This window comes from Ursus americanus, chromosome 14 (assembly GCF_024610735.1).
Source record: "Ursus americanus isolate L20-20 chromosome 14, mUrsAme1.1.p, whole genome shotgun sequence".
Lineage (NCBI taxonomy): Eukaryota > Metazoa > Chordata > Mammalia > Carnivora > Ursidae > Ursus > Ursus americanus.
The window spans coordinates 2,897,887-2,999,401 of NC_142140.1; the positions used below are offsets into that span (position 1 = coordinate 2,897,887).

At 48.2% G+C, this 101,515-nt stretch overlaps 4 protein-coding genes across 12 annotated transcripts in view; 3 read left to right on the forward strand and 1 right to left on the reverse strand.

Annotated features, from left to right (window-relative positions):
- The window catches only part of CNBP (CCHC-type zinc finger nucleic acid binding protein), a 24,776-nt gene extending 19,925 nt beyond the window's left edge, over nucleotides 1–4,851 (forward strand). For 2 of the 6 annotated variants that reach the window (XM_087866736.1, XM_087866735.1), the window contains exons 2-5: nucleotides 2,041–2,178; nucleotides 2,277–2,367; nucleotides 2,551–2,754; nucleotides 3,760–4,851. In XM_087866736.1, the coding sequence (XP_087722862.1) occupies nucleotides 2,055–2,178; nucleotides 2,277–2,367; nucleotides 2,551–2,754; nucleotides 3,760–3,877 (537 nt within the window). In that variant the 5' untranslated portion in view covers nucleotides 2,041–2,054 and the 3' untranslated portion in view covers nucleotides 3,878–4,851. Of the gene's footprint in view, nucleotides 1–2,040; nucleotides 2,179–2,276; nucleotides 2,370–2,550; nucleotides 2,755–3,759 lie in introns of all 6 variants that reach the window. The other 4 variants (XM_087866738.1, XM_087866737.1, XM_045812369.2 and 1 more) reach the window with 3 other exon arrangements.
- Nucleotides 4,852–17,835: 12,984 nt separating this feature from the next.
- Nucleotides 17,836–42,155, forward strand: ISY1 (ISY1 spliceosome associated protein). 3 transcript variants are annotated; one of them, XM_045812279.2, is made up of 11 exons: nucleotides 17,865–18,047; nucleotides 20,127–20,149; nucleotides 20,761–20,812; nucleotides 21,589–21,654; nucleotides 22,661–22,703; nucleotides 26,027–26,139; nucleotides 31,721–31,838; nucleotides 36,093–36,215; nucleotides 37,229–37,350; nucleotides 40,927–41,013; nucleotides 41,400–41,646. In XM_045812279.2, exons 1-11 carry the CDS (start codon nucleotides 18,045–18,047, stop codon nucleotides 41,505–41,507), a joined length of 858 nt encoding a protein of 285 aa, XP_045668235.1. In that variant the 5' UTR covers nucleotides 17,865–18,044; the 3' UTR covers nucleotides 41,508–41,646. The 3 variants fall into 3 exon arrangements, with proteins under 3 accessions (XP_045668236.1, XP_087722860.1, XP_045668235.1); XM_087866734.1 differs by lacking the exon at nucleotides 36,093–36,215 and having other exon boundaries at nucleotides 17,845–18,047; XM_045812280.2 differs by lacking the exons at nucleotides 31,721–31,838; nucleotides 36,093–36,215 and having other exon boundaries at nucleotides 17,836–18,047; nucleotides 41,400–42,155.
- Nucleotides 42,156–48,771: 6,616 nt separating this feature from the next.
- Nucleotides 48,772–83,780, forward strand: RAB43 (RAB43, member RAS oncogene family). Its single transcript, XM_045812281.2, has 3 exons — nucleotides 48,772–49,101; nucleotides 77,220–77,403; nucleotides 79,615–83,780. The coding sequence occupies exons 1-3, from the start codon at nucleotides 48,898–48,900 to the stop codon at nucleotides 79,863–79,865; spliced, it is 639 nt and encodes a 212-aa protein (XP_045668237.1). The 5' UTR covers nucleotides 48,772–48,897; the 3' UTR covers nucleotides 79,866–83,780.
- An 11,518-nt stretch (nucleotides 83,781–95,298) lies between these two features.
- On the reverse strand, nucleotides 95,299–97,040 carry GP9 (glycoprotein IX platelet). 2 transcript variants are annotated; one of them, XM_045812393.2, is made up of 3 exons: nucleotides 96,957–97,040; nucleotides 96,068–96,194; nucleotides 95,299–95,967 (listed from the first exon to the last, which is right to left on the reverse strand). In XM_045812393.2, exon 3 carries the CDS (start codon nucleotides 95,958–95,960, stop codon nucleotides 95,427–95,429), a length of 534 nt encoding a protein of 177 aa, XP_045668349.2. In that variant the 5' UTR covers nucleotides 95,961–95,967; nucleotides 96,068–96,194; nucleotides 96,957–97,040; the 3' UTR covers nucleotides 95,299–95,426. The 2 variants fall into 2 exon arrangements, with proteins under 2 accessions (XP_045668349.2, XP_045668348.2); XM_045812392.2 differs by having other exon boundaries at nucleotides 95,299–95,971; nucleotides 96,957–97,034.
- Nucleotides 97,041–101,515: the final 4,475 nt, after the last annotated feature.

Consider the following 101,515-nt stretch of genomic DNA (forward strand, 5'->3'; position numbering starts at 1 on the left):
GCCCCTCTTGTTTAAATATTAAATGATAAACTACTCAGGACTTGTCAAGTTGCCTGTATTACCTTGTAAAAGGAAGTGGTCATTTTTGTGCAAAGAACTCATTGACAGCAATAGTTAAATGTGCTTAAATTGGTCTGGCTATAAACTGGAGAAGATGCAGAATGAAAATGAGTTTGAAGCGGAGGACAGGTACCATAAGCAGCTCTTTTCTGTGATTTTTATTTTTTTTATTATTTTATCCTAACTCCTCTCTGGTGGAAACCAGTACTTCACATGACTTAAAAGGCTAATACCAGTAAAAGGAAGCAAATGTAATCTCATATTTTGCAAAAATACATTTTTAGTTTTTACTGGCTGTTTTCTTTTGACTAGAAATGTGCATTATGCATCTGAAACCAGTAACTTTTTTTTTTTTTTATTTTAAGATTTATTTATTTGAGGGGGGTGAGGGGGAAGAGAATCTTAAGGACGTTCTCTGCTGAGCGTGGGGCCGGATGCAGGGCTCAATCCCAGGGCCATGAGATCATGACCTGAGCCAAAATCACGGGTTGGACGCTTAACCAACTGAGCCACTCAGAAACCCCTGAAACTACTAACTCTTAAGTATCCCATGCAGGTCCCCACCTGTCCTTCCCCCGCCCCCTTTTTTTGGTAACGTGTTTATATGGTGAGTGGCAAGAATTGATAGATCTCTTTGAAAACTTACCCTGAATCTGATTGCAGAGGCTTGGGATAAGCATTGAGTTCTTTTGAATATTTGACAATGGAAACTTTTGAAACTGAACTTTAGCTTAATTTTTAGTTACTGGATTCTCTATAACTTAGCAATGAACCAGTTACTGAAAGGGTGGTGGGGAGGGGGGGACTTTGCCATTTCGCTGCCATTTCAGCACAGTTTCGGTGCTGTGGTTGGTTTGGATAATTCCACCATTTAGTCAGTCTTAGTTGAAACAGTTTGTTTTGCTAGATCACGGTGCTTATGGCTTTGAGAGGGTAGTTAAAAAACTTAGTGTACCGTGGCTTGACACTGGAAATAAGAGTAAAAATAATCCCATGTGGAAGTATGGAAATGTAAAAGTTACTACATTATTCCGAGCTAGTTTTTTAAAAACCACTTTCCTAGGAGTTTTTCCTGCAACATTCCATTCTATTCCATTCTATTCCAGGAATAGTCCCTGTTTATTTTTAGATTGTTACATAAGAAGTATAAAATTCATTTGCTTTAGTGGGAGTTTTGCCCCCCCCCTTGTAAATAATACCCAATAAAGGAATCTTTATTCCAAGTAGCCTTGTTTTAAATGTGAAACTACAGAAAAATTTAGAAAGAAGAGAATAAAAGAGAGAGAGAAAAATGGTCCCGGTGCTTTAGATGGTTTTAGCACTTTGGTGTACCCTTTTATTGTTTTTCTGATATTTTTAACATACTGTGTCCTCTAGAGAAAATTTATATCCTGCATTTTGTCTAACATGTCTGCTCTAAAGAGTCTGCAGACAAGTGCTGCAGTGTAGCTAGGCACTGTTAAATGCTAACGTTAGAGAAGTAGTTGCTCTCTACCTGCCCCTCACTCTCGAAGTACGTACTACAGCTCTGTTATTTTGAGCTATTCCAATTTTATGACCATTAAATAACTTCCAGTTGCCCAAAATAAAGTTTACTGGCTTGTAACCATGAAAATGTGTCCATTAAATTAGACCTTGAATGAGGTATTATTTCTAATAATGGATGTGCATTGATACCCTATAAATTCCATCACCCCATTAATAACTGAATTAACATTTGTATTAATCGTATATTCAGTCTTGATGGTTTTAAAAATCAGAAATTATATCAGAATACATGCTTTACATTTTTTCACTTCTCATGTATTTCTTAATAGGCATATAATGCCCAAGTACATTGTTGGTGGCTCTTTTTCTAACCAACATAATATGCTGGCTTCTTCCCCCAGAATAATTATCCAAAAATACACTATAAAAGGGCAATAAAAGTATAAAAGTAATTTCAAGTAGTTTAACAATGTCATTTTTAATATTTCGAAGATCTAACTGCAGCCATGAGCAGCAATGAGTGTTTCAAGTGTGGACGATCTGGCCATTGGGCCCGGGAATGCCCTACTGGCGGAGGCCGTGGTCGTGGAATGAGAAGCCGTGGCAGAGGTGGTTTTACCTCGGATAGAGGTATTTTTGTCGAATAAAAAATTTTGAAGCACTTCAGTATTTATTAGTATCATGACTGGTCTAATTAGCCGAATTCTTTTTGTTTTTGCCCAAAATAGGTTTCCAGTTTGTTTCCTCATCTCTTCCAGACATCTGTTATCGCTGTGGTGAGTCTGGTCATCTTGCCAAGGATTGTGATCTTCAAGAGGATGGTAAGTATTTAACACTTCCTTTTCATACCCTTCTAGAATTTGGAGAGGTGAGCATGTGCTACTGCTACACGTAGCATTGGGAAAGACTTTTTATCTTTGAGGTTTTTGTGTTGTATGGCTTAAAACAGAGCAATGTTTTGTAAAGGTTTTATAGTCTTGGTCTGCTTCTTTTCCTTATTGTTGAAGCCTGCTATAACTGCGGTAGAGGTGGCCACATTGCCAAGGACTGCAAGGAGCCCAAGAGAGAGCGAGAGCAGTGCTGCTACAACTGTGGCAAACCAGGCCACCTGGCTCGTGACTGTGACCATGCGGATGAGCAGAAGTGCTATTCTTGTGGAGAATTTGGACACATTCAAAAAGACTGCACCAAAGTGAAGTGCTATAGGTAAGTTAGGGTGTTGCTGGAGGAAGGCTCATGGCAGAGATGATTTTAGAGGTGAGTTAGGTATGAATGGGACGGCATTGTGGACCAGTACTTTCAGTGAAAGTTGGCTGTGACCAGATGATACTGATTTTCAGCATATATAACCAGCAGCCTGTCTGTACATTAGGCACTGTTCTGCCATTATGGCTTGTTGCCTATGGCATCTGGACAACTTACACAACTCTGGGATTTTTAATGTTTAAATTTAAAAATAAGAATGTTGTGCTGTAATTTGGAGTTTTCAGAGGCATCGTAGAAAACTATAATTTCTCATACACAAATCTTTTGTCCTGCAACCAGAAATCTTTGTGGATGAGACATAAAATGTACATATTTAAGGCATAAAATTTGATAAATTTTGATAAGTACCTACCAGTGAAATCTTAGGGATTAATTTGTATAAAGGTACATATTGGGGCACCTGGCTGGCTCAGTCACAGGACAGTGTGACTCTTGATCCTGGGGACATGATTTTGAGTCCCATGCTGGGTGTAGAGATTACTTAAATAAAACTTAAGAAAAAGGTACATCTTGGCCAGTGTCATGGTTTTTCACATTTGGGCGGGGGTGGGGAGGGGGAGAGAGAGAATCCCAAGCAGGCTCTTCGCCCAGCACAGAGTGGACCATGGGGCTCAATCTCCTGACCGTGAGATCATGACCTGGGCCGAAATTAAGAGTCAGTATTAACCAGCTGAGCCACCCAGGTGCCCCTGTTTTTGCTGTTTTGGTGTTTTTGGTGGCTCTCTTATGGTGAAAATTTTAATTTTATGGCTTAGGCTGCATAATTGAGTACTTTGTTATCTAATTCTTCCTTCCTGCTTTTAGTTTAGGGGTTAATGAGACTCTTGAGGGAAGAAATGCATTGCTTCATTTTCCATTGCTTTTTGTTCCGTAGTTACTGTTGCTTCAGTACGGTTTTGCATTTTCTGGGCATGTTGTGAAAACTCTCTCTCTCTCTTTTTTAAGGTGTGGTGAAACTGGTCACGTAGCCATCAACTGCAGCAAGACAAGTGAAGTCAACTGTTACCGCTGTGGCGAGTCAGGGCACCTTGCACGGGAATGCACGATTGAAGCCACAGCCTAATTATTTTCCTTTGTCGCCCCTCCTTTTTCTGATTGATGGTTGTATTATTTTCTCTGAATCCTCTTCACTGGCCAAAGGTTGGCAGATAGAGGCTACTCCCAGGCCAGTGAGCTTTACTTGCCGTGTAAAAGGAGGAAAGGGGTGGAAAAAAATCGACTTTCTGCATTTAACTACAAAAAAAAAAAGTTTATGTTTAGTTTGGTAGAGGTGTTATGTATAATGCTTTGTTAAAGAACCCCCTTTCCGCGCCACTGGTGAATAGGGATGGAGGAATGGGAAGAGTTGAGTCAGACCAGTAAGCCCGTTCTGGGTTTCTTGGATATGTTCCCGTGTAGGAGGTAAAACCAATTCTGGAAGTATTTATGAGCTTCCATAAATAACTTTAATTTTAGCATAATGATGGCCTTGGATTGTCTGACCTCAGTAGCTGTTAAATAACACCAAGTAACATCTGTATCAGGCCCTACATAGAACATACCGTTGAGTGGGAGTAAACAAAACAAAAAGACAAATGTGTGTTAATGGCTGTGCGAGAAAAATCAGGATAAAGGCCTAAACAGGAACAACTTCATCACAGCGTTGATGGCTGGATATACATAAGGTGATGGCAAAGGTGTAGAACACATTTTTTCAAAGACTAAATCTAAAACCCAGAGTAAACATCTATGCTCAGAGTTAGCATAATTTGGAGTTATTCAGGAATTGCAGAGAAATGCATTTTCACAGAAATCAAGATGTTATTTTTGTATACTATATCACTTAGACAACTGTGTTTCATTTGCTGTAATCAGTTTTTAAAAGTCAGATGGAGAGAGCACCTGAAGTCCTAGAAAATAGAAATGTAATTTTAAACTATCCAATAAAGCTGGAGGAGGAAGGGGAGTTTGACTAAGTTCTTTTTGTTTGTTTCAAATTTTCATTAATGTATATAGTGCAAAATGCCATATTAAAGAGGGGAATGTGGAGGACTAAAAGCTGACAGTTTGGACTTTTCTTTGTGTACTAACTCAGTCATATCTTTAGTAATGAAAAACAGCTATTACAAGGAAGCATAGGTTTTAGATCCTTCGGTGTCCTGTTCTGCAGGGATATAAGAAATTCTCTTTGTAACCCATTATAATGCTGTGCTTTAGCTCGTGTTCATTCTCAATAGTTTTAATGCCATTATGTTTTAGCATTTAATATTTTTCTTGGCCTCACAAAGATCTGAAATGTTAAATTCCTTGTTTTTCTAGGATTTGTTCTAGAGGTGAGGTGGACCTTAGAAATCACTTGGTTTAACGAATGAACTCACTTTATACCTGAGTTTTTGGAAGCTTAACTTGCTTGAAAAATGTACAGCTCTCTGGAGTCTAGAACCTACTCAAGTATCCCTCCCACCCAATGTCCTCTTTTTTTTGCCCCCCCCCCCCCCCACTAAACTATAGTTAGTGGCTTATGCTTTCCCGACTTAATTTATTTTTTTCCCTTCACACTGCCATGTGATTCTTCACATTGGTTATAGTGAGTTTTTCATCCTCAGGTCTGGTCAATTTGTGACCCATTGCAGGTTAGTTAAGATATTCGTGTCTGTGCTGTGCCAATTCCTACTTTGTCTAATAGTCAAAAGCAGGCAAAAAAAGTGTGAACCCCTGACATGTAGGTCCTTTAACTCATGAATACAAGCTAACAAGTGTCTTTCTCCTTTGATATTTGTATTGAGCAAATGATACATATCAGATGTTAACTAAGCATGTTAAATGTCTTGATAATTTTTGTTTCTATTGCAAGTAAAAGACAACATAAAGGAAGAGCTATTTTCAAAGGCATCACTGTTAAATGTAGTTTCAGGTTTGGGGGTGATACACATGGGGTTATTTTCCCCCAAGTTTTTCAGCCTCAAGTTGGAAAACGAGATATTTAGACCTGCTTTACTTCACACAACTGTTCTTTGTGCTGCATTTGTAGTACCTAGCAGCCTTTTGTTTCAAGCCCTCTGATACACATAACTGAGGGCCTATTCACAGGCCACATAAGTATTCTTTCATAAGGTTGTGTTTAGTTGCATTGACCTTGATGACTGAGCAAGTACAACGTGAAAATATGTGTATTCTGGGGAATTCAAGCTAATTGCTGAGAGCCAATGAGCAATTCCTGTAGCAATTCAGGATGTGTCATAAGACTTTTTTTTTTTTAAGATTATTTTATTTATTGGGGGGGCAGAGCGAGAGAATCCTCAAGCGGACTCCCCACTGAGTGTGGAGCCTGACATTGGGCTCAGTCCCAGGACCTTGAGATCATGGCCTGAGCTGAAACCAAGAGTTGGACACACAACCAACTGAGCCACTCAGGAGCCCTGTAAGACTTGGTTTTAAGCAACTTTTTTTTTTTTTTTTAAGATTTTATTTATTTATTCGACAGAGATAGAGACAGCCAGCGAGAGAGAGAACACAAGCAGGGGGAGTGGGAGAGGAAGAAGCAGGCTCATAGCAGAGGAGCCTGATGTGGGGCTCGATCCCATAACGCCGGGATCACGCCCTGAGCCAAAGGCAGGCGCTTAACCGCTGTGCCACCCAGGCGCCCCTAAGCAACTTTTTAAAAATCGTTTTCGGATAGTAAGTAGCATTGCCTTAATAGATAAGTGGTTCTGTCAAAAGTGAAGTTTGTTTGGGGTTTAGCAGCTTTCATTATGGGTAAGAAACCAGTCCCCCCTTTATGTAAGGTCTTCTGAGATTCCTATCCCTGCAAGGTAGATAAAAGAGCAAGGATGTCTCTTGTAACAAGGATTGAGGGGATGATGGAAAGATAAGTGGAGGTGCTACAATGAATTTTGCATTGTCTGACATTTTCACCTTTGCATCCCTGTTAAGTTTTGCTGCTTTTTGCATACTTCCAGAATAGCTGTTTCTCCTCAGCCTTTTGAAGCTGCTTCAACATGACTTAAATGGAGTGGATCAGAGGGAGTTCTTGCCTACAAACTTACTTTGAAGAATTTAATAAAGAATAGTTAAAAGAATAATCCATAACTTGAGGGGCACCTGGCTGGCTCAGCATGCGACTGTTGATCTTGTCCTGAGTTCAGGCCCCACACTGGGCTTTGGAGCTTACATTTAAAAAAAAAATAGGTCATGCTCTTGGGGTTGTGAGATCAAGCCCTGCGTCCTGCTGTACACTGGGCATGGAACCTGCTTAAGATTCTCCCCTTCTACCTCTGTTCCCGCCCCCCTGCTCGTACATGCGCTCTCAAAAAAAAAACCATTCAAACTGAACATTCATCTAACTTAGGTATTCATAGCAAAGCTACATGTTATTAAGTAGGGTTTTTTTTAAAGATTTTATTTGAGAGAGCATGTGAGAGAGAACATGAGGTAGGGAAAAGGCAGACTCCCTGCTGAGCAGGGAACCCAATGCGGGGCTCAATCCCAGAACCCTGGGATCAAGACCTGAGCTGATGGCAGACACTTAACCAACTGAGCCACCCAGTCACCCCTATTAAGTAGTATTTTAAAATGTTAACTTCAGTGATCTTTGAAACTTTATTGAAGATTTGAGAGAGAATGAGCCTGGGAGAGGGGGGTAGAGAGAGAATCTCAAGCAGACTCTCCGCTGAGCACAAAGCCCGAGATCATGACCTGAGCTGAAATCAAGAGTCGGATGCCTAACTGAGCCACCCACGTGCCCCTGCTTGGACACTTCAAAGACAATTGAAAAGATTCCTTTCCCTATAGCAGATAAGAATTCTATTCCCTACACGACCACTGTGCTGTATCGCAATGAAAAGTTAAAGTGATGGTGTTACGGTAGTGACACTGGTTATACTTTTAGGAGTCCACCGCTGCACTGCAGTATAGTGAAAAATTGCACGTGGCTTTTGATGAGTAGCGCAGGACTTTGGGGTAGTTGGTTTCTAGAAAACATTTAGATTATGCTGTGGTCAGGTTCACTTGTAACTTTGTCTACTTAAAAGTGCCAGAATTAAAACCTTGAGAGTAGGGGGGAGTTAAGTTTTCAGTGCATATTTGTCTTTTACCATCGGTCTCTTACTATTTTGGATGTGTTTGCCTTAGTATGTAGTATTCGTCGTGATAGTCTAAAACTTCCGTGATAGTGAAAATTCTTTAAAAGATTGGGACATGTTTTTGTGGTAGACTCTGGTATGTTACAGTAAGCATTAAACATTGCATTTTCTGTGTGTAACCTCAAGTATTGGGCTACTGTTGTAAGTCTGTGTGCTTGATGTGAAGAGCAAGTAACTGCTGAACCAGTGGAGAGGTGTGAATCTTAGCAACAGCCTCATGGCTGGGAGATAGTAACCTCCAGACTTAGACATGCAGGCATTTGGCTCTAATTTGTCTAGATGGGTCCTGAGCTATGAGTATTTTATAAGCTTCCAGATGTTTCTCAGGTACCACTGGATTGAAAACCATTGGTGTAAGTAACCAAGGTCATAGTCCCGGTGGTGTAGTTGGAATTTGAGAACATAGTCCTGTACTTATGCTCTTAATTATAGTGGTTTGTGTGTAATTATGCTTTCTTGCTTTAGAATGGAAAGAACATTCATTACACATAACTGCTTCACAGCTGTCCGTTTTCAACCCCACAACAAACCTTTACAAGGAACTTAGCTGCAAATGTTTTGATAGCAAGCTGTGGTGTTTACCTCCTAAGGTGGCTGGTACGTGTCTGAATGCAAGGTTGATGGTAGTGGTTTCTTAAAAGTCACAAGCCTGTCTTTTGTGACTGACTTCTTAGCTTTCACTTGTAAGAATATCCTTTCCTAAACGGGCCCGAGGAGATTTCTGTTGAGTAGTGTGGGTGCATTTTTGTCTTGATCCTTCTGGTCTTTTTTTCTCCCAGCTATTGTGGTTCTTGGTTTTCAGCATTGACGTTTTCATTTAGGTTACTTTGCAGTGACCTGACTACTCTTGTCTTCTGAGAGAACATTGCTAAGTGACCAGACTTATGCAAAAATAATTTGGTGGCAGACAGGTCATTAGTGAATTTTTCCACTTGACTGAGGTGGACTTCTTTCCTAAGTGTGGCTACTTCATTGCTTTGCCTTCACAGAGTAACCATCCTTTGCCTTTATGTTCATTTCAAATATTCTTAGTTGCAGTTAGCATGCCCTCTTGTGCCCCCAATAACGAAAGTCATTGGAGAGGAATTACCACAGTGGGACCTCAATTTAAAGTGGATGCTAGTGGGATGGAACACGGGAACAGTTCCCCTGGAAGGAGAGTAGGGAACTCCAGTCCTGCCTACTACATTTATACTTCCTGGATCAGGCCGCAGAGATGCATACAGTAGGCACATGTACTTGGTGTCTCATGCTTAGTCGACACACCTGCCATTTATGAGGCAATCAGGTATTGGAGTTCTGAGGAGCCTCCTGATCAAGAATTGATTTTACCTGGTGGAATGGTTCAAAGTCAGAAGATTTTTGGCTGATTTAGGTATAAAGCGCCTTAGAGGAATGGGCATTCGTTCAGTGCTTCCAGGTGGTATTTTTAATTTGGAAAAGTCAGAAACTATATTTGTGCAGACTATATGGTGTAACACAGATGAGGTGACAGTCTTTAAGCTCTGGCCATTTGCTTGTCTGCTAACATTTTTGGGTGATAGTTTGCACACAGCGAACCTGAACTGATAGGGCAAGAGGTCAGAGCTTATAGTCAGATTTTTTTTTTTTTTCTGAGTAGGACAAAAATTTAGAGGCAAGATTTTTGCTTTTTACATTTTTAAACCGTACAGCTGAGGGCTTAAGCAGAAGCAAAAACTTACTTGTCACTGACTTTCAAACCTTTGCTGATTCTCTATTGTGAATGGAAGAGAAAGTCAATTCACTCTAGTGGTTTTTGTGCCAAATTTCAGAATTAGATCACAGTTTTCCTAGCTGCCAAGTTTATAATGACTTTTTTAAAAAATTGCTTCATTAACGGGTTTCTGAATCAGATCAACCAAAAATGCCTTGGAATTGGAATACTGCAAAATGATAAGTGGTAGTGTATGGAGGAAACACAAATTTCCATTTGATTTCACTTTAATTTTTTCTTGCCGGGTCAGGATCCAAATGCTCTGTTTACACTGCATTTGGTGATGTCAAATCTGTTAGTTGCCTGTCCTTTTTGGAAAAAACAAATTGAAGAATTCTAATGATGTGCGTTTGGTTGATTGTATCCTTGTAGTATTGTCTCACATGGTTTTTACCTCCCAGAGTTTAGTGGTAGTCAGGTCTGGAAGCGTGATTATATTTTGATTATTTTTTTAAGGCTAGGTACATCAGAGAGGGTGCTGTGTACTTCCTGTTGCATCACAGCAGGAGGTGCGTAATGTCAGATTGCCTTACTTCTGGTGATAATAGGCTTGATGGGTAGGTTCAGGAGATTTCAGTGTTTTCTGTTATAAAGTCTTCCATCGCCTTGCACTACATGGTTTTAGCAGCCATGGATGACAAACAGATTTCTACCGATACTTCAGTCATAAAGAACAATTAGTGGAAGGACCTTAAATCCTTAAAAATGCAAGCCCAGATGGAAGACCCCAGGAGTTAATGTGTCTGACTTCTAAATGCTGGCCAAGTTATCTTGTACTTTCTCCCCCAAGGTCTATTGGTACTACGGTACCTGGGCCTCCAAAACCCTTATTTTAGCTGCAGGGCCTTGCACATTTTGGGGACCGTAGCATTATGCAACCAGTATAGGCTGTGGTGTCAGACTTCACTGGAATCTCTGCTCCAAGTAAGTTTTAGCTTGTATTTGAAACAGCAGGTAGCTCTAAGCTCCAATTTCCTCAGCTATAAAGTGAAAACAAAAACAAAACCCTTGTATTTTGCAGGATCACTGTGATGGATCACATGAAACATTTTTCGTAAAGGGCCTACCACTACTGAAATAATAAGTGGTACTTAACTGTTGTTATGCAAACTTCCTACAGTCCCACCAGATTGTTTGTATGCCACCTGAGAGGAATACCTCTCAGTGTGTTGTGCAAGTCTGAAATAAGGCTTGGTCGAACCAGTTCAGGGCACCTGTAATGCATGCCACTAACTCCAGTCTTTGGAAGTCAGCAGATGGTGATGTGAGTGAAGGTGGTCAGCTGGGATATGGAGGAGGTGGAGAGAACTGGGGAAGAGCCCATGTCCCTCTGGGGACAATAGCTACTTGGCTCCTCTTAATTGAGAGATTGTCTAATGCTTTAGTGCGTGGAGGAGCAGTCCACTATTTTCAACATTGAGTAATGCGTACCCCATTAAACCTGAGGAACATTTTGAAAATCAGTTTTTCTTAGGCATTTTGATCTTGATTCTAAATTTGTTCTAAATTTAACTTTGGAAATTTAATCTGGCTTTGAAAATGTGAAACAAACACTACAAATATAATGGTTTAAAGTTTTATTAATAACTTTAAATTTTTCTGCCTTTGTGATGTTCCAATCATACACCTTCCTAATGATTTTAATTTTTTTAAAGTTTAACCTCTACACCCAACATGGGGCGCAAACTCATGACCCTGAGATCAAGAGTCACACACTCCTTTGAGCCGGCCAGATGCCTCAGGATTTTATAATTCTACCATATTCCATTTTTATACTTGTTCTTGAGTATACAACACTCTCAGACCCAAGAGAAAAAGGATGCCATCTCCTTTCCGGTTATCAGCATGGGAGTTTCTGGTATTTTGGGCTGGTTAACCCTAGATTAGGACATAGAAGCCCAAGGGTGATTAAAATCTGAGATGCTGCAAGTGAGGTTGAATCCTCTTTTGTAACGGTTTCTCCTAGTATGATTGTTCGGCAACAGGTCTCCCAGTCCATATCTTTCAAGCACGTTTAAAAATATTTGGACTCTTTCCCAAAAACGAAGTGTTCTTGCAATATTTTTTTATTAGGCCACAGTTACTGATCAGACATTTTTGTTCTTTGTATAGTTTATAAATTTTCTGGATTGTTTAGCTGATATTGGACATTTTTATTCAGTTCTTCACAGGTGAAAAGTACACTTAAAAGAGTACATCTATGTAATAAGTACTTTCTGTGTAACGAGTTCCCTTAGCAGAACTTCATATTCCTATCTTTGCAACTAGTTCTTGTACACTTTAAATTTTTCTTAGCAAAATTATGAACATGGGCTTTTACAAATTCCATTATTTTTTAAAAGATTTTACTTATTTATTAGAGGATGGAGGGGAGGGCCAGAGGGAGAGGGAGCAAGAATCTCAAGCAGACACTGTGCTGAGCAGGGAGCCCGAAGTGGGGCTTGATTTTATGACCCTGAGATCATGGCCTGAGGTGAAACCCGGAGTCCAGTGCTCACCCGACCGTGTGACCAAAGCACCCCTCATTTTTATTATCACTGTTATTTCCCTGTTGATGTCATAACTTTATCACATCCCAAAAGTCCTTTGGCCAGTAACATTCACAGGTGTTGGGGATTAGGACACGTACATCTTCGGCAGGTTGTTATTCTTCCTACCTTAGTCTGGTCTCTGGCCCCTAAAGATTGCACAGGCATCTCACGTGCAGAATGCATTCATTTCATCCCAGCGTCACCTGAGGTGTCAGCCATTGCCCACCATCAAAGCAACAGCTCTTAAGTCTCGGATCCGAAGTCCCAAGTCTCACTGTCTAAATCAGGTATAGGTGAGAGCTCGGTATGACCTATCCTGGGGTGAAATTCCTCCCCATCTGTGGTTTTATAACCTGTTTTTAAGTTACCTGCTCCCAAAAGTCAATGGTAAGCTAGGTAGAGGACGTAAGTAATAGACATGGCCCTTCAAAATGGGAGGAAATGGGAAAAAGGAGTCACTGGTCTCAATTTAAAGACCTAGCTGGGCAAATTACCAGGTTTTAATGCCTGAGGGTATTCTCTGGGCTCAAGCTGACTTCCCAGGAGTCCTCCCTTTTTTCTTTTCTTTTTTTTCTTTTAAATAATTTTTATTTTGTTATATTAGTCACCATACAGTACATCCCCAGTTTTTTCTCTTTTCTCTCTCTTTTTTAAGATTTTTATTTATTTGATGCAAGAATGAGCACAAGTAGGGGGAGAGGCAGGGAGAGGGAGAAGCAGACTCCCCGCTGAGCAGAGGGCCCAATAGGGGGCTCGATCCCAGGACCATGGGATCAGGACCCAAGCCAAAGGCAGATGCTTCACCGACTGAGCCACCCAGGCACCACTAGCTCTCCCTTTTTCGTGAAAGGTAGCTCTTGTTTATAACTGAGTAGTTTTTCCTTTTTTTTCAAAGATTTTATTTAAGGGCACCTGGGTCATGATCCCAGGGTCCTGGCATCGAGTCCTACATCCGGCTCTCTGCTCAGCGGGGAGCCTGCTTCTCCCTCTCCCTCTCCCTCTGCCTGCCTCTCTCTCTCTCTCTCTCTCTCTCTCTCTGTCAAATAAAATCTTTAAAAAAAAACAGACTATTTATTTGTCAGAGAGCATGAGCACAAGCAGCGGGAGTGGCAGGCAGAGAAGCAGGCTTCCCGCTGAGCAAGGAGCGGGATGCAGGACTCGATCCAAGGACCTACCTGAGCCAAAGGCAGATGACTGACTGAGCCACCCAGGTGTCCCAAAGTAGCTGAACAGTTTTATCAACTTGTTTCTCACTTAAAAAATTTTGGGAATTCAGGGGCACCTGGGTGGCACAGCGGTTAAGCGTCTGCCTTTGGCTCAGGACGTGATCCCGGCGTTCTGGGATCGAGCCCCACATCAGGCTCCTCTGCTATGAGCCTGCTTCTTCCTCTCCCACTCCCCCTGCTTGTGTTCCCTCTCTCGCTGGCTGTCTCTCTCTGTCAAATAAAATCTTTAAAAAAAATTTTTTTGGGAATTCAACAGCCTTCTTTTTTGGTTTTGTTCTTTTTCTGTCCCTCAGAGTCCAAGCTGGCAGTGTTCCTGCTGGTGTCAAATTCTCAATCTTGTGGGTCTTCTGTGTTTGTCATGGGAATTCACTTGATTAGACAAGAGGCTCCTCCACAGAACTTTCCTGGATAATTTCATCTCTGTCCTGGGTTCTGCTGCAATGGTTGAAAGGATTCATAAGTCACACACCTAATCTCTTACCCAGTCTCTGTGGATGAATAGTCTGACTTTGATCATTCTGAGGCACTAGAAAAAGGTGGTTCAACCACACCCTTAGCTTTTTTTTTTTTTAGAGCACACTTCCCAGTGAGTCTCCTAATTTTAGCATCTTTTTGCAATCTGGATAGGCTAAGATTTTCTCAAATCATCAAATTCAGGTTTTGTTTTAACAGAACTTCCCTAAGTTACCTCATTGCTCTTGCATTTTCTATAAGCATCAAAAAGAAACCAAAAAAACCCCTCAGCTAAATATCCTAGTTTGTCATATACAAATTCTGCCTTCCACATAACTGTAGGATACAACTCAGAGATGTTTCTACCATGTAAGGATTCCCCTTTCTTCCAGTTTCTGATAGCATTCCCTAATTCCTTTTGAGGCCTCACCAGCAGTGCTTTAGTGTCCATATTCCTATTTATGTATTCTCTACAAAACAGATTTTCTCTGTGAGCTCTTCACTTCCTTCTGAGTCCTCACTAGCAGAGCTGTAAACCTCCACCTTTGTACTAACAATCCGTAGAAAGCATTCTAGGTTTTTTCTGTTATCCCCATAATTCTTCCAGCCTTTGTCCATTGCCCAGTTCCAAAACCACTTCTACATTTTTTTTTAAAGATTTTATTTATTTATTTGACAGACAGCCAGCGAGAGAGGGAACACAAGCAGGGGGAGTGGGAGAGGAAGAAGCAGGCTCCCAGCGGAGGAGCCCGATGTGGGACTGGATCCCGGAACGCCGGGATCACGCCCTGAGCCGAAGGCAGACGCTTAACGACTGCGCCACCCAGGCGCCCCAAAACCACTTCTACATTTTAATATGCACTATTCTAACATTAGGATATTTCACTTGCATTTTTTTTTAAGTAGGCTCCACACCTAGCATGGAGCCCAATGCAGGGCTTGAACTCACGAGATCCTGAGATCAAGAGGTGGATGCTTAACCAACTCAGCCACCCGGGCGCCCCAGGATTTTACACCTGTATTAACAGTTACTGTGCAGAAATGTGGGTTCAATGTTGCCTCGTATCAGGATTTCTGTGTGAGATTTTCCAGTTCTTATAACACGACAGAAGTCAAAGCAACCCTGTAGGCCAAATTCAGCCTGCTGGTCAGTTCTAATGATAGGTCACAACTGTGGGTGCATAGATAAATAAGATATATATGATTGATAATGGGATTAAGTACAGAAAATCTTAGCACTACAAAAGGCTGTTCAAATTTACAGGGTGGCTAAGAAACACAGCATAAATTGGGGCTATTGGCACACAAAAAAAGGGCAGTGCAGTGCTATTGTCTCTTGCTTTACTCATTTGGCTATCGTATCTCACGAGCCAGACCTATGGGGTAGAGATAAAAAAACAAGATAGAATTCCAGTAGGGCAAGGCCTGTAAATCTTAAATTTGGTGATTTAAAGGCCAACAGAGGGACACTTGGGTGGCTCAGTTGGTTAAGCGTCTGCCTTTGGCTCAGGTCAGGATCCTGGGGTCCTGGGATTGAGTCCTGCATCGGGCTCCCTGCTCAGCAGGGACTTTGCTTCTCCCTCTCCCTGCTGCTCCCCATGCTTGTGCTCTTTCTCCCTCCCTCTCTATCTCTGACAAATACATAAATAAAATCTTAAAAAAAAAAAAAAGTCAACAGAGCTTTTACAAAGTCCCTGAGCCTGGCCCAGCTGACTACATGGACTTGGGTAAGGCCACATTAATAGATGTGACTGCAGATCACGGTTTTTTTTGATTTTGAAATAATTGAGAACTTTACAGAGATCTGTTCTGAGCACCTTATATATAGTTGCCTCTTAACAACAGCTCTGTAAAGCAAATATCCCAATTTCATGAATGAGGAAAAATGAAAATAGAAAGGTAAATACTATTATATTTCACAGACTAGAAAACAGGTTAAGTCATCTAAGGCTGTCTAAATTGTCTCAAATGAGGCATAAAAAGAGGGATTAGTCGGGTAGCAGAAGGGAGGAATGGTGCTGCAGGAAGAAGGAACAGTGGGCAAAGACAGAATCAGTGTGCACAGAGAAAGGGACATTAGCAGACTGGCCGGATGAATGGTATAAACAGGATGCTCTTAGTTTTAAGTACTGGTAACTCTGACTCTTACTGCTTTCAACACTATAGAGAGTTTATCGGTCTATATAACAGGACAGCAGTGGGCCAAATGGAATTCAGGTAAGTGGGCAGGGAGAACGAATGCTGGAAGGACAATGAATATAGGTAATGCCTTGTGAATCCTGTTTTATATGACCTCTGCATCCTACAGTCAGGAATTTAATGGATAAAGATACAGAAGTTTGAGAAACTTCTGTCTCAGAAAAACTCCTTTGAGTGAGGAATGACCTTGCTTGTTTGGGACCAACAAGTTTGGTCATGTGTTATTTATGGTAAAGGTTAATAAAGGTAATAAAAGACCCCCAACTGCAGCAGCTTAAACAAGACTATGTTTATTTCTCTCTCATTTTACAGAACTAGATGTTCCAGAGCTGGGAGGTGACTCTGGCATCCTCACAATTCTTCCATTTCTGAGTTCAAGGTGGCTGTTGCCATAGTCACCTCTCAGCGGGCAAGGGGAAAGGCATGCCCATACTTTTCATTGCACTGCCTAAGTGGCACACATTCCTTCCATTCAATCCCCACTGGCTACCATATAATCACAAACCCACAACTAGCTTCCAGAAACGTGGGAAGATGGAGTCTAGCTGGGTGGCCATATGCCCACCTAAAACTTTTAAGGAGACAACTTGTCTTTATCATGGTTCAGGCATGAGATCCTGGTGTTTATTCTTCTAAGTACTTGTCTGTCCTGTCTGATCCTGAACCACGTCAGCTGCGTTCCCCCATTGGCTTGTGCCTCCGGGCTGGGGCTGAAGTACCCACCACTGGTTAGGTCTTCTGGTAGAGGAAGACACCACGGCTCAAGCACCATGCTTGAAAAGGGAGAGCTGCTGTTACTGGCTTAATTTGCTACAGTCCTTCATCTGAATTCCACACCACAGCTCTGGACGCCGTAAGGGAGTAGCCACCAGAACTATACCCACGTATCAAGTGGCCTCTCCCATGTTCCTGGGTCCTTGTCTAAGGACGTTATGATCCCAGCAGTATGCTCATCACACAGATTGACCACATCTCTCTGGGTAGTGATACACATACCACCTCTCTGACCAACCTCCTCTTCCTCCGAGTAAGTAGCTTTTTCTTCCCTGGGCTTTACATTTCTTGTTTTATTTTTTATTTTTTTTGTTTTTTGTTTTGTTTTGTTTTTTTTTTAATGATTTTTTATTATATTATGTTAGTCACCATACAGTACATCCCCGGTTTCCGATGTAACATTTCTTGTTTTAAAAGAGGGTGACTTCCAGCACTGGTCCAGCTCTAATGAGCCCCGCGATTCCAGAAGAGCTCGGAAAAAGTAAGGCCCCACGTAGATGACAAGGAAACGCGAAGGAATTTGCGAAGCCCGGCCAGCTGAAACTCCTGGAGAGCGCTCGCTCTGATCTGCCCAAGGGGGCGTTTCAGCGCCCGCGAGCTGGAGTCTGCGCCTTCCACTTCCGGAGCTGCCTAGCCTATTTTACGCGAGCTGGGTTCAGCTGCCCCAGTCCGCTGGGAGGACTTCGTTCGTTCAGAGGCATGAGGACGAGCGACTTCCAAAAGGGGGACTGAGGGATGCGACCGACAGGATCAACCATGACCCCCAAATAGTTAACACTTAACTGCAGCCGACGTCACCCACTTCCGCAGTACCAATAGCTAACACGAGAAAATTCGCACTTGTTATCGCGAGAGCAAAACCAGGGGCTGAGGCCAAACATGTCAGTCTCACTACGCAAGCGCAAGTTTGCCAACGCCCCCATTCTTCGTACGCGCGTATTGGTGCAACGTCCATCCGCCTTGGGAAGGCTAGCCTTACTGGAGCACGCTTGCGTTTCCTCCTCCCCTTTTTCAAGTCTCATTTTTACTTCCGGCCCCCACTTCCGGTCCTTTCCATTTGTCCTTCCGGCAGAAAAATCGGTGGTGCGGTCAGGTGGAGTGTTTTAGTTCCCGCCAGGGTCGGCCTCGTCTGAGGCAGTGAAGCTCCAGGGGCTGGGGCCGCGCGCCCCCAGGGCGGCGCCCTCACTCAGCCATGGTGAGTTGGATGGGTGCGTGTTGGAGGGGGCGAGCGGGAGGGCTGTGAAGGCTCCCGGCCGCATTCGGGGCGCTCGTGGTGGAGGAGCGCAGCCGGCATCACTGCAGGCTTCAGGCGCCTGGGCTACCTGTAACTCGGGTTCTCTTCCTCCTTGCTTCAGCTGTCAGAAGTTGGGGGAGGAAACGGGAACCTCGGGAGCGGAGTTACCTTCTCCGGCAGTGTTTTCATGCCGACCAAGCGCTTTAAGTTATCTCTGGGGAACAGGAAGGCACGGAGAGGCGCAAGGACCCGCTCCAAGTCGCGGTGCCTGGCGTGGGCCCACTTGTATGTTCCCAAGACCCATACGGGAGATGAACAGCGGTTGTGACAATATGTTTCTGGGTTTTTTGATTTATGTGTTCTCGGTCTCCCCCACGAGATACAAACTTCACGAGGGCAGGGTCTTGTCACCATTGCTTTAATGGCTAATACGGTGTCTGGCACGTTGTAGGTGTTCAGTAACGATTGAGTGGATGGCATAATGTTATTGCATGAGGGTGTGATCTCCGTGGTCTGGAGTGGTTTGTTGGCTTCTCCATTCGTTCAAGTAGCGCTCACGACATGGAAATATGAGAATGCACATAGCGCTGGTACAGAGAAGTTGCTCATATATTTTGGTAACCATAATATTTTCATTAAGTTAAGGCCCCATAAGGAGCACACGACGCAGGAATAAGGTCGTAGATGTATTGCAAGCTCTTGTAGATTACCGAGCCCAAGATCCAAAGAAGGAGAGAAACCAGTGGGCTAGAAGCAGCCCTTTCTGTGGGAGAATATGCCCCAAATTACTGCTTTATACTGCCCTGCTCAGCCTCGAAGCTCTTCGTTTCTGAACTCTGACAAGCATAGGGAATCCGTCTTTCCATTCCCTAGCAGGAGAGAGGATCCTTGGGCCTGGATATTTCTGGGTACGGGAGTTTTTTGTTATTTTATAACACTTTCACCATCACGCATTCCTATTTGTGGGCTTACATTACCCAGGGTGCATTCCCTTATCACACTGATTCATTGTTTGGGGGGGAGTTCCAAAAAGTCCCCTCAAAAAGAAGACCCATGGCTAAATTGCTACCACCTACCATGGTGTTTTAAGCATGGAGTAAGCACTGAGAAACATTAAATGAAATATTCAGAATCCGTAGGATTTAATGAAATAGGTAGGACAGTGCCACAGCCTTCAAGATGATGGCCTCCCCTGGGAAAGCTGCTCTCTTTTATTCCTTAGTAGTTAATGTGTTCATGTATCCACCAAACTTTCGCCAAGTTTTTTCTGTGTTCATTGAAAGGGAGGGCCAGAAAGGAGACTTAAATTGAGCTCACTTTTGCCGAGTATCTGTAAACTGCATACCTAATGTTTTCATGTCGTTTTCTTGTTAAGTCATCATGACATCTCTATGAGATAAGAGGTATTATCCCTATTGTAAAGACAGGGAAACTGAGAGACTACTTCTCAGGGATGGTAAGTGGAAGAGCTGAGAGTAAAATAAGTAAGTCCCTGACTTAGCAAGTACTTTTTCTATTTATACTACAACCCAAAAAACATGTTCTGTGCTTGACACCGTGTTTCAGGGACAATTGTCTTGACACTAGTGTGACAACACTTACATAAAATTCAGTTTGGAAAAACCTGTCTTTTCTTCCCGAAATTCTGTTGGCAGTAAACAGACAATTGGGATGCTGGGTGGAGAGGACCACGGTCGTTACAAATCTAGACAAAATGTAGCAGCCCAGTTGGGAGGAGGGGGCCAGAGAAGAACTTTCTAGGATGGCGATGACACAGGTGATACATTTTGAAGGTTGGATAGGAGTTAGCCAGATCCAAGGGTGTGGGGACAGTGGAGAAGTAAAGAGTTTAGGTGGAGGGAGCAGCGTAAGTAAAGTCACAGGATTTGGACATCTTTTTTTTTTTTTTTTTTTTTTTTACAGTGTGCATGTTCTAGGTCAAACGTTATGCTTGTGACTGTCCTTGTGATACTTTTCTCTAACAACTACATGGAAAAAAGGGTATTTTAAACATGGCATTTTTCTTCCCTTCTGTCTTAGGCCCGGAATGCAGAAAAGGCCATGTAAGTATCAATTTTGTCTGTAAATTTTATGTGATTTAATTATTCCCACTGACCTCTTTTTGTGTTTGGTCTTTTTGGTATGTTTCTTTCTCTACATGTATTAAAATAGTATTCACATATTTGCTGTTTGTTATCCCCATTAGTGTTTTCTGACAGATCCCAGAACTTATACTGGATAAACATTAGTTCACTTGGAGATGGTGCAGGGGCTGTGAGAGTGACAACTGGGCACTCCATGGTTTTAGTCGGTTAACATCTGGATGTGTTGCTCACCACAGTGGTCTGATGAGTAGGGTTTCCCACAGTCTTTACGTGCAGCGTAAGTAAAATAGATACTTGGATGTTCAGGAACACCAATGGCTTTTTTAAGTCCCACTGTTGGAACATGGAAACCCATAACTTCTCTGTGGTGTCTTAATCTCTCACACATGCTTGTGTGTGCTCTCTTTTTTTAAATGAATAATAATTATGAAAAAATATATAAAAATATATATATATGAGTCATGTTAATGACCACCTTACATGATGGTCATGAATAGATCTACCCATCTAGGAACCTGGGTGACAAATCTGTGAGCAGTATCTAACGGAGTCTTCTCTCTTCCTGGTAGGACGGCCTTAGCAAGATTTCGCCAAGCTCAACTGGAAGAGGGAAAAGTGAAGGTTGGTTTTGGTGTAAATCTTCCTCGTGAATTGTGAAGTATCAAGAACAAATGTGGTGAAACTCACTCCTAAGCAGACTAGACTTCCTGTTTCTTGTTTGTACTTCCTGACATTCTTATGAATCTGTCCACTTGAATTCTAGGTGTACCTCTCTGTAGCTGGGGCAGTGTGACCATCTAGCTGCTTGTCCTTCCGCCGCCGGTTATGATAATTGGCTCCCCATATTATCCCAGCTCTAATGTTGAATAATAGGAAGTGCTGTGGAGAGCAGCTCTAAGCTGCAACCAGCAAATGATCTCAATTCATGGAGGCTCAGCCAGGCCAGGGATAACATGTACCATTCTTCCAATATTTTTGTTTTGTTTTTTAAAAAAATTATACACATACGTGCTCACACACACATACATGTGTATACACATGCATGTATGTTTGTTTTAAACACGGGTAGCCATTGTTTCTTAAGGTGATAATGGATATGCCATGAAATGGATATAACCTAGCTTATTAGCCAGCTCTCTGTTACTGGAATTTTAAGTTGTTTCCAGTGGTTCACTGTACTAGATACAGTGCAGCCTACGTATGTTTTTGCATGTATGCTTGTTTCCTAAGTAGAGACTGCAGAGTGAAGTGTAAGGCTTGGTGAAGATCATCTGGAACTGAAGCTTCAAATCTGTTTAGACCATTAGACAGTTAGTCTTCAGGGCTGAACCAGTTGCGGATGCTCGTAAAGCTTGGAACTAGGACAGTGGCAACATGTGTATTTTGCTTCTTCTTAGGAACGGAGACCCTTTCTTGCCTCAGAATGTACTGAGCTGCCCAAAGCTGAGAAGTGGAGACGACAAGTATGTTCTGGGTGAATCTGGTCGTATAGTAGAAGTAACAAGTCTCTGATTTTTTCTTTTTGAATTGACGTCTAGTTGACACAGAATGTTACATTAGTTCAAGTGTACAGCGTGGGGACACCACAAGCACAGCTCCTATCTGTTACCATAAACCCTATTACAATACCATTGACTATATTCCTTATGCCCTACCTTTTTCCCCCGTGACTTTTCATTCTGTTACTGGAAGCCTGTACCTCCCACTCCCCGTCACCCATTTTGCTCATCTCCCACCCTCTGCCCTCTGGCAGTCATGAATTGGTTCTCTGTATTTATGGGTCTGTTTCTACGTTTTTGTTTGTTTATTCATTTGTTTTGTTTTTTAGATTCTACGTATACGTGAAATCATGTGGTATTTGTCTTTCTCTGTCTGACTTATTTCACTTAGCATAGCACGCTCTGTGTCCATCCATGTTGTTGCAAATGGCAAGATCTCATTCTTTTTATGCCACGTAATATTCCATTGTATATGTACACCACATCTTCGTTATCCGTTCATCTGTCCCCGGACAGTTGGGCTGCTTCCTTAGGTATTAGGGATCGTACATAATACTGCAGTTAACGTATATTTTTTCAAATTAGTGTTTTCATTTTCTTTGGGTAGCTACTCAGTAGTGGAAATATTGGATCATGTAGTAGTTCTATTTTTAATTTTTTTAGGAACCTCTATACTGTTTTCCATGGTGGCCACACCAGTCTGTGTTCCCATAACAGTGCGTGAGGGTTCTCTTTTCTCCACATCCTCGCCACCACTTGTTGTTTCTTGTCTTTTTGATTCTAGCCATTCTGACAGGTGTAAGGTGATATTTCATTGTGGTTTTGATTTGCGTTCTGATTGTTTATTATCTAAATGATTCATTACCAGAATTCTAAGTATTTTTAATTACTAATTTTGAGTTATATTTTTTCTGTGCTTTCAGACATACTCAAGTCATGAGAATTGATTACCTTTTATTTTTTTTCACAGATCATTGGAGAGATCTCTAAAAAAGTGGCTCAAATTCAGAATGGTAAGCTAACCTATCTTTTAAAATGTTGATTCTCAAATCCACAATTAGACTTGGGGATTTCAACACTTGTCTCTCAGTAATCAGTAGAACGAGCAGATAGAAAATCAGTAAGGACATAGAAGAACTGAACAATAGTATTAATTTGACATTTATAAAACACTCCAGGGGACATTTGTCAGTCTCTGGAGACATTTTGATTTTTACAGCTTGGGGTGCTACTGGCATCTAGTGGATAAAGCCAGGGGTGCTGCTAAGCATCCTCCATTGCTTCCTATGAAGAATTTTTGACCCAAAATGTTAGTGCCACTGTTTAGAAACACAGCTCAAAGGGAAATTGAAACCTGAGTAGCAGCTCTCTATCTATTAAAAAATAAAAAAAAATTTTTTTCTTTTTAAGTAAACTCTGTGCCCAGTGTGAGGCTTGAGCTCATGACCCCAAGATGAAGAGTTGCGTGCTGTACCGACTGAGTCACCCAGGCACCCCTATACCTATTAAAGAAATTGAATTCATCGTTAAAGCCTTTCAGCAAAGAAAATTCCAGGCCCAGATGGCTTCCGTGGTCAGTTCTACCAAACATTTAAGGAAGTAATAATACCAGTTCAACATAGTTTCTTCCAGAAAATTGAAGGGGAAGGAACACTTCCCTCATTCATTTTACAGATTTTAGTATTACCATTACCATGATACTAAAGGCAAAAAAAGAATTACATGGATAGAAGAAAACTGCCAACCGATATTCCTCATGCATATAGACATAAAAATCTTCAGCAGAATATTAGCAAACCAAATCCAGCAATTTATAAAAAGGATAATAAATCACAACCAAGTGGGAGTTATCCTGGGAATGTGTGGCTGAATCAGCATTCAAAAATTAATACAATTCACTTATCCCCATTCTAAAGTAGAGAAGCCACATGATCATCTCAGTAGGTACAGAAAAAGTATTTGGCAAAATTTAACACTCACTCATGCTAAAAACTCCACTAACTGGGAATAAGAGGGAATTTTTTTTTTTTTACCCTGATACACTTCTACCAAAAAACCTAGCCAGCATCATAATTAATGGTGAAAGACTGCATGCTTTCCTCCTGGGGGCAGGAACAAGGCAGATATCTATTATCACCACTTCTATTCAAGGTCATACTGGAATTCCTCGTTACAGTGCAGTAAAGCAAGAAAAGGAAATAAAAGGCACACAGATTGGAAGGGAAGAACTATAATTCTGTGTTCTCAGATCACGTAATTTTCCATGTAGAAGATCCCAAGAAATCTATAGAATGATTTCTTTTCTTTCTTTCTTTTTTTTTTTTTTTTAAAGATTTTATTTATTTATTTAACAGAGATAGAGGCAGCCAGCGAGAGGGGGAACACAAGCAGGGGGAGTGGGAGAAGAAGAAGCAGGCTCATAGCGGAGGAGCCTGATGTGGGGCCCGATCCCACAACGCCGGGATCACGCCCTGAGCCGAAGGCAGACGCTTAACCGCTGTGCCACCCAGGCGCCCCTTTCTTTCTTTTTTTTAAAGATTTTATTTATTTATTTGACAGAGACAGCCAGCGAGAGAGGGAACACAAACAGGGGGAATGGGAGAGGAAGAAGCAGGCTCCCAGCGGAGAAGCCTGATGTGGGGCTCGATCCCAGAATGCTGGAATCACGCCCTGAGCCGAAGGCAGACACTTAACGGCTACGCCACCCAGGCGCCCCTATAGAACGATTTCTAAAATGAATAAGTGAGTCTAGCAAGGTCACAGAATAGAAGGTCAATACACAAAAATCAATTCTATTTTTATAAAGTAGCACTGAAAAATTGGTATTAGAACATTTTTAAAAGTGCTATTTACAAAAGCACCAAAACACAAGAGATACTTAGGTATAGATCTAACCAAACATATGTGCAATCTGTGTGCTTTTTCTTTTAAAGATTTTATTTTTTTGAGAGAGGGAGACAGAGATGGCGAGAGAGAGCACAAGTTGGAAGGAGAGGGAGAAGCAGGCTCCCCACTGACGAGGGAGCCCAATTTGGGGCTCAGTCCCAGGACCCCAGGATCATGACCTGAGCCTTAGGCAGAAGCTAAACCAACTGAGCCACCCAGGGGCCCTTTTTTTTTCTTTTTTTTAAAGATTTTATTAATGAGAGTGAGCGAGAGAGAACACTCGAGCTGGGGGAATGGGAGAGGGAGAAACAGGCTCCCATGCTGAGCAGGGAGCCCGATGTGAGGCTCAGTCCCCTGAGATCAGGACCTAACTGAAGGCAGAGGCTAAAACCAACTGAGCCACCCAGGTGGCCCTGCAACCTGTGTGCTTAAAACTACAAAACACTGATAAAGGACATCAGAGATGACCCCAGTACATGGAGAGATACACAGCATTCATGGATGGGGAGACTCAGCATAGTAATGATGTCTGTTCTGTCTCTTCAAATACTCAAAATCCCAACAGGATTTTTTTTTTTTTTTTGTATAGGTTACCAGATTTTTTTCTACATTTTAAATAGAAAGGCAAAGGAACTAGAATAGCCAAAACAGTTTTGAAAAAGAACAAGATTGGAGTATTCATACCTGATTTGAAGATTTAATATAAAGCTGCTGTATTCCAGATAATGTGGTATTGGTGAAAGACAGACGATTGGAACAGAGTAAGAAGGGCAGAAATAGGGCCGCACATGTGGCCAATTGACTTTTGACAATGGTACAAAAGCCATTCAGTGGAGAAGGGGAGGGATACTCCCTTGCAATAGCCGTATGATATTTCATTTCAACATATCGGGGTTCATTAGCTATTTCCTTCCTCTGGTGGGCTGCCCCAGCTGCTCCCAGCTCTTGGCCGCCATGGACAACACCTTAGCAAAGTCCCTTGTGCATATTCCTTCAAATAAGTCCCTTAGGCTTAATTCTCAGGGTATAGTCTTTGCCAAAAGATGTCCCCATATGACAACACATTGCTTTCCTGGAAGGGTGAAACCAATGCTCCCAGGCCCTGGTGCTTATGGCAGCCTCACTGCACATTGTTGGCATTGGATGCTACGTGCCCCCACCACTAAGATATTTTAATAGTTGGCTAAGTGGAACTGCAGGATTGCTTCAGTTTATATTTCTTCAGTTGCTAATGAGGAGGAAGTTGTTTTTCCAAGGACACCCCCCCCCCCCCGTGCTGGTGGGAACCCTAATCCTTGCTTTTCCTTTATTTGGGTGTTGATGGTTTTTTTTATATATTTAAATGAGTATTTTTGTGCTGGGTACCTTTGTAAGTGTTGACATTCATTTTTGAGGGTATAACATTGAGTGTTATTTTGAAGAAACGATATTAATGTGTTTGTTTTTTTAGCTGGTTTAGGTGAATTCCGAATTCGTGACCTGAATGATGAAATTAACAAACTGCTAAGAGAGAAAGGACACTGGGAAGTCCGGATAAAGGAGCTGGGCGGTCCTGATTATGGAGTAAGTAAGCAGCGGTCTCAGAGGATCTTGGGGGTAAGCTAGTGAGCTTTTCTGGCAGCAGGGTAGCTCCGCATCCCTTGCTGCTCCCAGCCCAGGCCTGCCACAGAGTAGGCACTTGAGGAATAAAGGTTTGGAAAGTGCCCGTTGCATGCGGACAGGAAACATGGGTAGGATAATTCTGAAAGACCCCGCAGCACAGCCCTCAGAGCAGACAGGGCACCTGAGTTTACTGCTCAGATGGTCTTGAGTAAGCCGCTTAATCTGTCTGGGCCTCTTGTTTAAAATGACCATGGTCTTGGGGTGCCTGGCTGGCTCAGTCAGTGGTGCATGCGACTCTTGCTCTTGGGGTTGTGAGTTTGAGCCCCATGTTGGGTGTAGAGATTAGTTAAAAGAATAAAAATCTTTAAAAAAAAAACAAAAGAAAAACGACCATCGTCCTTTTGCATCATCCCTGAGCTCCTTGGGGGTCAGGGCAGCCATTGTTGGGTTCTTTACCTGAGGGGGCCTCATTGTAAAACACACGCATGCAAACTGTCTATCACAACCCAGTACACACAGAAATGTACTGAAAAAATACATGGTGATGCATGTTGATATTTTCTGTTGTTACATTTTGATTTTAAAAAATTGATGATTGTGACCCACACTTAATTGATTTCATGACTCACTCATGAGTCTCGACTTTAAAAAATATTACCCCAGAGCCCACCCCGTTTATTTGTGAAGAGATCTACCTCAGGTCATTTGACCTCATCAGTGAGCTGTAATATGTTATGTAGGAAGTGTGTGAAGTTTTTCTAACCTGCTGGTATTTTCACTTTTATGAAAGTTTGACACATAATTATCACTTTAGTACCTGGTGTAAAACGAAGGAGAGGCATTCATGTTTCTTGAGCCCTGTTTTTTTCTCTGTACTGCGTGAGGACCTTTCTCTCTCACTCTCTTGAGCAGTTGGGTGATGGGGATTTTATGTCCTATCAGACCGCTTTAAAGTAATGCACAAGTTTCTTAACCCTCCTGGAAAAGTGACCTCAGAAGCAGAAAAAAAATTAACATGTAAGATAGTCTTAACTGCCACCACCCAAAGTCAGCATTCATTTTCTTAAAATTTTCAGTGAAATATATTGAACTATATTGAAATATATTTGACCCACAATATTACATTTTACATATTACATATTACATTTATTTCAGCTGTACTACATAGTGACTCAACAGTTGTGTACATTACGCAGTGAGCATTGTTAACCGTCTGTCACAGTTATTACACAGTTATTACAACATTATTGACTATATTTCTTTAAAAAAATTCCAGTATAATTAGTTTCAGGTGTATAATACAGTGACTCCACAATTCTGTACATGACTCAGTGCTCATCATGGTAAGTGTGCTCTTAATCCCCATCACCTGTTTCACCCATTCTCCCTCCCACCTCCTCTCTGGTAACCATCAGTGAGTGTGTTCTCTGTATTTAAGAGTCTGGTTTTTTGTTTGTCTTTTTTTTTCTTTGTTCATTTGTTTCTTAAATTCCACATTTGGGGAAGGTCATGTGGTATTTTTTTTTCCCCCTCTGGCTGACTTATTTTACTTAGCATGATACCGTAAAGATCCATCTATGTTGTTACAAATGGCGACATTTCATTCATTTTTATGGCTGAGTAATATTCCATTGTGTGTGTGTGTGTGTGTGTGTGTGTGTGTGTGTGGCATGTCTCCTCTATCAGTTCATCAGTCAGTGGACACTGGGTTGCTTCCATATCTTAGCTACTATGAATAATGCTATAATAAACATAGAAGTGCATATATCTTTTCAAATCAGTGTTTTCGTTTTCTTTGAGTAAATACCCAGTAGTGCGATAACTGGATCATAGGGTAGTTCTATTTTTAATTTTTTAAGGAACCTCCATACTGTTTTCCACAGTGGCTGTACCAGTTTGCATTCCCACCAGCAGTGCAAGCGGCTTCCTTTTTCTCCACATCTTTGCCAATACTTGTTGTTTCTTGTGTTTTTGATATTAGCCATTCTGACAGGTGTGAGGTGAGACCACACATTGTGGTTTTGATTTACATTTCCCTGATGATGAGTGATGTTGAGTATCTTTTCAGTGTGTCTGTTGGCCATCTTCGTGTCTTCTTTGGAAAAATGTTCATGTCTTTTGCCTTTTTTTTTTTTTAATTTGACAGAGACACACAGTGAGAGAAGGAACACAACAGGGGGAGTGGGAGAGGGAGAAGGAGGCTTCCCACTGAGCAGGGAGCCCGATGTGGGGCTCGATCCCAGGACCCTGGGATCATGACCTGAGCCAAAGGTAGACGCTTAACGACTGAGCCACCCAGGCGCCCCTTTTGCTCATTTTTTTTTTTTAAAGATTTTATTTACTTATTTGACAGAGAGGGAGACAGCCAGCTTGAGAAGGAACACAAGCAAGGGGAGTAGGAGAGGAAGAAGCAGGCTCATAGCGGAGGAGCCTGATGTGGGGCTCGATCCCATAACACTGGGATCACGCCCTGAGCCAAAGGCAGACGCTTAACCGCTGTGCCACCCAGGCGCCCCTTTTGCTCATTTTTTAATTGGATTATTTGTTTTTGGGTGTTGAGTTGTGTAAGTTCATATATATATATATATATATATATATATTTTTTTTTTTTTTTTTTAAGATTTTATTTATTTATTTGACAGAGAAAGCAAGCACAAGCAGGGGGAACAGCAGAGGGAGAGGGAGAAGCAGGCTCCCCTCCAAGCAGGGAGCCCAACATGGGGCTCGATCCCAGGACCCTGGGATCATGACCTGAGCCGAAGGCAGATGCTTAACCATCTGAGTCACCTAGGCGCCCCAATTCCTATATATTGTGGATATTAACCTCTTATTGGATATATCGTTGACAAATAATCTCCCATTCAGTAGGTTGTCTTTTAGTTTTGTTCACTGTTTCCTTTGCTGTGCACAAGCTTTCTATTTTGATGTAGGCCCAATAGTTTATTTTTGCTTTTATTTCCCTTGCTTCAGGAGACATATCAAGAAAAATGTTGGTATGGCTGATGTCAGAGACATTACTGCCTGTGCTCTCTTCTAGGACTTTTATGGTTTCAGGTCTCACACTTAAGTCCTTCACCCGTTTTGAGTTTATTCTTGTGTATGGTGTAAGAAAGTGGTCCAGTTTCATTCTTCTGCATGTGACTGTCCAGTTTTCCCAACACCATTTCTTGAAGAGACTGTCTTTTTTCCATTGGATGTTCTTGCTTCCTTTGTCGTTCAGCAATTGCCCATATAATCCTGGGTTTATTTCTGGGCTCTCTGTTGTGTTCCATTGGTCTATGTATCGGTTTTTGTGCCACTGCCATACTGTTTTGATTATTATAGTTTTGTAGTATATCTTGAAACCTGGAGTTGAGCTTCATTTTTCTTTCTCAGGATTCCTTTGACTCTTCAGGGTTTTTGTGGTTCTGTACAGGTGTTGGTATTATTTGTGCTGGTGTTTTGAAAAATGCTGCTGGTATTTTGATAGGGATTGCATTAAATCTGTATATTGTGTTGGGTAATATGGACATTTTAACAATATTAATTTTTCTCATACATGAGTGTGGAATGTCTTCTCATTTGTCATCTGCACTTCCTTTTATCAGTATTTTATAGTTTCAGAGTATAGGTCTTTCACCTCCTTGATTAAATTGATTCCTAGGTATTTTATAGTTTTTGGTGCAATTCAACATTAATGTTTTAGTGTATTTCTTTCTACAGTTTTTTAAGATTTTATTTTTGAGTAATCTCTATACCCAACGTGGGGCTTGAACTTACAACCTGAGGTCAAGAGTTGCCTGCTGTACCAACTGAGCCAGCCAGGTGCCCCTCTTTCTAGAGTCTGTTAATGCTTAACAATTTTATTCCCATTTTCTATGTGTAAAAGTAATACATTTAGAGTCTTCGTTTCACAAGATGAGAAGAGTTCTGGAGATGAATGGTGGTGAGGTTACATGATAATTATGAATATATTTAATGTCACTGAACTGTCCACTAAAAATGGTGAAGACGGTAAATTTTGTTACGTATATTTTACAATAGAAAAGAGAAAGTAGTACATTATCACTAAGGTCAGAAAAGTATAAAGAAGCAGAAGAACATTTAGTCAGAATGCCATTTCCTGGATGCAGCTGCTTGAATAATTCCTTCCATTGTTTTTCTGTGAATGCCATGATTGAGATCACACTTACTGTCTGTACAACTTTGGTCGTAGCATTTGTGCTTCTTTCCAAAATGGTAACATTGGTTATGTAGATACTACATATGTCTGTGCAAAAAAAAAAAAAAAGAGAGAGGGGCACCTGGGTGGCACAGCGGTTAAGCATCTGCCTTTGGCTCAGGGCGTGATCCCGGCGTTATGGGATCGAGCCCCACATCGGGCTCCTCCACTATGAGCCTGCTTCTCCCTCTCCCACTCCCCCTGCTTGTGTTCCCCCTCTCGCTGGCTGTCTCTCTCTCTGTCAAATAAATAAATAAAATCTTAAAAAAAAAAAAGAGAGAGAAATATAAAATAAAAAATATAAAAATTATAAAATATTCAAAACCTGTGTTCTATGCATGATATAGAATATGTTATATATTTTTCTAGCCCACAGAAATAACTGCTATTGACATTTTCTATTTCTCTTTCTAGCTTTTTTCTCTATCCATATATGTGTTCATTTTTACAGAGACTGTTTTTTATTCTATGTGCTTCGTTCACTTAGTGTATCAAGAGCATATTTTCATGTCAATAATCACTATTTTAAATAGCATTCTTGAGAAAATTGGAAAATTAGTACAGAGAATTCTTATATACCGTTCATACAGATTTACCAGTTTTTGATACTTTGCTGTATTTACTTTGTCGTTTTCTGTGTGTACCTTGAGATTTATTTTTTCTGAACCATTTGAAGCTTAAGTACATCATGCTCCCTTACCCTTTAATACTTAATATCTCTGTGTGTATTTTCATTTTTCCTCTCTCTCTATTTTCTAAGAGTAAGAATGTTACATAACCGTGGTAGAATTATCGAGTGTAGGACATTTAACTTTGATACAGTCATTTTATCCATCCTACTCAGCTGTTTCACTGATTTTCCCAATAATCTCCTTTTTAGCGTTCCCCCTTCTAGGACAGGACCTAGTCCGGGGTCACCTACTACACGTGGTTGTTGACATCATCATTTTTGTTGGATAGAATTCCATCTTCGAGATGTATTTAATTTGTCTTTTACTGCTTGTCGTTGAAGTTGTTTGCAGTTGTTTCTTTAAGCTTTTGTCACTTAGGTCGTATCATACGTGTCTTCCTAAGGCAATCCAAAAGTTTCATAAGAATCATCATTTTTAAGGTATACAATATATTCCATCTTTGATTATGCTATAATTTACTTAAATCATCCTCATACTGTTCGGTATTTAGCCTAACTAATTTAGGCTGAAAAAAACGTACCTAAGTATTTTTCTCTGTATATCAATATTTTCCCACATTCAGTGTTATTATCTTAAAGTGTATTTGCAAACATGGAAATAGTGGGTTAAAGGATCAGATCCATTTTCTGTTTTTTTCCTTCCCAATAAGAAAGTTGGCCCTAAAATGCTGGATCATGAAGGGAAAGAAGTCCCAGGAAATCGAGGTTACAAATACTTTGGAGCTGCTAAAGATTTGCCTGGTGTCAGAGAGCTTTTTGAAAAAGAACGTAAGTACCTGCTAATGTTTGTGCAGGTTTTAGCCTCTCATTGCTGGTGATTATCACAACGTGTCTGTAGGCTAGGTGCTCTTCCAGCTACATGGCAGTCGTGTCAGAATTACTGTTCCCAGATTTGAAATGAGAAACTGTAAGTACTAGGAGCTGAAGTCATAGGCCCAGGGCACACAGTTGTGTGTGCCACGGCTGGGAGAGGGATCCAGAAGTGACTGGTACCAAATTCTCACCCTTTGCACGTGCCAGTTTCTCAGCCCAGATGTCTCCCTGTTTGAAGTTTCCTCAGATTACCAGGGCATGCTCTGATGTTCATTGAAATGGGGTCGTGTTTCAGTTACTTACTAGTTGAACAAATCTACCTGAAGAACAAGTACAATCTTGTACTCGAACAAGTACCGAACCCCAGTAGGTATAAATGGAGAAAAGTGGAATGGCTGTGTGTGGATTCACACTGCTGGTCCCCTCACCTGGCCTGCCTTCTCCTTCCGTGGCCCTGGGGAGCTTCAGCCAAACCTCGGCCTTCCAAATGCACTTGGAAACCACTGGCCTGGAGTGTTTGTGCATTTTAATTTTGCCCTTTAGGAAAGTAGTCTAAGCACTTTATAGAAAAAAGTATGAGTAGTAGAGAAGAATAACCAGTATTCTCACTGCTGTTGACATTCTGCTCTGTTTCCTTCCAGGCAGTTTTTCTGTTTGTTTAAAAGTATGATTCTACCTATATATATATTTTTAAAGATTTTATTTATTATTTATTCTACAGAGATAGAGACAGCCAGCGAGAGAGGGAACACAAGCAGGGGGAGTGGGAGAGGAAGAAGCAGGCTCATAGCGGAGGAGCCTGATGTGGGGCTCGATCCCATAATGCCAGGATCACACCCTGAGCCGAAGGCAGACGCTTAACCGCTGTGCCACCCAGGCGCCCCTGATTCTACCTATATTAAGCTCTGCTTATTTTTAAATTAATTATGCCCAAATGTTTTGCATGTGTTATTAACGACACTTAAAAATAATTCAGGGGGAGGTGCACCTGGGTGGTTCAGTTGGTTAAGCATCCGACTCTTGATTTCGGCTCAGGCTCTGCGCTTAGTGGAGAGTCTGCTTGGGATTCTCTCTCCCTCTTTTCCTCTGCCCCTCCCCCTCTAAAAAAAATCTTTAAAAATAATAACTATAACAATAATTCAGGGGGTGCTTGGCTGGCTCTGTTGGTGGAGTGTGCGACTCTTGATCTCAGGGTTGTGAGTTTGAGCCCCATGTTGGGTGTAGAGATCACTTAAAAATAAAATCTTAAGGAAAAAATCTTTAAAAAAATAAATAATTCAAAGTTTAAATATCATGCTGTTCATTATGAAAGTAATATAATTTTTTTACAGAGAAGTTATAAAATACAGAAAATCAGAAAAAAAAACTGTCCATATTTTCACATCTTGTAGATGACAATTGTTGACATGTTGGGGCATATTTCCTTCCAGTTTTTTTTTTTTTTTAAAGATTTTATTTATTTATTTAACAGAGATAGAGACAGCCAGCGAGAGAGGGAACACAGCAGGGAGAGTGGGAGAGGAAGAAGCAGGCTCACAGCGGAGGAGCCTGATGTGGGGCTCGATCCCATAACGTCGGGATCACGCCCTGAGCCGAAGGCAGACGCTTAACCACTGTGCCACCCAGGCGCCCCTCCTTCCAGTTTTTAAAGGTAGATGACAACCCAACAGATTGGTCCCCTCACCTGGCCTGGCTTCACCCTCCATGGCCCTGGGGAGCTTCAGCCAAACCTTGGCCTTCCAAAATGCCAAAAATCAAAGCTGATAACATAAGAAGAAAAAATACATATGTATAAAAATACATATGCGGAGGGGGGCCCCTATATTGAGGTTAAGCTGTACATATTACTTTTTTAAATTTGCATTTTTCTAAAAAATCAGTTGTAGATTTTTTTTAATAAGAAAGTGCTTAGGTCTTTTTTTTTTCTCTAAAGATTGTTCATTTATTTATTTGAGAGAGAGAACGCACAAGTAAGAGGAGCGGCAGGCAGAGGGAGAAGCAGGCTCCCCAGTGAGCAGGGAGCCCAATGGGGGACTCCATCCCAGGACCCCGAAGGCAGACGGTTAACTGACTGAGCCACCCAGGCGCCCTGAACGTGCTTAAGTCAGTCTTAATGAGTATAATTCAAGTAGCGCTGTCCCCTGGGTCTCCCCAGCCCTGTGCCCCTGGATAACTGGTAATCATCATAATTTGTTTGGTACGTTCCCTTCCAGGCCTTTTTTATGCACTTACATGCTCATTTCATCAGCTAAATTTCATCAGGATAAGTGACAGATGACTCAGCCCCGGTTCTGTTTAGGCAGAAAAGTGAATTTACTGTCTCACATAACTGAAAAGCCCACGGGTAGTTTGTCTTCAGGAATGGCTGATTGCCCATCACATTTCCTCCATGTTGTAGTTTTGACTTCCGGCCTGTGAGCTTGTTCTCTATCTAGCTCTCTGCTTGTGGTGGCAAGTGGTCCATCATCAGTTTACATTTTGTCCTCTCTCAGAAGAGATTTTTCCCCCCTAAGCAGTTCAAGCAAAACTCCTAGAATTGAATCAGGTTGGCTTTGACTGGTTCATTGTCCCATCCGTAAACCAGTCCCTGGGATGGGGAGGGATGCAGTGTTCTGGCAGGTTTTAGCCCTGTATCTGGTCCTGGGTGCAGCTGGCATTGTCACAGGACAGGGACCAAAAGTGGTGCCGGGGCAAACAGATTTGCTGTCAGCCGCGTGAGGGTGATGGGTGGAGGCCTGTGAAGACCCAGTGGCTCGCCCATACCTGTTGTGTTGTGCTCTGCGTTGATATCTGCCCAGCGTTCTGCTTAGAACTCTGTAAGTGGATGTGAAGGATTAAAGCGTATGATATTAGTGGCGCCTGGGTGGCTCAGTCTTTAAGTGTCTGCCTTCGGCTCAGGGCGTGATCCCGGCGTTCCAGGATCGAGCCCCACATCAGGCTCCTCCGCTGGGAGCCTGCTTCTTCCTCTCCCATTCCCTCTGCTTGTGTTCCCTCTCTCGCTGGTTGTCTCTATCTCTGTCAAATAAATAAATAAAATCTTAAAAAAAAAAAAAATAAAGCGTATGATATGAATTAGCCCTACTTTATGTAACCATTCATCCATTGGTAGACCTTTAGCTATTTCTAGTTTTCCATAAATATAAAATTTTTGTGGATCTGATGGTTGAAAATATATTATTTTTACTTTTTATTTTCCTGATTACTAATGAAATTGATAACTGAATTCAGTTACTAATTGAAATTTTTTACATATGAATTTTTTCTTCGTATGTTTTTTCCTCTGCATATGCTTTCACTCTTTCACTGTATCTGTTGGGTTGTCATTTCCCTTTTGATTTTTTTTTAAGATTTTTTATTTTTTAATTAAAAAAAGTTTTTTTTTAAAGATTTTATTTATTAGAGAGAGAGAGAGTGAGCACAAGTAGGGGGAGTGGCAAAGGGAGAGGGAGAAGCCCTGTAGAGCAGGGAGCCCAATGTGGGTCTCGATCCCAGGACCCTGAGATCATGACCTGAGCCAAAGGCAGACACTTCAGCGACTGAGCCACTCAGGTGCCTCTAAGATTTTTTATTTTTAAGTAATCTCTACACCCAACATGGGGCTCGAACTCATGACCCTGAGATCAAGAGTTGAACGCTCCACCGACTGAGCCAGGCAGGCTCCCCTCCCTTTTGATTTTCAAGAATTACTTAAATATTCTGAGTAGTAACCCTTAGTCTGAAAATATTTTCTTTAAGACTTTCTCATTTATCTTTTCGGTTTGTTTATAGTTTGTTTTGTCTTATCTATATACTTAACGTTTTTCCATTTTTTTTTTTAATTAAATCTCATGACATTTCCTGCGTTACCGAAACACCTTGTGAAATAGCTATAGAGGGGTCGTAGGGTACACCCTGTAGTTTACAGCCCGAGTTATTCCGAGTTTTCACGACTCTGTAAACAATGCACATCTCTGTCCATACAGCTTTGCCTGCTTTTGTTATGGTTTTTTAAATTAGGATACATTCCTTCTAAATAGACTAATTGGGTTAAAGGGTTCAAAACTGATTGAAGAAAGGGTTGTACCACTTCTCTAATTCTGTGGCTAGAATAGGAAGTGCCTATGTAATGATGTTTTCTCGAGCGTGCTCCCTGGCTGCATAACACCGTACAGGATGCAGGCTGGGGTGTGACTGGTGGGACATGTAGCTAAGTCGGTGCTGTTTCTTTAGCTCTTCCTCCTCCAAGAAAGACACGCGCCGAGCTCATGAAAGCGATTGATTTTGAATACTACGGTTACCTCGATGAAGATGATGGTGTCATCGTGCCTTTGGAACAGGACTATGAAAAGAAATGTAGGTCTATGAGCAATTCATTTCATTATAGATGGCGTCTGGTTTCTGTTCTGTCCTTTGAAAATGGGTTTTTAAATAGTGCTTGATGCCAGAAGCGAGTTTATTTTATTGCGGATGCTCTTGAGAAGACATGGGCTGCTGATGACCTAACCGTCCGTAACTATGATGTAGTCCGGGGCTGTGTTGGGCCTGAAGCAGCAGATTGGGGAAGCCCACGAGCACATTGGACCTGTTCCCCGTCAGCTGGAATTCATCTGGATTCCTTCCCACACTGGCCTTTCTTGAAATCAGGAAATGGTGCCCATTTAAGTGGCTTTTCGATCTGCTTTAAACACAGCTAATACATTATGAGCGTAGAGCAAGATGGGTGGTTCTTTCTGAGTGCTTCCTCCATGCCAAGCACCGTGCTAAGCATTTTTTGGACCCTGTTCTTTTTTTTTTTTTTTTAATATTTTATTTATTTATATGACAGAGAGAGACAGCGAGAGAGGGAACATAGCAGGGGGAGTGGGAGAGGAAGAAGCAGGCTCCCAGCGGAGGAGCCTGATGTGGGGCTCGATCCCAGGACTCTGGGATCACGCCCTGAACCGAAGGCAGGCGCTTAACGACTGAGCCACCCAGACGCCCCGGACCCTGTTCTGAAGCCTCACGGCGGCCCTGTGAGGAGTAGTTAGTGCTGATCTCCCAGTGGTGTGTTGAGCTAGGGTTCTGGGTGAAGGAGGTCAGGAGTCTGAGCCCTTTTCCAGCAGCAGGTACTGCTGTGTCTCCTTTGTCATGTGGGCGTGTCAGGCAGCCACTCAGGTTGCTGGGGACATCCCCTAGAAAGCCACCTTGTTGTGACTTCCACCTGGAGCTGTGGTATGACCAGACTGCCTCTCATATCCCACTCCTGTCTGCCGGGGCAGAATGGAGGGCGCTCCTCTTCCGAGGGGACATGTGGGCCTCGCCCTGTGTGGCTTGTAAAGCTGATTTAGAGGCCTCGCTAAGCAGCAGCTGCTCTCTTGTGTCTCCAGTCAGGGCTGGATTGGTTGAAAAGTGGAAAGCAGAGAGAGAGGCCCGGCTGGCAAGAGGAGAAAAGGAGGAGGAGGAGGAAGAGGAGGAAGAGATCAACATATATGCTGTCACCGAGGAGGAGGTACTTTGGGGGGGGGCTGGTGCTCACTGCCTACTGCTCCGAGCCACGAAGGCTGGGCCTTGGGAGAATCGGCGGAGAGGTAGGAAGGTTTAGCTCATTGGTGAGGGGTTCGGGTCAAAGCCCAGCTCTGCCCCTGTCTCCAGCTGAGAACTTCTCTTCCTCACCTGGAAGATGGATATGAGGATCACCCCTCAGCATCCCAGGGAGGGTTCCAGAAGGGAATGGCTGTGAGAGCACTTTGTAAACTGTGCTTTACACCCAGAATTACCTGCTTCATAGAGGTTGTCTGACTTCTGAACACTTTGAGGCCATATGAGTTATAGCCCCTCCCCCCATCGTTTTTTTACTTATCTGTTCACTTATTTGTTATTACCACAATTTCAGGTTCAGTTATAGATCTACTGTGTTAGCTGCTTCTACTTTATAAAGTACTGCAGATGGGGTGGCTCCAGAAATGGATTTTACCCAGAGTTCTAGAGGCTGGAAGTCTGAAATCAAGGTGTCAGCAGTAGGTCTCATCATTTCTTTTTAAACGGCAGTGCAAGCAGCTCTTCTGCAGTCTTAACACCCCCACACCTTCATGGTAGAGATAGAAACCAGCCCAGAGCAGAGGAGGGACTGATTGAGAAGGTCACGGCTGCGGGTGGAGCTGTGATCTTGCCTCTCAGGCAGAGAGAGCTTCCTACTCCAGTCTCTCCTGGGCGCCTGCCATGCAGGCCTCATTCCTTGGACATGCTGAGAAAGAATGAAGTGGATTTGCTGGACTGAGAAGGGGAGGGGAGTTCTTGTGCATGGGCGGTAGGTCAGGTCCTGTGTGAGGACCTTGCTGTGATATCAGTGGCAAAGAAGGAGGCTCAGAGAAGTTTAGTGACTTGGTCAGCATCACGCAGGATATAGCCGACCTGAGGTTCCTGTGCAGGTCTGGCTGATGAGCAGTGGGGACAGTGAAGCATTTGAAATAAGCTGGCAGCATGCCCTAGGAAGGTCTTGTCTTGTCTTTTTTCCCTCCCTCCCTCCCTCCCTCCCTCCCTCCCTCCCTCTCTCTTCCTTTTTTTTTTGCCCTAAGTGGAGCCCAGCACGGGGCTTGAACTCAAGATCCTGAGATGAAGACCTGAGCCGAGATTGAGAGTCGGATGCTTAACCGACTGAGCCACCCAGGCGCCCCTACCTGGGAAGGTCTTCTTTAGCTGCAAATTTTCATTTGCTCTTTCAGCATCTGTTTGCTTAATTAGTGGCTCCTGTGAGCCAGGTCCATGCCAGGGGCACAGGGGTACACAAGCTCTGCTTGTACCTTGAAGTCCGTGGGGAGACAATCCAGTGGGTAGAGTCAGTGGAAAACAGTGGCTGTCAGAGCAGCTCTGAGATAGTGACATGGTGTGGGGAGAGCCCGTGAAGCCTTTCCTGGGGAGCTGACCATTCAGCTGAGGCCTGGAGGATTGGGAGAAGTTAACCAAGTGAGAGGCAGTGAGAGAAAGAGTGTTCCAGGCAGAGGAGCAGTGTGTACTGAGAGACGCCGTGGGAGTGTGAGGGACAGAGGACAGGCCACTGTGGCTGAAGCACAGTGTGGGCTGCTGGTGGGGAGAGGAGAGGAGGCGGGAGAGGGGCAAGGCTGGACAAGCAAGCGCCCCAGCTTCGTGGGGAGCATGCTTTGCCTTTATCCGGAGAGGAAAGGCAAACAGCCAAACGTTGTTGTGGGTTTTGTTTGTTTGTTTGAAGACTTTTTTATTTATTTGAGAGGGAGAGAGAGCGAGGATGAGGCAGAGGGAGAGGAAGAGGGAGAAGCAGACTCCCCACTGAGCAGGGAGCCCGATATGGGGCTCGATCCTAGGACCCTGAGATGATGGCCTGAGCTGAAGGCAGCTGTTTCACTGACTGAGCCACCCAGGCGCCCCACGTGTTTTTTGTTTTTTTTTAATTTTGAAATAATTTACAGGAAAGGTACAGAGGGTCCTGTGTATCCTTCACCCAGTTTCCCCCAATGGTTACACCTTCCAGAGTTCTAGTATGGTATCCACACTAGGAAACAGAGTTGGCGTAGTGAGCATATGGAGTTTGGTGTCCTTTATCACCTGTAGATTTGTGTAACCACCATTTCTTTTGCTTTTTTTTTTTTTTTTTAAGATTTCTTTATTAGAGAGAGAGGGTATGTGGTGGGGAGGGGCAGAGGGAGAGGGAGAGAGAGTGTGAAGCAGACTCTGTGCTCAGCACAGAGCCCGACGCGGGGCTCCATCTCACGACCCTGAGGTTATGACTTGAGCTGAAACCAAGAGTCGGCCACTTAACTGACTGTGCCACCGAGGCGCCCCTGTAACCACCATTTCAGTCAGGATACAGGACTGTTCCCTCCATGCCCTGCTCCCTTCAGTCCCACCTTCCTCCTTCCCCCATCCCTCACCCCTAGCAAACTCCAATCTGTTCTCTATCTCTGTAGTTCTGTCATTTTGAGAATGTTTCATAAATGAAATCGTGCCTTACGTCACCTTTGGGGTGGTCCCTACACTCAGCACAGTGCACTTGAGATCCATCGGAGTTGTTGCATTCGAGAGTTCGTTACTTTTTATTGCTGAGTAGTGTTCCGTATAGAGAGAAGGACGCAGGTGGTAAGTGGCCAGGTCAGTGCGTTTTCACAAGGCGAACAACCCCATGTAGCAAATACCAGGTGAGGAAACGGAACATGACCATGACCAGCACCTTAGAAGCTTGCTCCTGCCCCGCTGGGTGTTACTCTCCTGACCTCTAAGAACCCTAACTTAAGCTCTTACCCGTTTCTGAACTTGACGTCTCTCGGTGGAATCATGCATACTCTCTGCTGTCTAATGGTCGTGGGTATCTGTTTAGCGTCCAGTGTGGGGCTCTGCCCAGTCAGGCTGCTGTGGCCTTTCTCGTTCATAGGCAGCCGTTTCTGTTGAGTGTACACGGAGGAGTGGAATTATCAGGTCATGGGGAGGGCACGTGCTGGGCGTCAGTAGATATGGCTAAACCATTTCCCAAAGTGCTGGGCCCGGTTTGCACGCCTCCCAGCGGCACCCGAGACCTTCCACCGAAGGGTCTCCGCCAGCTCCTCCGGGCGTGTGTGCAGAGAGCGGGGGCAGGGCAGGCGGCACTCACAGGGGTCCTCTCTCCTCAGGGTAAGGCCACAGTGTTTCCTTAGGCGATGCGTAATCTCTTTTGACTCACATGCAGACTCTGAGTTGATCTTTTTTCTATGTGTGGTGCATTTTTAAATTTTAATTAAACAAAATAGATAACATGTACAAGGTTCAAAAGCCACAAGTACGTAAAGATCAAGGAAGATTCTCTAGTTCTCTAGGCGCAGAGGTGCACCTGGTTCTCACGGCTGTTGCTAGTTTCTATTCTTATTCTCTTTCCTCAGACAAAAGGTGGCATAATTTACACAGTGCTTTGTTGCTTTTTAAATAGTTAACGGTGTGTCTTCTTGTCTTTCTGAGAACTGAGCTGCCTCATTCCTTTTGTTTTTTCCTTTGAAGCAGCCGCATAGTTGTGCATTTTTGTAGCGGTACCAACCTGTGTTTAACGGGCACCTGCTCACTGACTTTCTGGTGGTTCTGTTTCTAGTCTGACGAGGAAGGCAGCCAGGAGAAAGGAGGTGAAGACGGGCAGCAGAAGTTCATTGCCCACGTCCCAGTGCCGTCCCAGCAAGAGGTAGGACAGGGGCTGGGAGCTGCCCTTGCCGGAGGGGCTGTCCCAGCGCCAGGGGCCTCGGCTCTAAAGGAGACTGCACAGAGCGGGGGAGTGGGTTTTCCTTCCTGTCCCTTAGGGCAGCTCTGACTCCGACCAGCGGCCGCTGTGGCTATGCTCACAATAGGGTGTGGAGTCCCGAGGAGGCAGTGTCTCGTCTGCTTTAGGGGTACCGACACACAGTTGTTGCCACGCTTCCAGTGGGAAGAGTGCGGCTCTGGGAGATGCGTCTGGGTGTTGGCTCCTCAGTGGCCTCTGTGCCGGGAACTCCGTCCTGGCTGGGTTTCGGCAGGGCGTGGGGGGCCTTGCTGAGGAGTAAAGCATGAGCCCTTTCTCCTTGCCATCCGCAGATCGAGGAGGCACTCGTGCGGAGGAAGAAGATGGAACTCCTCCAGAAGTATGCTAGTGAGACCCTGCAGGCCCAGAGCGAAGAGGCCAGAAGACTTCTGGGCTATTAGGGCTAAGCTGAGACCTGCTCAGGGTCTGGATATCTGCCTGGAGACCATCATCCCCTGCTGGCCTTTGGTGAGCCCACCAGACGCTGCTGTCCTGGGATTGCAGACAGGCCAGCTAGGGCTGCGAGTCCTCCTGCTACGTCCCCTACCTTTTCTACCCCCCTCCTGATCCGAAGGGAGGGGCTGCCTGTGCCTCTCTGGCAGGCTGTCTTCGTGCTGAACCCTTCAGCTGTCACTTTTGTACGATGTTTTGCTATGGTAGGAACCCACTTGTTTTTATCTAGCGTGTGTAAAACAGACTGCTCATGGGCTGCCTGTGTTTTACTCGGCTTTCTACTGTCATTTGCTGGGGAGGGAGGGAGTCAATTTATGACTACAATTAAAAAGATGCAGTTTTTCCTAAAAAGACATATTACTACCTCCTCTTGAAAAATGAGAAAGTTTGTCATCTCTGGGCCCGCAGTCCCACGTGTCAGCCGCCAGCCAGAGCCATTCCTTTTGGGTCGGGTACTGCTCCCGGTTCTCCGTGGTCGACTCAGCCTGCCTCATTCCCTCCTGCCCAGGTGGCAGGAATTTCAGTTTGTTACTTCTGTCTTATGACTCCTTCTGAAGAGAGCTATTTTTATTAAAGATTTTTATATGAAAGGGCAACTTCCATGTCTGCAGCCTGTTCCCTGGGAACCGCCCTGCGGCGATGGTCGCATCGGGGTGCAAGGTGCGGAGTCACCGCTGGGGACAGAGGCCTGAAGCACACAGCCCAGCTGTGGGAGGGATGGGACCGTCCCGGGCACCTTCTCAGAGATGAGGGGGGCGGGCAGAGCCGTCCTCACCACAACCCCAGGGTGGCCTGGGTCAAAGCACACCACGGATGCCCAGGAAACACCAGTCGGGGCCATGCCTGCCCCTTGGGCGGGGTCTCTTCTTTCCAGCGCGGGGAGCCGACAGCAGGGACAGGACACAGCAGTCTCTGGGGCTGTGTGTGTGTGTGTGTGTGTGTGTGTGTGTGAGGGGGCTCCACACACTCTGGAGGGCTCCTGGGAGTGTCTGGGAGTCAGCGTCAGGACCAGGGGGTTGTCCTTTGGGTCCAGGCCCCAACTCGCACTGTGTGTCAACAGGAGGCCCTGCTTGGAGAAGCCCGTGACACAGCGGGAAGTTGGGTTCTGCAGGTGGGTCTGGGGGTCTGCCTGTCAGGGGAGCGGCGGGGTCAGGGCCCTGTGTGGCTGGGTGTGGCGAGTGTCAGGGGAAAGCCTGGACGGCCCTGACAGGCCCCGTGAGGGAGCCTGAGGGCAGCAGGGAGCCAGGCAGCTCCAAGCAAGGGGGTGACCGGGTCAGCGTGTGACCTGCTTCGGGAAGGTGCGTGGAGCCGGATGTGGAGGCAGGAGGCAAGGCAGGTGGAGGCTGGCTGGCGGGAGCCACCGCGTGGGGAAGGCGACAGATGGTGAGGAGAGGAGATATGAGTGGAGTGGGGGCACCCTGCATCCTGGCTTCCCTGAAGGAAGGGCTGGCGCGGTCCCTCCTCAGCTGAGCCCCTGGGTGAATGTGTGCAGGGAGCAGGGTGGGGTGAGTGGGGGTTGGAGCTTTGGGAGCCCCCAGGGGAGGGGCAGGGCCAGGCTCAGCTCTGGGACCTAGGCCCCTGGCCTCAGTTTCCCTGTTTTAAAGCCCAGGACTTTGTCCCAGGGTCTGGCAGTTCCACGGCGTGGGCAGAGGCAAGAGAGGGCCGTCATCACAGCCTCTGTGGGGATGTGTGGCGGCCCGGCTCAGACCACCCACATAGGGGTTTTTCTTCCCAGGGTACATGCAGGCTTGGGGGCTGCCCTGCATTCAAGGGCAGCAGGAAATTCAAACCACAGGCGTTTCTTCTCCCTGGAAAAGGTGATTGGAAGTGGCTGGAGTGTGGCCCCTCTGGAAGGTCCAGGCTCCAGGCCTGCATCACTCGGTCAATGGAATTATCAGGCTTCTCACCTCTGGGACAGAGCCAGAAACAGGAGCCCCTGCTCCAGCCGCGCAGTGTACAAAGCCTCTCCCAGCTGGGATCTTGCGGTGGCTTGCCGGCACGCGGGCAGGACAGGAACTAGTGTCCCGTATCTGCGGAAACCAAGGCTGGGTGGAAAAGCACCTAGCACCATGACCTACGGGTGTTCTTTGCAGAGATGGACCCAACCCCAGGATTCTTCCTGTTCCGCGGGCCCTGGCTACTTGCCTGCCAGGGGCCCCGGGGGAAGATCTCTGCCGGGCTCCCATTCCAGGCCTGGAATGGCAGAGGAATTGGCTTGGCAGGTGTCACCACTGGTGGGGATGTCGTTCCCTTGGCCCAGTTCATTGCTCAGAGGCAAAGGAACCAGTCTTGGGAGCCTTGAGTTTGTCGACAAAATCTGTTTTATGGTTTGTATTAGCTTTGGCTCCGCCTGAAGTTTCCAAAAAGGCGACTTTCCATTGATACATTTCCATAGGCTTCCCTCCCCTTTGCTCACCCCACTGGTTTTCCTGTGAGTTAAACATAGTCTTCCTCTTGTTTGGCTTTAAGATTCATCAGACCAGCTCCACCCAGGCCTCAGGCCGGCCTTCCTCCCACTGCATCCCCACCCACCCTGCACTCTGCCCCCTCCCCCTTGTGTTCCTGCTCTTGAGCAATTTATAAACAGGGAAGAGATTAAAATCGTTCTCCTCTGACCCTGGATACCTTGCGCGGCGATGAGAGGGACAGGCCTGTCACAGGGAAGCAAAGGTGTTGCTGCACAGACTGCCCCACTCCCACCCCCACCCCATCCTCTAACAACGGATCTGGAGATGTCAGCATCCCACTGCCTCTTCCCAAAGCCCCAACAAAGGATGGAGTGGGGTGTCTCAGCCCCTGCTCACAGGAACTGTGAAGCGGTGACAGCAGGAACCCATCTGGGTACATCAGGCCTTCCCTAACGGGGCAAGGCAGTGCTTGACTAATGAGCAGACAAGTCCCCAGGGAGACTAGTGGCAGCACCCTGCCCCTTCAGGCATTTTCATATCTGCGCCCCTCCTGTTGCACTTCCCTCCCAACCCCCCCAAAAATAAGAACGTAGAGGGAAGTTCTCCTGGAGGGCTGAGCGGTGCCAAGTTCCCACACGGGGTACTTCCTGCACGTGTCAGAGCCTGGGTTTCCATCTCAGTGTGGTGAGGAGTGGGGAGAGCAGGGCTGATCCCCGTCAGTCCCTCTGGCTAGGTGGTGGAGGATTCTGTGAAAACCGCCACGTGGGAGGGTCTGGGAAGGGGGAGGGGAACAGATGATGTTGGAGAAGTAAGGTGAACACGGTGTTCCAGAGGGTCTGGGGCTTATCACTGAAGTTTGAGCAGGGGAGTGGCCTCCTGAAATCCCTTCCAGCAAGCCCATTTGGTGGGGGAGGGGGACTGTGGGGACTAGAAGCTGACAGGGGAGGAAGCCAGGGCAGTCCTGGGTGAGGGCACTGTGCCCGTTGGCGGTGGCAGTGGGGGTGGGAGGGCAACATGGAGTTGGTAGAGGTTGGAATAGGGGTGCTGAGAGCCATTCGAGCCCTTATTTTGAGGCAGAGCCTCAGGCATGAAATGGGAGCCATCAACAGAAGCAGGGAGGGCTGGGTTCATTTGACCCGTGTTTATGACATTTTGGGGTTCTGGGAGTGAGGAGAAAGTCTCATAGCTGGCATTTCTTTGACCTCCAGGTAGGCTGAGGGCTGGGCCCTGGGAGGGAGCCTTCCCAGTCCTCAGCCAGCGCCAGCCCAGGGCACCTAAGTCTACCACCAAGGTAGGGTAGCTTTGCCTCCTTGCTGTGCCGCTGTATTCTAATATTGCATAGCAAGCACTCTTCTATAGATTTTTAAAAAGATTTTTTTATTTCAGAGAGAGAGCACAAGTTGGGGGGACAGGCAAAAGAAAAGGGAGAAGCAGAGACCCCGCTGAGTGGGGACCGCAATGCCGGGCTCAATCCCAGGATCCTGAGATCATGACCCGAGCCGGAGGCAGACACTTAACTGACTGAGCCACCCAGGTGCCCCAAGCACTTTTCTATATTAAGAATGCAAGGTATCATGGTCTATGTCAGGTCGTCACTTCTTTACGGTGTTTTCTCACCTTTGGGTCTGATGGGTCTGATGGGGGCACATTTTTAGCACTAAGTCTGGGCGCTGCCAAATAAAACTCAGATGATGTTGTTAGAGGTTTTATATTTTAATCATGGTGACAGTAGAAAGAATAAAGATGAAAGAGAAAGGAGGAAGAAAGGAACAGAAGGAGGAACCAAGGAAGGGGAAGAAAGATGGCATTTGTCCCTCTAACCACTTGGAGGAGTTCTGATCCACAGACTGTTGGGGTTACAGCACATGCTTCAGTTTATCAACTGGGATGGTGTGCCCCCCTGTGGCAACAGCACAAACACAGTTAAAACAGACCACCTACCGCTACCTTTAAGAACGTTAAATTCTTTTTTTTTTTTTTTTAGATTTTATTTATTTATTTGAGAGAGAGAGAGCGAGAGAGAGAGAGAGAGAGAGAGAGAAAGAGCACAAGTGGGGGGTGGGGAAGGGTCAGAGGCAGAAGGAGAGCAGGCTCCTCTCAGAGCAGGGAGCCCGACCTGGGGCTTGATTCCAGGACCCCAGGATCACGACCTGAGTCAAAGGCAGCTGGTTAACTGACTGAGCCACCCAGGCGCCCTAAGAATGTTAAATTCTTGACACATTTTTAAAAATGTGGGATATGCATTATTTCAAACCTGGGGCATTACGTGAGATATCATAAACATTTTTGAATTTGAATTGCTCTGTTTCAAATGAGCATAATTCAATTTCAGATAAAATGCCACTGTGCTACTCAGAAGCTTACCACCAAAAGAGAGGAAATGCAGATATTTTTTAATAGCTTTATTGAGGTATAATTTACACACCATCAACTCCACCCATTGTAAGTGTACAATTTAAGGATTTTAATAAATTTCCTGAGTCATGCAGCCCTCATGACATTCTAGTTTTATTTTTTAAAAAAGATTTTATTTATTTATTTGAGGGTAAGAGAGAGCGTGTGCATGCACAAGCAGGGGGAAGTAGTGAGGGGCTGAGGGAGAAGAAGACTCCCCTACTGAGCAGGGAGCCAGATGCAGGGCTTGATCCCAGGACCCTGAGATCGTGACCTAGGCCAAAGGCAGATATTTAACTGACTGAGCCACCCAAGCGCCCTGACAGTCTAGTTTTAGAACATTTCCATCACTCCACAAAGACAAGTTGTATCTGGGCTTTCTGGCAAAATCCATAGCCGGACCAACACACCCCCACCCCACCCTAAACCAATTCCAGGCAAGGCAAATGTAAAGGCCAATTCAGTTATTCAGCCACATGTCCACCTCACCCTGCAAATATCTACACTCTTCCTTCCTCTTCCCTTGCTTCCAGTAGCTGAGTCTTGGCTCCTCCTGGCCCCTGGGCTCACCTTTTCCTTCCTTTTCTCCACCAGTGGGTGTGACGAGTCACTGTGGGCTGGAACAGATGTTATTTTCTGGGGTTCTGAGCTTTGACATATCCAAGAGCCAACCTCAGCCTGTGGAAGCCTTCCATCCCATGTCCTTCTGTCTCCTTCTACCTTGGAATGGGAGGCTATTTCCTGCCCCTCCAGTCTGATGTAGTAAAGTTGGGCTCCCAGAATTGCTTTTCCGTGGCACTTTGGGGGTTCCTGTCTAACACTGTTGGGTATTTCTCATGGGAGAAGAGTCCCAGAACATATTGCTCCTCCATCTTCTCCATGGGTCTGTCTTTGCCTCCTCCATCCGGTGTCTTCCCCACTTGGCTGGGAAGGATGGTCAGGAATCCTCAGGGTACTACTGGTCCTGGTGGACTTGCCCTCTGTGGTCTCCTTAAGCTATGGGAAAGCCCTCTTCCCTTTTCTGCTGGGGAGGGTATGGATTTTTGTCTACTTTGTTCACTGATGTGTTCCACGGGCCTGGAACAGTACCTGAACCATAGTTGGCATTGGTAAAGTTTATTGAACCAAGTAGAATTGGAGTCTAAAGAGGGCGGGAGTGTTCTCAATTCCCTCCCAGCTGGGTAGGTGGGAAGCCCTTTGAGGGGACAGGTCCCATTTGGTCTATTTTAATCTTCTTTATAGACATTTGGGTTCCATTTCTTCCAGGACCCTTGGTTTATGGATTATCTTGGCAGAAGCTGGTCTGACCTTCCACAGAATTCCCCACAAACCTCCCATGTTCCTCTGCTCAGGCCAGTCATTGGTGCTGTTTGGCTGGGTCAGTTCCCCCAACTGGACCCATAATCCCAACTGGGCCAGCCTGCCCTGAACCATTTGGACTTAGCTAGGCTGCCTTTGGGGTTGCGATCTCCCAACTCCTCCTTCTGGCCTTGCCATCCGCCAAATGGGCTCTCTAGTTCCCCTCTCCCCAGAGTCCTGAAAGGGAGGGGTCGCCTTGAGCACAGAGCCTTCAGGTCCCTTTCCCCACCGGGATTCTGGTCTTCGCCCCAGTTTTGTAGCCGGCCTAATTTCTGGCCTCACTGAAGCCTTCTCGTTCCTTGTAGTGGGCCGCTACATCTTTCCTTTCTGTGTGGGAAAATGCTATACCACCTATCCCATCCCCTATTGGAGGGATTCTGCATTGTCCACCCCGTAGAGGAACACTGCCGTGGTCGTCCTCTTCCCCAGTGATCCATTCTAGAAGGGGCCATTCTGGGCGCAAGGTCTGGGTTAATGGGCCCCCAGGCTCGAGCCTGCTCCTGATTGCTCCTGTGAGGAGCCTGGCCCGCGGGCGGTGGGGGGCGTGGCGAGCGTTGGGGGCGGTGCTGCGGGAGGAGTTGGGTTGTGGGCGGGTTTAGGGGCGGAGCTGAGAAGCGGACTGTCCGCGGGCCGAGGACACAAGTCAGGCTGGGGGCGGGGGCCGAGGGCGGTGCTGGGGGCGGAGTCTGGCTTGGGGCGTGGCCAAGAGAAGAGCTGGGGCGGAGTCTGCCCGGGGCGGTGCTGGGGGCGGACCTGAGGGCGGAGTCTGGTCGGGGGTGTGGCTAAGGGCGGAGTCTGTCCTGCGAAGTGCTGAGGTTGGAGTGGGGATGGGGCGGGCCCGATGTGCGGAGGGTAGAGTCGGGCCGGGGCGGGGCTGAGGCCGGGCGCGAGGGCCGGACTGGCCCGGAGCGAGCAGAGGGCCGGCCGCGAGCTTTGCGGAGGCGGGGCTAAGCGAGTCCCGGGCTGAGCAGAGGCCCGCGGGGCTCCGGGCCGGCCGGGGGCGGGGCGGGGGGCCGGCCGGGGCGGGGCCGGGGCGGGGCCGGGCCAGGGCAGGCAGTCGGCGGCGCCCCTTCTTCAGGTGTTGCGGCGGTTCCACGTCGCCAGGCGGTCCGCGGCTTCCGTGAGCTCAAGCTTCGTTCAGCGTCCGGAGCGCCGGCCCTTCGGCTCCCGCGCGGCCATGGCGGGGCCGGGCCCGGGCCCAGGGGACCCGGACGAGCAGTACGATTTCCTGTTCAAGCTGGTGCTGGTGGGCGACGCGAGCGTGGGCAAGACGTGCGTGGTGCAGCGCTTCAAGACCGGCGCTTTCTCGGAGCGCCAGGGCAGCACCATCGGCGTCGACTTCACCATGAAGACGCTGGAGATCCAGGGCAAGCGGGTCAAGGTGGGAGGCCCGGCCTGGGGTCGCCGCGCGGGGGTGGCCTGGCGCTCTCTGCCTGCCGCGCAGCCCGGGCTCCGACGGGTACCGGGTTTGACCGGGGCCCCTAGAAGGCGTTTCTTCAGCGGGGGCGGCCGCAGGCCGCAGCGAGCACCCCGGATTGTCTTGAGGTTTCTGGCAAATCCCTTTCGACTCCCCCTGTCCCTTCTGTTGGAGCAGGCCTGGGCCTTGGGGTCTGGGTCAGGTTCAGTCCTCAGAGCGCCGGCCTTGGGTTGTGTGCGTGCGTGTGTGTGTGTCTTGGGGGTAGTGTGGGGGAGCAGGCCCTGCCCTCCGGAGCTCACACCCCGGGGGCACTTTTGCTCCAAAATAAGTTCGCCAGTGGAAGACAGAAGAGCGCCTCGGAGTGCGGGAGACAGAAGGCCGCCTGGCTGGCCTGACTCTTCCCCACCTCGATCGAAGCCCCCAGCTCGGCCCTTGGTGGGGGGAACCCGGCCAGAAAGCTACACCCGCCCTCCCCTCCCCTCAACGACTAGGAGGGATCAGGAAGTAGTTGTTTCTAGGACCGGAGGGCCAAAACTTTTTGTCAGAATTTCCGGCCTGGCCACGCCTCCCTGCAGTCTCTTTGTGGACCTGGTGGTGGAACTTTACTCGACAAGGGCCAGTACTGGGTCCCCTCCCCCAGCTGGAGTTTGATAGAAACTGAAAAGTTCACAGATACCGGAAGGTGGGGGAGAGGACCAGACTTCGGCAATGACTCTGAATAGAAACAGCAGGATGTAGTTGCCACAATGTCCTGGCAATGATTTGATAAATAATATTTGTGATTAATGAATCAGAGTTTCTTAACCTGGCTACCAGCCCTCCTTAATAGAGTTAGGAGACCGTGGCCAGGGCAGAGCATTGTTTTTGCTCAGTAACTTAACTGAACTGTGCAGAAATCTTTTCCATTCTTTCATGGTTTTCAGTTCACATGATCTCCAGGACAGCTCTTAGGAGCACTGGGCAGGGCAGCACAGGGCAAGTGTTATCTCCTATTATCTCTGTGTTTTCTAGAAGTTGAGCCAGGGTATTGGAGTCCCTTGAGACGTGATGCGCTGGTGCTTCGCGTTCCCTGGGCTGCAGTAGCCCTGCTCATGTTTGCCTTTTGCCAGGGTACTTAGCTCTTTGTTTCTGCAAAATTGGGATAATTTTTGGGTGTTGCCTACCTCCTGTCCCTGCATGGAGAAATAGTAAGCCAACAAACTACATGACCACAGTGCCTTTAGAGTTGATGTGCCAGGGGAAGCAGAAACTCCGTGCCCGAAGGGTTTTGTTTTGTTTTGTTTTAAAGAATCTTTTGGGTTTCTGTGTGTTTTTGGTTTCCTTAGGATAGAAAAAAAAAAAAGAGCAAGGTGTGGCAGGCAGCTTTAAGTCATTATTTGGGACCACCCCTTTGGAACAGGTGGCAAGGGAAGGGCTGTAGGATGGGTGGAGTGTGTCTATGGATGAGTTTGTGCCCTGTGATGATGCCAGCAGCCACAGGGAAAGTGGAGTGCCTAAAATATAGGCATAAATAGCAGTGGTGTTCCTGCAAGCTGTCGGCCTTCTCCTGCACCCGAGTGTTTGTGGTGGCTGGGTGCTGACGGTGGTCAAGGAGGGGGCAGGGTGTTCCTGTTTACCTGGCGAGATAACAGCCTGTGCCCCAGTGGAGCCCAGAGTGTACTGTGTACCCGAGCACAGGTTATGCAATGCAGGGCCGGCAGTTTGCGATTTCCGTTCCTTATGGTCACCTCCACATTGTTCTTAGGAGGCAGTCGGGTGGGATTGGGATCAGGACGGTGTAGGGATGGTAAAACCCCTCTTGAGAGGGTGTTGTGCGCCCGCTGATGTAGGGATGTATTCTTATTAACCCTGTACTGGCGCCGGACAGCCTTGCCCCAAGGCGCACAGCTAGTAACTGACAGAAGTGGGCATTTTTCTTCCAGGGTTTCTGACTCCATAGCATTGAGGTCTTTCCCCTACGCCAGACTGCTTCTCAGAATCTGATTGTTTGGAGTGGGAAAGTCTTTGGCAATTATCTGCCTCCTCATTTTGCAGTCAGAGAAACCTGAGGCCCAGGGTACTAAAGAGGCTTCGGATTGAAATTGAGCAGCAGTGGGTGGGGACCAGCCTGTCAAGTGGCAGTTTTGGGGCCCTACTGACTCAGCAGGAGCAAGTCATTATTGCTTTCTGAGTCTGTTAACTCATCCGTAAAATACCTTGGAGGTGTCTTTGCTTTTTTTAAAAAAGCATCAGGTTTATTATAGTTAAATTTATACTCCTTAAACTTCACCCATTTTAGGTGTACTGTTCTGTGAATTTTGATGAAAGGTATACAGTCCCATAATCACCACCACAATCACAGTATAGAATACTTCCAGCAACCCAGAAAGTTCCTTTGTGTCCCTTTGTGTCAGTGTCCTCCCTTCACCCCAGCCCCTGGCAATCACCTACCTGCTTTCTGTCCCTGTAGTTTCAGCAGCGTGGTTTTAACTGGAACCTTTGATGAGCCGGATTTTATTGTTGTTGTTCCTGCAGAAAGTGTGGCCACATCAGGGATTTCGTTTAAAACCTTTCCAGGGGCTGTCTGGGGTCCAACAAGCATCCAGCATGATCCCCCAGACCTCCTCCCCTGTACTGCTGGCTTTTGTTAGCGCTAGAAGAACCCAGAGATAGATCACCTGGTGTTTTTCAAGCTCCTCTGAGCTCCAGTGCTTGGGGGTGCCGTGAGGGGAAAGTAAAGGGGGAAGGCCAAGAGGCCGCAAGTGCAGAAGGGCCTTACTTAGCTTCTCACCCAGCCAGAGCAAAACTGCTTTTATCCAGTTCTATATTGAGGTTCCACTTGTTTTTATTTGACTGAAAAGTTCTGCTGCTAAAAAAATTTTTAAAAAGTTTGCAACATCGCAGATCTAATTAAACCCCTTTATTTCTGTAGTCACTTCCTGTTGCAACCAGAATGACATCCAGACCCCTCACCTGAAGAGGTGGGCCCTTGTCTGCCTTGGCTGGTTTATCTCCTTGCCTCTGCCCCTTACTCGCTACTGTCTAGCCTCCCTAGCGAGCCCTTTCTGTCCTTCAGATGTGCCTTCCTTGGGCTCTTTGTACCCGTTCCCCTGCCTGTCATAGTATGTCCCTACACCCCCTGCTGCTTCATCATTTGGCTCCCGCTGCAAATGCCTCCTCTTCGGAGAGAGGCCTTCCCTGACCTTCTGGTCCCTCTGTCCCATTACAGGGTGAGTTCAGGGATAAGTTCATTCAAGTCCTTATCAGGACTTGCAATGACCTCATGTGTTGATCTCCTCCTGTGCAAGGTCTGTCAGCTCCTTGAAAGTGCAGGGATCTAGTCTGCTTTGTGGGCCTGCGGGCCCCGCACTTACAGCCGTGTTAGACGCATAGCTCTGCTTTGTGGGCCTGCGGGCGCCCGCACTTACAGCCGTGTTCGACGCATGGCTGTGCTTTGTGGGCCTGCGGGCCCCGCACTTACAGCTGTGTTAGACGCATGGCTCTGCTTTGTGGGCCTGCGGGCCCCCGCACTTACAGCCGTGTTAGACGCGTGGCACACGGTACATGTCTGTGACTTGATTTTTGTCAACAGAGGGGAAGCTGAGGCCAAAGTAAATGAAGTGACCAGCATGCCTAAGGCCACACACACATCAGGGACCAAACCAGGACTTGAACCCAGAATCTGCCTGGGTCCTAAGGCCCGGCCTCATTTTTACACTTGACCACTCGTCTGAGTCCCTCTGAGTTCGAAATGATGACCCTGAGAGTCTGCAAGTTAATGAGTGTAGTAAAAACGCATTTGCAGCCACTGCACTTCGAGAAACAATGTGGACTTGGACATTTTATAGATTTTTCAGTAATAGGGGTTGAAGCCTAGCAAGTTTCAGGATGTTTGTCTGCTACCAGCTCTGAACAGCTCACCTAGCCTGCTGCGCTGGTTAGTAAGGGCTCCGTATAGGGTGATGGGTTCCTGTGCCCTACCCCATGTGGATTCACGCAGCTCTAGCTATGCAGGTTGAACTTCAAGAGTGAATCTGGGGGCGGGCTGCGTCTTTCAACCTGTGGAGTCTCTGAAAGAGAATGCTGGCATAGGAGTCTGAAGGTCTGAGTCTTAGTTCCAACCTCACCACAACCGTGGCCAATCCCTTGTCCCTTCTTGGACCCCACAGCTTCCTCATTTGTGAGTTGGGACTAATGATCTTTGCTCTGCCTGTTTCTTAGGGTTGATGGAAGGCTATGGACATGCTTAAACTGGTATAAAAATTTCCTTTATATATTTTTGGATAGATAATCCATCTACATGGTCCAGAATTTCAAAATTTCAAAGGTATAAAAGGGCATACAGTAAAAAAACCCAAAAAAACAAAAAAAACCTTCCCTTCTATCTTCGTCCCCCAACCTTGCAGTGCCCTCTAAGAAGAGGCAATCAGTGTTACTGGTTTCTTGTCTACCCTGAAAGTGCTATTGCAAATAAAACCAAGGAATTACAAATATGAGGCCTTAAATTATTATGGCCGTTGTTACCATTTTCCTCCTTAGATTAGACAGACGATTTCTTAACTCACCCTTCCCCCACCGCCCCCCAACCTCACTGTCCCCCAGGAAATCTCAGCCGGTTCTAAATCCTTAAAACATTCTGACGGCTCTTCTACTCTCTCTTATCTGGGACAACACAAAGGCCTGTTATGTAAACTCGTTTTGCAGATCGCTGGGGACATAGGCCTCAAGTCCACACAGAGGTTAGCCTTGTCGAATTGTACCCCCTTTATTCAGCTCTCTGTCGGGTTCACTCCCCCCTTGTTGGGGATGTTGCCAGATCTCTCCTTCACAGAGGTAAAGTGTATGCCCTTGGGCCTTGGCTCTCGAGCTTCCCTAGGCCCTACAAGTCACCTTTGTTTTTGTAGCTGCTCCTGGCACTTCCAGAAGAGGGGCAAGCGGGGAAGTCAGAGCTGCCTCCTTGGTCCTTCCAGTCAGGCGTCTGATTTTGCTGTTTGGGTCAGGTGCTTTTCCAATTCGGATGTTGTTGCTTTGACTTTTTCAGTTTTGATCAGAAATAGCAAAAGGACCGTGAGATAAGAAAGAAGTTCTGGGTCATGCTGGTCGTCTGAAATCTGTTCTTGAGGCCAGTGACAGCCATCCCATTGCAAAATAAACCTTGCCTCCCGAGGTTTCTGACAGTCCTGAGGGAGCACGTGTCGTGGAAAGACAGTGGAAGGAGGGCCCGTGTTAGACCCACGAGGCACCACCTTAAAATCTTGACTATGCCTCTTGGCGCTCTGGGCGTGTGACGTCACTGCTTCTCATCTGCTTCACCTGCAAACCTCTTAGCTTTAGGGACCTGGCCCACTGTGGGTCATCAGTAAATGGGGACTGACATTGGTGTGGAAATCACCTGGGAGAGAGAGTGGCATTGGGAGTCCAGAAGTGTGGCTTCTCAGCTTGGATGCCCAGCTGACCTTGTGCAAGTCACTCCACTGGTCTGTTACTCTGTCGGTGAGCTGCAGAAAGAATCCCTGTCTCACCTACCCACAGAAGGTTTGCTCACGGTCACCCCGTGAGAAGGACCCCCGTCTTACAGAGTGGGACGTGAAGGTCTGTGTGCGGCAGAGCAGAACAGAACCTAGCCTTCTAGCTCCTGGTCTGGTGCTAATCTTCACTGCTGTGCTGTGCCCTCTCCCCCCAGTGGTACACGCACAAACACCAGACACGCAGGGAAGGTTTGGGGCGAGTTTAGTATCTGGGCCGTCATATAGCACTTGTGTTTTACGTTTTTTTGTGTTTTGATTAGCAGTACCGTATCAGCATTGTAATGCCGAGGTGCTGGTTAAACAAGCAAATCCTTATTAATTCAGACGAATTGGGTGAATTCGTTCATACGGCTGGTGTGAACAAAAGAAAAAGCCCGTCTTCTAGAATGGCTTACCAAATGCTGTTCTGTTGAACATACAACAACAGAACCCGGGCTAGTGCTGTTAGAGAGAGGATCTCTCCAACCTGCTGCGATAAATTGATAAGCAAGGGCCATGTCTCATTAATAGCTCCTGTATCTATACGGGGACGTACATGGACTCCTCTGATCTTACTTGTACTCCTTTGCCTCGTAAGCCTCCCTTTCTTGGACTGGAAGAACAGGAACTTAGTCCTACATGAGGTGTGTAAACATCATGAGTTCTTCGAGGTTTTCGCACTTGTTCATCAGTGTTTGAAGTGATACCATCCCAGATTTGGAGTGTGACTAAGGAGTGATGTGACTGATTCGTAGAAAAAATAGCGACCTAGAACCTGATGTGTCCATGGGCGCTGCCCCTTTCAGAATAGTCTCCTTGAGAAATTGCGTGCGTATTTCCCAAACGTGTGATCAGCCCTGATGATCCTTGTTCACATTCTTCAGAACGTGCAGCTCTTCCTTCTGGCAGGTCCCTCGGGGGTGTATTTGAGAGCGTTCCATAGTGGTAGCTTTCTTCGGTCCAAAGTGAGGTCTAACTGTAAAGTCACAGTTCTGGTGCACATCAGGCTAGGGGGCAGGTCCAAGGGCCCTGACAGCAACTGCGGTGTGTGTTGGGCAGTGACAGGTCATTGGCGTGTGTCCTCTCTTGAGGCGACTGCTTTTTAAGGGGATGCTATTCATCTTGGTGTGAGAGGCCTGAAAGGTTGGCTTCGAGCTCACAGCTCATGGTTGTGGATTAGCTTAGCTGATGCGGATGGTGTCGGACCATTTCATCACGGAAGGATCCCCTCACACTGAAAAAGAAAATTCTGTAATTTCAAGCCAGGGAATCCCTACTCCCGCCATTTTGATGCCTGAGAAGGGTAAAAATTAGGTATTTTTAAAATGAAGAATATTCTGGGGCACCTGGGTGGCTCAGTCAGTTAAGCATCGGCTCTTGATTTGGGCTCAGGTCATGACCTCAGGGTCGTGAGATTGAGCCCCATGTCAGGCTCCTCGCTCAGTGGAGAATCTGCTTGAGATTCTCTTTCTCCCTTGCCCCTCCCCCCCAACTTGTATGCCCGCTCACTCTCTCTCTCAAAGAAATAAATTTTTAAAAATTAAAAAAAACCCAACGTTCTGTTTAGATTTTCCTATGAAAAATTTTGATTTTTTTTTTCCATTTAACTTGTATTTTTATTCTTCGGTTTTAACTCTCTCATGGGTACACAAAAGTGGATGATTTTGTGATGAAAAAAGATCTTAGGGGTGCCTGGGTGGCTCAGTCGTTAAGCGTCTGCCTTTGGCTCAGGGCGTGATCCCAGGGTCCTGGGATCGAGCCCCACATCAGGCTCCTCCGCTGGGAGTCTGCTTCTCCCTCTCCCACTCCCCCTGACTGTGTTCCCTCTCTCGCTGGCTGTCTCTCTGTCACATAAATAAATAAAATCTTAAAAAAAAAAAAAGATCTTAGCTGTCAGAATAAAAGTTCAGTTCTCTAGCTATGAGTTTTAATATCTGCCATGTTCACATTATAGGTAATTACATAGAGAAAGATCAGTTTTATAAAGTACGTGAAAATTCTTTGAAACACATAGAAAAACAGTGTTTTATTGTTGAAATCACAAGGTAAATACCTCAGGGTAAACTCTGACTCTAGGGTTTTCTTTGGGTTATTTTCCCCAGAATAAGCCCTTGGTAAGTGTTGGCTGAATGAACTACCAGGTAGTGAGAGAGAGAGACAGAGACAGGGAGAGGGGGAGAGGGAGGGAGAGAAAGAGAAGGGAGAGCCTTCTAAGCAGCAAAGGGTGTCTGTGAACCTCCGCTTCAAGGGTTGGGTTCATGCAGGAGCTGAAGGACTCCTGACCAGCGAGGAGAGATAAATGTCAGGTGAAAACGGGAGACCTTGTAGGAACTTGGTGTTCTGTTTTGTTTGATTTTATGACTTTTGAGAAATAGTGTTACCATAGTGCAAGTTGATGGGGAAATTTTTATAGACTGATTTACTAAAAAGCCTAATCTCTTAAAATTTAACTGGCAAAGCTTGGCTAATTTGATGCGACATGGTCATGGTTGGTATTTTCAAGCCTAGCATGAAAAACTTGTTAAGTATTAAAAGGACTCCAAGCTATAGAGTTCCTGCTAGATTCTTCTTTTTACCACTCTGGGGTTCCCCTGCCTCTGCAGGAACATGAGAATGGACGGAAGGCCGTGGTGTGTTGAGATGCTTTGGGGCAGTTTGCTCCGTCTGTATATGCGTGTATGGATGTATCAACAGATACTGTTCCGCTTTACATGAGTTGACCTTACTTGACTATCCTTTTTTTTTTTTTTTTTTAGATTTTTAAAATTTAGAGAGAGCGAGAGTGTGAGTTGGGGGAGGGGCAGAGGGAGAAGAGAATCCCAAGCGGAATCTGCGCTGAGTGCAGAACCCAGCGTGGGGCTCGATCCCACAATCCCAAGATTATGACCTGAGCCGAAATTAAGAGTTGGACAGTCAACTGGCTGCACCGCCTACGTGCCCCTTACTTGACTAAAGTAGTGCTCTACGAAGTCCCTTAAAAAAATCCTTATTGAGATAATAATCCATATACCATAGAACTCTACCATTTAAAGTGTTCAGTTCAGTGTGGTATTGTATACTCACAACGTTGTATAACCATCACCACCCCCAGTTTCCACGTTGAAATCCTCTAGGATTCAAGTGCCAGATCATTATTGATTTTTTTTTTTGGACATTTTGCATCAACAGTTATTTTAGACTTTAATTCCAAGTTTTATTTATTTATTTGTGGCTTACTGTCTTTTATTACTTTAGTTCATTTTCATTTTGCCTGAATTGTTCCTCAAGTGATTCTTTCAGAAAGAATCTGTAAGTGACTCTTGAAATCAAGTGACCCTTGATTTCTAACGTTCTGAAATCTTACCAATAGTGTGTCTATGTTGTGGGATATTTTTTCATTCACCCTGCTCTGAACTCAGTAGGTATAATCAGAGTGAAAATTCCTGTATTTCTAAAGGTCTAAGGATTTTTAAAAAGATTTATTTATTTATTTGAGAGAGAGAACAAGCAAGCGTGGAGAGGTGGAGCAAAGGGAGAGGGAGAGAAACCCAAGCCGACTCTACGCTGAGCACGGAGCAGATGTGAAGGTCCATCTCAGGACCCTGAGATCATGACCCGAGCCCAAACCAAGAGTTGGATGCTTAACCGACTGCACCACCCAGGTGCCCTAAAGGTCTAAGGAGTTTTATCTTTGATTAGCTCCTGCTCTCCGCTCTGGAGCTTGCATGGGGCAGGAGCTGGGATTTAGGGTCTGTTCTCCATATCTCTTATCTTCTCCATCTTAGCAGCGTGGTGCTCTATTGTGCTGCGTTCTGGACAAACCCGGGGCTTCACCTTCCAGCACACTGATTTCCTTTTCAGCTGTGTCCGTTCTTTTTCTTCTTTTTCTTTTTCTTTTTTAAGATTTATTTATTTTAGACAGAGAGCAGGAGTGGGAGGGGTAGAGGGAGAGAAGAGGGAGAGCTATTCTCCAGCAGACTCCGGCTGAGTGCAGAGCCCAACCTGGGGCTCCATCCTGAGATATCCCCTGAGCCGAAATCGAGAGTCCGACGCTTTAACCAGCTGTGCCACCGAGGCGTCCCTCAGCTGTATCTGTTCTGATCATTCTTTCCATCTATTGTTTTCTTTATTTTGACAATTACAGTTTTAGTTTCCAAGATCTCCCATTGGTTCGTTTTCATATCAGTAATATTTTCATTCTGCGGGTATTATTAATACTCTTATTTTTCCTTACTTTTTATTATGAAAACTTTCAAGCATATAGAAAAGCTGAAAGAAGAGCACAGTAAACCCCAAACCTATCCTCCACCTAGGTTTAGCAGTTGTTCCTGTTTTGCTCCGTGTGCTTTGTCTTTCTGTATATGTAGTATACTTTTTTTAAAGTAAGTTGCAAATACCATGATATATCACCTCATAGCTCAACATACAACTTTTAAGAATAAGCATGATTGTTTTTCTATTTTCTAAATTTCAGTGTAGTTAACATACAGTGTTATATTAGTTTCAGGTGTACGGTGTAATGATTCAACAGTTCTATACATTGCTCCGTGCTCTTCATGATAAGTGTACTCCTAACTCCCTTTCTCTGTTTCACCCCTCCCCCTCCCGTCTCCGGCAGCCACCAGTGTATTCTCTGTATTTAAGAGGCTGTTGTTTGTTTGTCTCTTTTCGTTTGTTTGCTCATTTGTTTTCTTTCTTTCTTTCTTTTTTTTTTAGTTTGTTTTCTTTCTTAAGTTCTACATAGGAGTGAAACCATATGGTATTTGTCTTTCTCTGTCTGACTTGTTTCACTTAGCATTATATCCTCTATGTCTATGTTGTTGCAAATGCCCAGGTCTTCTGTTTTTTTTTTTTTTTTATGGCTGAGTAATATTCCACTGAATATATATACCACATCATCTTTATCCATTCATCTGTGGTTGGGCAGTTGGGTCACTTCTATGTCTTAGCTATTGTAAATAATGCTTCAGTAAACATAGCAGTGTATATATCTTTTAGAATTAAGTGTTTTCATTTTTCATGGGTAAATACCCAGGAGTGGAATTATTGGATCATAGGGTAGTTCTATTTTTAATTTTTTGAGGTGCCTCCATACTTTTTTCCACAATGGCTACACCAGTTTGCATTCCCACCAATGGTGTGTGCAAGGCTTTCTTTTTCTCCATATCCTTGCTAACACTTCCTGTTTGTTTGTTTCTTTTTTTTTTTCTTTTTAAGATTTTATTTATTTGAGAGAGAGAGAGAGAGAGAGAGAGAGTGAGCAGGGGGAGGGACAGAAGGAGAGGGAGAAGCAGACTCTCTGCTGAGCAGAGCCCTACATGGGGCTCGATCCCAGGACCCTGAGATCGTGACCCAAGCCAAAGGCAGATCCTTAACAGATTGAGTCAGCCAGGTGCCCCAACACTTCCTATTTCTTGTCTTTTTGATTTTAGTCATTCTGAAAGGTGTCAGGTGACAGCCATTATGACAAGTGGTAACATCTCATTGTGGTTTTGATTTTTATTTCCCTGATAAGAATAAGCACAATTCTTGGGGTGCCTGGGTAGTGCAGTGGTTGGGCGTCTGCTTTCGGCTCAGGGCATGATCCCGGTGTTATGGGATCGAGCCCCACATCGGGCTCCTCCGCTAAGAGCCTGCTTCTTCCTCTCCCACTCCCCCTGCTTGTGTTCCCTCTCTCGCTGGCTGTCTCTATCTCTGTCAAATAAATAAATAAAATTGGAAAAAAAAAAGAATAAGCACAATTCTTTTAATACACGTAAGTAAATCAGTACAGTTGACCCTTGAACAACTGGGTACACGTCTATGCAGATTTTTTTACAGAACAGTTCTGTAAAATGTATTCTGTCTTCTTTATGATTTTCTTAATAACATTTGTTTACTCTAGCTTATTTTGTAAGAATACAGTGTATAATATATATAACATACAAAAATATGTGTTAATCGACTGTTTATGTTATCTACAAGTCTTCCCATCAATAGTAGTCTATTAGTAGTTAAGTTTTTGGGGAGTCAAAAGTATACACAGATTTTTGACTGCCCAGGGGTTTGATGCCCCTGACCCCACGTTGTTTGTTCAAGGATCAACTGGTATTTCTATAAAATAACATCTCCTGTCTAGTCGATTTTTAAATTTTTCCAACTTTCTCCTGGATGTTTTTTTATAGTGTTTTTCCTCTTTGTTTTTTGTTCTTTTTTTTGAAAGATTTTATTTGAGAGCAAGCACGAGTGGGGAAGGGGCAGAGGAAGAGGGAGAAGCAGGCTCCCTGCTGAGCAAGGAGCCTGATGCGGGGCTTGATCCCAGGACCCTGAGATTATGCCCTGAGCTGGAGGCAGACACTTAACCAACTGAGCCACCCATGCACCCCAGTGTTTTTCCTCTTCGAACCAGAGTCCAGTGCAAGTTTGGTCCAGAACAACACCTTGCTTTTTTTTTTTTTTTTTTAATGACTTTTTGTTGTTGTTATTGTTGTTAATGATACTGATTTTTTATTTTTTAAGATTCGCTTCCTGGATTTGTTTCATGGTTCCCTTGTGGTGTCTTTGCACTTGTTCCTTTGTCTCCTGTATTTCCTGTAAGTTGGAGGTTGAGTCAGAGGCCCAGTTTGACTTGGGTGGCACAGTTATGGTGAGAATGAACCACAAGTAACGTTGTGTGCTGCCCCTTGCGCCTTGGCAGGTGGCACAGGCTGCCAGGTTCCCGCATTGGTACTGATGCCTTGGTTTGATCACTTGGTTGGGGTAGTGTCTACCAGATTTCTCTATTCACATTTCTTGTTAAAAGTTTCCTTTTTGCTCTGTTAACTTTGTTTCTTGGGATATCACTTAAGAGTCATGGCCCTGAGCTGGCCTTTTCTGCCTGGAGCAGCGGGCAGGATGAAATGGGATTCAAAGGGGAAAATGCGTGAAACTTTGAAAGTGTTCTGTCCAGCTTAATTACTGTTGTTGGTAGATGTGACCATCTGACACCCTGAGATATAAACTAGATATTGGGGAGATCATTAAATGACAACTAGTTGACGGTTTGTTCATCCGTTCTGTAACTACCTCCTCTTTCCCAGGCATCATTCTAAGCTCAAGAGAAAAAAAGGTGAATAAGACACAGTCCTCGTTCTTCAGGAGCTCATAACTGGTTGGGGGAACAGATATGTAAGCAGATAGCTAGCGTGCAGTGCTATTAACGTCGTTGCCCAGTTTCTGAACCAGGAATTGGAACACATGGCCTGATAAGTATGTTTGTGTTTATTTTGGCAACAGCAAGACCAAATATTGAAAATTAGGACTGTTCCTGCAAAGCAGGGCCCTGTGGTTGCCATGGCTGTCACAGGGATGTCTGTTGAATGCCACAGGGGCACGGAGGAGGCAGTAATCCGCTCTCCCCAGGGTCACAGGGACAGTGGGTTTCGAGCTATGTAGGCCCTGAAAGATACGTGAATTTCCCAGTGAGGAGAAACAGAAGGGGCTTTGCAACCAAAGCCATATATGTGCAAAGCCATGGAGGTGTGGGAGAGTAAGTGTGGGTGTTTGTCCAAGTCAAACGTAGCTGGAGTATTAGGGGAGATGAGACTATGCAAGGTGCTCAGCACCAGACTTCTGATCATAGAAGATGTGTCATCTGTGTCCTGAAGGCTGTGCAAAGCTTTGTGTGGGAGGCCCACTGTTTGTCCCTGAGGGTTGATGCTGGCTGGAGGCACCATCAGCCATAACTGAGTGGAGGGCGGCCAAAGGGTCAAGGCTTAGTGGGGCTCTCAGCTTGGATACTCTCCATTAACCCTAGTGGCAGGGTGCAGGACAGACAGTTCGAGAGAAGGCAGAGCTCATTTTGGGACGTATGGCATCTGATCCCTCTCTAGGCTGGGTCCTTGCTGCAGAGGAATTTTGGAAAAAGAGAAACAGATGGATTTAAGGGAATTACTGTGGAGGCAGTGAGGGCTCTGCGAAACCGTTTACCCAGGAAGTCAGAGCTTGTGGCTCTGGCTTTGGGAACGCTGTCATTGCTCGCTCGTGGCTCGTCCTGGTAGGCGTAAGTTGCTGCCACGAGGAACTGGCAGTCCACCTGTTTGTTATGGGTTCTTCCCAGCCTGGCGGGCCTGCCTGACCACCGAGTTGGGTGGGAGGGCTCCTGGCTCCCTGCTTCAGTCAGGTCACTCTGTTTCCCTGTAGTGCCTAAAGGGGCCCGTGAGTATGGTGTGGTGGCAGCAGGGAAGGGGGCCACAGAGGAAGGGCTTGGGTCGTGCTAGATGGTCTCGGCTTCCGTGTGAGAGGGAGGAGAGACATCCCTGGGGAGCCGGTGGCACTTTGTGAGCAATCCAGGCAAGACTCCTTGGTGAGAGGCTTTGGTCCCTTTCCCACGTCTTGTCTTTTCCCCACCAAGACTGTTCAGGAAGGGGTTTGACTGATTCCTGCAGGAGGTATGAATCATCACTGAGGTTTCTCAGAAGAAACAAAACAAAACAAAAAACAAAGCATTTAAGGCTTCTGGAGGAGCTGTGCACACAGTAAAGGGCATGGGGTTTTAGAGTCCGTCAAAGCTCTTCTGCCACTGCTTCCCTGTGACCCTGTGACCCCTCGTGTAGAAAGTAGTAAGACGGACCTTCTAGGTCATGAGGATGAAACAGGCCAGCAGAGGTGCGCACTAACACAGGTGGTGCCTGGACGTTCTCGAAGCACGTTAGAACCCCTCCTGCACCCCGTGCTCCTGCCAGCCCTGCAGAGTGGGACTGGTCCCTGCTATTCCCAAGTTCCTGGTAAGGAAGTGCCAACTCTAGGAAACTCCTGGAACCATCCTTGACCCCTCCGCTGATGGAGTAGAGTGGGAACCCGAGATTCCTTATGACTCGTTCACTTCCAGCTACGGATAATCTGCCCAGGAGGGCTGCCTTGTAACAAGGGGCAAAGAGAAATCTGTGACACTGGGACCTGGGGCAGCTGTGTTGAGGGGGCAGGAGTGTTGAACTCAGGGGTACACCCACAGCCCTTACTGCCCACTGCAGAGGAGCCATCTGTGTTCAGGACTGTGTTGTTTGCCCCTCCCTCTGTCACTAGCCCAGTGTCCTCGCCCTGCTCTCCCTCCCTTGGCCTCTGCCCACCTGCCTGCCTATCTTCAGCTCACATCCTGGACGTTTGGCAGCTTCTCACCATTGCTCCTAAGAGTGCACCCGTGTCTCGGTTCTGGCTTGTTGGGAAGCCCCAGGCCGTGCTCTTCGCTGGAGACTGAGGCAGGAGGAGTGACAGCAGCTGGCCAGAGGAGTGGCCTGCAGACTCCACCTTCTGGTTCAACTCACCACATCCCAAGACATGATGAAAAATAGCTCAGGAACTCGTATTTGGGTCAGTCTGACCAGTTTGCAGAGTTTTGTCCTGAGAACTAATTTTTCCAAGGTCTTTTTCTACTATGAAGAAGCAAGGAACTTTCCACTGTCTGTTTTGTCATGCAGGAGAAAGACTGTTCAGATAAAATCCTCTTCTATTTCCACCAGAGGAGACAGGGCTGGACATAGGTTTGGGGAACTGAACCACTAGTGGCACCTTTTTTTTTTTTTTTAAAGATTTTATTTATTCATTCGACAGAGATAGAGACAGCCAGCGAGAGAGGGAACACAAGCAGGGGGAGTGGGAGAGGAAGAAGCAGGCTCCCAGCGGAGAAGCCTGATGTGGGGCTCGATCCCATAACACCGGGATCACGCCCTGAGCCGAAGGCAGTCGCTTAACCACTGTGCCACCCAGGCGCCCCCCCCCTTTTTTTTTTAAGATTTCTTTTTCTATATGAGAGAGAGAGAGAGAAAGAGCAGGAGTGGGAGGGGCAGAGGGAGAAGGATGGAATCTCAAGCAGACTCTCCACTGAGTGCGGAGCCCGATACGGGGCTCCATCTCATGACCCTGCGATCACGCTCTGAGCCGAAATCAAGAGTTGGGCGCTTCACAGACTGAGCCACCCAGTCACCTTGATAACGGCGCTTTTAACCTAATGAGTAGACTTGATTTCCCACTGGGGCACATAGGAAGTCACTCCTTCGGGACAGCAGGCACAAATCCCTGGAAAGCAGCTCTAGCGTCAGAGTACCTCTTGTCCCCGTCTTGTTCCCTCTCACTGGCCTACCAGGACCTGCCTTCGGAAGGGTTCCTTTACTGTTGAGTACCTAGGTCTGTGCCTGGTTGCTGGTGGCCCAAAGGAGTAAGATGGGGTCTCTCCCCTCAAGAGCCCATTCTCGATAGCAAGAGAGAGACTTAACAAAGCAGCAGCCCCACACAGACAGCCCTAGGCCAGTTCCCACTAAGAAGCCTGTGTGGTGGTGCCTGCAGAATGGTGCTTTGCTGTTTCGTTTTTAACTGGATTTGCTTTAGGGAGGATAACCTTTTCTGTTGTCTTGCTGCCTCTATGCTCCTTGCCTGGCCCCCAAAGGCACCCGAGTGTGGGACACTTGAATTAAATGATGAACATTTTCTGCAGTGCTGTTACGGGGTCAAGAGCACAGATGGTAGAGAGCAGGAAGGCAAGAAATGAATTCTGCCCTGGGCTGGGGCTTGGGCCTGTGTGTCAGGGAAAGCTCTACTAACCAGGTGACTAGGGTCTTGAAGGTTAGGTAGGAGTTCACCAGAAGCTCAAGATAAATGCAATCTGGGAAAAGAAGATAAAGACAAGAATACGCCGTCATGGGTGTAGGGACTCAGAGGGACAGTGTAAACAAGGAGTCATTAGCTGTGGAGCTTAAAAGAGAAAATAAGCCTCATCTCTTACCCTGACACCATGCTTCCCAGACTGAGGCAGCGATCCATGGGCCCGGGCCCTTCTGTCACCAAGGCAAAGGACCCGAATGAGACCCAGGACCCTTGCAGCCTGGAAATGACCACCCCCACACTCAGAGAGGGTACCTGTCCCCTCCCCCACCCATTTGAAACTTACCTGACTGACCTCTGTTGAGTGGGAGTGGGGGCAGCTCCCCTCTTCTGAGGGTAAATGCTCCGGGAGCCCTTCTCCATCCTAACTGGACCTCGCTCCTACTTTCCGTGCCCAGCAGACGCTTCTGAACTTCACTCCAGACGTCCGCAGCCCCGAAAATTTCCCCTGAAGTCTGATGTAAGATAAGAAGGCCTGGCTTGGGGAAGGTAGGAGAGGCTGGCGGCGTGCCAGGTGGGAAGTGGGAGAGTTAGGGAGGGCGGGCTGGGGCATAACCCACAGTACAAAGTCCTTGCCTGTTTGTCAAGTGAGCGTGTGGCTAGAGGACTTCCCGCGGGTGGGGTGGCGGTCTCCACTTGGCACATGCTCTCAGTGGTTTCGGGCTGATGTTGGACACTCACAGTCTCATGAGGATGTGAAGACCTGATGGTTCGCTTTCCTAAGCCGAGGTCTGGAGCCCGAGCTGCTAGATGGAGACCCGGCAGGGCAGGGTAATAGGCTCTAAGGGCAGGAAGGGTACTCATCCATCTTGCATGTACTAATTCGAGCACCTTCGACATGCCAGGCACTATGCTGGGTGCTGGGCATATACGGAAAGCCAGCCAGCCAGCTCTGCCCTCGTGAAACTGCTGTGAGAGAGAGCAGGAAACATTTAAAAAGTGCACGTGTGTGAGGGCTGCCTCCAGAGCAAAGTAAATCAGGGTGAGGAGACGGGATGGGCTGCTCTTTTAAGAAAGGGGGACCGTGAAAGACCCGTGAGTGCAGCTGGTACTTGGGCAGGCTGGAGTGAAGGGAGGCCACAGTCATGTGCTGGTCTGCGAGAAGAACGCTTCAGCAATGGGAAGTCAAGGGCAGGGTCTTGGTATAGAGACCTCCGAGTGCTCAAGGACCGGCCAGGAGCAAATACGGCTGAAGTGAAGTTATGTGAAGGCAGATAAAGTCCAGGCTGCAGGTCCTTTAGGCCTTTCCAGGGTGGCGCGCCGAGGAGCGACAGGATCCTACTTAACACAGTTTCAGGGGCTCCGCATCGGCTGCTGTGTGGAGAATGGACTGCAGTGTGGGCGGAAGCCTGGGGCAGGGTTGAGGCTGGCTATGGTGGCTGTGGTGCGAGGCTTGGTGACAGCCGGTGTGGAGGGGAGGGAGCAGGAAGGGACTCGGTGCCCATGATTCCTGCTCACCCAGGCCCCAGCTGAGGACAGGGAGCAGGGAAGTAGGCAGACAGACAGACAGACAGATGGGCTTGGGCCCAGCATCATGCTCTGATACCTTGGCCAGTCACGGCACTGTGGGAGCCTGCCCTTCTGCTCTGTGCATTGGGTTGGTGGTTTCTGCCTGCGGGCTCCGACGGGGACCCAACCTGCTGCCTCAGGACCCCACAGCATCCATGCGGTGGACTCTGCTCTGGCTTCTGAGGAAGAGAGCCTGCCGCCGTCCTCTCCGATGGACGGCTCAGGATGGCCCGGGCGTGCTTGCCTGCCTCCTCACCCGCCTGTCTCTTGAGTAGCTAAGGTGGCTGATCACGCTCATTAAACTTTTCACCCAGACCCCCTTGGGGCCCTGCCTAATGGCAGGCGTGGGGCTCCGGCAAAGGAGCTTGGCTTGGCTGCTGGGAAAGTAGGCCCTCACCTGGCTTGGCTTCTCCCACCTGTTCTGGAACACAGGGCATTTGGGCCAAGAGGTTGAACCTCCTCTACTCTACCTCTCCGCGATCCCACAGTAGGACCCCGCTCCACCCAGCAACGCGGGCGATCCTTGACAAACATCAGCCAGAGCGCCTCTCGTCTCAGCCTGGGCTCCCTCTGGAAAACAGGAGCTTGAGACACGGGCTTGCACGCAGCTCATTTGTTTTGGCGACCGGAGAGAGTAAAACAGGAGGAAGGGAATGCTCCAAGGCCGCGCGCATCCTCGGGTTGGTCACTGCCACGGGCAAGTGGGGCTTGATCCTGCCGGGCAGGCCTTGCTCCCCACTGGCCAAGGGTTGCTCCACAGGGTGGTAAGGCCCTCTCACTGCTGGGTCATGAAGGCATGATGCTTGGTGGTTTCCAGCAGGCCTCCCGGGCTGGAATCGGAGACGCTGCCAGGTAGGCAGCGAGGCACTTCGGGCTGTTCTACTGTGTGGGCTGGTTGCTGCTGCTGTGGCCTGGAGTTCAGGGTGGGCTGCTAAGATATGTGAGGTGGGATAAAAGAGAAGTCTAATACGTATTCCTCAGCTTCAGACAGTGTCCAGCGGCTTCCCATTGCCATAGAAATTAAGTCCACACTCAACGTCGGCCTGTAAGATCCTGCATGTTCTGGCTTCAGCTGTCCCTGACCGCATCACCTTCCATGTGCTGTCTTCACTGCCATCTGGCCACACTGCCCTTTCTGTATCTCCAACACGGCGAGCTTTGTCCTTATGGACACTGTGGCACTGTTCCCGCTGCCAGAACACTGTCCCCATGCCTGGCTTCTCATCATCAGGCCTCAGCTCTTGAGTGTCACCTTCTGGGACCACCCCAGGAGGCCCCTATTGCGGGGAGTCTCTCCGCATTATCTTTATTTTCTGCAGAGTGCTCATTATCCTTCTCTGCAAGGATCCTGTTTGCATTCTTCTTGTCTGTCTTCTTTTCCTGGGATGTGAGCTCTGTTTTTGTTTTATTCCCTGCAGTCTCTCAGCTCCTAGAACAAGGGCTGGCCCATGGCAGAAACGCAGTACATAGCAGACAGATCAATGACCCACGCAACAGCCCGATATATTTTTCTTTGGGCATTTTATATATTCTACCTTGCATTAAAGCTCCTTTGCATATATTTAAAACACTAGCCAGAAATAGTAATAGCGCAGTAAATATTGTTAAATGGATGCTTTTTTTTTTAAGACTTTATTTATTTGATAGAGAGAGAGCATAAGCAGGGGAGCGGCAGGCAGAGGGAGAGGGAGAAGCAGGCTCCCCGCTGAGCAGGGAGCCCGACGCAGGGCGAGCCTGACACAGGGCTCCATCCCAGGACCCTGAAATCGTGACCTGAGCTGAAGGCAGCCTCTTAACCAACTGAGCCACCCAGGTGCCCCTAACTGGATGCATTTCTCCAGCACCTTCTCCGTGTTAGGCACCGTGCACCCTGAATCTATCATTTGGCCCTTACTGTACTTTTTTTTTAAAACAGTTGAAAAACTGCATTAAATTGTAGCTCAAAGCTGTAGTTCTAGCTTTCCATGCTGGAAAGTGATGGAACTGGTTTATGCTCTCAGGCCTGTTGGACCCCGGAGCACTGACACTGCTCTTTTCCTTCCCTTCCTCTAATGTGGGAGAGTAGGATGAGACTATTACCCGTCATGGGAAGGACCTACTTTCCAGAAATATCTCCTCCATTGCTGCCCAAATTTCACCAATTGGTTGACCTAGATACCTTAATCTGGAGCTATTTTGTTGGTTTTTAATTTAGTTTTTATTTTTATCAGAGTTACACATGTGTATGGTTTAAAGAGTCATTAGGTTCAACAAGGTCTGTTACAAAAAGGTCTCCTGGCACCCCCACCTCCAGCCTCCGGGGGTAATCACTTCCGGCTCTTTTTCAGCTATTTCTTCTGCTTATATTGCGACCCACCCCCTTTCCCCCAGTTACAGGCGTAGTTTGTTGACTTCTGACTTTGGAAGGTGATGGTTAACTAACTCTCAGTGCTTCCCCAGCCCCCATCGCACACGTACGCACTTTGCATCCTCCCAGTAGAGTTGTGTGGCAACAGTGATTAGATCATGATTACATTCCCTTCAGCTCTCTTCCCAGAATGTATTCTGAATTTGCTTGCTTCTCCCTTCCTCCGCTGTTACCACCCTGGCCCAGCCTGGTCTTTTACCCGGATTATGGCCACTGCCTCCTAACTGGTCTCCCTATTTCTGTCTTTGGTCTCTTTTGATCTTTTCTCAGTACAGCAACCAGAGAGATCCTGTTACAAAGTAAGCCTGATTGGCTCAAAACTCCCATGGCTTCCCACTTTCACTCAGAGTGAAGTCCAGAGTTCTTACTATGGTCTAGAAGGCACTGCATGATCTGAGCCCCCCTTGATACTTCTCTGTCATCCCTTATTGCTCTTTCCCTTTGTACTCTGCTCCAAACACACCAGTCTTCTTGCTTGCTTTTTCTCTGCCTCAGGGCCTTTGCACTTGCTCTTCTCTATTCCTGGAATGCTTGTCTCCCAGACATTTGCACAGTTAGCTAACTTTCTCCACATCTTTATTTTTTACTTACGTATTTTTTAAAAGAGAATTTCTTTTAAAGTTTATTTTTTAGTATTCTCTACACCCAGCACAGGGCTCGATGTCACCATCCCGAGATCAAGAGTTGCACACTCTTCTGACTGAGCCATCCAGGCGCCTCTGTTTGTTTATTTATTTATTATTATTATTTTTAAAGATTTTATTTATTTGACAGAGAGAGACACAGTGAGAGAGGGAACACAAGCAGGGGGAGTGGGAGGGGGAGAAGCAGGCTTCTTGCTGAGCAGGGAGCCCAATGCGGGGCTTGATCCCAGAACCCTGGGATCTTGACCTGAGCTGAAGACTGAGCCACCCAGGTGCCCCTAGTTATTTTTTTTAAAAGATTTTATTTTTAAGTAATTTCTACACCCAGCCTTGGGCTTGAACCTACGACCCTGAGATCAAGAGTCGCATGCTCCACCGACTGAGCCAGCCAGGCACCGCTCTCCAGATCATTACCAACAGTTATCTCAGTGAGGCTTTCTGTGGCTGTCCTGTCTAAATCCTCATTCCTCACGGTGCCTCATAATTTCTTCCCCTGCTTATTTTTTCCTGTCTTATCGCTGTCTAGCATACTTACTTTTTATTATTTACTTTATAATAAATATTTTTATTTATATTATATATATGTATAAGTACATACATTTTATAATAATTATAAATCCTTATTACTTAGGATCTTACTTAGCATTTGTTTCCTGCACCAGACTATAGGCTTGAGGATAGGAATTTGCATCTGTTTTGTTGGCCCTGGTATCTCCACTCCAGTATCTGCAGAGTGCTCATTATCCTTCTCTGCAAGGATCCTGTTGCATTCTTCTTGTCTGTCTTCTTTTCCTGGGATGTGAGCTCTGTTTTTGTTTTTCCTCTCCCTCTGCCTGCACATAGCAGGTGTTGATGAATGAATACATTACGATTAGCAAGTGCTGTTCACTGCTAAGCCATGTAGTGTACTGCCATTATTTTTCATTTACCATGTTCACCAGTTTTTCCTAGAAGTAGTAATTGTCTTTGTTTTGCTTAGGTGTCTATGTATTTACCGTTAATTCATCTAATTAGGGGAGATCCTAATTGATATAGCTTTCCTCCCCATCTGTATTATATACCTTGCCTCTCAATATAAGGCCTTCTCTCGGCTCTGTCATCGTCGTCGTCTTTTTTTTTTTTAAAAGATTTTATTTATTTATTTGAGAGAGAGAGAGAGCAAGAGAGAGCACGAGTGGGGGGAGGGGCAGAGGGAGAGGAAAAAAGAGAAGTAGACTCTCCACTGAGCAGGGAGCCTGACACAGCCCAATCCGAGGACTGGGAGATCATGACCTGAGCCGAAGTCAGACACTTCACTAACTGAGCCACCCAGGCACCTCTCAGTTCCGTCTTCTTAAAGAAATCTCTCTCAGAGCTTTCTTGATTTCTATTTTAGTTTTTTGTTTTGTTTTGTGGGGTTTTTTTGTTTTTCGTTTTTTGTTTTTGTGATTAGAGTAATAGTCTATAAGATATAATTCAGCCTTTTGAAATGTATTGAGACTTATTTGAGGCCTAGCATATGTATGGTTTATCTTGGTGAATATTCTGGGTCCACTTGAAAAAAAAAATGTGCTGTTCTGCAGTGTTGGGTGTAGTGTTCCGGAACTGTCAATTTGATCAGTAGTATTGTTTAGATATTCTTCATTCACACTGATTTTTTTTTGTCTACTTTATCAGTTACTGAGGAAGAGGTGGTAAAACCTCCAACCATGATTGTGGATTTGTTTCTCCTTTTAGTTATGTCAGTTTTAGCTTCATGAAATTTAAAACTCTGTAATTAGGTGGATACATTATTTAGTATCGTTATGTCTTTCTGATAATTGCCCCTTATCATTATGAAATGTCTCTTTATCTCTTGTAATTCTTTGTTTGGAAGCCTACTTACATATTCCTAAAGCTGTCATACTTTCTTATGCTTACTTTTTACAGGTACTTTATATATTTCATTTTTTTATGGGCTACCTATTTGTGTCTTTATATTTAAGGTGCATCTCAGGTAGATAGCATGTAGTCTTGCCTTTTATCCAGTCTGACAAGCTATGGCTTTTAATTGAAATGTTTAGTCCATTTATATTTAATGTAATTATTGATCTGTTTGTGTTTAAATCTACCATTTGCTCTGTGTTTTCTATTTGCCTCTTCTGTTTTTCATTCCTTTGTTCCTTTTCTACTTTCTTTTGGTTTAGTTGAATTTTTTTTAAGAATACCACTTTATTTCCTCTGTTCGCCTGCTATTTCTCTTACTAGTTATGGGGCTAACAATGCATCCTTAATTTATAAAGTGTCTTCAGAGTCAGTTTTGTATTACTTGATATGTTACAACTGACCCTGAACACTTATTTCTCACTTCACATCTGACACCTGACAAATGTAGTCACCTTACAAAAGTATAATTTCATTTAATTGCCCTCCTTTTTTGATGTGCTGTTATTGTCATACTTTTTATTTCTAATACATTATAAACCCCACCTTACAGTCATTATTTATAGTTTTCCAGTCAGTTGTCTTATATGGCAATGACAAGAAACAAAAATCATATTTTAGATACACCTGCCTATTTACCATTTCTGGTGCTTCTCATTCCTTTTGTACATCAGAGTTTCCATTTAGTATTATCCCTCTTCAGCCTGGAGAACATCTTTTAGCATTTCTTGTGGTGCAGGTCTTCCAGGGAGATTCTACTCTCATTTGTCTGAAATTATCTTTATTTCACCCTCATTTTTGAGAGAGGTTTTTTCCTGGTTAAAGACTTTGGTGTTGAAGGTTTTTCTTTCAGTACTTTTTTTTTTTTTTTCCAGCATTGTCTTCTGACATCCATTATTTCTGGTGAGAAATCACTTGTTATTTATTATTATTACTCTGTAATAATTTCTCTGACTCCTTTAAAATTTTTCTCTTTTACCTTTGTTTTCACTTTTGACTTGTTTACCATAGTCTCCTATGGTATATTTTGTATTTCTTCTGCTTGGGTTTTGCTGATCATTAAATTGATATTTTCATTAAATTTGGAATTTTCAGTCGTTAGTTCTACCACATTCTCACCACTTCCTCCTCCTGGGACTGCAATTATGTGAATATGGAACTGTATGATGTCCTACAGGTTCCTGTGCCTCCGTTGCTTTTTCTTCAATATTTTTTTTCTCTTTGTTCAGAGGGAATGATTTCTACTGATTTTTCTTCAGGTTAAGTGATTCTTTTTGTGTGTGTTTGCCCTCTCCATTTTGCTGCTCAGCTCGTAGAGTGAATTTTTTACTTCACTTATTAAGTTCTAGAATTTCAATTCTTTTTTATATGTTTTTTAAAAAAACAGTTTCCATTTCTGTGCTGAAATTCCTTATTTGCCCACTCATTGTGACCATATTTTCCTTTAATTCTCTGATCATACTTAAAATAACTGCTTTAATATTTTTGTCTACTAAAATCCAATATTTGGATCATTTTGATATAATTTTCTATTGACTGTTTTTTTCTTTGTGGATCAAATTAGGGTTTTTTGGTTTTTTGTATGTTTAGCAATTTTTTATTGTATACTGGAAATAGTGGTTGATGCCACTGACTCCGGATTCTGTTCTTTTCTTTTGAAGAACATATATTCATGTCCTTTTTTTTTTTTTAAGATTTTATTTATTTATTTGACAGAGACAGCCAGTGAGAGAGGGAACACAAGCAGGGGGAGTGGGAGAGGAAGAAGCAGGCTCCTAGTGGAGGAGCCTGATGTGGGGCTCGATCCCAGAACGCCGGGATCACGCCCTGAGCCGGAGGCAGACGCTTAACGACTGTGCCACCCAGGCACCCCCTTTTTTTCTTTTTTAAAAGATTTTATGTATTTATTTGAGAGAGAGAGAGAGAGAACACACAGTGGGGAGAGGCAGAGGTTGAGAGAAAAAGAAGCAGACTCCCTACTGAGCAGAAAGCCCAATGCGGCTCGATCCCAGGATCCGGAGATCATGACCTGAGCCGAAGGCAGATGCTTAAGGGACTGAGCCACCCAGGCGCCCCCATTGATTGATGTCCTAATAGTCAATTCAGTTTGCTGGCCAATCACCTTGAACCCATGTAGGCTTGCTTTTATGTTTTGTTAGGACAGATAGATGGACATCCAAGGATGTTTCTCTAGCCTTTCTGACTTGACAGAAGTCAGCCTCCAAACCTGAGACTTGTGTTGGGGCTTGGTTTTAGGTTTTGTTAGGGCAGGTTTTTGGAGGCCTTTGTCTAGTCATGCATGGTCTTCACTCGTAGGCAACAGCCTTTCTGATGTCTCAGGTTACGAGCTGGGCTACTAACAAGGGGCTAAGGAGGCCTCTTCACTGTGACTGGGTCAGAACTCCAGCAACCCCCTGGCACTGCTCAGCCTCTCTCTCTGGTCTTTCTCCAGCAGCTAGGGGTCACTCGCCGGTAAAATTCTGGTAGTCCCACCCGATGCATGGAGCCCTCAGGGAAGGACTCACCGAAGACTCCCACACCACACCCAGACTTTAGGCTTTCCCACCCCTGCATCGCTCCTCATTCCTGTCCCATCAGCTGCTCCAGACTCTCATACTTGCCTCCTGGCCATATGGGACCACCGTGCTTTGCCTGGATTCTAGCCCATTGTCTGGCAGTCAGGAAGCCATGCCCGGGCAGAGGGTCCTGGTCAGGAGGCGCATCTTAGGAGTTTTGCTTCTTTCAGGGTCATTGTCTCCTGCTGCTCGTTGTTCACATCTTGAAAACAGCGACCTCCCATGTTTTTCTCAGTCTGATGGTGGTTTTTGGAGGGAGGGCTCATCTGCCAGTAATTACTCTGCTGGAGCTGGAAGCTGCCCCTGTGGCCTGCTGCTGATGGGTTGATGTCCAGGCTCGCCCCCTAGCTCTTGTTTTGGGGTCTCCCCCTACCACCATCCTGAGGTTTCCTTTGCCTCTCTTTTGAGTTAAATTCTCTGTTTTCAGGATCCCACATCTTATTTTTGGTTGATTTCTTTAGTTAGAGGAACTGTCAGTAGCTTCCTGAGAAAGGGTGGCAGGAAGGTAAACTTTTTGAGGCCTGTGTATCTGAAAATGTGTTTATTAAACCATCGCATTTGACTGGTGGTTAATTGGGTAGAGAATTCTAGGTTGGAAATAATTTTCTAGCCTATTATTTTAGGCATTATTTCATTGACTATCTAATGCCATGTGGATTTTGTGAAACTTTAACGTTAAAACCTGTTTTTTCTTTTTCTTTTCCTCTCTGGAAGCTTTTAGGACCTTCTTTTCTTCCCCACTGTTGTGGAATTCCCATGTGGTGTGTTTTGTGGGGGTCTGTTTTCCTCCATTGTGTGGGTACTTAGTGGGCTCTTTCAACCCAGAGGGAGTTTTCTTGAAGTTTTTCTTTGATTTCCTCCCCTTGATTTTACTGTTCTTTTTCTTCCGAAACGTTTACTATCCCCATATTGGACCTCCTAGACTGGCTCTACAGTTTTTTTTCCTCTCTATTTTGGAGGGATTTTTTCAGTTTTATCTTCCAACCCTTAGGTTGCATTTTTCATTGACGTTATATTTTTAATTGTCAAAATCTCTCTTTTTTAAGATTTTACTTTTAAATAATCTCTACACCCAGTGTGGGACTGGAACGCATAACCCTGAGATCAAGCGTCACATGCTCTTCCAACTGAGCCAACCAGCGCCCTCTATTTTTCTTTCGGAATACTCCCTCAACCTTTTTTTTTTTTTTAAAGATTTTATTTATTTATTTGACAGAGATAGAGACAGCCAGCGAGAGAGGGAACACAAGCAGGGGGAGTGGGAGAGGAAAGCAGGCTCATAGCGGAGGAGCCTGATGTGGGGCTCGATCCCATAACGCTGGGATCACGCCCTGAGCCGAAGACAGACGCTTAACCGCTGTGCCACCCAGGCGCCCCCCCCCCTGTTTTTTTTTAAAGAAATAGTATTCTGTTATTGTTTTATGGATCTTTTCCTGTCTCTGAAAATACTGATGTTTGTTTTTGGTAAACAAAAATTCGTCTCTGGATAGTTTTGTTCCGTCCAAGTCACTTTTTTTCTGCGTTTGTTTGGCCTCTGTCTTACGTGCTGTCCTCTGGGGCATGGAGATGAGTTTCTTGGTCATCTGGATTCCAGGTCTGTGTACTGCCAGAGTTCATGCCTTTCTCTTCACCCCATGCGTGAGCTAACAGACACCTGGTTTCCTTGGAGACTTTTATAGTTGAGAAGTAAATAGGAGGTCTCAGGACCAGAGGGTTCCATTTGGCATGTTGTGGCCCAGAGTTTGTTAACTCTTAGACTTCTGTCGGTGGGGCCTAGGGAAGAGGGGGTCACTTCCACAGCTCTGCCCTCAGGAACTGTCTGAGGGCTCTGGGGCTTTTCCCTATCCCGGACAGACAAGGGGGCCTCCCATGCCTTGTGAACTAGATAAAGAGGCACCCAGAGTGCTTGTGCCAGTGACAGAAGATGGATGGACCCACAGCTTGGTGGAGATCAAAGGCTTGTGTTCATCTTCAGAGAACTCCCAGAACCTGTGATTTGTGAGCAGAGAAGACAAACCCTGAGCCCCCAGGAGCCCTGGCATCTGCCCACTCTGATGGCCCCCGACAGTCCATCTCCCCCAGGCCCAGAACTGGTGACCTCCACCCAGCCCGGGCACAGTGGAGGTCCAGGTCTGCTCCGGGTACAGCCCCTCCACCAGCCCTATCTGGCATGTGTCATGCCAGACTGCTGCTTCCCCAGAAACCAGGGGAGCTCCTGCTACACACGGGCTCCTCTCCTCCATGGCCAGTGTTCAGGAGGGCTTGGCAGTGGGCACCGATGGGTGTTTGCTAAGTGAACACATGGCAAGGAAAGACCCCAAGTTTCTTGCCTTTGGTCAAGCTGGGCCAGCTGGTGATAAAGGCCCCATGGGAGGACCCTATGCATAGCCTCCCACAGGCCCTCACTGCCACAGCCCTGGCCCCCTCACCACCAGGTTGTGAGCATCTTCCCAGGCATCAGTGAGGCAGAAGTAGAGAACCCTAATGCTGGAGGAACCTTCCACAAGGCTGGGTATAGAGGTGAATTTGCAGGCCGAGAGGGAAAGGCACAGGACACACACATAGCCAGCATCATAGCACACCTGGAACTGTGAGCTGCTGGAGCTCTTCTGGTTCGTTGTTCCTGGCAGTGAGCCCAGTGCGTAGGGGAGAGAGGGCACAGAGGGCCCTGGGTCAAATGTACTTCCTGCTGCAGTGCAGAATGCCCCCTTACCACCTTTTAGAGAGCAGAGCTGAGGGCTCCCCACCTTCCTTGCATCTTCCTGTCCCCCTCAAAGTTGGGCCACAGAGTTCTTTCCTCTCTCTGCCCACCTTCTAGCCCCTCTTCTGTGGTTCCTGCCAAGGTGTGGGCTGGTGGCCTGCCCAGTGGAACCGGTGCTTTGGGCGTGGGTCTGTGGGATCGCCCTCCCTATCCCCTGCGTGTGGCCACACCACCAGGTTCACGGGAGACCCCCTATTTCTTTAGCTGCAGATCTGGGACACAGCTGGCCAGGAACGATTCCGCACCATCACCCAGAGCTACTACCGCAGTGCCAACGGGGCCATCCTCGCTTACGACATCACCAAGAGGAGCTCCTTTCTGTCAGTGCCTCACTGGATCGAGGATGTGAGGAAATACGCAGGCTCTAACATCGTGCAGCTGCTGATCGGTGAGCTGGGGGGAACGGGGCAGGTCCAGCAGGGTTCCTCGGGGCCACGGATCTCTCTGTCCTAGTCTCTGTCTCCTTCTTAAACACAGGGCAAATGGAGCACAGAGAGAGGCTGAACTCGGCCAGGCAGGAAGGGAGCCAGAACTTGAACCGCGATCTTCCAGATTCTGATCCTGCCAATCCCCTACACAATTATGTCCACAATTGGAATTAGGGGAGGAAGAAAGGGAGCTACCCTTGGCTTTGCAGTTACCGTGTAGCCCCACAGTGCGTAACACTGGCTAAACCTTCACTGGTGTCATTGGATTTAGTTCCCATAACCCTGGCTACTCCTTGTTTGCCGGGGGCTGGAGCTGAGGCTCTTAAAAGTGAAGTAATTTATCCCAGTGCACACAGCCTGTGAGCATATAAATAGGAAACTTGAGCTCTGCCGATTGTCATTCGGTGACTTGCTGTCACACCACACTGCAGAGCAGGGCTTCTTAACCATCTGTGTGCTTCCCAATCACTCAGAAGTTTGCAAAAGCACAGATGCCAGGCACCACGTCTGATTCAGGAGGGCTGGGTGGGGCCCACGGACATGCCTTTCTCACAGGTTCCCAGGTGGCGCCATGTTTGTGGCCGAGAGACCCCACTTTGAGAACCACTGTTACTCTTATCTCCATTTTCCCTTTTCCTCCTAAGTGAACTTCCCAGACCTGGGCTCAAGAAGCTTTGGAGCATTTGTATGGTCCCTGGGGTCCTCATTCCAACCGTCAGGCTGGTTCTTCCAAGACGAGATTGTACAGCTGGGGCCTGGGTGTAGCTGGAGCTGGGGAAAGGGTGGTGCTTGGTTCTGCCTAGCCGGCCTGGCCCGGAATGGGGAAGCGCTCGGCGGAGCTGGACTCCCCAGGCAGGAGTGGAGTTCTCCTTACCTGGCCTTACACTTCCCTTTTATCCAGGACATTTAGTAAAACATTCTGTCATAGAGCATTTTATACAAATGCAGAAAATAGAATAGTGCAGTGAGTCCCGGATACCCATCCCCCAGCTTCAGCAACGAGCAACTCATGGCCAGTTTCTTCTCCACCCTCATCCCTTCCCCTCCCTTGTCTTTCTCTGGGGTGATTCCCAGCACCGTAACTATGTCATCTGTAAATATTCCAGCATGAATCTGTAGAAGACACAAACACTTAAAAAGTACCTACCAACAATACCACTTTCACATCTGAAAAATATTGATATTTTCTTAAGATAATCGGGTAGCCGATCAGGGTTCGGATTTATCATTGCCCCTAAATATCACGTGTACTTTTTTTTTTCCAGTTTATTGAAAGCAGGATCCAAATAAGCTCCCCACATTGAAATTAGTTACTGCATCATTTAAGGCTACCAAAGACAGTTTAGATCTTTCTAGACGGTTCTCTATTTTTTTTTTATCCTCCCTATATAGTCACATTACAAAAGTTAACCATTTAGAGACTTAAAAAAATTCCTCTAGAAATTGGGTCAAGGAGCAGTTGGCCAGATTTTTTGGAACATAATGAAATATCTGACACCTTGTAGGAGAAGCCAGGGGTGTGCTCTCGGGTCAACTGGTCGTCTGTGCTTTCATGCACAGAAAAGCAAAATAATCGAAAAGCACGATCTTACAGTGAATAAAAGAATTCAGAGGAAAATAGGAGAAAATAAATAATAAGCGTAATAAAACGTTAGCAAAGAACAGACCTTGCGATGCTAGGTTTCCTTGTTAACGCCGCCACCTAGGAGTGCCTGCCGGGTGCCAGCTGTTTTCCTGCTCATTGTACCATTCGATCCCCCCTGTGCTGAAGGTGGCATCGGAGATGGAGAAACCGAGTCTCAGGGATGAAGTGGCTTACCCCGGGGTCACACAACAAGTGAAAGGGAGCCAGAGTGTCTCGCAGCTCTAAAGTACCCTGCTCTCTTCCCCAGACTTCACTGCTCCTGCTTGTTAGGAAGGAGCAGTAAAATCCACGAGCCTCTGGCAAAGATAAAAAAGAGAAAGCTGAGGGATGAGAGGTCAGAATAAGACCTTTAAAATTAAAGGAGGTCTTTTTTTTATTTTTTAAGAAGAGAGATACAAAACGGTGTTTGTTGGTGGTGGGCAGGGTGCGGTGGACGGCACGGCGTCTCAGCTTGGCCCTGCCAGGTGGGACAGGGCTTGCTGGAGCCTGTGGGCCTCACCGAGCCGCACCTGACCTTCCGCTGCAGGGAACAAGTCGGACCTGGGCGAGCTCCGGGAGGTCCCGCTGGCCGAGGCACAGAGCCTGGCGGAGCACTATGACATCCTGTGTGCCATCGAGACGTCTGCCAAGGACTCAAGCAACGTGGAGGAGGCCTTCGTGAGGGTGGCCACGGAGCTGGTCGTCAGGCACGGCGGCCCTCTGCTCAGTGAGAAGGGCACCGACCACATCCAGCTGGATAGCAAGGACGTCGGAGACGGCTGGGGCTGTGGCTGCTGACCGGGGTGCAGGGCAGGCAGGCAGGGGCCTCCCCACCTCGTCTCTCTCTCTGTCTCTGGCCTGCCGGGCCCACCCTTCCAGAGCTGGCCCTCCATGGCGCCAGCGATTCTAGAGCAGCTGGATAAAGTCCTGGAATTCTCCATTCCGTGGCCTGGGTACTTGATGGGAAAGCTACCTTCGAGGAAGGAAGAAGCGGGGTACCTTCTGAGGGAGACCTGGTGTCATACAGGGTGTAGGGTGTGGGGCCCATCCTGCCAGCCAGTGGCTGTCCCCTCCGCGTCCTTCACGGTCCAGGACTGGCCCGGGCCTGCCGGTGTGGACCACAGCGGGGGAGGGGCCGGGATGTGCCTTCCCTGCCTCGCATGTACTGGTTCTGACCATTTCACACCTTGAGTCTTGCTGCGGCTGTGGCGGCAGGCTGCTGCCCTCCGGGGATGTGGCTGGTGCCTTGGGTTCTTCCGGCTCGTTCCAGGGCCTCTGTGTGTAGCCTCGGAGAGTGAGAGCACCCAGCCCAACAGACTCGGTTCCTGAGCACAGCCCCGGGGAAGCCCTAACTCCTTCCAGGCGAGGAACCTTCTTCCTTTTTTCACTGCCCGCTCTAAGCTCACAGATAGCTTGGGGCTTGGCTTGCTGCCTTAGCAAGACCTCTCAAGTTCTCTGGTTTTCCATGTAGTTTCTTGTTTTCATCGGCACAAATATGGGGTCATGGCCCACAGCCAAGCAGGGACTGTCTGCTGGCCTGGGGCCCAACGTTCTGCCACTCAGTTTGCAAACCCAGCTGATTCTTCAGCACTGACTCTCAGAACTTGGGGGTTGGGGGGAATGAGATAAGAATGTGGACAATTAAGGGACAAGTAAAAGCTGGCATCCGTGAGGCTAAGATCTGAGAGGGACCTTCTGGGCACCTGGGCTGACCTGTGTAGAAGCCCTTCCTGCCACCTTTAGAGCGACGGCTCCCCCGCTGCTTCCAGTCTAGCTTATGGTTTCCCGAACGGAGAAGGCAAGGCCCTGGCAGTCCTGCGTCTGGCCATTTCATCCTCCTGGGCCCATCCGCTCTTCAGAGCCTCAACGTTGCTGCGTGCTGAGGTTAGAAGGCAGGGGAGGCCTGGCGTCACTGGGGCTCTTGGAAGCACACCGCCCTCTGGGGGTAGCTCAGAGGATCACAGGGATGGAGCTGGGGAGGCAGGTGATCTTCCCATACCACCCAGGCCCTCCGTGTCAGCCCAGTCTAGCCTCTTAGGCCCCCCTCTGTGTGGGGCCCCAGGAAATACACTGCTGTCAGAGCCTTAGGCAAGGCCACATCATGGGCGTGGAGCCCAGGCTCAGCCCCAGCCCCAGCCCCAGCAGTGGGCCACCGGCCTCCAGCTGACCTCCCTTGCCTTCTGATTCCCACCTGCGTCACCCGCTCTCCCAGGGAGGCCCGACGGCAGAGTCAGAAGCCAGACCTTCCGCAGCAGCCAGACCCCCAGTGGTTTGGTGAAGCAGAGTCGGGCACAGAGGGCTTCCCTGGCTGGGATTGAGACAGGCAGGGCTGGTGACTCTCTTTCGGGCAGGGAGGCAGCCCCAGGACGGCTCAGCCTGGTGTTGGAGGGGAAGGATGTTGGCCTGGTTGGACCAGGAGCTACTGAGCAGGGGCCCGCACTGAGGGGAACCAGCCCCCTGGTGGCTGGGTGGGGTGGGACCTGGGAGCAAGTAGGCCACTTGGCTTCCTTCTCAGTGGCTCTGCCACTGGGATGGGATGAGTGGGGCCTGGGGCCCAACCACCGGCAGGGAGAGCTGGTGTCTACCGGGTCCCTCCACTGCAGTGCCTGGGCTCTACCTGCAAAGTAGAACGTGCCTATGACTGAGGCACATTCGGGCCAAGGGGAAGGTCGTCCAGCCCCATGACCTCTGCTAGGGGCTGATGTTTGGGCAGAGTTGGGCATTCAACCTGGGCCCAAGCTGGAAGAGCAATCTCGTGAAGCCTGACCTCGCAGAGACCTGCTGCTCTGGGGGGTGGTGGCGGGGACGCAGGGGGTCTTGGAGCACAGGCCTACAGCCCCCCCCCCCCCCGCCCCCGTGATTGACTTGCAGCCTCAGTTCCAGCTGAGCCCAGGTACAGACCCTACCCATGGTTACCTGCTGTCCCTCTCTGCCTCAGGGCTGGGATGGCTAGGGGACGCGGGAGACCCTTCCATTCCGTCTCCTTCACAGGGACGCCCTGGGCTGCCATGAGGATCCAGGCGAGGCATAGCAACAGGGTAGCTGGCTGGTGACAGGGGCTTGGACTACGAACCATCCCCCTCCTCCAGATCCCGGGGTGGGAGGCCTGAAACCTTGCAGAGGCTTGGCTGAGAAAGGAAGGGAGCAGCTGGCCCAGGCAGGACCAGGGAGGTTTCTGCCCACTGGCAGCCTTTGGCTCACCCAGCAGCCACAAAACCGCTTCCCATTCCTGCCTTTCTCAGTCCCAACGTGTCCGGAACGCTGGGCTGAGTGGTCTCCTGCCACCCTATCCTCCAGGCACCATGGCCGCCAGGGGTTTAGCCTAGAAATCCAGGGGTTGTCTTGGCTCCTCACTCTCTTGCCCCACCCCACCGCAGTGCTAGGATCCCACCTCCACGCTGCCCCCCTGCCCCTCTGCCCTGGACAGGCCCCAGCCTCCCCTGGACACCTCATGGACCTCCTTGGCCCCTGGGCTCGTAGCCCGCGTAGCTCAAGGCACCCTCCTGCAGTCAGCGTGGCAGTGGTAAAAGGTCACGCTGATGCTGCCCCCTCACCTTCCAGGGTGCCGGGGGCCCTCGGGATACGGTCCATGCTCAGTCTGGATGTCCAAGGCCTCCACAGCTCTGCCCTGGCTTCTCCCCAGCACCTTGTCCCCCAGGAGCACCTTCTGTCCAGACTGCGCCCACTCACCGAGCCTTCCTATCGTTTAGAGTCCCACAGATGACCCACCTGGACACCCCTGAGAACTAGTCCCTTGCTCACAGTACCCCCTGGCAAGACTGAGTTCTTTGTCCCCTGTTTCCTCAGCAGGAGCCATTTCCTACAGGCTCAAACAGAGACCATTTCCTAGCCTCGGCCCTGGATAGAAATGCTAGTGCTCAGGGCCCGGCGCTGGTGTGGTGTTGACTGCATGCCGGCCGAGCTGCCTGTCTGTAGTGCCGTGTCGGGGAGGGGGGGGCCTCACAGTCCCCTGGGTCTTCTGTCACATGGGGATCTGGACTTGGGTAAGAGAAAATGGGGAAGTGTTGAGACAGAATGCGACCCACCTCTGTTTCCTCCCGCAGCAAGCCCTGGGCTTCTCGGGCCAGAGAGCTTAATCTCTTCCTCTGTTTATAAATTACCCAAGAGCAGGAACAGGTGGGGTCAGGGGCCAGGGTGTGGGAGAGGAGGCAGGGGACAGAGGGCCAGGAAGTGTCCTGGCAGCAGCAGGCCCCGGGGAGAGCACCACCTGTGGCCGGGGTGGGGCCGGTGTGACATGGGCTGGAGAACGAGAAGGCTGGTGTTTTATACTCCCCGGAGGGGCAGTGGGGCAGGCAAGGGACACAGGTCATGAGTCCCGAGCCAGAGAGGTGGGTCCCTGTCCTTCCAGAAGAGGGGTTCAAGGACATCAGGCCCCAGCAGGCATGGAGCTGAAGAAAGCTAATTCATACTGAACTCAGTTCCTCTTTACCAGGAGGGCTGTCCGGGCGGGGTGGGGGGGGGCGTTGGTTTAGGGACCCTCTGCGCCCTGCGGCCTGGACTGCTGGGCTGTGGGGAGGGCCTCAGCTAAGCCCAGTGATGCCGTTTGCATTTGGGGATTTTTCACATTACCTATTTATGATACATAAATCTTTATAGCAAATCTATTTTTTTGAAACATGGAAGAGTTGCCTTTATGGAAACCAGAGCCAGAGTGTACGCATTCCTAAACCATTAAACAGATTTCTGCAAAGAGCCAATGGTGCCCAAGACTGCTTCTCTCACCTTGGAGCCCCACGCTGGCCCAGGTGGCCATGTCTCCACAGACGGTTCCACCCGCCCAGCTGGCTTCCCCGACTAGTCTCCGGGCCCAGAGTGGGTGGGTGGGCCTACACGCGGCCGACGGCCCTTCTGTTGCCGGGAGCCCTGTTAAGACTTCCCTGCCCAGACCAGGGTGGGATCCTGTGGCAGAGAAGCTGTTAGTGCCTAAGGGGCAGGAGGGAGCTTGGGCTGGGTCCTCACTCTGCCAGGGATACCTTTGTGACCTTGGGCAAGTTACTGCACTTGTCTGGGCCTCAGGTTCCTTCAGTTGGGTTTGAGCTGGGGAGGCAGGTTGAGGAGGACGATTCAGTGGTGGTCGGGGGCACCGGGCCTGATGTCTCTCATCTACAGCCTGCGGGAAGGTGTTACTATCCTTGTTCTTTGCAGGTGAGCCAACAGGCTCAGGGGTTGGGAGTTCCTTGCCCAAGCCTTGAAGCCGTAGCAAATCAGAGCTTTTATTCCAAGTCAGGCACATAGTAGGGAGCAGTGCCCGATTGGGGCCCTGGCACCAGGAAGTCCATGACTCCGTAGCCCACCCAGATGCTCTGGAGTCTGTAACCGGTCATTCTCAGAAGGGGGCCTGTGCTGACCTGGTGGCCGGCTGCTCACCACGGCCTGGTCGTACTGTACTCGGTCTGCCACGCCCTGCTCGGAGACCGAGTGACATCAGACCAACCTCCATCCAAATCCCAGGTCTGCTGTGACTAGTTCCCGTGATCTTGGGCTTTGGGCCTTGGTTTTCCACCCAGCCTTGGTTTCCGCAGATACGGGACACTAGTTCCTGTCCTGCCCGCGTGCCGGCAAGCCACCGCAAGATCCCAGCTGGGAGAGGCTTTGTACACTGCGCGGCTGGAGCAGGGGCTCCTGTTTCTGGCTCTGTCCCAGAGGTGAGAAGCCTGATAATTCCATTGACCGAGTGATGCAGGCCTGGAGCCTGGACCTTCCAGAGGGGCCACACTCCAGCCACTTCCAATCACCTTTTCCAGGGAGAAGAAACGCCTGTGGTTTGAATTTCCTGCTGTCCTTGAATGCAGGGCAGCCCCCAAGCCTGCATGTACCCTGGGAAGAAAAACCCCTATGTGGGTGGTCTGAGCCGGGCCGCCACACGTCCCCACAGAGGCTGTGATGACGGCCCTCTCTTGCCTCTGCCCACGCCGTGGAACTGCCAGACCCTGGGACAAAGTCCTGGGCTTTAAAACAGGGAAACTGAGGCCAGAGGCCTAGGTCCCAGAGCTGAGCCTGGCCCTGCCCCTCCCCTGGGGGCTCCCAAAGCTCCAACCCCCACTCACCCCACCCTGCTCCCTACACACATTCACCCAGGGGCTCAGCTGAGGAGGGACTGCGCCAGCCCTTCCTTCGGGGAAGCCAGGATGCAGGGTGCCCCCACTCCACTCATATCTCCTCTCCTCACCATCTGTCGCCTTCCCCACGCGGTGGCTCCCGCCAGCCAGCCTCCACCTGCCCTGCCTCCTGCCTCCACATCCGGCTCCACGCACCTTCCCGAAGCAGGTCACACACTGACCCGGTCACCCCCTTGCTTGGAGCTGCCTGGTTCCCTGCTGCCCTCAGGCTCCCTCATGGGGCCCGTCAGGGCCGTCCAGGCTCTCCCCTGACACTCGCCACACCCAGCCACACAGGGCACTGACCCCGCGCTCCCCTGACAGGCAGACCCCCAGACCCACCTGCAGAACCCAACTTCCCGCTGTGTCACGGGATTCTCCAAGCAGGGCCTCCTGTTGACACACAGTGCGAGTTGGGGCCTGGACCCAAAGGACAACCCCCTGGTCCTGACGCTGACTCCCAGACACTCCCAGGAGCCCTCCAGAGTGTGTGGAGCCCCCTCACACACACACACACACACACACACACACACAGCCCCAGAGACTGCTGTGTCCTGTCCCTGCTGTCGGCTCCCCGCGCTGGAAAGAAGAGACCCCGCCCAAGGGGCAGGCATGGCCCCGGCTGGTGTTTCCTGGGCATCCGTGGTGTGCTTTGACCCAGGCCACCTCGGGGTTGTGGTGAGGACGGCTCTGCCCGCCCCCCTCATCTCTGAGAGGGTGCCCGGGACGGTCCCATCCCTCCCACAGCTGGGCTGCGTGCTTCAGGCCTCTGTCCCCAGCGGTGACTCCGCACCTTGCACCCCGATGCGACCATCGCCGCAGGGCGGTTCCCAGGGAACAGGCTGCAGACATGGAAGTTCCCAGTTCAAAGCTGCTTACTCATCAGCAGTGTCAACAGCACCTACGAGGGAGCTGGAGGGTCTGTGTGCAGGGCTGAGGGGCCGTCAGGAGACCCAGACCTGGCAAAGGAGGCCACGAGAGAGGGCAGTCAGGGGGTTGGGGAGTCAGTTCCCGGAAGCTGGGTGAGTGGGGCCAGCTCGCTCCAGCCTTCTGCTCATCGTGCAGTCAACGGGCCAGCAGCCTGGCGTCATCCGGGAGCTGGTTAGAAATGCGGGATCTCAGTGTCCGCCCCAGAGCTCCTGATTCAGAATCTGGTTTGTAGTAAGATCCCCAGGGATCTGGGTACATGTCACAGTTTGAGGAATACTGGTCTACACAGCCTGCCCACCCCACCCAGGTGGCCCCTGGGCAGGCCTTCATGTCTCAGAGGTTTTTAGGTTCTTCCTAAAAAAGAAGGCCTGAGGGTTCTTGCCCATTTACCCCTGGAGTGTGTTTTCCATCCTCCGCGGAATCGCCGACTCGATCTGGGGACCTCAAGGCCCAAGGGCTGGTGGCTGGCTCTTTGGCAAGACTCTGACTCTGACAGAGTCAGAATCCACGGGGTCACCTGGGCCAACCTAACGCCCGACGCTCTTCCAGCAAACTGCATCCCCATCTGGCAACGTCTGAGCTCGTCGTCGTGTGTGATCTTTTCTGGATCTCTGACCACTGTAAGCTGTGGACCCTGTCGTCAGAAAAGATCGACATTCACATCTTTACCCAGTGTGGCACATTGTGGGGGGTGCGTAGACCGGGGAAGGCTGCCCACTTTCTGAGTCTGGAACCTTGAAACTTCTATCAGAATGCCGTTTACAGGCTCTTGAGATGCTGGAGTCTGAAATTCATTGAGAGGTTTCCATGGGAATTCACAAGGGAGTTTAAGGCCTCAAATGCACATCCAGTGAACAGCAGAGAGAAGATTTGAGCCCCGGATATTGGGCTCCAGGGTTGTGCCTTAACCCCCTGAGATCCTGGGAGGTACCCTTGGATTTCGTGGGGGTGGGAACGTGGCTGGACTGACAGGTTTACATTCCACAAAAGGGACCGGATTCTAAGTGGACGTTTCTGAAAATAGCAGAAACCTTATGGCGATCTATCTCAACCAATCTTAAAAACAATAAAACCTCTATGCACAGGAATGTCCATGACAGCCTTATATCCATGCAAGGGGAGGCTGGGAGGCAGCTTCCCCCGCTGCACGTTATTCTAGACAGTATGTCTGAGTGCGGGAGGTGAAGGACGACCTCTCAGTGAAGGGCTGGGGAGCTTGGGTCTTCCTTCTGCCTTTCTACACTTCCGGCTTCTACGATCAACACCTACTACGTTTGTCATAGAAGGACCCAGTACACTTCAGAAGAGTCGTGAAAACAACAGAACATTCAAGAATATGATGCTTTATTAATCAAGGGTTCAGAATACCCAAGTCAAGGAGTGTTATGATTGACGTTAACAGTACGGTCCGGACATGAAAATGTTAACGGTGATTGTGTTAAAATGGAGCTATGAAGAACTTCCTCCTTCTTGTATCTCTTTTACAAATCTTTAAAACTGGAGCTAGGCTGCTATTTGGGAGATATAATATATAGCATATTTTATGTATAGCCTATTGACATCTGTTACATAAGTGTGCGTAACTACAGCTCTCTGCCGAGCTGTAACGCACACCAGCATACCGCTGCAGGCTCGCGTGGGAAGTGATAAATCTGATAAGGGTTTCCGGAAACGATTTATTCTCTAGCTTTCATCACCCATAACCTCGTTCAGCGGTTTCAGGGGGAACTTTGGCATGGTGGACGGATAATCGGTCATGGATTTTCTTACTTATTTGGTGGGGTTTTTTTGTTTGTTTTTTTACTTAAAAATCACATATGTGATACATGATACTTGCTTTAAATTGAGAATTTCCAGATATCCACAAAAGCAGAGAGTGCAGCCAAGCCCTGTGTACCCACTGCCAGGCTTCAACAACCCTCCTCATCTTGCCACACTGGCCACATCTCCCCCCCACCTTTTCGATTGGAGTATTTTAATGCAGATCACAGAGGTATTTCACCCAAGTTGATCACTATGAATCTAAAAGCAAGCAGGCATCGGGGCGCCTGGGTGGCTCAGTCGTTAAGCGTCTGCCTTCGGCTTAGGGCGTGATCCCGGCGTTGTGGGATCGAGCCCCACATCAGGCTCTTCCACTGGGAGCCTGCTTCTTCCTCTCCCACTCCCCCTGCTTGTGTTCTCTCTCTCGCTGGCTGTCTCTCTCTGTCAAATAAATAAATAAAATCTTTAAAAATAAAAAATAAATAAAAGCAAGCAGGCAAGCGGAACCTTAATGCCATTACCCCACCTAACAAAAGTAATCATAATTCCTCCAAGTCATCCTGGATCTGTCCATATGCAAATTCACCAATTGCTCAAAAAAAAAAAAGTCTTTTTTAATTTTGCTTTTGTTTGTTGTTGATAATTATCAGATTTGGGTGTGTATCTCTTTTTAAGTCTCTTTTAATCTAGAGGAGTGTTCCCTTCTTTTATTTTTTTCATGCCACTTACTCGTTGATGAGGCTGGGTCATCTGCCTGGAGCAGCCCCTCTCACATTTTGAGTTTGGCCAGTTACACCCCCATGGTGTTCTTGAGCAAGTTTTTCTCTCCCACGTACTTCCTGGAAACTGGCGGCTCGATTGGATTCTTGGCAAGAATAGGGGTGGTGAGATTTGTGCCTTTCGCTCCTGCTGGGAAGCGCATAATGGCAGGGTGTCCCACTTTTAATGTGTTGAGGACGGGTCAAGGGGGTCAGGTGGTGCCCACCTCGGGCTCTTCATCAGCTTCCAGCTAATGCTTTTACCATCAGTTAGCCATCACTGCCCGCAACGGTCAGTTCATCAGGGGGTCGCAAAAATGGCGCCCTCTAACTCCTTCGGCTCAACCTCCACATTAAAGCCATCCCTTCCGTACACACTAGCTGGAATTATTTGAGCCGACCTAAGTATAATGGCTTCGATGAATTCAAACACGCTGAGTATGTGTATGTGTGCTTTTCCGGAGGAACGTACCCAGTGGGTTAATCCTTCCGAGCCATCATTCATTTCAACGCTCAAAATATTCCGTCTCTGGACGGTGAGACTACTTTCCGGCAGGCTCCCGAGTTCTTTGCCATGAGCTGTTGGTCTTGAGTGCTTCTTTGCTTTCTGGCCTATATGGTGCGTTTTCTGCCCCAGACCTAGAGTCAGTCAGTCATTACCCCAAGGAGCCACTGGGTGTTTTGCTGTTTCCAAAACAAATTTCTAAATTTTCTCCTGTTCTTTGCTCGGTGTTCCTTTCCCCCTATTGTTTGTTTTGAACATGCTGGGGGCTTTTCTCAGCCTGGTTAGCCCTGACTGCCCCCCTGTACTGAAAGCTTCTGGGGAGCCTGGCTGGATGCGTGGGTCCTATGATGGGTGGGCTTCTTCCTATAAGGTAATCGGGGCCAATCTGGCCTTTCCACTAGGGAGGGGTCCTCAAATGTCTGTGCCTGGAGGTCTTTTCTCCCAGGTCTTTCTGTTTTTGCAGTGAGATCTTCTGTCTCCTCCCGGGGGGTAGGTGGTGATGGCAGAATCTCACTGCCCTGCCGGCTGTCCTAGGCCTGGAGGCGCTCTTCTCAGTGTCTCTGAAAGCACATCTCTCTCCTGCACGGTTGGGACAAAATGGTGGTCATGTCGATGTGGAAGGTTGGGAGGGCGCCTGCGGGTTCCCAGTGCTCCGAGCCTGATTTTCAGCTGGCGCTTGGTTCTCAGCCCCTAGCCACCCCTGCCCCCGATCTGATCTTACTAAAATCTATGCAGCCTAGAACTGAAAGCAAATTCCTATTTGCATGGTCAGTTTTTAAAAATAAAGTGGTTGGTGCTACGAAAAAGTCTTACTTTGAAATATCCTGTTTTTCTACAAAGTCATTTAATAAAAGGATAAATTCTGTTTTAAAGGTTCTGTGTGTTTTTTCTAGATGTGAACTTTTCCGATTGCTTTGGTACGAAAGCTTGTACACCAGACCTAATAGAAATATTTTTAGGATCTGTATGACTGCTTTCGTGTGCCCTTGCTGCTTTAAAGAGTCTTGTGTCATCAGTGTCGTTTGGCTCATTTGTGCAGTTGGTTATATTTGAATTTTGTTATCTTAAATGAAAGTCATGTAAAGTGTTACCATCTTGCAGACCTTAAAAAATTCTTCTGTTTCATTTCTGAATAAAAGTCATGTCCCAACTGCATAAAGGGAGCATGGAGCCTCCTGGGGGTTCTGTGGGGAGACCGGCTGCCCCTCCTTGGGCTCCCTCTGCAGGCTGAGGGGGAGGGGGGCTTCTCTCACCTACTCAGCAAGCTGTGACCCCTCTGCCGGCTCTCCATCGTACAGAAGCTTGTGGGCATCACTTTCCTACCCTTGTGCCCTCCATGAACCTGGTCCCTGAGTTTATCCCTTTTTTACAATCATCTAGTAGTTTCAGTGGGACTTGGGGCAGGGAGAGGGGCCTGTCCCATGTGGTCAGCATGCCCAGTGTAAGCGGAATCTGGGGAAGGTTCTGTACACATTACCAATGCCTCTCCAAGCGGCTGCTCTGGCTCTATCTGGCTTTCTGCTTAAATCCCTCGTGAGGATTGATAAGGGGGTTCAGCTGGTGTTGTTCTCACCCCTTATTTGTCAGGTTCTAGAGGCAAAACTTTGATTGGGATGAAATTGAATTCAGAGAATAATCTGGGAGGACTGAATCTTGCTGTTCCCGAATGGGTAGCTTTTTCCATTTCTCAGGCCTTATGGCCTCGGTGACACTTTGTCATACTTGTTTTTTTAAACTGAATTTTAATACCCCACTAAAACTCTAGAGCTGTATTTCAGAAATGGGCTTTTTAAGAGTCTCGAAGCTTGTCAATAGCCCACAAAAGCAGGGGTGGAGAAGGAGGGAAGCGTGGCAGGCCAACCAGATCGAGCCACTTGATTTCCTATACCATGTACTGTCTAGGGGTTCATTGAAAAAAAGGTCTTACGGCTAAAAAGGTTTGAAAACCATCACTCTAGACTTGAAATAAAAATTGTGATAAAATATACAGAGAATTTACCGCCTTAAGCATCTTTAAGTGTACAGTTCAGGAGTGTTAAGTATGTTCACGTGGTTGTGCAACCGTCACCACCAGCCACCTCCAGAGTTTTTTCATCTTAGTTCTTGCAAAACAAACTCTACACTTGTCAAAAAACTCCCCATTCCCCCCTCCCCCGAGTCTCCTCTCCAGACTTTTTAAAGACAAAATGAATGGGTGGCTTCAGTTACGGAATAAACGGATCCACCTTTGTTGAAGGATACTACCTAAATATACAAAGGCTTGGTTAAAAAACTCTGTAAGGTGATTCACACTTGCTGAACTCAAAGTAAGGACGAGTTATTCAGGTCGCCATGCAGGTGCCTGGCGTTCGTTTAGAACCGAAAGCATCAAATGCATGTATTCCTGCTTTTGCTTTTACTCACAGGTCGGCCCCTGAAGCGTTCGATAAAGAATCCAGCAGGTTGGCTGAACCTTGGAGCCTCAGTTCTCCTTTCGTGATGGCTTTATAAACCTCATTTGTTTTCTACTTCGTAGGGGTATGCAGACCTAAAAGAGAGGATGGGATTTTATCTATGTCCCTGTAAGAGTCTGAACAAGAACAGGATCACTGGGGCCATCAGGGGCTCCATCTGGTTCCTTCTGTGTTGTTGCCCTGACAACCGTGAGGTATTTTAATTTTTTAAATTAAGAAGGTAATACAGTTTATGGGGCGCCTGGGTGGCTCAGTCGGTTAAGTGTCTGCCTTCTGCTCAGGTCATGATCCCAGGGTCCTGGGATCGAGCCCCGCATCGGGCTCCCTACTCAGCCGGGAGTCTGTTTCTCCCTCTCCTTTGGCCTGCCTCTCCCCCTGCTTGTGTGCACACTCTGTCTGTCAAATAAATAAATCTTAAAAAAAAAAAAAAGGCGGTGATACAGTTTAGCTTTCCTCTCTGAATTTACCCCACTTTATTAGTGATCTATCTAAAAAAAACCAAGACTTTCCCCAGATTTTGAGACATTTCACAAAGCCTAAAGTGCAAGTTATCCTTGCTTATTACCTGTAGTGATTGAAAATGAGGATTCCAGACCGAAAGCTGTTTAGAAAGCTGCCAATCAGAGGCCGGGGGTATCTGTCAAGTCAGATGCTGTTCTTTGGAGATTCCCCAGGCCACGCACTCGCTGTTCCCCCTTTGCGGCAGAGCTGGGCGGGGACAGTCTTCCACGTTGTGCTCTCGGCCATGTCTGGGCACACACCCTGGGGCGGGCTCAGGCCCTTTTCAAGAGATGGAGTGCATTCTTCGCTTGACAAAGACCTAGCTTTCATCTGGTTTCACGTGCATCCGCAGGGGCTGGAGAGGGTGAGGGTCCTGGCTGGGAGACTGTGCGGACACACGCGCTCACAGGAGGTGTGGCCGACTGTTCATGCAGAACACGGGACATGGGCACTGAGACGGGCTGGGTCTGGCTGTGGCTCAGAGCCAAGATTCAGCGTGTGCCCCCCGAGAGCGCCCACCCTTTACAAATGCCCTCTCGACGGCGGGTCCACCTTCTGATGGAGCACCATTAGCTTCGCCTAGACCTCGTGTGGCCGACGGCCAGATGCCCACCTGCTGCTGTGGCTGGGCGCACAGGAAGAGCACGGTGCCAGGCCTCCCTGCAGTTAGGGTGGGGCCGGTTCCTGGTTCCAGACCATGACTGCTTGTGAAAGCCATCGCCACCACTTCTGGCCTGGCCACGAACATCTGTGCATTCCCCTTTGCTCTCTCCCTCGCCTGCTGGCCAGAGGAATGCAGGGGACAGCAGAGGGCTCTAGCAGGGCCTGGGAGCTTGACCCAGCAGGAGCCTGGAGTGGGGCAGAAGGCCCTCTGGTGAACAACCCACGCCGGCGGTCAGCTGAGGGGGTCAGCTGCTGGCAAGGTGGGGGTGGTCACAGCAGCCGGTCAAGGTCACCTCAGCGAATTCTCCACGTGAGGCTTGATTTTGAAAATGCTCGTGGAGGAGATGGTCAAGAGGATGAGGCCATGGAGACCATGGGAGGGCAGTGGCAGAGACGGCATTTTGCTTGTAATGGGGCTAAGGTCCGTGGTTGTCTGCTGCTAGTGGTGGACAGAGGCGGGAGGGGGCTCGTGGGGGGGCGGTGTTGCCTCCCAGGGCGGACGTTCTGTGGCTGCGGTCGAGGGGATGAGGGGCGGCAAGGGTGAGGCCAGTGAGCAGGCCATGTGGTATCTGTGGTATACCGAAGGTGGCAGTGTTCATGGCCGTCAGGGGTGGTGGGGAACTGCGGTCCTGCAGGGGACAGTGGTGGCCAGTGGGGATGGTCGGTAATGATGGTGGAATCTTTGGTCGCTGGTTTGGTGGCTGTGGAGTGGGTGGGGACTGTGTACGTGGTGGCCACTTTGCTGGCCTGGGACAAAGACCATGGGGACAGAGGAGGCGGCTGGCTGAATTTCCCAGGGCACCTGTTTCTCTGGGGATTCTCGTCTGAATCCGCCATCCTCCCTGGGAGATCCGCGGCCGGCCGCTGCCAGTCCCTCCCCTCCCAATGCCCACAGGGGTGTCATACTCTGCGCTGGTGATGCTGTGCTGCCCGGCTTCTGGCAGGTTCTCACAGGACCAGCCGCTCGGCTAGCAGAATCAAGGCTTATGATCGCTCTTGTGCCCAGACCTGTGGCTGATGTGTTGGCCTCAGGAAGGAGCAGAAGCAGAATTGAGGGGCACCTCACACGGAGACAGGGGGGCTGAAGGTCCTTAGTTTCAGGAAACTTTCAAGGAGGCACTTTTCAAGTGTGAAAGGGGAGCTGCCGGGATCATGCCTGTGAAGGGACTGTCAGGGGTCCTGGGACCTCGTCCTCCGTCCAGTGTGGGGGAGCAGTGCCTTCCTCGCAGGGTGCAGAAGGACCCACAGCAGGTGTTTCGTGCAAGGCCAAACCCATACTAAGTGCCCTGTGAGGAGAGGCCAGCTTTTCCCATTCTCACGAGGCAGCCCTGTTACAGTGGAGTCCGCCTGCAGAAATCGCAGACTCCCAGCCTGTGGACTCCATCCAGCCCATTACTGTGTTTTATTTGTGCTGTTGATAGTTCCATAACATTTTTTGGATTTAGTTGCCAGCACTTGAGTCAGAGATTTCACACACAAGTGTAGATTTCCAACCCCCCCGGAAGAATGGGGAGACTCGGTGCTGGGCCCACGCCCCCACAGGGCAGCATTAGGTGGCACACAGGCTCTCTGGTTTGCCGCAGACCCCACCTCTCCCTATAGCCCTCCCTTCCCCTGAGTTTGGGCCTCCTGCTCCAGCCTCACCTCTGTGGCTCGGTGTCCTCCAGTGGTGCTCTGTGCCCACCTGGCCTTCCCCGTGGCACCCTCGGAGCCACAGGTCCACAGCACAGACCTCCTCGAAGGAAGGACCTTGGTGTAATTATATCTGGATTGGGGGTGGCCAGGAACAGACCTGGAAATATTCTCTCATGAGGTGGGAAAAAGTTTATTAGTTTAACTGCTGGCACCAGAATTCCTCTGAGGGAGAGAAGTGTCTTGTGTGAAGAATTTGGTGGCCGTTGCTGGGGATGGAAGTGAGAGTCCAGTTTGCAGGTGTCTGATGTCAGCACCTGGAGTTGTTTCCATGAGACAGGGAAGAGCTTGTTGTTTTGTTTCTGAAGAAGAGGGCTAGAGAGGAGGAAAAGGAGAGAGAGCTTATAAGAGAAGATGAGAAAGGAGGGGGCCGTGTGAACAGGTGTCTTCGCGGCCAAAGGCCGTTTTGGAAACAGTGACGTGCCTTTCAAGGTATGTGTGTCAGAGAGGCGGAAACGGCTCTTCTCCCGCCCAGGGGCTTCCGTGCCTCCTGCTATGCTCACCGCTGTGCGGGGAGAGCCAGCTTTCTGTGGAACTGGGGCAGGGGGGAGCAAAACGCTGATGTGAGGTTTGCCTGGGCCCTCTGGAGTGGCCCATGCACAAAGCAGGTGCCAGGACCGAGGAGAGCATGAGGACCCCAGTCCTGGGACCCGTCAGGCACGGAGGAAGGGGTGTCCACAGACTGTGGGATGGGGGGTGGCTGGTGTGGAGGAGGTGGGACAAGCCCATTTTACAAGGACCTTGGGGGACAGAGAAGCCCCAGTGGGTATCTGGTTCTAACAACATGGACCCAGGTTTCCAGAAGGAGCCAGACTTGAGTGTTGAGAGGAAAAAAACCAGAATTCTGAATTTGGATAAAACGGTTGAGCAGCCAGTTTATTGGGAGTGACTGGTGGCTCCGGCTGCCCAGGCCTAGAGGAGTCTGGGGAGGGGCTCAGGGCTTGGCCCCGGGTTCGCGGTGACCCCAGGGGCTGGGCTCAGTCGAAGATCTCGGTAGCAGTGCACAGCAGGCAGGCCAGGAGAGCCAGGCCCAGCGTGGCCACGACAACCAGCAGCACGTCCCACCAGAGCCCCGGGTAGGTCCAGGACGCCGGCAGCTGCCAGCCGCAGCTGCCCAGCCTGTAGCCCGTCAGCTGGCCCAGCGGGCGGGCGTCGGCGAGCGCGGGGCTGGCGCAGCGGACGTGCAGCAAGGCCTCGGGCGTGCGGTCCTCCAGCCAGAGGCGCAGGTAGGTGAGGCCGCAGTCGCAGTGCCAGGGGTTCTGCGTCACATTGAGCGTCTGCAGCTGGGGCAGGTGGTCGAAGGCGCCGGGCGGCACGGAGCTAAGGCTGTTATTGGCCAGCAGCAGGTGGCGGGTGTGCACCGGCAGGGCGGGCAGGGCCGTGAGCCCCCGCCCCCGGCAGTCCACCCACAGCCCCATGGTTTCCAGGGCCTGGCAGGTGCACTCCGCGGGGCAGTCCTTGACGGCCTCTGCGGCAGCCCAGAGCAGCAACAGGGCCCCCCAGGCAGGCATTGGCAGGCTGGCTGTGGGGAGAGCGGCCGTGAGGGGAGGGAGGGCCTGGCAGCCCGCACCCCCTGCCAATGGCCAGTGGGACCGATCTGGGACAAAGGACAACTCACCTCCTTTCTCAGGCCTCAGCCTTCTCCTCCGTGAAATGGGGTGGTGAAGACTGCAGGAAGTGACGGCGCCCAACCCAGGCCTAGCTGAGCCTCCCAGGACACTCAGAAGGCCGGAAGGTGAGTGTAGCTGGGGAGGGGAGAGTGAGGGTAAGAACGCTCTTGAGAAGGGACCTCCTGGCCCCTAACAGAGACCCCAGCCCCTCCTCAGGGGGAAGGGGTACAGATGCCTGCTAGATGCTTCCCAGTCCTGACCCCTGACCCCCAGGCTGCCCCCAGCCCCCACGCCCAAGCCTGGGGTCAGGCCGATGGTGTGGACTTCACAGACCACGTCTCTTCCTGTGGATTCCCACAGCTCACCTGTGGCCCGGTGAACTCTTACGTGCTACCCGATGTAGAAAACAGCAGAATGAGGATGCTGAGGTGGGGACCGGGAGGGAGCCCCAGAAGGGGTTCCCTCTGGAAAGCCACGCATCTAGGTTAGCGCTCAGAGTTGGGGAAATCGAGGCCCAGAGACAGAGAGTGATTCATGCAGGGTCACCCTGTGGTCTGCGTCTGAGAAGGGACTCCAATTCCTCATGAGGCCTCATGAGCTCCAGGCTCTTGCCTGGTTCGCCGACTTTCCCACGATTGCTTCCCCTTCCCAAGACAGGCTCTCCCCACCAGGGCCTGGCCCACGGCAGGCAGTGAATATTAGATGAATCAACCAAGGAGCCAGTGTCTCAGAGCCAGTGCCCCCACCCAACCCCGTCTTCTGGAGGGGAAAGCTGAAGGGGGGACAGAGGCGGGCCGGGTGGCTGGCCTCCTTTCCCTGCTAGGCCCCGTCCCACCGTCCCACCTGGGTGGGGGTGGCTGTGGGCGGTGGTGCTGGGTAATAAGGAGGGCCACTTACTTGTGAGGCCTGCAGCTGGCACCCCTTTCTGTGGCCTGAACTGTCCTGGGCGAGACTGAGGTGGCAGCCGATGGTGGCCGCCGCTCAAGTGGGAGGAAGGAAATGATGAAAATAGCCTGGCTTATCCCCCGCCTGCAGCCCTGGGGGGCTCTCTCCGGAGGCAGCAGGCCTTCAGGGTCCCTGGGACTTGTGCCCTGAATGGTAGGTCAACCCCTGTTTACAGAAGGGGGTCCCACATTGCATCCCTGTGGACCACCCGTGCCTTGCTGGGCCTCAGTACAGGGTCTGTGGGAGAGCCAGGGAGACCCCTCACCAGGTCCCAGGACATGGGGAGGGCTTCCAGGAAGAGGAGGCCTTGGAGCTGAGCGGCTCTGCTGGTTGTTCCTCCAAACCTCACACTTGCTCATCTGTGAAATGGGAGCAATTATCCTTGTCCTGCTTGCATATGCAGGGTGTGGGTGGGGCAGCTCCCACGGGCTGAGAATCCTAGGCGGGGAGAATGACAGCATTTTAAATTTTCTTTGATTCTTCGGAATAGGTCAAGGAGAAAGTCACTTTTCGGTGTCACTGCGTCTTTAGCAACTTCTAACACCTCCTGGTCCTTTTCTTCCACGGACGCTGCAGGCCTGTGGCTCAGTCTCCATCAGTCATTGGTCTCTAGCTAGAATTTAAGATCGTTTTTTTATTTGCATTATATTTATTTCTATAGCTACATTTTACCTAGGGGAGTGGCATCAGTTTTCCATTTACGTTAGGGTTACAGAGTTCCCTTGAAAACATAAGTGGATTTTCAGTTTACTTATTTTTTCATATTAAAAAATCATTAACAAGCATCAAGCCTAACAGTAAAATATTATGCAGAAGTATATTATAAAATTAAAAGATTCATGTACTCATTTTATAGTAAGTTATAAAAATTGCACGCATATGGGGGCGCCTCGGTGGCACAGCGGTTAAGCGTCTGCCTTTGGCTCAGGGCGTGATCCTGATATTATGGGATCGAGCCCCACATCAGGCTCCTCTGCTATGAGCCTGTTTCTTCCTCTCCCACTCCCCCTGCTTGTGTTCCCTCTCTCGCTGGCTGTCTCTATCTCTGTTGAATAAATAAATAAAATCTTAAAAAAAATTGCACGCATATGAAATATCAAATCAGTCGGAAAAGGGCTTGCAGGGAAGGCACAATTCGTGCCCGTGGAGGGTGTGGGAACCCCTGGGGTGCAGCAATGCTTTGGGAACAAGTAGGGGAGCTCTAGCAACCGCAGGCAACAGAGACCTTGCTAGAGGGGCCCGGGAGAGGAGCCCCGAGTGAGGGGCCGCTGAGGAGAGGAAGGGGACCCGTGGGCCATTCCCGTGGTCATGGCCAGTGTCGGCCACGGACGCCAAACCTGAGAAGCGGGTCCTAGTCCCCCCTACCCCTGCTACGCTGCCGGCTGAGGCTCCGTGGGCGCTTGAGCAGTGCCAGGTGGTACCCGGGCCACGACGGAGGGCACCTGGGACCACACCTGCAGTCACAGCAGCAGCAGAAGTCAAGGGCGGACGGCTGAGAGCCTTATTATTATTATTTTTTAAGATTTTATGTATTTATTTGAGAGAGAGAGAGAGAGAGAGAGGGAGAACAAGCAGGGGGAGGGGCAGAGGGTAAGGGAGAAGCGGGCTCCACACATCCTGGGATCATGATCTGAGCCAAAGGCAGGCGCTGAACCGACTGAGCCACCCCGGAGCCCCAGAGGGGTGCTCTAACCACCCCGCTTACGCTAGACCCACAGGAGCACGCCTGTGTTCACACACGCGGGTGTTTTATTGTTTCAGCATCTCGCAGCTCGGAGCTCGCTTCGAAGCACACTGCCGTTCGTCTGTGTATGTGTCGTCCGCTTCTCCCCGACAGCACGACAGCTCCCCGAGGGCCGTGTCGGTGGTCAAGCCGCGGTGCCAAGTCAAGGTCAGCACCTGCACTTCGCGGGGCCTCCCTTAGTCTGTGCCGGGTGATTGCCGGAGGGAGCCAACGCTTTGACTCTGAAAGATTCCATCTGCAGGGGGGTCCCCGGTCCTCTTCTAACCCGACCCCTCATTGTGCCGATGCGAGCAGGCCGCTCAGAGGGAAGCCTGACTCACTGAGAGGCTCCCCTGCCACCGTGGCCCCGTGGCCCCGTCAGTGGCCCGCTGCTCCTAGGACACCTGGGATTGGGTTTGGTTTGGTTTGGTTTGAAGTACCCAAAGATGTGTATTGCAGCGTTGTTAATGGTAGCGAAAAGCCGGAAACAAAGGGGATAGTTACTGGTGCATGCACACCCCAGGATAGTATATGGACGTTATGTTACATGAAATAAAACTGCATGACTAGTGTTGGAGGGATTTCCATCGTGTCGTTGAGTGACAAGAGTGAAATGCACAAGAGTGTAAAGTAAGAGCCCATTGGTAAAACACACTGTGATAAACTATCCATGTTCAGGATGACTTGAGAATGTGGGCTCCTTATTTCGTATCACGAGCCCCTCTCAGGCTAGCCTCTGCCCTCCCCCGGGGCCAGGACGCTGGGCTCTCTCCTGCCAGCCCCAGAGGGTGCTTGGCCCAGCTCTGCTCTCGGGAAGGAGCTGGCCATTCACCTTCCTGTGAAGCCCAGGGAGGCTCCCCGGTGTGCCCAAAGGGCCAGCCTCCCCAACCTTCTGATCCCTGGCCCAGAGCAGGGTGCTGAGGAAAGGTGTCATTTGGTCCCCTGGAGTCATGCCTGCTCTGGAGACAGCTTGCTCTAGCTGGGGTCACCTGGCAGGTCCAGAACCTGGACCCCAGACCAGGAACCTCAGCCTCCGCGGAGCTTCCCTTCTCCCACTTGTGGACGCCTGGACTTGGCCCATCTTCATCTGCCTGCACGCCTTTATGGCAGGTGGGGAAGGAGGCCCGGTGAGTGGTGGTCCCCCAGCCCCCAGGCTGTGTTTCCTGGCCTGACTGACCTAGTGGGGTACACGCTCTTCCTCTGGGGCCTCTGAGATTTCTCTTTTATTTTTTAGCATGTACAACTTAAGAAAAGCAACAACAACAACCACCACCAAACAAAGAACAGCACACATGAGAACTCATTTTTGTTGTGGAAAAATGGAATGTTCAGATGAACAGGAAGAAGACAATAAAATTTTCTCTCAATTTCAATATCAAGCAAGACTGCCTTTTATTTTTTTCCTGTGTGTATTTTCTTCTTACCCCAAATCGGGTCACTTGGGGCCCACGCTCTTCTGAAACCTCCTTTTTCCACCTGTGAATACACCCACATATGCCACCAGTGTTCGCCATGGTTCCATTGTATGGATGTGGCAGCTTTTATTTAAGGAATCTCTGGGCATAAAGAGAATGCCTTGCTCTCCTTATCTCGGTCAGACAGGCCTTTGTGGGGGCTGAGGGCGGGAGAGGGACAGCTCTTTGGGCTTCCTGAGGTGGGGAGGCTCCTCCTTCCAGGGCTGCCCAAGTTGGCCGACCCCGTATCCTACGCCATTTTCCCTGTGGAGAAACTGAGGCATTCTCCACTCCTCCCCCTTCGAGTTCCTTACTAGGTCAGCACCCACTCCCCATGTGTGAAGGCGCACTCTGCCTGGCCCCCTCCTTCCTCTCAGTCTGTAAACATGCTTACGACCTCCTTGATTCTGGAAAAATCTTGTGTGCGTGTGCACGTGATTGTGTGTGCATGTTGTGAACACCGCAGCACGCTCCCCGCCCACTCCCCTCGACCTCTTGGGTTCACAACTAACCCCGATACAGTCAATCCTTCCTGCGGCCCCGAGTCCTATCTCAGTCATGTGTGTTCTCTCTTGGCTTCCAGTCCAGCTGCACCCACTTGCCCACCCATCTCCAACACCAGCCCAGACCTGGGCATCCCGTACCTTCTGGACATCCCCTCTGAGCGTCCTACAGGGGGCTCATACCCACCATGGCCTAAACCTGGCTGTCTTTCCCCCAAAAGCCAGCCCCCCCCCCAGTGTTCTCCAGCTTAGGGAGGGTAGCTGCATCCACCCAGACACCCAGCCGGTAATGTGGGGCACCATTAGAAATGTCCTCTCTCCCCCACTGCCATATCCCAACAGCAGCCAAGTTGGCCAACTGCCTTCTGCATATCTGTGGACTTTGACCCCTTTGGGGGTGGTTCTCTGCTCACTCTATGTCCCATCCTCTGGCCCTGTCTTCCACCTCTCTTAAGCAATCCTCAACCCCCCTTCTCCTCTGACATCCTCCTTCACTTCGAGAACGGGAACCCAGCTGTGCTCCAGGACCCTGTCCTCTTGCCTCTTCTTGATGCTTCCTGTGATTTCTCTTCCTCACTCAAACCCCAGCTGTTTTGATACGCATGTTGTCTGCCAGGCCACCTGCTCCTGCCTGCTGCCCCCCCATCCTGGTCACTCCTCTTCCAGGTAACCCCCACTTGGAGCACAGGACTTTCTGTCCACCATGAACATTGTCCTCTCCCTCTGTAATTCCAGGATTCACGTGGATGACCCTTGGTCTCCCTGGCCTCACAGTCCACTGGCCTCTCCCCGAACTGTGCTCCTGCCCTGGGGCCCAACCCAGTTACTCAC

What these genes read in the sequence shown, in the direction of transcription:
- GP9 (XM_045812393.2), bottom strand. Translation starts at nt 95,960, where the DNA reads ATGCCTGCCTGGGGGGCCCTGTTGCTGCTCTGGGCTGCCGCAGAGGCC.
- RAB43 (XM_045812281.2), top strand. Translation starts at nt 48,898, where the DNA reads ATGGCGGGGCCGGGCCCGGGCCCAGGGGACCCGGACGAGCAGTACGAT. An exon ending in TCCAGGGCAAGCGGGTCAAG is followed by an intron (nt 49,102 to 77,219) that starts GTGGGAGGCCCG and finishes CTATTTCTTTAG; the next exon opens with CTGCAGATCTGGGACACAGC. An exon ending in CATCGTGCAGCTGCTGATCG is followed by an intron (nt 77,404 to 79,614) that starts GTGAGCTGGGGG and finishes CTTCCGCTGCAG; the next exon opens with GGAACAAGTCGGACCTGGGC.
- ISY1 (XM_045812279.2), top strand. An exon ending in CTGAGAAGTGGAGACGACAA is followed by an intron (nt 21,655 to 22,660) that starts GTATGTTCTGGG and finishes TTTTTTTCACAG; the next exon opens with ATCATTGGAGAGATCTCTAA. An exon ending in CAGTGCCGTCCCAGCAAGAG is followed by an intron (nt 41,014 to 41,399) that starts GTAGGACAGGGG and finishes TGCCATCCGCAG; the next exon opens with ATCGAGGAGGCACTCGTGCG.